Source organism: Poecile atricapillus, chromosome 3 (genome assembly GCF_030490865.1).
Source record: "Poecile atricapillus isolate bPoeAtr1 chromosome 3, bPoeAtr1.hap1, whole genome shotgun sequence".
Classification (NCBI taxonomy): Eukaryota; Metazoa; Chordata; class Aves; order Passeriformes; family Paridae; genus Poecile; species Poecile atricapillus.
In genome coordinates, this window is record NC_081251.1 from 108,789,035 (window position 1) to 108,906,341 (window position 117,307).

The following is a 117,307-nucleotide window of genomic DNA, read 5'->3' on the forward strand; positions in this document are numbered from 1 at the left end:
CACACTAACATTTCCCAAACACTTGTATGGACTGCTACCCAAACTGCATTTTTGTGAGCTAAATCATCTATTTTTCCTTCATAATTGTTAATTCCTTGCTAATTTTTAAAAAGCTTTGGGGCAGAAAATTGAGCTTTGCATTGTAGCATATTGAAAACTGCACCCACCTAACACCCCGCCCCCCTTTCCTAAATAACTAAGCTTCACATTTTGAGGAAAAAGAGAGTATTTGCAAGATGGAGCAGTAGTTTTCATTGTACCAGAGGATGCTTTCCCTAATGAAGATTTGAGAAACACCAACAGACAGCCACGTTCCTACCACCCCAGAGCACATTTCCCCGAGCATCAGCACTAAGGGATGAGCACTGCAGCCAAAATTCCATCAAGTTCCTCCATGTGCTGTTTCCTAATAGCCATCCCCAGCCTGCTCCTTTTTTTGGACCCTGCAAACTGCCCTTAGGGGATATCTAACTTTTCTACTGACAAGACACAGGGGCTTAGAGTGGAATCCAGGATGTGTGATTGTGGCTCTTGAAGCCCTGCTTTCTCAGAGGCAACAGAAGTAAGGGAATATGGCACACATTCAAGTTGAAAGGCTAAAAATAATTTAACACAGTGAATAAACCTTACAAAACTCTACAAATTTCACTCAATGCTCTTTCATGAACACCACAGCCTGGATAGCAGTGTTTGAAACTTTTTAATATTGAGGAGATGGAGGACATATAAAAAAGTGTCAAAAAATCATTTAAAAAAATTGAATTAATAGGCATTATAAACAAAACACCACTAGTATTTATTACCACCAAGTATATGACAGGTCATAATCATTTGAGCAATGAAATGTCAAATGTGCACCAAATGGCACTTATATACACTTTAAATGTGATCACCTCAGTGTTCTGGACAAAATACAATCCTGTAAAGTTTGTAAGTATAATTTAATCTGTTATACAGCACTTGTGTGAGACACATGCAGTATGAAAAAACATTTCCAAGTTAAGTTCTAGGTGTCTGCTACTGATATGAGGGGGAAAAAAATATTTAGTCCCTCTGTCGCTTTTTTCCTTTAGTAGGAGTTTTGGAAGTATGTTCACTTTCTGCATTTGGTTCCCAGAGTGCATTTTTTACAAATCTAGAAGCAGCTCCTTTATCCAGTTTTGATGCCTTTTTCTTGTCTGTTATTTCTTTGACCTTGTTCATGTATGTCCTTATTCTCTCCTAGGGAGAAAAAAAAAGGAAAAGTATTTCAAACCATTCTCCCAAGATCACTGCTAAAATGAATCAATGAGTAGAAGTTCTCCACACTGCATACTTCTAGAACTACAATACTTAAAAGAATAGTATTATTTAAATACATATACCAGGCCCTTTGCAAACTTGAGATTCCCTTTAGCATATTTTCCATCACAGGTACCTACCATACCATCTGTACAACACCCTCTATAACAGGAACACAAAGTCCTACAGAGATGCAGACTCTGCATCTCATTTGCAGAGATACGGGAACTGCTCTTGCAAGCAAAGTTAGAAAATACTGAACTCAGTTCGATGTTTGACCTACATAACAATGCCAAAATAATGTTTAGGTATTTGACACATTTATGGATGAATTATACTGCTTGACTAATGTAAAAAAAACAATAAATTAAAAAATACAAATCAGCAAGTCCAAGCAAAGCTTAAAAAGCATCTTACACAAAACCAAAGATGGTACAAGCATTACACATGCAACTACTCACAAGTCTAGAGGTTAAGTTCCTGAAATGTTCAAGGGGGCTTATCAAAGAACTTATTTAGGGCAGCCTGATGAATTTCCAGCCATATCAGAAGTTCATTTTATGGCCATAAATAAGAATACAAGCCTGTTTCCAAGGAAAAGAGTATGCTTTCTTGATGTATCCTAGCCTAACAAAGTTATTTTGTGTTTATGGGCACTTTTTTTGACCAAACCATGACTTGGACTCAGCCCCACAGAAGTATACCCTCCCAGTTTAACAATCTCATTTATGTGCCTATTCATCCTCATCTGCTCCTGCAACAAATAAATAAAATTACTTTGAGAGGGTACTAAGCAGCGTTAAAGATGGGAATTCCCCTCTGATGTGTCTGCTTCTCTTTTCACTGACTATGGACTACATTGACAGCAACTCTGCAAAATATTTAACAATTTCATTTACAGATTTCAGGTCTACATATTTAGCCTAATATGGCCTTTAACTGTAGGGCCTTTGGGTCATACCAACAACAGTAACATACACACACACACACACACACATATATACATATATATATATACACACACATATATGTAGTGCTCTACCTGATACCTGAATTATAAATGTGGATTAACAGAACACATGTGGATACTGCTAAAATAAATTTTGATATGTAACCCACACATTTCTCACACAGCCATTGCCACCTCTTTGAATCTGTAACAAAAGTTACAAGACTTACACTACAGAACCGATTTTCAACTCTTCAGTGATCATTATAAGCAGCTGTCAAAAACCTGGCCACTCTTTCTGTATTAAAAACAACAGCTTTAACAAGGAGAGCTTTACAGGGTCTGAAATCATGATCGGCCGTAATATTTCTTTGGTGACTGAGATGGCTAATGAGAACAGATGGCAAACCTACATGGTGAATTAACATGGGAAAAAGGAGCTGGAAAATGTCAACTTGACAAAAGAAATGAATTCTGATAGCTTGAGTGTAAGTTTTATTAATACAGTTTGAATACCTGTATGTACACATGGAGAGCAATTCTAAAAACAAAATAATCGTGACAGAACAGTCTTTTATAATTCCCTTTCCACATGAATAAGAACATCACAATGCCTTTGGAAGGAAGAAATGTGCATTCATTCAACCTTGATACTTGCAAAAGGAAAAGAGATCTGAGTAACAATCTAGGCTATGAAAATATTCAATCCTCCTTCAAAGTTAAAACGACAGTTGTGAAGTAAAATATGAACATAAAATATCCACAACAGAAGAGATAAAAGCTTTTAGTATCACTAAATTAACACGATATTCAGACACTATATAATACAGGAGGAACAAAAAACTGACAGAAAGCTCATGAAATATTAACTGATGCATTTTTTAATATGATATAGTCTAGACTACTGAAAAGCTCACAAAATTAAAAATAGAAGTATTCTTGTTATTCAGGCTAGCTTTCCACATTTTTTAGTCCTCTCTTCCATTCCACTGGTTATGTAAGGACTACATTTAAGCTAACTATTTTATATCTGCCGAGATTTAATATTTTCATTTATTCAGGAATTAAAATGAGTAGTGAGAAGTTTTGATTTCTGTTTTCGTTTCAGGCTAAATGATTTGGTTTTTTAAGTCAGCAGAATTTTCAAGATAGCTGGCCTTCTATACTGTAGCCATGCATCTAAATGGAATATAAAGACAAAACTAAAGATTTATTATCGGTCATAAATATGTCACTAATGCAGAATTACTGGACAATACACATACAACTGGTGCCAAAAAAGCTTTTAGCTTTGTTGCTGAACTGGATTCTTTACTGCTGAGAAAATGAATTAATGGAGGGCTTGGAAGGGGGAGGGGGGCACGTTCCCGTCTTTGCTAGTAAATCAACCACACTGTACTTTCAGAGTCATACAAAAGTAAGAAAAGGCAGCCTCAGAGATTAACATGATTCCAAGTATTTATAAGAAAAAAAAAAATGCCATACTGGAAGTTATAAATCATTATCAGGCATGTAACATTTTTCCATTTAACAGATACAAGTGAAAAGCTGCTCTGTACAGAATCCAATTCTCAACCAAAGGTAGAAAAAAGGAAAAGATAAGATGATATCATTCATCATCCTTTTCTTATTTCAGCAGACTCTCCAACTTTACTTTAAACAGTACTATTTAAAAGTAAAAAAAACGTACTTTCTTAATTTAGAGAGCCCAGCAGGGCATATAAATAGTTATATAACACCATGTAGCATATGCATGCTAATATGGCAATGTATCAGTTTTAAATGTAGATATAAACATTTTTAAACTTCTATTTGGGCTAACCATCCTGCTCAAGTAGGATGCATGCAGTGCAAGCAACTCACCAGTTCCTGTTTCACTGGATGTTCCTTTGCATTGATTCCCTGGGTAGCCAAGTATACTTGGAAAACACAAAGAAAAAAAACAAGATTTTTTTGAAACTGAAGGCTGTCTGTGACTGAGGACCCTATCAGTCACATAGGAAGACTAATGCTTCCACACAAAATCATTAAGAAAAATTATTAACTGTGTCATTAAGTATCTGACGAACTATTATCAAATATTGCAGCTAAAATACCCCCAAACAACTAAAATGGTTAAACCTTTTGTCCCTTAAAGGACAGAAATGGTTGCCACAAAGAAACCAGAAACATACCCATGCATGTACAAAATGAGCTTTTCTAAATATAGATTTTTGATTCAGTTTCAACATCACTTACCCTATGGATGGTAATAATGTGGGTCCCCAGGGTAATTACGAGTTTATCATTATTTGGCTATTAAATATGATTATTAGTGTTTGTGGCTGTCTAGGTGTTCAAATGGTAATCATAAATACTGTTTTCCTTTTACCACATACTTACTCCAGAACATAGAATTTAATGTGTACACCGAAACCAAATCCAGCTTTGCTTGCTCAAGAGGATCTAACTAGAATGAAAAAAAAAATAAAATAATATTCGAAGATTTTTAAGCAAGATATGCACAGATTGTAGTAATGTGCACATTTTATAACTGCAAATATATTAATAAAAGAATACACACTGAAGGAGCACAATTCTGCATCACAAATTCACTGAGACTATGTTTATGCCTTATTTCCATGCCATCACAGGACCATTCATTCTCTCTTCTCCAAGTATTCACGTAATTCTCCCGGTCTGAAGTTAAATGCCACAGTCCCCACATAAACAAAAGCATAATCCCTTAGCATGTAGCTCTTGGACTCCTGCTCCCACAGTCAGAAATAAGTCCCTGTTTTCCACAGAAACTTAATTCAAAATAGTTGTTGCTATCAATGGAAGGGCAAAAGTAAGTTTAAAAGTTGCAGAAATGTCAATATATGATCAATGAATGTTAACAGTACACATGACAGACTGTGTGTTCAATGCATGCTGGAATACTTAGGGATATAAAGCAAAGGAAGAATAAAGTAATGAAGGGGTTTTTGTTTCCCTTGACTGTCAAAGTCAATTTATTATTTTAGTCCTACACAACTTCCAGAAACTCTGATAACATCATTGTACAGCTCACTAGTTCTAACATGGATACTGTCAAAACATCTGTGTTGTCAAGACTGTTTTCTTCATAATTTATTTGTGTAAGAAATCCTCACAGGATAAAGAAGTTCCCTCATGTGCTGCCTTTTTCTTGCCCTACAGAAAGAAATTACACATTAGGCTTTAATTTGTTACAAGACTGAGATGCTTATATGAAACTCTCAGGCACTACCTTGCCCTGATAAAAAGCCACATTTCACAGACTTATGCTTACAGCACAGCTTGAGGAGACAGCTCAGGCTCTGCAAGTCTAGACTTCTGTAATCAGATCAGTTCTCACTTCTGCCAGTTCACCTTCACATCCTGCTGGGTACACCAATTCCATTCAGTTTGTTTGTAAAGAAGCCTCAGTCAAAAATGTGAATGATCTCTCCATTATGGAAGAGCATGTTAAGGAAGGTCAGGAATAAACTGTAATGTCCTCGAGCTAAATGACTCACTGGTAAGATTATCACATATCAGCTTGGAAGAGTATGTGTTTCACTGTTGAGCTTGTAAGACCATCTGGATTTCTGAGAAATGTAAGAATCTAACAATAGGTGTCAAGTGTAGGAGTGTCATTTTTGTTATTTCTCAGTGCAGTGGCTGGCCTAACAGAACCTTTTATTTCAGTTCAAGCTCTCAAGTATTTGTGTATTAATAAGGTGTTCAAAAGGAAGATAACTTACCTTTTGCAAAAGCTCACTCCTAGAAACTGACATCATTGTCTTCAGCATCTCATCTACAGAACCAAGAGACTTTTCAAATGCTGTGAGATAATCATGAATTTCAGTGGGGTATTCTTCCATGTTACTATCATCTTCTGACATTTCCATCTGGAAAGCAGAAACAAAAACAATAATGATTTTCATTAAGTACCTACAGAGTCAAAAAGACTAACTTACAACACAAAGCACTAGCATTCATTCATTAAACATTGTAAGAAATGCCTACGTGTGAAGAGTTCTAGCAGGTAATGTCAGCAGCAACACAGTTAAAGGTCCTGTAATTTCAGGGATATTTCCTAACTCCTGTGCAAAATGGCATGAAGAAGCATTACAATTTACATGACTTTAGTACCTATTCTTACAACGGTCCTAAAGTAGTATTTAGCTTTTATGATCTGTGATAGAAGGAAATTATTTGCATGTTTTAAAACAGTGCTCTTTATAGAGCTACACCAAGCAGCAGGCAGGACACCAGGAAAAAAAAACCAAAACTAACTACCTAACCAAAAAGAAAAACAAATCACAAAGCAAACCAATGGGGATACAGCTTCAGTCTTTCCTAGGATTAGACATTACTTCAGCACTGGTTAGGTCATGGTCAGCTCATTTAGGAGTAGGTCAAAAAAATTCTTCTTGTGAACCCTGTATCCAGTTTTCTGGAGTCCCCATGGGGTATTAGAATCCCCGATATAACTCTACCTGTAACAAAGCTGAGTTGTTTTTGGGATTTCAGAATACTCTTGAAATCCTGTCAACCCATCAGTGCACAGCAACTGGGAAATAAGATGTGAAAAATGCCAAAGCACTCCTTTTTTGTTCTCAGAATTCATAGTACCATGGTATGGCTACTGCCAAGGCATTTGGCTGCTGGTTTATAATCTGTATCTTTAATTCCTCTTGAATCATAAATAGTGTATTACCTTAGGGAGCTAATGTTACTCAAAGCTATGTTATTTTCTACAACTTCTACTGAGCAACAACTTTTCCAATGTTTTAAGGAAAGAAGAGAAGAAATACGTAACTTTCCTGCCTATTTGGTGAGCTGCAGCAAGAACAGTGGGAGCACCTGGATCACTGCCGACTTTTCTTCTTAGAATCAGTGTGATAATCCCACTCTCTGGATGCTGAGTACAGAAATGAGAGACTGTAGTTTATCTATGAACACCAAGCCACACAGTCAGTACAAACAGCAAAGAGCTGTCACATCACCAGAGTTTGTTTTAGATAACAATCTCATCTTTCCCTGGCAAAAGCATGGGATGTGTGAGAGAGGCTCCTTTTAATTTAAATTGTCTCTTGGAGAAGACGATTGGGAGAAAAAAAAAAGCGTGAAGCTACTCAAACTTGTTTGCAGCTTCAGTTTTAACCACACCAGTGTGATTCCAGAAACATGATCAGACAGTTAACAAGCCCAGTTTCACTGCTATTGTTTGCATAGTTAAGAATTATAATCCTACTCAGCTGCATGACTGCTTATCCTGGTCAGAGCTGGTTTTCACACTGAGTACAGAATCACAATGCCAACCACGCTGAAGGTCCCCACCCTTTCTATCTCTGCCCTTCCCAAGAAAAAGCTCCTCAGGTAAGAGAGTGGCCAGCTGCACCTTCCCCCCACCTTGGCCATTTCTTTTGTCTCTCTTAAGTACCGGTTGTTACTGTCTCTTACAACAAATGGGACAAAATTCCATGAGAGAAAGGAAAAAAAAGGAGAAGTCTTAACCTCCAACAATCTCACTTCAATGGAACAAGGCTGCCCTTTAGCCTGTGTACAGAACCCTTCAGTGACAAGTCTGCTGCTTCTGCCTGGAGAGCAGGAAGAAATTACTAAACTTGTGTTTTTCTGTTCATTTCAACAGGAACTAGCAAGTTCCTACTCCTGCTGTGTAGGGACCTCTCTCTTTTCATTACACTGTTGTTTCAGCATAACTAATCTCTAAGCAGGCTATGTCACAGTGTTGGCACATGCCAGCAGTGAGGCAGCAGCCAACAGCCTAAAATAATTTTGGTAACATTAACAAGAGCAAACTACATTAGAAAACATCTACAACAGAAACTCCACAAAATTGTTTCTGCCAAAATCAACACATGGGTTGTGTACTCACAATCTGCAGAATGGCAAAGCCAAAAATGAGAGGAACTCCATGACTCTCTAAACATACCCAAAAGCTATACTGGCCTCAGGACTAATGTTTCAGTTATTAAACAACACATAATTTTTCCTGAAAGTTCTTCAAGTGTTTCTTTCTGCAGTTTGAACAAGCAAAAACTTAAGTCGGTGCCTGAAGACAATGTTTATTAGACAGATTTTCTGATTTGAATTTACTGACTTTCAACCACATTTTATTTGGCACTGAGTTCTCACTTCAAAAATTAAGGATAGTGGAAACATTCAGATAAGAGAAGTAATGAAAAATTCTAGCTAGGTAAGTCATGTGAACAATGGGGAATTCTAAAGGAAATAAAACAGAATTTTTCTTACCAAGCAATAAGACCTATTGTGATGCACAACGCACAACCTGTGGTTGTGTTACAATGGTAACACTTTAAAAGATCTTTAATTTTGAGAACGCAAAGTAAAGTTCATAACCCATAAACATAAAATACAAAAGAAATTGATTACTTTGATTAAGGACACTGAGGCAAAAAAGTGATTAAAAACGTTGTACAATTTCATAACATCAGCTTACCAGAAACAAATTTCCCTTTCAATGACCCTGAGCTGCCATGTAGTTTTGGGGGAAAAAAAAAAAGAATATGTATTTGAGGAACAAAAGTACTTTAGATTGCAAAAGTAAACCATTTTCATGAGGAAATCTATGCATTGCACTTAGGTCTGTTTATACAATGTTGATTAGCTTCCATAGGTGGAAAATTTCTAAATATTCTGAAATTTCTGAAAAATTCTGCATAAATTCTCATTTATTCAGAAAGATGACTACATTTATGTAAACTTCTGCTTAGAAAACAAGGAACACCTTGTTCTCTTTGTAGTCAACATATCAATATACTATAAACCAAAGCAGGTAATACAAACTGTAAAAAGGGAGGGAAATATCAGAATATTATTGAACCACAGAAAAGACACCAATATGGAAAGGAGAAAGAGAAAATATGTCATCTTCCACAGACTCTATAAAAACAACTACACAAGTGACAATCAAAAGCAGTTTGCTGTAGTGTTAACACCGTTATTGATCTAAGATACAACCAAGTTAAATGCCATATTAAGGTATTTTAAATAAAAAGAAACAAAATACAGACGGTTGTGCACAGTACTACTAGCAAAATTAGCTATATTTATCGTCCAGGATAAGGAAGAGAACTACAGACCCCTTTTAAGAAAAGAACACCCAAGAAAAAGAGAAACTGCAGTCAATTTTCAGGTGGCTTTTATGAATAATCTTTTAATATATCTAGAGGTGATTTAACACCAGCCTTAGAAAGCAATTGCCAGCTGGCTTAAAAAGCAAAGCCAAACTTTCCTTCCTGCTCACGCCCCCCCCTGCCCCCAGCAAAACCTTGTGGTACTGAAAGATATAAATTCTTATTAGGCCACAAGTACCTCTGTGAGAGATTTTGCTGAAGATACATTGTGAGAGTAGTGGAAGCTACATGCATCTGTCAACATGGCAATAGGAAACCACTTAAGACAGAAATGAAAAATGCTCAGTGCTCGCATCATGGGGAATTCAACTGGAATTAAAACTTCAAGTTCAGGATAAAAATGGTGTGTTTGAAATATTTGTAACATGTAAACAGAAGGCAAGAAGCAATTTAGCATTCTGCTAAACATTGCAATTCATTCATCATGTTAATTCTACATATTCCTTAAGCACTAAAAGGCCTTTTCTTCATACTTGGCTCAGATTTTTTTATTGCTGTTTTCAGATTATTCACCTAATAAAAAACAGACTAGGTAATTAGATTATTTCTTCTTTTCATGGATATTTACAGATTGCATAGAGGAAAAAAAAACAGAGAAAACACCACAAACCCAAAACCTTTCGGTCAGGGCACATAGAACTGCTCTCAAATTCAAAATAAACACATGAAATCATCAATATGACAAACCATCTATGTCAGCTCCTGAAACCTAGCACTGTCCTCCCTCTTGTGAGCTCTGACTCACAACCTGCAGTGAATGCAGCTGATGTGCAACTGCAGCAAAGTTTAACTTCTGCCCCAGCATTGTACATCACTGCTGTGGCTGCAGGGCAACAGAACAACCAGCATCCTAAATTTAAAGCAACCAGAGATGAGCATCAAGTTCTTTGGCCACAAACCTCCTTAGGGCAGAGAAATCCATGTTTGCAAAGTTCCGAGTACGAAAGGCTCTAATCTGTGACAGACACATATTATTGCTGATAATAAATAATTACTTGCCCTCTAGTCATCACTGTGTCCACAGGCCTGCTTTGCTTTGTCCTTTCAAGCCTGCTTGGGGCAGCTGGAAAGCAAATCTGGTACAATTAGAGCACTCCTGCAATGCCAACTCACAATCCTGTTTGCAAGAAAGATTTCCATTGCAAAAGTGAAAAAGCCTACAGTGAAATATCAGGTATACACCAGTAGGCTTATCTTGATCCCCTTAAAAATATCCCAACTCAAGCCATGGTAGTTAAGCAGGGCATAATTTGCACTATATTACAACTGGGAAACAGCCAAGAAATCCCTGCCTTCAAAGCCAGGCTCCAACCACCATAAAAGCCTGCACAGAGCCATCCTACAAAACAGTCTCTTGCTGATGCCACTGAGTCACTTGAGCTTCAAAGGATTTGCAAAGTTTATTCTCATCTATTTTAAAAGGAGATCAAAATTTTAAGGGTGGGAGTAATATCACAGGCTCATTTACACTTCAGCCAATGGTGGATACCCCACGGGAAAACAGTTATCTCAGCTTGGATTAAACATCCCTCATTCACCACAGCCCCATCTATATCCACTGATGTAAACCTTCAACTCCATCTGCATGATTCATAAAGCACTTTTACTCTCTGTAATCAACTATCCCAAATTCCACATCTTTGATGACACAGTGGTTTCCTCTCCTGAACAAATCCAGTATAACCTGGCTCTTGTTCAGCTGCAACCCATCAGTACACCCAGCATAAATACAATAATAAAGACAGCTTTCTTCAAGTGTGTGCAGAACATTTCTTTGTGAGATGTTTTCATAAAAGCTCCCACACTCAGATATGCTGTCACACTTAGCTCAAGTTCACTCTAAAGTGATACTTAATTTGGGTCTCTAAACTGCTCTTTAAAACACACACTTTTATTGGCACTGAACCTACCAGGAACTTCTTGTGCAGCAGAAGACTGTCTCCTTGGACAAATCAGTTTACACACAGTGGGGACAACAATCAGTATTGAATACTTCTGTCCTACCAAATTTGCAGCAAACAGAAAATTACATGTCTGCAGTTTGCACCTCCTGTATACTTGTAAACTATGGAGAGTTTGCGACTTCTAAAACCTGCTGCCATTCTCCACTCTCATGGTGGTGACAGCACCATGAACATCCAGAATTAAAGCCAAGAGGTCATTTCAATCCTTTTAAACTGAAAAAGCACTTCCCTTTATCAAAATGCAATTTTCTGTATTTTCAATGCATGCAGTGCCTCTCTGTACCATTTTGAACAGTAGTCCACGTATATTTTTGGCTGGTTTTTATTTGGCTGTGCTATTATTTTTATTTGGCTGTTCACTATTTAGAAGCATGTTTACCCATTTTTTGGTTCAATATAATGCAGGAACTGTGGGAAGTTTGTGTTCTTAGCATCAGTTTTACTGATGCAGGAAAAAACATCTACCTGAAGCTATAGTGGCCAGTCCATTCCAGTGTACTGTTTATTTATTTAGAGGAAAAGCAGACCACAGATGAAAAAACAATGCTAAAAATCTTAAGTTGCTTCAAAGAGAAAGACACTTAACAGAAAGATTTGTGTGACTTGGGCATTGTTTTTCTGGTATAAAGCCTGAAAATTCTACCAATTGCTTTCAAGTTTCTCACACCCTGGAGAAGAGCCTTGGGTTGAGTGTTTTCTCATTTCTTTACCAATGGTCATACTGCCAAAGGATTAGCAACATCCAGGTATTTCAGATTTGAAGCGGTTTTTTAATACTTTTAAAACCAATAAATTAAGCCTGACACCTTTCAATGCTGATTTTAAGGTCCAGTTCTTCCATTTCAGTCCCAAAAATGAGGCCTTTTAATTGGCAACATCTGAAGTTTTTTTAAAACTTTAACATTTTCTAGTCAAAAGTCCATTCCACGTTGCTGGCAGCACCTATGCTTGTGGTCAGAAAGCTGCGACAAAGAGTAAGGAAGGGGAGATTTTGACCTTTGCAGCAACATGAGAGATACAGAAGTTGCATTACAAGGTGCTCATAACTTGAAGTACCCCCTGCCTTTCTGCTGGCAGAAACTAACTCTTTTTTAAGGCCTAAATATTATGCACACTGTGCCTTCTCTTTGGAAAACCTTGCCAAGTTCTCAAGGCTCCTCAAAAGCAGCAACACCATTTTGCTAATTTTTAACAGGAATGAAACCGTTTAGTGCCTACAGAACATCCATCCTAAAAATAAAAAATAAAAAAAAAAATAATTAAAAAAAGCGCCTAGGTTAAACATTCAAGGCCAGGCCGGACGGAGCTCTAAGCAGCCTGGCCGAGTGAAAGGCGTCCCCGTCCATAGCAGGGGGTTTGGAACGACGCGGCCTTTGAAGCCCCTTCCAGCCCACACCACGCTGCCACTGCACAGACCGCGCTTACCGCGCTCACCGAGCGGCGCCAGCAGCTGCCTCCCGACAGCCGCACCTCCCCGCTCCCCGGGGCCTCGGGAAAGCCCCAAAGCCACAGCAAACCCCCGGCGTGGGGGACAGCCGGGGGCCGGCCGCTCTTACCTGCGGGCGGGCGGGCGAGCACGGCCCGGGGCTCCGGCGACAGCGGGGCGGGCCCTGGGCCGCGTCACGGGCCCGAGCGGGAGGCGGAAGCGGCGGCCGGGCCGGGCGGCCTCAAAGCGTTCCGGTTCCGTGAGGGGCCGGCACACAGCGACCGTGAGGGACGGGTCCGGCCGGGAATCGAACTCTCGGCGGAGACGGTGGTGTGAGGCAGTCCCTGGAGGGCTTTGGATAAAGGGGAACGGGGAAAGGAAGAGAGAAAAGAAGAGATGAGTTAAAGGGGGGGGAAAGAGAGGGAGAGGAGAGGAGAGGAGAGGAGAGGAGAGGAGAGGAGAGGAGAGGAGAGGAGAGGAGAGGAGAGGAGAGGAGAGGAGAGGAGAGGAGAGGAGAGGAGAGGAGAGGAGAGGAGGAGAGGGAGAGGAGAGGAATAAAAAAGGAAAGGAGGAAGAAAAGGAGAAAGAGTAAACTAAAGGAAAAAGGAAAGGGAAAAGGAGAAAGGAAAGAGATAAAGGGGAAAGGAAAGGGATAAAGGGGAAAGGGAAGGAAAGGGAAAGAGATACCTTTTTATGGGTAGGTTTCCCTGCCCCGAAGACGTGTTTTTCTATATAAATCAGTTCTCATGCACAGTCTGTTCTGTCAAAGGTCCTGAGTGGTCTTGGTCCCCCCTACAGCCCCTGCCGACTTCTTGGCCTTATTCCTGTCCTTGTACTGTGTGTGTTGTGCTTATCTCCAAGAACTTCAGCCAGGATGTTTGTCCAAGAAAAGTGGTGTCCTACCTCCTCATAGCCCCCTTCTCCAGTCACAACTTGTTCTTCCTCACAGTGTGTTAATAAATAATAAAATAAATAAAATAGTGTTTAATGTTAGTACTCCTGCTATTACCAAGAATTCTTGTCTGATTCATTGGCTCCACAGCCATCCAGTTATCAGTGCTTGAGACACACATTGGGCCCTTCTCTTCTGGGATTCTGCAGTGGGGAGGAAGATGCTCTTTTAAAGCAGGAATATGCTTTCCAGCCACTGGCTCCTCTGAGTGGAGAAGGTAAACAACAGCTGGCATGACATATCTCCAGCTGTTCCCAAGCCCTTGCAGTTGCTTTCTGCAAAAAGGGAGGCACAAACTGTGTGTAGAGAAGGACTCCTAAAGCCAGAGATTGCATGGAGTCATCCTAGGGGATTGGCACTGGCTCCTGCCTGACACTGCACATCTTTGCCTCACCCTCACGTGAAAGTTGGTTTCTGATTGTGTTATTGGCTGTGTTTTCCACTGTGTTTCTCCACAAATCCAGAGGAGGCTACCACAATGATTGGAGAGACAGAGCACCTCTTCTACAAGTGAACTGGTTGTTCAGCCTGGAAAATAAGTGGCTTAGGGGTGATCTGTGGCTTCCAGTGCCTGAAGGGAACCCACAGGAAAGATAGGAACTTTTTACAAGGGCATGTGATGACAGGACAAGGGGGAATGGATCCAAACTGAGCATAGTTTTAGATTAGGTATTGAGAAAAAACTTCTTGACTGTGAAGGTAGTGAGGCCCTGGAGCAGGTTGTCCAGAGAAGTGAATGCCCCATCCCTGGAAATGTTCATGGCCAGGCTGGATGGGGCTCTGAGCAACCTGGCCTAATAGAAGGTGCTCCTACCCATGGCAGGGGACTAGAACTGGAGGATCTTTAAGGTCCCTTCCAACCCAAGTCATTCTAGGATTCTATAAGATTTCAGCAAATAAATCTGGGTTCAAAATGCAGTGGATTAATATTTCTCCACTGCAAGAGCTCACTGACCATAAGATTGTACCAACACATCTGTGGCTCCCAAAGATAAAAGCCACATTTTACAGGTTTACATTCTGATAAGGAGTAAAGCAGAAGTCAGTATCTGCATCAAAAGTATGGGCATTACTTACCAAAGGCCTCTTTTTGCCTCCTGTTCACAATCTCATCTGAAGTTTATTGTAACTCAGGTTTTGCAGGCTATCCCCTCTGAGGCAGATCAAGATAAGATCACTGGGGTCCATCACAGTTGAAGAGGGCCTCCTCTCAACTACAGGTTACCAGGAGTCTGTATGTGGCTGACTAAACAGTGGCTGCTTGCCTGAAGAGAATGTGCTGAGCCTGCTTGCTCAGCAACAGAGTTTCTAGAGGAAGAGAAAAGCAGATCCTGTCTGGAGAAGTCTGGGGAAAGTAGAGTTACATCTCTAAGGGAAACAGGAGTGGAAGTTGGGGATCTTACCTAGCTTCAGTGCACCTCCCTGCACCTTCAATGCTTTTGAAAATACCACAAAAGTGTTATTATTTTTCCTTTTAATAAGTTCCTTTTAATAAGTTGGTTTACATCATCTAAGTGCTATACTATGTCAATTCTAATTAAATCAGTGTGTACTGCAAATGAGTCTTTCTCCCTAGTCCCAGTTGGAAGCATATCTAAAGATCTTCAGAGGTCATCATTACTTGTTTACATTTTGTCTCCTTTTCCTACAGGAGATTTGGAGGTTTAACTTTGCAGTTTCAACCAAAAGTGGCTGCAAATGAATAAAAGCTTGGGTTTTATGAGTATTACAAATGTAGCAAACAGAGGGATTAAGAGTCTTTCAGCTATGTGTGGGACACATAAAGGTGGTGGAATCATTGGAGTAGGGAATGGTATCCCTTTTGTGTTTTAATATTTTAGTGTAATAATACAATTTTTCACTGCATTTTCTTAGCCATTTCTTGTTTCAAAAAACACAGAATTATTTTCTCATGTTCATTTTTACTAGTACAACTACAGAATTATGCACTGTAAATAAAAGGGAATTTAGGAGAGTTTTCAAAGTGTTCAGAAATGGAACAGTCTGAAGGGTAGCAGAGAATTAGCAAGAGCTGCACTCCTAAGTAGAATAATACTTTGCAGTTCTAGTATGCCAAATGTCTACAAGGAGGTCAGAACACTTAACATATGTTTAATTCATTCTTACCTCAGTATTCACATGTCACAGACCGGGAAATACAGAGAGGGGATTTGATTGATAGACTAATTGATTTACCAAATGTTAGATAGAAATTGTTGCCAGAGTCTTATTTCCTAAACCTAATATTTTGTTTCAATTACAAGATCAAAGGAAAATGCAACACGTGCTGATCAATGTTCAGATTCAGCCAACTCTGTTTGTAGAAGATTGTACCCATGTAGAGCATTAATGCAGTACAGATTGTGCTCTTTATTCCCTGATCATACAGTGTGGCTCTGTCTCCTTCTACTGGTTTACATTTGTTACAGATTTGCTCCTACTGGCTCTGGACTACTACAGATTTATACTTTTGTTCAGTTAACTGGAGCTCCTACACTGTGTGCCAAGTCTTGGAATTTCTCAAGCCAATTCACTCAGGAGATTATTAGGTATAAAAATATTCATTTTCTGCTTAAAAGTGGCTGCACTGCCTGTATGGTTTTCAAGAGCAGTGAGTGAGGAGTTAAGAATTCACATTTAGCCCTGCCAAAATCTGATTGAGATACAGCTCATATAATTCAAATGGTTTATGCTGGTGCCACTCTGAAAATATATTATTATTTTATATATGTATATCTATAGACAAGTCTATCCATGAAAAGCTGTACTGGAATCTAGTACTTAATGGAAACCATTTCATTTGAGAGGCCTATGAAGGATTATTGATTTTTTTTCTATCATTCCCGAAACAAGAGAAAACAATCCTGAATATTTTTGCCAAAATAGTCAAAGTGACAGGCATCTTTAACACAATTACTGCATTGTTATGATGCATCTCATCCACTGTACATACAACATAAGGATTCCTGAGAAGTCAATGTTCTTTGTGGAGCAAATGTGGAGGCCAAACCCTGTAGTCTTGGCCTCACTGGAGTCATTATACAGCCTGGGCCATGCAAAGCACCATAGCCTGATGTACAGACCAGCCCAGGCACCTCCATCTCCCTGAATCAACACCACTGAAAAACCTTTGGGAGATGTCGTGCAGAAGACAATGGAAATGAAAAAATATAGCCTAGATTCTTCTGCTGTGAGCCTGGTGTGAATGTAACAAAAATTACTAGAAGCTACTTGTAACAAAAGGGTTAATAAACCATTGGCAGGATGAAAATAGACTAAAATCAGACCAAAAAATCTGGCAAGCAGAGCAGTTTGGGAGACGTTTGTGTGTGTAGTACAGGTGTGTATGAAGGGCACCTTGGTCCCTTTGGAATAGGCATTTTGTTTTTGAGAGGCCCACTTCTTGGCAGTGTAATCTAATGAATTTGCAATCTAATTTCTTTGCAGTGTAATCTAATGAATCTACAGTCCCATGTGTGGGCAGACCAGCAAGTTACCAGAAGAGGGTGTAGCAGGAATAAACTGCAGCGCCAACATCCATCTGCTTGCCAGTATCACCCGACGTGCACTTGCTCCTCGGTGAAAGAAAGGCAAGTACCCAATGTTTCCTCTGGTACATCAGAAGACAAACATTCCTAAAAGGACAGTGACAGGCAGTTGCCTGGCTCGATGCCCTGATTATGGGAATTTATGTCTGTGCCTGAATTCTGCTGAGACCAGATGTATGCAGGGAGGGAGGGCAGGGATAGAGATTTTACAGTGATTTATTGCAGTGCAGATGGTGAGAGCAGGAAGAGAGACTAAGGTATCTATCTGGCTGCCAGTTTTGTTTTTCTTACTTGCTAGATGGGGTAAGAAGGGGAAGAGAGTCATGAGGCTAACCCACATTTTCAGCAACTAAAAATCTTACAGTAGTGACATTATCACAGTGAAAAAGAAATGTAACCTCCAAAATTTTCCATGTTCTGTTACAGTTTGCTGAACTCAGGGGCAGCGTATGTGGCAGGTTAAGCCCAAGTGAACTTAGACTCACCTTTCAGTTAAAATGCTCTGGAAATGCCTTTTTGTCTGCACTCAGATTAAATTAGAGTGGATTTAAACCTACTAAACACAGGCTCTTTTCTCTTTTGAAAACATAAGATTTCTAATCAAAATACAGATGCAAAAGTACATGGAAAGACGGAAACTGAGATTGATGTATCTTTGGTTTAGGGAGGAAAAATAATATAATTCAATAAGATTAGCCTAAGCCCTCTAATTAAAGCTTTTTTAACATAACAGATAGGGAGTATGAGATCTACACTGAGATAGTGATAGTTGGTATAGATCAAAGAGCTTGTGTTCATGCCAGTTAGATTAAATGACAGGATGTGGTGAAGGACTGGGTTACTTTACATACAAAGCCTTATTTACTGAATGTATATATATATCTATTAGGTTAAATACATTTATATATGGAAACTGTAGAAGTAAATTGAAAGCAATTTATCATGTATAGAGTATTTGTCCTGATAGTATTCTAAGATTGCATTTCTTCCAATTAGTATGTGAAGCTGTAATTTTTTTACAGCTATCTCTCTTTTACTAAGATTGCGGAAGTAAATTGTATTAGAAATTGAGGTTTATTTTTAAATGCATTGGCATTCCACCTGTCTCACTTGTTAGCTTCTGTGCCTAAATTCAATAGAATCATATATTTTATACTCTGTTTTAGCAGAAAGCCTAAGACAACTTTAGGAGTAAATTAAACTTAGGACCCAAATTGTAGTTGTCATTTTAAAGTGGTTTTTAATATTTATTTATCTTATCATGCCCCCTGAAGAAGCAGGATAGAAGTCTTTGGCCTAACCCAGTGTGGCTGCTGTTGCATTTCTTATGCACTCTGAAACAGCAGGATGTGGGAGGAAGGGAGTGCAAATGGCAGGAAGTGAAAACACTCCTGGATATAAAGATGCCACAGGCCTGTGCCATCACATACTTCTGCAGGGCAGGTGCGTCCCTCACATCTGCTGAACAGGCCACAGAATCCTGCCTCCTCAAGCTGTGCCAGAAAGAAACAAGGAGGATTTCTGTCACCTCTTCAGGAAGACTGATGACCTAAAAATGAAAGGTTTGGCCTGGGAGGAACTGGTTTCATTAGCTGCATCTTCCTGAATTTCGCTAGTGGTGGGTTTTACTGTAAATAGACACTCCAAAAGCAGCTGAGACTTAGGGAGTTAACTAGGAATTTACTTGATGGAAAGAGTAATTTCAGCTGTAACAGTCAGTCTAATAGTGAACAACTGATACAGTGCAATCTGGTAAACAGGCTGAGCTACTAATTCTGATCCACTGTCACGTGAAAAGGTCCCATCATGTCTCAACTGCTGTGCAGTTCTGTGGGCTTTACTGCTCTTCTGCAAGCCACATGTCCTCTAGCTCCAGAGAATGTTTTCAGTGTTTCATAACCTTAAAATCACAAGCAACCTAGGAGAGCTTGTCTGTCTTATTTATGCTGCTGATAGACTTTTCATAGTGATGAAAAATATTCAGCTTCACTGCCATGCTTAAGAACCATACAATCATAGCATTGTTTAGAAAGGAATCCTTAGGAAAGATCATCAAGTTAACCCACCGCTAAACCATGTCTCTAAGTCCTTTTAAATACCACTAGGGATGGTGACTTCACCACTTCCCTGGGCAGCCTTTTCCAAAGCTTGATTACCGTGTCTTCACCACAGTGAAATTTTTCCAAATATCCAGTCTGAGCCTTCCCTGGCACCAGCTGAGGCCATTTCTTCATCCTGTTGCTTGTTACCTAGAAGAGGCCAACCCTCATCTGGCTACAACCTCATTTCAGAACAATAAGGTCTCCCTTGGGCCTTCTTTTCTCCAGGCCAAACAACCCCAGCTTCTTCAGCTGCTCGTTTTAAGACTGTGGTCTTCTACTAAAGACTGTGGCAAACAAGGCAACAAGTACCTCAACCTTTACCTTCATCCTTTGTCACTGTGTTTCCTCTGGCATCCAATAAAGGATGAAGATTTTCCTTAGCCCTCCATTTGTTGCTAATGTCTTTAAGAAGGATTTTTTTGTTTTGTGGCAGTAGACAGGTTCTACCTGGGCTTTGGCCCTTCTAATTTTCTCCCTCCATAAAACTTCATGACATTCTTCTTCTGAGTTGCCTGCCCCTTCTTCCAGAGGTCATAAACTCTCTTTTTTCCCCCAAGTTCCAGCCAACACTCTCTGTTCAGCTGCACATTTCAGGAACCTTCTCAACAGTTTCCTCTCTGCTGTATTTCTAGCAGACATCTGGTCCCCCACAAGAACAAGGACTAGCAATTGTGAAATTCCCAGCTGCTTATAGAGCCTTTAATCTGCCTCCTCACCCTGGATGGATGACCTCTAACAGATTCCCATCAGGGTATCTGACTTGTTGGCCTGCCCCCCTCATTTTTACCCATAAAGGCTCAACCCTTCTGTCACCATCATTAAGCTCTAGACAATTAAAACACTCTTTAATATACATGGCTACCCCAGAAGGAAGTCAGGGTGTGAAGTAGAGACTGTCAGCCTTGGGTGGCCTCTTGCACTCTTTCAAGAGTGGAAAGAGCCATTGTCCTGGAAAGGGAACCCCAGTCCCTACATTCTGCACAGGTTATTTTTACTGCCAGGCATAAGAGAAGAGAGAACTTAAAGGTGCCTTCACATGGTTCTGCACCTCAGCTCCCTCTGCACATCCCCATACATGGAGATGGTGACAGAAGATTTAACTAAGACTGCAGAGGCAGGGGAGTACAGGCAGGAGAGGGGGAGATCTCTTGGAAAGAGAGGAAAGTACTCTTTGAAGAAAAATCCCAGAGGAGAGAGTGTAGTTGTACTAAGCTAAACAGCAGTGGGCTCATTCTTTGGCTCAGAGATTGATAAAATGTGGGACCATACTGTTGAATTGAGCTAGTCTCCAAAGCAAGGCTGCCTTTATTATTACCTATTAGAAGCAGCTCCTGCTCATGCTCCAGTCCTGAATCACACCAGCAAAGCATTGGGCCAGCTGGTCCAGATCAACCATTTCAGAATATAATACTGAAGGAATACCATTGGGAAGAGATGCCTTGCTGTGATCACCTTTGCTGCAGGATCCTGCAAAACTGCTGTGACAATTGCCTTTTTGGTGGCTGAGGAGGAGACAGCCCAGAATGTGAGGCAGCTACTCACTGCCCTTGAGACCCTGGATACTCTTGCAGCCATCAGGAAACACTAATCCACTTCCAGTGTCCTCTGTGGGACAGTGTTGAGCAGCTCTGAAGGCAGGCTGTGCTGTGGGAAGCAGGTCCTCCCAAAAAGGCCAGCAGGTACTGGAAACATTTCACAGCCAAGGCTAGAACCGGTCACCCCCATCAAGTCATCGAGTAGCTCTGGCCCAGATCCACAGAAATCCCATCTGGTCATTCCTCTGGGCTGAACCTGCACTGCCAGAGGCAGTCCCACGGCTGTGCTTTGCAGTGCACTCCGAGTGATACAGCTCTTGGCTCCTGCCCGAGTCAACAGCCGCCCTTGCACAAAGTACTGGGACTTGGGTTTGCCACTGCAAAGTATTTTGCATATATGAAGGCTTTAAATACATGGTAGACATACAGACTGTGGTCTGAACATTTTTGAGGAGTGGGCAGTTCTGTTTAGAGTGCATGCTTCTGAAAACTTGACAGTAACAACATCATGAGCAAGAAAATGAAGGATTAATAAGGAGGTAAAAAAAGCAGTAAATCAATGTATTTTCCTGGCACTTTGTCAATACCAACTTTAGACAACTTCATTACCAAGTTGAATATGCAGGCCACAAGGCTCTTACTTACAAATCAGTCAGCTTAACCAAACAATCCTTCTTTGCTATCAAATCTATTTGAAAGGAATAATCTGGGGAAGGTGAGCTGAACAGTACTGACAAACTGTGTCTGCTGTCTCTGAAGGAATCACTGGAGAGCAATGTCTTTTTCTGTGCAATTCCCCATCTTCCTTCTTTGTAGCAATTCCATGATGGCCCTAGCAGAATCAGTTGCTGTGAAGAGGTGAGAGCACAGCATTGTAGCTTCTCAGAGAGTTATAACTTGCCTTACATTGCTTAAAATTCAGTCCAAGTCATGCCTAAACTGTAAAGTACCTTTTTCTTTTCATGACAAAAAAGCCCCTATATATTGTATGACACACCGAAACCTTGGAAGGTTGTAATCTCCAAGGACTTGTACAAATGGTGAAACTCAAAGTAAGTACACTGGTGTGAAACAGAAAACCCAAACCTGATAGTTGTGGATTTGGGCAGCATCTTGTTAAAAAAACACAAAGCAAAATCCCAAAAAACATGTGATGTCCCTGTATACAGGCTGCAGTTGTGCCCATAAACAGATTATTTTCTTCCATGAGCACACAGGGATGGTTTGCACAGGAAACAAGCGATAGCTGCCAGGGAGATACACTTGTTAAATGTAGTCACTCCAAATTGGGTAGCACATTCCATTTCCCAGCCTTGGGCGAGGCAGGGGTTTTCCAGAGCGCTCCTCGGTGCTGCGTCAGAGAGCATTTGGTCTGGGCATGACATCCCAGATGCATTATGATTTTATTTAGAACACACTTCAGCTCTGCAGGCTGCAGAGGCAAGGTGCCAGTCTTCAGCAAGAGGGGGAAGGACTATAAATAGAGCAGGCTGGGCTGCCACAGCCAGCTTTTGGTCTGCTTAAGTTTCTGGTTTAGCCTCGAAGAAGCAGAAATCCAATCTGCTGAGGGGATAAAGCACAGTACAAGCGCAAGCAACAGCTCTTCTCTCCAGCCAGTAACTTTCATTTTGTAGGTACACAGGTACAGCTACTTACCTTTAAGGAACAAAGACACAGCAACTTCCATCTGTGCTTTCCTACAGCTCTCAGTTTTTTGCAAGGCCTGATATGCAAACTGTCATGTTTTCATGAAACCAGCTACTCACAAGGGGAACACATTTCTTCATTTTCAAAACAAGAAGTAAAATGAATCTCAAAATTAAGTGTACAAAGGTAGCACATATTTCATATTTTTGAGGCCCGTGGAGCTTTAAGAATTGTTGTTCCTGCTCTAAGTTGTATCCCACTAGGAGATCTCCCTGGAGTTGTTTGAATAAAGAAGGGACATTTTTGCTGCAGGACAAGTACATAAAAATAGCACCAAGAACCCAGTCCTGTGCTCAGGAGATTTTTGTTTTCTCTTGCAGGTACCTACACTGAGAGCTTTTTCTTCCCTTACTCTGTGCTTGAGAGTTACTGTTAAAGACATATTTCCAGGTATTTCCACTGCCTTTCACACTTTTCAGTGAGTATATTTTATTTACAGCACAAAGCTAATGGAAGCCATCTTTGAACAGTGCATTTTAGACTCAAAGCACTTGAATTCTCCCAAAGCAAGCCATAACCAAGACTGCGGGGTAATAGTTTCCCCTATTTCCTCCTGCTGGAATGCACCCTAAGAAGGACATTTAAAATAATTTCAGAATATGCTCTCAGCAGTGCACCATGCTCAAAAGGAGATGGGATTACTAGGGTCAAAAAAAAAAAAAATCATATAAGAAATACTACATTGAAAGCAAGCCATCAAGTCTTGGGGAAGACAGCTGAATCTCAAATTTTTGTCTTCTACAAAATATTTTGTGGAAAAATATTTGAAAACAATTCCCTGTGTTTTCATCCCTGCTGGCCCTTGTTAAATCTGAGATACAAGAACCTAAGTTTGTAGACAAGCTAGAGGAGAGTATCAGTGACCTACTAAAACCAAGGACTTCCAGAGACACACTGTGTTTATGGGCTACTGAAATGCTCCTCCTGCCCACCCTCTGCTACACAGGCATGAAGGATTTCTCCATTCCACGAAGTCTAGGGTTTAACAGCATGTGAGGTTTTTCTGTACATTACTTCTCTAAATCTCAGGATATTTGAATAATATACTTTGTTCATATTAAGAAAACACTATACATAATTTTATTTGTAGAATACCAAGTTGAAAACAGATACAAAAACAACTGAACATATAAACTAAACAGGAAACCCAACTAAAATAATAAACAGTGCATTTTGCTCTGTAGTTTAATTTCAGTATGATCATCAATAAAAACCTTACTCTATTAAACCTGAATATTTTACTCTTTTTTATCATTTCTCTATTGTATCAAAGAATTCTAAGTCACTTTAACAAACATTCTAATTAATAAATCAAATAACAAACACACTGAGTTTCTGTAGTAGTTCCCACTGCATGAATGCACATGGACAACACCAGATATAATAAAGCCAAACCATTTAACAAGTGTGAAGAGATTTGCCCTGTGAATAAACCGAACACAGACCCAAGTGAACTCTGAAATTACAGAGCTGTGTTAACACAAAGGCACATTTTATTTTAAGTGTAAATTCACATTTCTAGAAGGTTAAATTTTGTGCCCAGGCAACTTCAAGTCATAACAGCATAATCAGCCAAACAACTATAACTGCACGTATCTGAACTTTCATTAGAAAAATCTGGCTTCTATTTCTTTAATCCAGTTTTATTAAGGAAAAAAATTAAATTAGAAATAGAAGGGCTCCTCCTCCCATATTTACAGACTGCAAACTATATTGCTTTCTCATCAGAAATTCTACTTTTCTTGTCAAATTTTGTTAAGCTTTGTAACTATCAGCACCCTCACAGTTTGGTCGAAAGCCCCACAGACACACAGTCCCTTTTTGTCAGGGCTCCAGTCCAGGCTAGAGATGGGCTGTGTTGACAGAGTCACATTCTGCAAGAGACTAAGAGATCCTGCCACCCCCATCTCAGATCCTTCCGAATCCTTCTTGGAGCGCTGGGCTGGGTACTCACTGCCAACGAGAAAAGTGAAACAGAAACAACTGCTTAGAAATTTATTAATACAAGCACATCATCATCCTCTTTATTTCCTGCTCTACAGATAAGGAAAATAAATGTCTTAAAATAAATGAATAATCGTACCCAGCTATATCTACACTGCATAATTTAGTAGACCTTTCATGGAAGAAAAATGGAGGTAGGAAATTTTGAATCTTGACAGTTATCTCCTATAGCTCTTCATTTTTTAATTGGTTGGCTTTTACCACAGGCAGAAAAATTCCAGCAAAACTATGCTTCTGAAACTTAATGCACCAACTTCATTGCATTTAGGACAATTAAATTAATTTTCCATGTAATGTAGGAAAATAGAAATATAAGAATCATTAAGTCAAGGCTTTCAATATTCTTCTCAGATGTAATTGCTACCATATGAGAATTTTAAGAAACCCATTTTTTTCCATTTATCATCTTGTTAACCACGGATTTAATCAGATCTTCATTACGTTAAGACAACAAGGGCAAGATTCACCTGTGCTGTCACAGTCTCTCAGGGATTCATTCAAGATTCCAGATCATGTACTGACACTGAAATCACCCTTTCTACTGCATTTGTAAGCAGTAATTTCAACCAGATATTCTGAGGTTGGAAGCGGGACCCCACTCAGCATTTTCAGAAAGATTCTTTCTTAAATCATTAAATGGTTGGTTTCTTACTCCTGGCTGGAGAAGTGATCACTTACTATTTCCACAGATGAAGGCTCCCAGATCCTCCACTTGTCATAAATATATCTCTGTTCTGTGGCAGGTGTCGAACCTGCCAAATGGTAGATTTTTGTGCCTAATAAAAAGAAATCAGCATTGTACAGAAGTCATTTGGGGATGAACTTAATCAGAAAGAACACAGAATCTTAAAACAGATCACTTGTATGAAGAGGGCCAGCCTTGCCATAGTGGATGGTTAATTTCACTGTATGGTATCTCTTAAAATTATTACTGGAAGGGAATATATTACAAACACTGTGCAAACACAACATATAGTCAACAACTCAAACCTCAACCAGGGCACTGAGATCATGTAACAGGAATCACTTAGGGAAAAACCCCAACACCTCCTCTGACTTAATGCATATCTGTCTGCAAATGTCCACAAAGAATAGCCTGAATGCACTAAATGAACAACAAATTATATTTTCACATTTCATTACAAAATTATTTATAAATAAATTAATTAAATTTATTGTTTTATCCTATAAAAAACTTTTTTGATTCAGAATAAAGTACGTCCAACACCTTATCTGCTTTGAATGATAGTACGGAAAATACCAAGAGATACTGAGTTGAAACTCAGCCTTTTCTAAAAAAAGGAAGTCCTAAAGAACTTCACCACAAAAGTGCATTTTCTTGAATTATCACCAGATTTTGTTCACTAAAAACAAAACCAAACCAAACCAAACAAACAAAAAAAAAGTTTTATAAAGCAGCCTGGGCATTTCTTATTTTCTTGTACTAATTAGCTGTAATAATTTGACAGCATGAATTTAGAAAGTTTTTTTCTCTTATTAAGAAATTCTCAGTCTCCCCATACCTTCTCTGAAACAGAAGCAAAACCTTTGGTTGGATGCTGAGTTCTCATATCAAAAACATGGAATTTTCCCTCAAGTGATGTGGCCACCAGCTTATTCATATTTATATCTTTTCTGTCAAACTCCACACTGCAAACCTGGATATAGAACAAGATAAATTCAGTTGTGTAATTCAGCCACTGTAAAAAAAAAATGGGTGTTTTGTGATTTGTAAATATGTATTAATCATTGGTTATTTCCACAATAATATCATCACCAAATAGGAAATAAACAAGTTCATCTGAAAACATGAATCCACTGAAAAATACCCCATCCTGTCCTGATCAAGAATGTGAGGGATACAACTTGCTGAACCGAAAGAAAATTATTCTTTGGTGCAGTCTTAGCAGAAACATCTTCTGGGTAAGTTTCACACAGACAGAGTACTTTTAATTTTTCCATCTTTATATAGGAGCTGGAATGAAAAATACTTTTATGATTTTCTTACCCCATTCTTAATGTTGGTCTCCCATCGTAGTGACATGGTTTTTAAGTCAAACAATTTAATGTCACCATTGTCATATCCAGCACATACAACACGTTCTTCTTGATTGTAAGCATTGCCTGGATGCAGAGAGAGAATTAAGCAGAAAACACAAAACCTCTTTAGCCTGTAAATTTTGGAAGTCCCAGGCCTGCAGTTCAACTTCCATTTATACAACAACAACAACAACAAGAAGTTACTGTTGGGATACTAAGATGTGGTGAACTGGATGGTTTTCAAACCTGAAGGGTCTAGAAAAATCTTGTGTAGGACACAAGCAGCTTTGCTCTTTCCAAAGAAAAATGCAGAGCTCACATCAAGCATTGCTGTTTTCTTTAATTAGCTCTTAAGCTTCAAGGGTCTTCTCTTTAATTAACTCCTTAATGCTTAGTAGCTGGAACTACACTGCAACAGTGATGGGTTCCCTGTACATGGCAGCATTTACACTCCTTCAGGCCCATACAGCTGGATAAACTGTTTTTACATTCCCAGGCACATAAATAAAGCTTGCACAGCTTATCTGTGAAACCACAGAATCATCAAACCATTTAGGTGGAAAAGACCTTCAAGATGATCAAGTCCAACTACAAATGGTGACCAAAAGTGATTAGAGAATGAGTCCAAAACCTATCACAAACCCACAAAACTGGTTTATTTTGAAGAAAAAAGCCACACACATAAATTTAACAGTGTAGAAAAGGAAAACCTGCTACTTATGCATCCATTTAAAATAAAGTTTTCCACAGCATCCTGAAATACATGGATAATCATCAAAGCACAATCATATGAGAGGGAGGAATGGTTATAATCTGATCAATTACCAAATGCCACAGTCCAGCAGTCTCTTTTGCTCTCCCCCTGTACAGGTTCCATATTAGCCACAGGAGTGTCATTCTGCCTCGGGTCCCACACCTTCACAGTTCCTGGGACAGAAAGACAATAGATTTTGTGTCAGGAATACACTGTCATACTGTGTTCACCTTCCCAGGAAAGCCTTTTGCTTTTCATCCTAATAATTCAAAAGACAGGAGCAACTCCTTCAATTCTAGAAAGCCTCACTGTGTTTTGTGGATATAAGAAAGAACCACAAAAACAAAAACAGAGTGAAAACATTTGTTAAGGGTGTATTTTCTCTAGCTGATATTTTTCATTTATTCTGGTTTGTGTTCCTTCTGTCTCATGCCCAGTGACAACAATACCTTTTCCTTATCTGTGGCTTCTAGAAGAATTAGAGAAAATGGGCCCCAAGCAAGATCCAAAAGACAGTGTACAAAGAACTAGTTGCAACAGTTTGTAACTAGTTCGGATGGCAGACTGTGCCCTGCCATCGAGAGCTTGCAGGCTCAGAGGAACTGGAAAGACTTGCAGAGTTCACTAACTCACCATCTCGACTGCCAGTCACAATTTCTGGTGCACCTTCCCCAATTCCTAAGCCACCTACACCATCTATACTGTTTATGATTTCCTTATGACCTTTCACAGAATACACTGGTATTTCAGGAGCTTCTAAATTCCTAGGCAAGAAAGAAAAAGAACAGAAAACATGGCATTTTTCCTTGACACTCAGGATTTGTATAAAAATGAAAGGAAACTTGAGTACAAATCGTAAAAGCTCAGATTAACGGTGAGAACAAATATGGATATCACCACTAACAACTGTGAGTCTTTGATTCCTTCTTTGGCTACTGCTTTAGACTGCTCCAAAAGGTTTTGCTCTGTTCTGGATCTCCCTGTTTGTAAAGGCAGTTGTGGGATCCACCACAGCAACTGCTCAAACCCAGTTTTTACACTGGGCTCAAAAGTGAATCACACTACAGACTGAAACACTCCAATTAGCTTTGCTTTCAGCAGGTCTATAAAATAACTTGATTCGTTGATCCCCACCTAGCTCTGATTACTGCTCTTTAACTTCAGGTGAATATTGTATCCAGCCATGAGTTTCATGGTTCTTTCCCACTGATTCCCATTCTTCGAGAATCCTACAGAATTTTATTTCAAATTTCAACTAGTAACAGTTCCATGTAATTCTTGCAATTCCAACAAGAACCAGTAGTTCCTTGATACAGGGCGATATAATAATAATGACAATAAACAATCTCCTTTTGACACTACTTTATTTGATCATAAATTTACCTAGACATCAGTTACACAAATAATTCAGAGACCTAGAGGAAACATTTGAAATTTCAAGATTAAAAATATTAAAAATATATAAAATATATAAAATATATATTTAAATATATATTATACATAAAATATATATTTAATATATATAAAATATATATTTAATCTATACATTACAATCTTGTTTGCATCCATTCAAAGCCTCTTTTCAGAGGACAAGCTCACAGAACTTCAACAGGTTTTTGTAGCTGCACAGAGAAGAGGGGAGTGAAGCAGCACTGAATTAAACACAGTGCAGAATTCTGTGTTGTTTCTACAAAACAGGCATGGCCCAAATACAGTAGCCAGCAAAGCCTGCACTGGGTCCCAACCACGGGCAGCACGGAGAGCATCTCATGCAAAAGCCACAAAGAGAAACCTCTGTTCAGACAGATGTGAACAACATTAAGTGAAAACGCTTCCAGAGAATATCTGTGCTTACCATATGTTAAGGTTTCCATCAAAATCTCCTGTAGCTAAGTATCTTTGCTGCAGAGATGTAGCACCAAAGGTCCCACATTTTATAGGTTTGGGCTTTTCGATCTTTTAAAGAAAGGAAATGTCTTTGTCAGCACATGGAATAGGCAAAATTACCCACAGACCACGCAGTTCTCGGGAGTGCACAGGGGCAAGTGCCAGTGAAACACATGGGATAAATGGTGCAAAATACTATCAAAATGCTATCGAAGGCAGGCTACACTTTGAGTTTAATCCTTGTGCACAGAAAAGCAGAGGGTCAAGTTTACTGGTCATGAAGAAAAACATTCTGCTTGTGGCCTAGTGGGGCCTTATGCACCTGAGGAACTGCTATGCCTCAGAAGCAGCAAACACGCAAAGATCAATCTGAGAGGAAAAAACCAACCGAACAAAAAGCTAATAACCAACCAACCAGCAAAAAAACAACCCAAAAACCAATCAAAAAACAATCAATCAAGCAAAAGTCCAAATGACAACAAAAAACCCAACACAAACAAACGAGAAAACGCTCAAAAAAAAGCCAAACACAGACAGAAAGCAGAAACCCGTAACACAACACATGAAAAACACGGCAAAACAAAATCAGAGAATCACAGCCTCGGTTAGATTGAAAAAAGGCTTCTGGGATGGTCGAGTCCAACCTGTGACCTGCCACCACCTTGTCCATTAAACCATGGTACCGAGTGCCACATTCAGTCTTCCCTTAAACATCTCCAGGGACGGGGACCCCACCACCTCTCCGGGCAGCCCATTCCAAGGTCTAATGACCCTTTCTGTGAGGAAATCCTTCCTGATGTGGAATCTAAACCTCAGCAGCTTAAGTCTATGCCTCCTTGTTCTGTCCCTGGTTGCCCGGGAGGAGACTCCCACCCGGCTACAGCCCTTCGGGGAGTTGTGGAGAGCGATAAAGTTACCCCGTATCAAGAAACGACAGGATATCACTGAATCGGCACATTTAACACGGAAACCAGCTCCTGGTTTTTATCCCCGGCTCTGGACAGCCGTTCCCGAGGGGCCCGCGCTCACCTCCCGCAGCAGCTCCAGACGGGCTCCGTGCAGCTCGTACAGCTGCACCACGCCGGTGCCGCGGGCGGCGCTGCCCAGGCACAGCAGGCGGGCGCTGCGGGGCACCCACTTGCAATCGAACACGGTGTAGCTCAGCGCCTGCTGGGCGTGCGCCACCACCTGCGGCCGCTCCGGCCCCAGCGCCGCCGACATGCCGGCCCGCACCGCCCCGCCCCGGCGGATGCGGCGGCAGCGGCCGCCAGCCCCTTCCGGCGGCGGGGGCACCACGCGTGTGCAGCGGCCGACATGGAGGGCGACGCGGCGGCTTCAGCAGCTGGCGGCTTCACCAGCGTCCTGTCCCGGCGGAGGCGGAGGAAGCGGCGGGCGGGCGGCGAGGAGCCGGCGGCCGGAGCTGCCATGGACACGGCGGAGCCGCGGCCCAGCAAGCGGCCGGCGTTCCCGCCCGTGGCCGCCGAGGCGCTCGGGGTAGGTGGGGCGCTGGGGAAATGCACACCCCGGTTCTCTGCTGTCCCCCCGCCTCACGGCCTGCTGCTGCCTCTCGCCCTCGGCAGGTCGGGAAAGGGGAGCTGAGGAAGATCCCTGTGCCGGCCAACAGGTACACGCCGCTTAAGGAGAACTGGATGAAGATATTCACGCCCATCGTGGAGCATCTGCAGCTTCAAATCAGGTTCAACTTGAAAACGAGAAACGTTGAGATCAAGGTAAGGGAGCATCTTCTTCTGCCTTCCCCGGTAAGCGGAAGAGAAGGGGTTGTGTGCGGACCTCCCAGCACCTTCCAGTGTCTGAGGGGGCCTCCGAGGAAAACGGAGAGGAGCGCTTTGTCAGGAGCTGTAGTGACAGGACAAGGAGTTACGGGTACAAAATTGAAAGGGGAAGTTTAGTTTGGATGTTGGGAAGAATTTTTTTTACCGTGAGAGTGCTGAGACACTGGAACAGGTTACCCAGGGCTGCCCCAAGCCTGGCAGTCAATGCCAGGTTGGATAAGGCCTTGAGCAGCCTGGCTTAGTGCCAGGTGTCCCTGCCCATGGTCGGGGAGGTGAGAGTAGATGATCTTATGGTCCACTGCAACCCCTTACCATTCTATGATTCTGCCTCCTGAAAAGCACGGCCTCTCCTCATGGATGTTTTTGGTCCACAGATTAAGGACTAGAAAAGTCGTAAATCCCATATAATGCTGGGAAAAATGGGGACTGTGTGGTGTCACCTCCCCGGGGATCAAATCGAGCAATTATTGTTTAAAACAAGTAGTTACTGAAAGTAAAATCCAAAAATACAAGTTTGTTCCGGAAGGAGCCTGTAGAAGCCAGGGGAGTGTTCAATTTTTGTAGGAGAAAGTTATGTACTATAGCATTAAGGAAGAATTTTCATCCATGTCTTAGATACAATTTTGTAATTCAATGTTTTCCAGCTATTTAAGGCTACCAAATAATTACCTGACAATAAACAGTGTCTTTTAAGGGGCACTGAATCTACTAGTGCCTTTGCTTGTGGCAGATGATAAGGGCTCATAGTTTAATAGCCTGTGATTTTTCTTTAATGGATTGCCCTAGAATACTTTAAGGCAGAGACACCAGTATAAACCTGTAAATCTTGTAGATGCTCATTCTTTATCCTTATTCCTCCTAAGGAATGTTCACACTAGGAGTTTTTAAGGGCATATCTGAAGTTTTGACATACAACTCACCGTTATTAGCAACACTGACATATGAGATCTTTTAATGTAACACTGAAAATACAGACAACAACAGGAATTCTGCTTCCTAGCCATGAAATGTTATCACAAGTTTGATGGCAGGAACTGGAGGAAAGGTGACAGAGTTTTCTCTTATTTACACTTCCTAGAAATAACTTCAGGGGAAAGGTAGGGAGGAGCAGGAACTCCTGCAGTTTCACTCAGTAACTGTGCAGGAGAAAACCCTGTGATTTTAACACCACTTTTTGATATGCAAAGTAGTTTTGTTCTTAATCAAGCTGATTGCATTTTGCCCATATCCATCATGACTATAAAACTTTGAAATGCGTTTCATTCATCTGCTAAGGCATCTTTAGAATATTGTCATTGGAATAACTCTCCTGGCATCACCATCCTTCTCTTTTTTCTGCTGTTCGCTGCTGCAGTTTAGTTTGTGTTGGTTTTGGGTTTTCTCCACCAAAAGGGTTCTCCTCAGTCAGTGGTGGTGTGGATTTTCAGCAGCTTTTCTCTTTTCTTCCCTCCAAGCACAGGCTGATAACTTTTAAGTTCTGCTCCTAAGTTGCTTGGTCTTAATTTGCAAACATAACTTCTTGTCTTGCAGACTTGTCAAGAGACAAAAGATCTCAGTGCTCTGACAAAAGCAGCTGATTTTGTGAAGGCCTTTATACTTGGGTTTCAGGTAGAGGTGAGTCTCCCAACAACCAGATGGTGAGATTGCTTTAGTTTTCTCTTCTGTCCCTGGCCTCTCTGCAAGTTACAGTAAGAAATAAAGAAAAATCCATAGGTGGTTTTCTGGAAATTAATATTTTCTAGAAATTGTGACTAGAGTAGACATCCAGTTTCTTAAGGTAATGCCGGATAAAAAAGTAGCCTTCGAACAGCAAGTAAACAGAGGACACAGATTGTATGAGACAAGCATAAAGCAATAATCTGTCTCTGAGTTACTCTGCACAGGTCGAGACTGTTCATTTTTCCTAAGCCCAAGCCAATAACCTTCAGTCTGTGCAAAACTCACAGAATTAACTAGGTCGAAAAAGACCTTTGAGATCAAGTCCAACATACGACTTTATCAACCAGACCCTGGCACTGAGTGCCACATCCAGTCCTTTTTTAAAAACTTCCAAGGATGGTGACTTCACCAGCTCCCTGGAAAGCCCATTCCAGTGCCCAGTCACTCTTTCTGTGAAGAACTTCCTAATATCCAGTATAAACTTTCCTGGTGCAGCTTGAGACTGTGTCCTCCTGTCCTGTTGCTGGTTTCTGGGACAAGAGACTGGTCCCCACCTGGCTACAGCCTCCTTTCAGGGAGTTGTAGTGAGTGATGAGGTCTCCCCTGAGCCTCCTTTTCTTCAGGCTAAACAACCCCAGCTCCATCAGCTGCTCCTCACAGGACTTTTGCTCCAGACCCTTCATCAGCCTTTCTGCCCTTCTCTGGAGAGCACCTCAACATCCTTCCCAAATTGGGGCACCCAGGACTGAACACAGGACTCAAGGTGTGGCCTGACCAGTGCCAAGTACAGGGGAAGAATGACTTCCCTGCTCCTGCTGGCCACACTATTCCTGATAGAGCCCAGGATGCCGTTTGCTTCCTTGGCCACCTGGGCACACTGCTGGCTCGTGTTCAGCTGGCTGTCACCAGTACCCCCAGGTCCCTTTCTGCCTGGCCACTGTCCAGCCACTCTGTCCCCAGCCTGTAGCACTGCAGGGGATTGTTGTGGCCAAAGTGTAGGACACAGCACATGGACTTACTAACCCTATATTAACAGATTTGGCCCATCTATCCAGCCTGTCCAGGTCCCTCTGCAGAGCCCTCCTACCCTCCAGCAGATCAACACTTGCAGCTTGGTGTCGTCTGCAAATTTACTAAAAATGGACTCAATCCCCTCATCGAGATCATCAGCAGATACTAAATAGGACTGGGCCTGTTGGAGAAAACAAAACCCACTTTTTTTCATTGGTGTAGGGGCTGCTCCTTCCTCTAGACCTGTACTGGATTCACTAGAACTGGGAAGGCAGGGCTGAATGCAGGGGCATCTAAGCCTGTGCAGGGTTCTCTAGATGGAAATATTTGTATTGCTGTTGAAAAAAGTGGATTTAATTTTAGCTATTACTTGCTAGGTTATGTGTATAAAGAGGGCAGCAGTTTTCAACTGTGGTACTAGAACAAAATAACTGCTGATAACAGATTTCCTGCTCTTTTAGGATGCCCTTGCTCTCATCAGATTAGATGATCTTTTTCTAGAGTCATTTGAAGTTACAGATGGTGAGTATTTTCTCCTGCAGCATTCAAAAAGTCATGTGTGCATCCTGCTAGTATGGGTTTGTTTTTTCTCTCCCCCTGCTCCACTTGTATCACTTGCCCTCAAGGATCAGGAAAGCCAGAAACATCTAATTTTATGTAGTACTGGGACACCTTGGAGTCCCCTTGTAGAGCAGGATCTGAACCTGATCTACTTAATTCTACCAGTGTTAACTTGGTGCACTTTGACTCCATTTCCTCAACATGAAGTGCAGTGCCTTCCTCTGCAGTTCTGAAGGAGACTTTTGCATGCCAAAAACCCTGTCAGCATTGGATGCAGTGTGCACTACTAGTCAAAAAAAAGCTGAAATCCAGATGGATCTGTGTTGACAAGTGAAGCTGCTTTCATGGCACTTGGCATGAGTTGTTTCCAGCAACTTGACCAAGAGAAGCATAACAGGAATACACACCACTGCTGTTACCCTGGGCATGCTATTCTCATTTCAGTCAAACCTTTGAAAGGAGATCATCTGTCGAGAGCAATAGGGAGAATAGCAGGGAAAGGTGGAAAAACCAAATTCACCATAGAAAATGTGACCAGGACACGCATCGTTCTCGCTGACGCGTAAGTACAGCCTGACTTCCTCCCAGGCAAAGCACAACCTCTCAGCTAATCCATGTCCTCTGCCAGGAACAAAGATAACTTAAAATTTATGAGTAGTAACAAGAAAAAATATTTAAGAGACTATTTTAATGAACACAAGTTATTTGGCCTTTTGTTATGAGAATGACAGTGTCACCAGCACACAGAGAATTCAGTCATTCCCCACAGTGTAAGAACTCCTTCTTACAAATAAAGTTGAACTCACCAGCACAGCAGTGCTTTCCTCCTGAAGCTGCTAGTTTTAAATTTGCAAATAGTAAAATCTATTTTAAAAATATTTGGAAGATCACAGGTCTTACACCGTAGGTTTTGGTTGGGTTTTTTTTTGTCTTTTTTGTAGAAAAGAAACTAGTTCACTGACAGAAAATTCCACACCTATCTCTAACCTCCTGTTCTCTATTAAATGTGTAATCTCCTAAGTTACTTTCCATTAACTACTGCTACTTTGCTTTTTACAGGAAAATTCATATTTTGGGATCTTTTCAGAACATTAAAATGGCACGAACAGCAATTTGCAATCTAATTTTAGGTAAGTCCTCTTATCTAATCTTCACTCCATAGAGATCTTACAATTTGAGAAACTGCTTTGTAGCTCTCACCCTTTTCCTTGTCCTGTCCACACCAACATTTGAAGCAAATAGCTTGTTGGCAGCTGGCTTTTGATTTAGCTGCAGCATTCCCTAAGGGGTGTCAAAAGCCAAAGGGAGCAACCCACTCTGAAAGCAGAAGTTGAGCTCTGCACTCGCAGTAAGACAGGGTGACTGACCTGGACCAGCCTTCTCACCCTTTGGCTTAGTTCTCCACTTTTAACACAGGTGTGAGCAAAACACATCAATTTTTGTGATAGATTACCTTGTTTTCTGACTGGATTTGTGCCTTCTTCTGCAGGAAGTCCTCCATCCAAAGTCTATGGCAATATTAGGGCAGTGGTCAGCAGAGCAGCTGAGAGGTTCTGAGTTGCACCACCAAGGACTGGGGCTGGAAGTCCAGGCTCCTGGACACATGAGAAGCTGAGAGCTACAGAAGCCATCAGTTTTCTGCTGGATTTGGAAGCCCAGAAGAAAACCGGGACAGTTTGTGCAGTCTCTTTGCCTTTGGACATGTGGTCTGATTTGAACATAACTAATGTTTCTGTGTAGTCATTAAAAGGTATTTTAAATTGTGTCTATATCAAAAGTCCATATCCAAAAGTGATTTTACTTGAACAGCCTGAAACAAAAACTTGCTTCATTACAGATTTTCTGAACATCAGACTTAAGAGGCTGCTTCTTCAGAAAACCTTGGTGAATAATGTTTTGAGCCTAAAGGGATTAGCAGCATTAAGCATTTACAATGACACATCATGGTTTAGTATCTTCCTGAAAAAAAAGACAACTGGAATGCAGAGTTCACTGGCACAGGCTGTCCTCTGTTGCTGCTGCTGGAACAATGCACAGTAAAGAGTAAGATGAAGAGGTAAATAACATATTTGAACTGAATCCTGAATGGGCATGTATGTAGATTTCTTAGTTCCTAAAAATGATCTGCAAGGACAGCCTAGTGAAGCCAAGAGCTACCAGGTTAAGCACTTTCCAGTGTACCAGAGCACCAGAAACTCTAAGGTCCTGTGTGTCTCCTCCTTAAAATATTACATAAGTAGCATAATGCAACAAAAGTAGGGGGAGAAATTGGAGTGACCAGTCCCAGTATGACTTTAAAATGGACCCTCTTCTCCTGAGGTGCCAGGCAACCTTCTGCAAAGTGTCTTGCAAAAAAACCAATTCAGCTCAGGCTTGGGAATGAAAATAAACTGAAATGAGATGATCAAATGCACAAGCAAATCGAGTAAGCATTTAGGTCAATGTCCAAATTTCCAGAATAGCATTTCACAGTATGGGATAATCACTACAGCCAAAGTGATTCAGTCCTTCAGTTGTCAACAGATTTAAGACTTGCTGGAGTTAGAGTTTAGCAGTCTGAGCTATACAGGGGACAGCGTACACATTCCAAGCAGCTCCCAGTGCACATACCCGGTCACTGTGTTTTCTGTTCGTTGGCTGCTTATGTCATTTATTTCAATTAGCTTGAAAGATAAGAGAGAGTAAGGCAAGAGCACACAAAATTAATGTTTATCCTAACACCTGCACCCCAAAGAGCACAGCACAGAGCTGCTGGGAAGGGCATACCTTTGCAAGGAGGCCGGCATCGTCAGCACAAAGCTCAGACTTTTTCTGAGACAGGAACTCCATTCTCCACCTCTGTTAATGTTAGGGTGGGACAGTTTGTTTTTTAAACCACTTTCTGCAAGGATTTCAAACACAGTATGTTACCCACTTCGAACATTTAGCAAAGAGAACCAGATGTGCCTTTAAACAACCTCAACATGTCTTGAAACACTGAAATGAACCCTGGAAGTGTTCAGCAGACTGCACCCGGTCGAATTTTTCAGTAAATCTTAATAAGCAGGAGTGGACAAAAAAATATGAACAAGTTTCAGAGCAAGGTGCAGAGCTGATTTAAGGTGAACAAGAAAGGTACTGAGCGCCCCAGCCAAGGTTCAAATATTTTATTTTGTATTCATACAGTATGAAGGTTCTTATAGTTCCCACAATATATGATGTAGCATGCAGAGGAAAAACTAAACATTCAACATAAATCATTTTTCCCCACACAAACTGAAAAAAACCCCCTCATCCCTCCCCTTCCAGTCCCCCTAAAGAAATAACATTAGCGCTAATTTCTATAATGCCAGCCAAGATATGCACAAGCAAGAAAAACTGAAAGCATTTGCTAAAATGTTTGTAACAAATACTTATGTACAAAAAATTCACAAAAGACTAATTCCCCCTTGAAGCAGAGCACATGGCAGTTGACACTGGAACAGATACAACCACTGGCTGGGATTATAAACCACGTACTGATCCAGAGGAAGAAAAAAGTTACATGTAGTGGAGATTTTTGTTTTGAACATTAACATTTACCAAAGTTTGGCAACATTATCTTTTTAATTATGCAAATTATGTAAACAAGAGGAACATTTCAAATCGATCTACATGCAAAACTTCATGTCATGCAAGGACACTAAGCACCTGGATTTCTCTCTCACAGACAGAGCCCATGATGTGCAGCACTCAGTTGAAGGAACAGCTATGGCAGACAGGTGCTCGATTGAAGAGGTTCAGACAACCTGCACTTTCCACTGCTCATTATAAAACAATTTTTTTTAAATAGAAAAACTACTATACAGGAAAGATGTACTGTCCTAAAAAATCTAGCAAATGTTTTTCTTCCAGCCAATAGTACCACTGCAGAAAAGGGAAGGGATGATATAAAGTTGTAAAACATGGCTCGCTACTTTTATATCACACAAATAGATCAAGTTACCTTCCATTACAAATTATGATATGGACAAATCTAGAAAAAAAAAAAAATTCTCCAGGAAAAGGACTGGAGAACTGCAAGAGGTATAAATTTAGATAGTGTGAAGTTTTCCTCCTCTATGGCATAGGTTAACAAGATTTCCCACCTGTATGAATCATATATACATATATATATATAAAATATTACCAGTTATTTAGCTACCTGTAGTATTTTTTAAATGCAAGGGGGAAAACTATCATGGGTGAAACAACAGAATTTAAGTGGCAAGAACATTTTATAATCTAAGTACTGTATAAAATAAGTAGATGGGAATCCTGCACAGTTATGTTGATCCTAGTTTCATTAAGCTAAGCACAAGAGAAAATCATGAATGCATCTACCACCTTAAGCAGCTGTATCTAAACTGAGCCCAGAACAGAAGAGTTGTCTTGGCTTCAGGACAGCTGTAACTGCTCCCAGTTCCTGGGTGACGGAATCTAACAGCCATCAAAGCATTCTGCAGTCACTATATGCACACGAGGACTAGTTCTTGGCAGTAGCATTAAACTATATTCTCCTATTAAGTAGAACTGTACTAAGTTATTTAGCAAAGAGACACAGTCCCTGGTAATATATTAACAGGTATAAATAAACTTAGTCTCCCGTGTTACAAAAAAAAAAAAAGTAATTAAGGTGATTTAATAAGAAGCAATGCTTTGTCAGCCATTCAATATATAGAAACATCTGAACAGTCACAGGAAAAGAGTTGACCTAAGACCCAAGTTAAAATTTTACATTCTTCTACTATATATATAAAACTGTGTGAAATAAAAGTAAGGATGTATATCCATATATTGAACTGTTAATATTCTGCTTGGCACTTTGTACTCTAGGTTTGTTTCTGAATCAAGTATATTAAATTAAAGCCCACCTAGCTACTACATATAGAAAGCTACATATATATCTATATATAAATACACACATATATATATATAGATAGATATTTCCTTGTTATAAAAGATGAAGAAAAATAAATTAAAAAGCCAACCCCTTCCCTTTCTCCGCCACACTGATATGCTCTTTCCATCTTTGCTGTCCTTCAGACTTTAAAGTGCTACACTGAGTTATTGAGAGAATAAAAGTTCAATAACACTTAGTTGGCTTCATGAGGCTCATGTTGGAAAATGTGGCTTCACAGAGAAAAATACTTCCATTTAAATACACAGAGAGCATTGCTGGACGTCTGGAGCAGATCTTCAGAGATGGAGAAGAAAGCAAAAGTGTTGGGTGGTGCCCTACAGAGTCACACATCTACGACCATCTTTTTGTGGATATCTAGGCCTCCTACAACCTGGGAGAAAAATAAGGTTCAGAAAGATGAGAATTGAAAGTTAGCAAGGTGCAAAGAACACATTCAATAGATGCATTGAGGTCAATCATAAAGGTAGTACTTCCTGGCCTCTCCAAGCATTACATTTTACAAGTACTGTGAGAGATTAAATTAATTACGTAAAAACCAAGGTAGTTCAATATTAGTACAATTTACACACTCAAGGGCATGAAAACCAGTGCAAATAACACCATTTAGGCATTCCTCTCCATCTCATATTACAACCTTGTAGTATTTTTGTGCATGTTAAATAAAATGGTGACTTCTAAAACACCCTGTGAACCTTCCTAAGAAAGGAAAGGGCCTTAGGAGCAGCCACAGCATTTCTGACAGGACTGCACACACCCAGGAAAGAATTACCAGTGTTCACAGGTGTGTGATCCACGCAGAACAGAAGGAAAAGAAAAGGTGCCATGTCAGAGGAACATTTTATAATGCAGGAACAAAATTCAAAGGCCGAATGGTATGTGCCAAAGACAACAAATGAAGACGCATTTTTGTAGAAACGCAGCGCCAGATTCAGAGAGGATAAAACTCAAAAAGAATAAGAGGTTGTAGAGCTGAAAAGTGTCTTGTCAGGAGGTCAACAAAAACTGAAGAAATTAAAAGTAAGGAAAAGTCCATTAGTAGCACAAGGCCAGAAGCCTGGGCAGAAGCCCAGAAACAGAGGAAGAGGCAACATCACATTTGATGGATGGCTGGAAGACAACAGCCCAGTGCAAGAAATAAAATAAGCAATGCACTAATCCAGGCATTTGCAGGCTGCAGCTCTAACTTCTTTGCAGACAAAATGTTTTTTACATGATGTCACAAAAATAATTAAAATTTTTAAAAAATCCCCAAAATGCAAACAATAGAACCTTTTCACTTTAGTAGCTGGTGGGATGGCAGATTTCCACCACCCCCCCCTTCTTTTTTTAGAACTCACGTATTTTTTGAGTATGAACAAGTTATTTTTGAACTGAAGTTGTAAATTCAATGAGGACAAAAAGCAATGCCCAAACCATGCCATCAAGTGTATCTTCATTAATATACCATTTAAAATCAATGTGTAAACATTCATTACTGTAATTTTCAAAGGATCAAGATTCAATGTGCCATTTACTTTTTTTGAGAAACTAATTTAAAACTTGCTGTCAGCTAATTACACAAATATACCACATGGGTTGAAATCAACCCCTTCAAGCACTAAATGCTACATTTAAACATTCTGATCAGTAAACCTCTAAGTTTTTAAAATGCACCTTTCAACTGTTTACTCTTTTTCCAGAGCAGCACTTGAGAGGTTTTATTTCTCTCTGTAAATGACCCAAGTTTTCTTTAGCAGTTACTTACAGCACAGAATTCTTCAAAGGATATTCTTCCATCACCATCCTTATCTGCATTAATTATGGTTTTATCTACAATTTGCTGTAACTGAGTGTCTTTGAGATTGTTCCCAACCATCATCTTCAGCACCTGGAAGAGCTCTCCATTTGAGATATAGCCATCTTTGTCCATATCATAAATGCGAAAAGCAACTGCAGAAGTAAAAAACAATGATCAAAAATAAATCAACCAACCATTTGGTAGCAACTGTGGATGGAAAATAATACATACTCTGTGGCAGCGGCCTCAGGGAGACAAAGAGTTAACACTGTTCCACCCCAAACCCCTTGTGAAGGGCGCCCCAGGAGTTCTGATTGGGTTTGAGTCCCTGGGGGGTTCTCCCTTGGTGTGTTTCTAATGGTCCCTGACCCTGAACTCCACCCTCAAAGGTGTAAACCCTCGGTTCTGTCCCTCAAAAACCCGTGCTCAGCCTCTGTTCGGGGCTCTCTGTTCTGGACCTGAGTTTGTTCTCATGCTGAATAAATGGTTTCATGAACGGGAGCCCGTCTCGTTGGTGTTTCATGCTGGTCCCCAGAACCCTGCTGCTTCCCTGGACGAGATCCTGAGGTTGCAGACTGCAACAATACTCACTTTGGAAAACACCTGAAATTGTTTTAGCACCAGCAGTAAAAGCGTTGTATGAACACCAAAAAAGAAAATCTTCCCCATCACAAGTAAAGCACCCAGGCAGCAAAAAAAATTACAACCTTCCAGGAAACAGATGTCTCAAAATCCCATCTGCTGCAAACAACTTGGCATCAAGACTGAATTTATTTTTAAACATTTCAATCTTAGTTATTGGAAGCAACATCCATAACTGAACCTGTCTCTTTTCTACTCCTAAAAGCCTGGGTCTGTAGATGGACTTCTGAAACAAGAATTATACTCAATTCTTTGCTTCCCTACTCTAAAAGCAAAGAATTGAGTATTATTCTTTGGCCCTGTAAGTTCACAGAACTATACAGCAAGCTGTTCTTAAGTGAATTTTTTTTTTTTTAAAAACAGAAAGCAACCAAAATTTTTCAGAAAACAACCAACCTCCTCCAACCTTCCCTGCAGAAAAGGGTGCTAACAAACCTTCACACAAATAAAGGACAAAATGTGCAAAAAGCTTACAATCTACTTTGATGATTTTCCACTCTTTACAACAATTTGGATTTGCCAGCTTCTTAACCTTAACTTACAAAAGTGTATTTTTGAGGATCAGAAAAGTTTTGTTAAGGAAAATCAAAATACTTACACCTCAACTTCTGTTCTTTATCTCCTTTGACACTGAACTGGGAGACTCCTTCTATAAATTCTAAATAATGCAAGGAAAACACGTATGAAAAGTGTTATTTTTTAATAAAAAAGTCAATATTCAGAAAATTTTAGAAACTATAAAAGCAATCTAATCTTTAAAATTCTAATTTCTAAAATATTGACTACCTTGTGACACCTAAATGTCTACATACTTTTATATTTAATGCTCTTCAGTGGGAGGAACCCCAAATCCAATGCAGCACTCACTAAACAGACTTGGTCAAACCAGGATTTAAGGAATTTTGTTGCTGGACCTTCACAAGAACCTGACAGAAAACTCTTAAGATCTTTACTAAAGCTACTCCAATTGAGATTAATTGTACAACTCCTCTCAATACGAGTTTCTAAATGTAAAGAATTACATTGAAACTGAAAACTGCTTTTGAAGAATTACTAAAGTAGTATTTTTCTCAAAAAAAATAGATTTTGACAACTTCCTGTTCCCACCCAAGAGGAAGAACTCTTGAAAACTGTATTAATCACAGCTCAGTGTCACAGACAACATGATCATCATTGTTCATGACTAGCTATTTTTAAGAAAGGAATTTTAAATAGTTCCATGCAACAATTACTGCTTCCAATCAAAACATTCTGGCTACACTTTAGCTATCTCTATAGATATTTATGGGGTTTTGCAAAGGTTAGCAACTCTTGTATATTAATACCTTATTTAAAATGTCAGTCTGTCAGTATAAATAAGATTTAAGTTCTTTCTCCAGTTTTAGAAAACATACAAGACTGGTTAACCTTCTCCAGCCATAAGCAACAGGAAATATTGGGTATTACCTTGGACAGAAGTTACAAATATTATCACTTCTAAGGGTCAGAGAGTGTTTTAAGATGCACTAGTGATGAAGATTATAGCTTGCTAGCCCTTTTAAACATGAACATTTAAAATAAGTCAAAAATTTTGAGAAATGTTCTAAATCAAATCTTCTGGGTTTGGATTTTTTTTTTCCTTCAAGTGTCAATCTAAGATTTACCTAAAAAGAATCCCATATAAGAAATCAACAGAAAAACCTGGGCTCCTTTCTCTTTTCTAAATACTCCAAAGGACATTGGATATTTGGATAAATACAACTTATGCAGTAACACACCACTTAGCCTACCACACTTTCTTCAGTCTCTCCTCAGCTTTAAAATTAAGAATCTAAATTGGTGTACTTTCAGAGATATTTAATGAGTAGTCCTCAGTCAGCATGACCTTAAAGGCAATTACTAAACAATCTGCTCTTTTAAACGTTTCACTCCAAAGTTCCCTAAGGCAGAGAAACTAGTTTTACTGATATTTAGTTTCACTAGGATTTAGTACCTTATTTTAGCAAATTTTCCTCATCTCTCCTCTCTCAGATGAAGAAAAACATGAAAGCTCTAGGAATTCTGAAGTACCACCACCTGTCACAGAACACTGTGCCTTACCTTTGAAATCCACTTCTCCATTGCCATCTGTGTCAAATATATCTATTACTCGCTGTACTAATGGGTTCTGTTGCAATTCAGGTAAAGACATGAACTCCTCCACGCTCAGAGAACCAGAGTTGTCCAAATCAAGCTTCTTGAATCTCTTTCCTAGTCGTTTTATCTCATCAGCATCAACTGAAATGAAAAACAACCCCATACTTAGAAAGGCTTCAGTAAACCCTTTGCAGTTAAACAACAAGGCACATTTCATTAATTTCCTGCAAGATTCTCTCCTACTTTACTGTAACTATTAAACACCTATAAAGGTAACATGAAATTCTGAAGAAAACACAGTTTTATTTTAAATAAGACTTACCTTTCTTTCTCCCTGCACCTGCCATAATACAGCTATTAGCCTTGTGACTCACTGAATACCACATGCTGACACAACATTTTGAAGGATTGAGGATGCTTAGCTAGTTAGTTCTTAGTCAGACAGCTTTTACAAATACCATTTATGAAGAAATTAAGGAAGAGACCAAGTGTTCTCTGAAGGAGCTAGCATTATGTTTACACTAGACTAACATAATATGTTAGGACAATGACAAAAGATAATTATATTCAATTATATTCAACTTACTAGCAAAACTAGTGCTTCTACAGCACACTGAACTGAGATCTCCTGGGATAAGTGTCAAGTTAAGCAGGTTAACTGTCCTACTGTTGACCAGTTATCTCTCACCTACTCAAAACATCCCCCTGACTGACCTAAAATCATTTTTCCTCTCCATTTCCAGACAGGAAAAAGATACACCTGTAGCCACAGCCTGCACACAGCTTTTTTTTTGTCCCAGAAATTAAAGTAGATTTGGGTTGTGCAGCAGCACGTCTTCATCTAATTTCTTTAAATTTATAGAGAATCTCAATTAAAGCATACACCTAGTACCCTATTTTACACATCTCATTATGCCAAGGATAGACTAAACCTGTGAATCCATAAACACAATTAAATGCAATCTTGTACACTGCTACTGCTGAAAGGCTTGAAAAAATTTCCCCAGAACAACCTGATAATATCCTGTCAGCAGCTCCATTTACCAGATCCAAGTCTGTTCACATGTTGCTCACCATTTTTGGCTATGAAGGAGAAACTGGGGTTCTCAGGAAGCCTAGAAGAAGCCCAGCATAGAGCAAACTACAGCAAACAGACCTTGCAGAACCTAAGGCTGCAAACTCCCCTAACCAACCTCCTCCTTAACCTGAGCAATTCCTTCAGTATTTCTTAGCTCCATTTAGTAGTGTGTTTGCTGTAATAGTAACAAAAATTGTATCCTATCTTCCACAAGGCATGTACCTCCACCTGACCCATTTCACATCACATTTGCACGTTCTTAGGCTTTTGTAAAAGTGCAGCATAAACCAAATAGCTCTGAGTCTTTTCAATACACAAGGTCAGCCAATCCGCAGAGCTTCATGTTCTGAAACTGTAGCCAACTCAAAACAGTGATCCTCTACCAACAGTAACCAACTTTGTTTTTTGTTTTTTTTTGTCTAAAAACCAATGAGACACAAATACAGAGTCCTCAGGACTGTATTATTTCAGATTGAGAGAGAGCCTGAGAGAAGTCCAGAGGCACAGATGATTTTTCTGACACTCTGCAGTCAGTCTCAGATACTGCTTGCAACTGCAGAGACAAAGGGCAAAAAACAGTGTACAGTCCCAGAATAATCTTCTCTTTCCTCTGCCAGAAAGTGACAGACCTGATTCTGCCTCTAGGGCTATAAAAGCAAGACTAAACATAATTTGCTTCCCTCGGTTTCTAGTAGGCAGTGTGGTATTTCACACAATTAACCTCTTGACTGCTCTGAAATATTCCTTTTACCCCAGTTTGTGCAGAGGCCTTGAACGTGAGTGGAGGTGTACCCTGAACAGTGCCAACACCACAGCAGGGGCAGCAGCACATTGCACAGGAACCCCTCTAGAGGACATAGAAGGAGACAGAGCACCATACAGTAACCTGGATGTAGAACATCATCATGTGACTAAAAGAATACAGTATTAAAGAGGAATGGCAAAGCAGAGCTCCACAGGCAATTTTAGGAGCTCCATCAGCACAAAATGCTGCTTCCCATCCATACACTGAAGGTATTTTCCAACTTTTGCCTCTGTACACAGAAACTCTTTTGCTTCCATTCATCCTTGATCCCAGTCCTGCCACTGGACAATTACTGGGCCCACCCCATCTTAATGCAAAGATAGCACCTTGGAAAGCTGCAAATGTGGGAACTTCATTTTTAGTGCAAGTTCTACTTGCAACTCGCATAGAAAGAGTTGATACCCCCAAAAAATCCTCACAGCAAAAGCATTTGAAAAAGCATAAAAATATTAAGGGTAGCTTATCACAGTACCTGTGTATTTTACTACCTTGTAAAGTAAGTGCAGGAATAGACATAATTTATACCCTTACTACTTCACTTTAAAACAACTAAACAGCAAACTCAAGTATTGTCTATGGTGTATATACTGTCAGTTTCTTACCAGAGTAGTGGAATCTCACTTCCAGTATTAACAGAAAGACTAATCTTTCCATTTGGTCATTCTAAAGCCTCCTAAGCAACCTAAACCTTCACAGTTCTGCAATTTCACAAAATCACAATGGAGAAAAATGACAGAAGCATTAACACAGCTGGATCTCTTGTCCCTTGCCACAAAAACTAATGAGTTAATGAACTGCAAGTTCTATAACATTTCCAAGTAACACATAAACTCCTAAGTACCAAAACACAGCATTTCATTTCACAAATTAGGATGGAAACATAGAGCTGCCTGGGTAACACCATTTTCTCACAACCCAGAGTTCACATTAAAGAAAGTCTTATTTCATTACTTCTGTTCCATTTCCTGCTTTGGGAGCTCAAGTCCATGCCATTTTTCCTCACAAATATAAGAGCAAAGACTGGAAATGACACCCAGAGTTCTGTCAATGTTCTGCTATGAAGTGGAGCTAATTAGCACACATACAAGTCACTCACACACGGCTGCACAGCTTAAATTGGCACAAGCTGGCACAAAAAACAGACAAGCCCAACTTTGCCATTGCAGAAAGACATGCTAAGAAAACAAACTGTTGTCAGAAAGGTATTTTATCTCAAGTTAATATATCTCCAGCAGGAACTACCAATACTACAAAAAGAATGTTTTCTTGTGGCATTCAGAAACTATTTCACAGAACACAGTATTAACAGCCAATGCTGCTCTGCCATCATGTGCTGGGCACAAGAACCACTGTTGGGTTAACCAGCCTCACATTTGCAGTTAACAGGGTCCTTAAATTCAAAAGCTAGCAAGTGTAAGAGAAGAAATTTTGTTTCATTTTTAAGATTGTAGGCAAGGAGGTCAAGATTATGGACAATAAAGATAAGAATCAGATCACAGGAAGGGGAGGAGGTTGCAGAGGCTTGTACGGCTCAAGAACGTTCATGTTTTGCTGAACTGTAGCAAAGCAACAACTGCCGCAATTATGAAATTAAGGATACTTGGAAAATGTTAATTACTCTTTCTCCACATATACACACATCCAACTTCATAGCTCATACCAGCTCAACTTCAATGCACAGTCCAGGTACAAACATCTGGAAACAGTTCCTACTAGAAATGGGATTACAAATTTCTCATTCTAAACCTTGAAACATTCAAGAAAAGGGTTTGCCTGGACTGGAGATCTGAGAAAGGTTCTTTTCTTAAGGGGCAAAAAAAAAATAAAAGGTCAAAAAACAGTACTGAAAAAAATTAGCATCTCTGCCAAAAGCTGACCAAATAGTACACTCTTCCAATGTTTTGTTTCTGGCAACTGACACACCACGAATGACAGTACACACAGGAGGAAATAATGAAAAAGCAAAGTAAATGCTGGACTAAGAAAATTTTCTTTAACAGTTCATGAGCACATAAATCTCTGTTCCTAATGGACTTATCTGGATAAACATGACATCACTGTGTCCTAACTGACTTTTACCAGAATTTCGTATCAGAACCTCATTATTTTTCCTTAAATATATTGCAGGCACCTCACCTCCCAGTAAATCCTTTCCACAAGCTGAATTTTAAAAAGCTTATGCACTTGAAAAAAAATTATATTTCAGTAGCATCTTTGTCTTCATAGAACAGCTTTAAGAAATAAGAATGCAAATATAAAATTAGGGATGAATACATCACAGTATAATATGTCTTAGATTTGCATACCTTCTGTCTATTCTTTCTTCAATTCAGTGTCTTCATTTCTGGTGACTCTCCTTGCCTATGCTGAATTTACCTAACAACTATGTAGGTCTTCTGGGGATTAATGCTTGTTTCTTCATTCTCCTTTGGATTTTTTAAAGGAAAACAGCATACATTTATGTGGAACGGCAGATTTCAGTAATACCTTATTCATTTTTTGTTGATATTATCTCCCAGAATGAACATATACAACAGTTCCCATCCAAGATGGATGCTCTCCATTTTTGCAAGGCCTTTATTTTCCTTGTCCTTATCAACAGACTTAAAATTCCACATAGTTCTCACTGAAGAACAGAGCACTGAATTAAATTTTTAGTCTGAACAAAAAATACAACTTTGTGTCCACACAAACTCAAGATCTTAAGTTCTGCTGGAAATGCAAGGCACAAGATAGTTCAGATCAAGGGAAAGCTGAGCTGAGAGGACTGATGGTGGCAGTAGCAGACAGAATTTAAGAAGACCAGCTCAGGAGAACTGGACAGATAAAAACATTAGGAACTCCATGTTCACAGTAGTGTAAAAAGGGCATAACACCATTGAGGCAAATCAGGAGGACTGAGCTTTGTTTACACTGTTTGAGGCAGAGTTTGCCTGTGACTCATCACCACAATGAACAACCCTGAGCATTCCTCTCCCTCAGATCTCAATTAGCCATTTTTGTGCTGTGCTCCCCAGCTCACAGGGGGCTTTGTGCTTCCTATGCCTTCCACCAGAATCTGACATTATCCCATCAGCTTGGCTCTGATGCCTGAGCTCACAAACTTACTAACTGGCTGGAAATAATAACTGCTAAGTGCTTTTCTTTAAACACCAAATTCTGCACTGTTCTAAACCACGTAGAATTATTTATATTTATTTCATAATACATTTTGAATCTTGTTCCCCTTGTAATTAACATAAGGTGGGTGTTAAATAGTTCTGGTACTAAGGGGATTTTTGTTAAAGAACTATCAGTACTTTCAAAAGATTCCTCTTCCATCCAAGTATTAAAATTCTTAGGGCCAACACCTGCTTCATCTCTTGAATTTGTTTGCATATATCTAAAAATATGATGAATCAGGTTAAAATGCTTCCAAGAAACTACATGCAAATGCTTCCCCTCACTCCCATTTTAGTGCAGGAACCTTATCTCCCAGTTGCTCATTTTCTAATATGCTGATCCACACCACTGAGCTCCTCAACTTCTTCCCCCAGCACAGCAGTAGAGGATGATCCATCAGATTTTAAAACAACTCTGCTTCAAATTGTTATGCATGCAACAATCTCAGATAAGACTGTAAAAACTATTAAAGTGGCAACTCAAAAAGCTTTATTAGAAGCCAATTCCACTGTGCTCTATGTTGAAAACAGTAATTTCAGAAAAGAACTTAATACTATTTTTTCCAGTTAACATAAAGGTACATAGCTTTCAATTAATGTAAGAGCCAAAAGTAAAGGATGCCCTAAAACTACAGGTTTCTGAAATCCACTACACTGAGTGATGCTTTAAAAGGATAATTGCTTATGTATTAAGAAGCATGGTACATCCATTGCTGCAGAGCACATAATATACACACAGACATCTGCAAAAAGTACAGACCTTAGAAAAGCTGTACATCTCTCAGCAATTAGGTGCTGAACACTTCTGAAATCCATAATGTTTACCCCTGTATTTAAAAGGTTGGCTTTTCAGATACTCTTAGAATACTGGCACAAAGGTTTAACTAACAAAAGCCAGACCAGAGTGTGGTCCCAGAGAGACCCATTTCCACTGATTTTTTCAAATATGAAATCATTATGGACAAGAATATTGCTAAGGTATTAGGAGAAACTTTAAAATTAATTTTAAATGTTTCCAGACTAATCTTCCCCCAGAAGAATGTATTGCAGAGATCTCAAAATAAAATAGAGCTTCAGCAAAACTTGCACCTCTACCTACGGTCTCATCTGATTCACAAATATAACGTTTCAGAGTAGCAACTAAGTCAGCCATTTCAGTTTTGGAGATCACATTTCAAAAAGATGACGCCCTTGAGAACACATTCAACCACTTGTCTTGTATATGCTTACACACAGCTGGCCTAATCCTTTTCATGACTTCAGATGTGTCAATTACTATTTCCTAAGTTAGATACTAGTCCTTCTTATCCTAAAATCTAAACACTCTACAAAAGAATGTTTATATTAAAAATACTACACCATAAACTATTCTTTACTGTATAACAAAATAGTTTTCTCTGTATCTTTTTGCTATAATAAAATTATCTTACAGATAATTTGACAGATTCTGGCTGACATCAAATTTTCACCAGGGAAAGTAGTGGTAGGTTTTCAGTAATTTCTGGTACAGCACAGCTGAGAAACAAAACCAAACCACTTTAAGGAATCCAACAACACTAAATCACCCAGTGAGAAGAACCAATATTCTAAAATAAAAGGCCAAAAGAATATGCTTGACTATTTAATGGTGTGCATCCTCTCCTTCAGTAACCTGAATTTGCTTCACATAACTGCCAACTTTAACACAAAGTTATTCTTATGAGACACCAAAGTAGCAACTGTAGCACCAAGCAGAGGTTATGACCCAATGCCTCCATGCAAACGGCATTAATACATTTTTACTAACTGGCAATCTTCAAAAGATGAAAATTCAAAATCCCTATCAGATGACCTTCAAAGACATCGTCTGGTCTTGCCTTGAAAGCTTTAGATCTGTCAGTAACTATTTCTGGGAAGCAGCAGGAACATTTAACATTTGAAAAATGATGTGAATGTCTACTTGGTGGACCTGCTTCCAGACATACAGCTGTGCACATCTATGCACATCAAAACCCCCAGTTTTAGAACATTGAGGCACACAGGATCTTTAAGCACAGCCCTATCACTGCAATGGCTGGCCCACCCAAGCAAAGGGACAGTGATAACTCCATTTTCCTGGTGTGTATAGTTTTGTTGCCCAGGGATACAGCTGACCTTTTGCTGTGAGAAAGGCCATCAGAGCAGAAGAAACTTTAATCATGCAAAACTTCACATTTAAACAACAACAGCCTCAACATATGGTTTAACCACAGAATATAATGTGAAAATCCTCACCTTCTCTGCAATCAAAATGGGCAAACAAGTTCAGTAATAAACCTTTAGGCTGCCCATTGCTACCAATGAATACAGCTTGTCCTAGAATCAGAAGTTAAGGATGGAGATGCTTACAACTCTGACATTGACACAGCTAACTAAAAAAATCATTCTTCAGAAACCAGTTTGTCTCTAACAAAACACTGACCAATAGAGCAGTAATGCAAGATTGAGATGTATATGTATACTATTCAGGAAAACACTACTGAAGTCTTCATCAAATACAAAACTCCAACCAGCTACTTGCATTTAACAAAATATACTGAGAGCATTACACAGCTATGCACTGCTGTGGATGATATTCTCCAGTGTTTGCAAACTTATGACTCAAATTAGAATTCAGGTAGATGCCCCTATTAGGCACACAGGACTTGCAAATTACCAGCTAAAGCCTCATGTCTGAAAAAAAACCACATTTAGACAAAGATTTCTACATGACTATCTGCTTTCTATTACAGTTTGAGTTATGAGAGCCAAAGGCCAGCACAAGCACATGACAAGCATTGTGAAAGAAATCCAGAAAACAGTCCCTCTCTTTAAGAGCTACCCTGTTTAAAAACAAGATCTGATTCACCCAAGATAAGGAATTTTATCAAGTGGTTCAGAAGACACATACACACATCTACACACACTTTAGGGCTGAAGAAAATCATTCCATAGGAAATGCAACTAAGAATAGGTACACTTAGCACAACACCACAAGAACATTTCACAAGACAACCCTTTCTTTGGTCAGCTTTCAGCAAAAAATACTTTGTCATTTTTACAGGGTAGACTCACCCCATGAGATGGAACAACAAATTTTATTCTCACATGGCCAAAAGCAAGTCACACCAAGTGGGTTCTCACCTAACTGCTTGGCTGCAAGCACACACAGGGGAAAAACAAAGCTCATTTAGTCTCAACCTCTCCTTCCTCTGAGGGCACAAAGCCAGTTAATGCAATATACTTCACCCCTAACACATCACAGACTGCACCATGAGCTGCTCCATATCCCTGAGGAACTGGCATCAGGACTGATGGAAAAGCCCCACTGGCTGAACTACACTTCACCCTACAGACATCAAGACTATCATAAGTTTTTTTTATATTCTAATGGAAGACTTAAAGAAAACCCTCAAAACCTTAAAGTGTTTTTTGTTTTAAAGATGGATTGATTTTTGATTTTACAATCTAACAGCAAAAACTGTATTATTTCCAAAGGTAATTTTTAACTTTTTGATTTAATTCTTTTGGTTAGTATATAAACTGTATACCATACATGGAAACTGTACATATCAAGCCCCAAACAAAATTCACTTCTGTAACAATACAGTGTAGCAATTAAAAAAACTTACAGTGCGAGCACATTTCCAAAGGGTAGCTTGCCTCATTTCCCTGAAACACAACAAGAAAAAAAGAGCAAAGTTGCAATTACTCCCAAATTAGCTTTGAGGAACTATTTACATTTCAGCATTGTAAAAATCTCAGGCAATACAAGTTACATTGTTATTCAAAAATATGTATTTCAGACCCAACAGTCATAAACAGTGTTTTATTTGGATAGATCTATATGTGACCAAAACAAAAAAAGAAATATAAAACCATTAAGAGGTCTCCTTAAATGAGAATTCCCACGAAAATGTCAGTTCACATTATTATAAAAAGAACTTCAATCCCATATTCTAAACTCGGAAAAACAAACTCACTACTTATACATTGAGCAAATGCTACTTTTCAAGTTAAAAACATTTAATTTCAAAACTTCACAAAACCTGCTTTACCGTTTTATTTCATACGCAGAAGCAGACGCATCCTTACGAATTCCGATGACAAATCTTACTCAATTTGCTTAAGAAAACTGTATCAAGTTTTCTTCCCTGAACCACCTGCCCATTCCCCCCAAAAAGGATTCACACAGCAAGAATCAAGCAAAAGAAGAGCTTTACATGACCACAAACTCAGACATAACAGCTTTACATTTAAATATTTTTGTAATGTACTACGTTAATATGTTCCTGCTTTATAACTGAACGGAAAGTCAAACTAAGACTTTAAATCCTTGCTACACAACAACACAGTAATAGCACAAAAAACTTAAAACTTTGAGGGTATTAACACTAAATTTGTACACATGCAAATTAACATTAACTACTGCAATATGAACGCAAAAAACCCACAAATTTTGTATTTTCCTCCAAATGCCTCACTTTGAGCCAGAGATCACAATACGCACATGCTTAATGACTTTTCTGAATCCATTAGCAAAGGAGCAGCCAGATAACTGAAGAGATTCATAACCACTTTCAAAACTAATGTTTTTAAGGGAGTGTGTTACACAAGAAAACTAAACATATTTCAGATGAGTCTAAGACAATCTATTCAGCAGTAATTCTCTTATGGTGTTGAGTATAAGGGATTCCACAGTTGAGCACTTGCAAAGAAAGGCTCGAAAAAATTATACAAAACTGAACAGATACAGAGAGATTACTTGACAGAAGGCAGGGGGAAGAATTACTTTTAGCCTAGAAGTTAAATGTGACTGCACTTCCTAATTAGAGCAAAAAGGGGCAGAACAAACATTTCATGAATCTAAACATGTCCAAGAGGAGACTTGGTATTGTTGTTGTTGAAGGGAATTGTTTGCATTTTTTCATCTCAGAAACGCTTTCACTTTGCTTATCCCCCACAATCCACAGGCTATCTTGCTTCTTTAAAAATGTTCATGCATCTGCTTTCTAAGTAGGGCAGCAAAAGGTACAGCCTTAATGTCTTCTCCAATGTCTACTTAGAACAAGACAAAGTAGCAGAACAGAAATGTAGATGAGGACCATCAGGCCACAAAAACCTCAGAAGCTCAGCAGGGATGTTCCTCAGACAAACTAATTGAACTGTGGCAGGGAATCCAGGAGAGCAGTGCCACGTGGAAAATATTGCATGGAACCCAACCAAAGTCTTAGGATAAATAGCAAAGACCAAAACAGGTAGCAAAAGGCTAGTGTATGCATATGACTATAAAAGGGTAGGGAATCTAAAACGGGAGAAAGCAGAATTTTGAGACAAGAAGAAACAGGAACCAGGGGATCCAGCTAGGCTGCTCAAGACACGAGGTCATGAAGAGGCAAGAAAAACACCAGACTGGAAGGCTGCAAATTAAAGGAGAAAGTTGAATTAAAACCAGTGCATTTATGCACATGCACACAAATATACAATCTTAACTACTACTGCTCTTTTGGGCATTTACATCCTTGTTCAGGTCTTGGGAGAAAATTAATTTCTGGTACGGGCTGCCTATAAACACATAAAATGCTTCTGAAAACTGAGCAGGATAAAACGAAAAAATGAGAATAACTGTTTTCAGTTCATGAAATGAGTAAGTGTAATGTTTATAAGGAGCCTTACTATACATTTAGATGCACATGCTAAATCATAAGCTAGTTATCTAAATGGAGTAGCCTAAAAAAGTATTTGGAGATCAGAGAAAAAAGTGAATAAACTTCAGCTTAGATTTTCTTTGAAATGGCTATGGCTAAAAAAAAAGTGTTCAGAATACTTACCTATCCAGGACTGGATCTTGAATATCTAAAAGGGTAGAAAAATCTAGTAAATTACAATGTAAAAATTACATGATTATTCAACATTTTCCACATAGTATTTAAGCAAAGTATTTTAAAAAGTAGTTACCTGCTATTGATGCGTTGAATATTCATCTTCACAGGAGAATCCAAAATTCTTGTAAGATTTAATAGGAGGTTGATGGGGGGGTGGGGGGTGTGTGTGGTACAAATAAACATCTGAACTACTCATGCCAAAATTCCTGTTTACACTGCTGTGACCTGGACAAACACAAAGATGGTGCTCTATACCAAAGCCTTGATCTTCAGAGGTTAAGAGGAATGATTTGGTTTCTGGAGCAGGCATTTTTTATCCTATTCCATCAGCAGCAGTACAAGATGGTTGCTTACTTGCCCCCAAATACAATCAGTAAGTGTATATGCTCTGAGACAGGAGATAAACCTTGAAACACAAGCACTAAGCTGGCTGAATATTCTGGTTGCTTAAGAAGCAAGGATTGTTTAAGAATAGGCAGACAGTAAGAAAAATGGAAGGTCTAGAGTTATATCCACATTCAGGTGTTCAGAAAAAAAGTAGGGAGGGAAGCACAGCTATGAGACATCATTAAGTATCAAACAGACCCTCTAAGTAAAAGGAAATAAACTGGATACACATTTTTATCTGTACAGTTTTAATGCAAACAATTACCTAATTTTAACGCCAGGTAAGGAAGCATTCTAAAGAACGCTGAAAAATATTCTTTGTGATTGAGTGCACTAACAGAAAATTTGAGTTACTGCAAATGATCACGATAATTATACAACTTATTCATTAAAGTAACACTGCATTTACACTTTATTTTATAGTTTTAAATTATACTAATCTATAAAGACTAAAGCCAGTGTAAAACTCCAAAGTTGTAATTTCATCTCCAATATAAAAGTTCATTTATACAAATGCATCTGAGTCACAAGGTTCTGACACAGCCCTAGATTGTCAATTTTAAAACCTCATTATAATATTAGTGTTTCCTGCCAGATATATCTTTATCATACCTCACAAAAAGTAAGAGTATCTGCTCATATACACTATTTCAGCACATTTAGAAACCAGTGACACATGGTTTGTTGAAGAAATGCAGCTTTTACAGAGTCAATGCTCCACAAGAGATTTACTTGGCACCTACACCCAGTGTAGAACATGCCTTCTTCCTCAGCTGCATCTGGGTATCCCAACCAGACTGCAGGAACTCCACTCTCTCCCAAGCTGCATCAGTAGAAAATGCAGCTGAGATACTACAGATACTTTGAATATCCTTATCCTTTTAGAATAGTCTTGAAATTTTCTTAAATGCTGTTAGAAGCCTGTGCGTTAATTCCCAGTTAAAAAGCCACAAAAATCACGACTTGTTGACAAAAATAATTACAGATAAGGGAAAAGTCCAAAATCTACTAATGGAAGGCTGACCCAGTTCTGAGTATTGCAGAAATACCAGTTTCCTAGAGAGAAGTCAAAACACATCACTAAAGGAGCTGATGTGACACATAATGTGTTCCTTTAAGAACAAAAGTAGGTTTTGCAATTTTCTACTAAGTATTCTTTTCTCCTTTCAGCAGCTGTACCTTTTTACTAGGTAAGAATAACCTCTTAATGGACTTTAGTTATTATACCTTCTGTAAATTATAAATAAAAAAGTCTTTGTTGATTTTTTCTCCCCTGGCAGTTATTTCAAATACTAATCACTCTTTCTTCTTAAGATCAGTTTTATACATGCTGCTCCAAGGTACAATAGTTAAGGCAATTATCTTGACAAGTTTCCTCTTAGTGAAAGACATGAAGATCTATGGATAGAAAATAAAAAAGGAAATTAGCAATTAGCCAAATTAGTAACATAATTTCAATTCTTAGCTGCAGTTGTTTATACAAAACAGCTTGTACACAGACATCACACTGCAAAGCAGTTCTTCAGCATATATTAGTAGAACACTGTTTCTAGGTCTGATTATGCATTACTTTTCTGCATGATGTGCATTTTTCTGAAAATAGTTCAGAGAGATAAATCACAGCCTTAGCCCTCAATTAGTTTTCTTTTTTGCCTTTTTTTTTTTTGCCTTTCTTTTTTTTTTTTTTTTAATAAAAGCAGAAAATGTGTTTAAATATCAGCAAACCACAATTTCACCTTAGGACTAATCTGAAATTCAGCCCTCCAAAGGGGGTGGGAGGGCGTGTGAGTCACTACAAATGAAAATTAATTCCTGGACAGTCTAAAACATTAGTTCTTTCAAAGATTCTGATTTGTTTCCACAGCCAGGCAGTAAATTCAACACAGAGCAAAAGTGGTCTCCTGACCTCTTTAGTTCATGTACAGGCGTAGTTGACCAAGATTTACTACTTTCTCCAGCAGCATACAAAAGCAATGCAAGATGTTCATCCTTGTAAATTGCCTTAAAATTGCCAACTGCCTTGTCACAGCACTGGCTGTTCCACCTCTGCACTAGATGCTCCTGCATTTGTGTTTTTAATGCAAGGGCACCTCTTGAGGTGTTGGCAACACACTGTATGCTGTGCTTCTTGCATCTGCTCCTATACCTTCTACACTATTTATTACCACTGTCAGCAAAAGCAAGCAACTTCAGCAGGCAGTGAAACAGTCCAAGTCATGTCAGCTGGGGACCAGAACTAGGCATTATCAAGATAGCTAACTTCAATTCTTAAGTTACAAAAACGCTGCTTTCCATCATCCCTTACTACAACTCAAAAGAATGGGAGTATTAAAATGAAAGATGGAAACAGCTAGCAGCTCACTTCTAGTGAGAGTCCACAAGACCCTCTTCCCCGTTTCACAAACACACAAAATGCTTATCTGTCTTTTCTCATTCTTCTCCCAACCACCAGAATTAATGATTGATGACAATTACCTGTTGCAGAGAATTCTTCCTCCTCCTTCGAGCTCATTTTCCATGTATTGTCACTTTCATAAAGCTTTAACAATGAAGAACTGCTTGGTGAAAAGAAGTTTGATTTGGTTGGGGTTTTTTCAACCATCATTGTTTAACAAATTACTAGAGCTTTGGCTGTCAGAGGTTGGTATTCCTCACTAAAAAACAGCAAGCAAATAGGCAAACTAAAAATGAGGGTATGTGTTTTCAAGACTCTATAAATTTCTGCATGAATAGGACATGCCACACAGACACATCTACAGTGGTTTAAAATAAATTTCACACAAAGCCCAGGAAGCTTTAAGCCACTTTAATATTTGAATTTCTGAATTAAATGTTGGTCACAAAAATATGCAAGATCTCACCTATTGTAATTTATACATTTTATAAGGAATTTACCAGAGAATTAAAACATTAAAAGGAGTTTACCAGAGAGCAGATGAAAGACACACACGAAGTTTCTGTAGACACCACAAAAAATACAGCTTTAAAACAACAAAAGCAAGAACAAGATTTCAGCCAAAAAAAAAGCAGCAAGAAAAATACTTTAATCTTCATGAAGAGTATGAATATATTTATACTTTGCCTTTTTTGTTAAATTCAGTAACAAGAAGAAAAAAAACTCAAAAACCCTTGAACAAACTACTCAACACAGAAATGTTGTATCAGTCCAAGCGGAGTCTATGAATCAAGAAAAATATGTCACTCATTATCTTCTATTTAACAGAAATATTCAATTTATATACAGAAAAAGGAAACTTGTAACGGAAATGTTATAGATAAGACCACCAGGGAATTTGGCATCTGTGTTTTGACTTGGAGTAATTAAGTCACCTTTTAGGCTTTTTATTGTAGGCAGTAAATAAATCTGCCTAAAATTTGAATATCCAAACATAATTACCTGAAAACAAGACTTAACTGAAGAACTGGTAATAGTGTGAACCAGCTGCCAAAATTTAGCAAGTAACATTTAAAACATGTTGGTGACTTCTGCATTGTTTTATGCAAAGCAACTACTAAGTACTTGGCTTTGCTTAAAAGTATTCCAGGCAGAGAGAGTGCAACTCTCCTAAATCCTTTCTCCTCCAATTAGCAGTTCTCTAACACAAGGCCTTTACTCAAAGAAATCTACCTCTGAGGTTCTTACACTGGTACTAATGTTGAGTTAGATTTTGTGATGCAAAATTAAGTGAACCCAAGAAATTAGAAGACATTGAATAAGAAGGTTTGTGGAAGTTCAGCCTGAGAGCAGTGACAGTTTCACTGTTGAGCCCAAATTCTCAGCCTGTTTTCTAAGAACATGTGCTAAAGAAGGAATTAAAGAAATACATAAAAATTCATGTGAGGTGACACCCACCTCACATTCAGTAAGTTCAAAAATTAAATATCTCCTAGCAGTAAGCTAGACCACACTCACCAATCATACATTATGTTTTCAGGTCAACAACAAATCCAGTCTATCCTGAAGCGAGGACAGTATGACAGCAATTTAAGATCCAAGACTTCCAAGCTGAATTCAGTTCAAATGACAATTTATTGAGCCTTCATGACTACACAACAATTTTCCCCACCTCAGCTCTGCTTATGTTCGTTCTATTCATTGTTGTAACCCAAGTCCATGACATTTCCATGGCCATCACCTTGGCTATCCAAAAATCCAATATATTTTCTGGCACTGGACTGTCAAATCTGGGCATCTTGCTACCCTGTGGTGTGAGCCTTTGCTGCTGCTGGACACAAAATTAGTCACACGGACACAGTTCGAGGTGTGGTGAAGGAAGAAGAAAGCATTATTATTTCTCTCAAAATTTATAGGTTTCTGACCATGGCCAGGGAGGGGATAGTCAGGATAACACTTTCCTAACCACACTGGCTGTGAGAGGTGTCCATCGAAAGATGTGTATCAGAAAGAATATATACATATCTATGTTTACAGTTACTGTCTTGGGAAAGTCTTTAGAAACTATGTCAAGATCGAAAAACTGAGTTTTCAGGACGACAAGCCTCCAGTAATCCACATGTGAAACAGAAGGAATTAAAGAGGATACAAATGAGCAGCAAATTCTTATAGGTTATACAGGAAAGTCAAGGATTAAAGTAAAAAATAAGGTAAGAAAACAGAGAAGCAGCCATAATGTTACCAGGTAAGTAGCACAGACCACAAGTGTGACAGTGAAGGACTCAGGTATTTCACTGGTATGTAAGAGTTATAAATATCTACGCTTCTTCAAGTAAAATTTGCCATTAAAATCAGTAACTCTTATTATGAACACAACTCTTAACAGCTAGAACCAGCAATATATATTGAATTCACAGGATGGCACAAGTAATGAAAGAAATCTGTTTTGGTATTTCCTTACCAAATAAATCCTTCAATGGTCTATATGCAAAAGAATGAACAGTATTTTTATGGAAGAATATCCACCACTTGTTTATTTAATTCTTTAATCAACCAGCAACAAGATGCATATTGTAGCAATATATTATAGTCATTTTCTCCTGGACCCCTGAAGACATAGCTGCAAAAGCAAACTATGAAAGTTATGAACTGACCTTAAATGTTGGTATTTAGGTTATTTTGGGTGCAATCACACACTGCACGCAGAACCAGAGCAATTAGTGTATCTATCAGTCCCAGTAAGCCTGGGTTCATGCAAGGCAGGCCCTGCTTGGCCAATTTCAACTCCTTCTATGGCAGTGTCCCACTTAGCAGATGAAGGAAAGGCTGTGGATGTAATTTACCTGCACTTTAGGGAAGTCTTTGACATTTGTCTCCCACAGCATTCTCTTGGAGGAACTGTCTCCGCATGGCTCAGATGGGCCAGGAGTCCAAAAACTCTCTGGATGACCAAGCCAAGAGTGGTGGTGAATGGAGCTGTGTTGAGCTGGAGGCCTGTCACCAGCTCCCCAGGGCTCAGTTTTGGGGCAGGTCATATTTAATACTCTATCAATGATCTGGACAGGAGGATCCAGAGTGCTCTTAGTCATTCTGCAGATGACACTATGGGAGTTTTGCTCTGCTGGAGGGTAGGAAGGCTCTGCAAGAGGGATCTGGGCAGGTTGGATCAATGGGTCAGGGCCAATGGTATGAGTTCAACAAGGTGAAGTGGGGTCCTGTCCTTGGGTCACAATCCCAGACAGCACCACAGGCTGTGGGAAAAGTAGCTGGAAAGTGACCCAAAGGAAAATGACACAGTGGTGTTGACTGACAGCAGCTGAACACAAGCCAGTGTGCCCAGGTGGCCAAGAAGGCCAAGGGCATCCTGGCAGCATCAGGAACAGTGTGGCCAGCAGCACCAGGAATGTAATTCTTCCCCTGTGCTTGGCACTGGTGACACCTCAAAACCTCTATCCAGCTCTGGGCCCCTCATTTCAAAAACTACATTGAGGTGCTGGAGCAAGTTCAGGGAAGGTTTGGAACGTAAGTCCCATGAGTAGCAGCTGAGGGAGCTGGGGATATTTAGCAGGGGAAAAAAGGGGATTCAGAGGGGACTTTATCTCGCTACAACTCCCTGAAAGGAGGCTGTAGCCAGGGTGGGGTTCAGGCTCTGCTACGAAAAGGACAAGGGAAACCGCCTCAAGTTGCACCAGGGAGGTTCATGGCAGAAAAATTTCTTCAGCAAAAGTGGTTAAATATTTGAACCAGCTGCCCAGGGCTGTGGTGGAGTCACCAACTCAGGAAGTGTTAAAAAAAATAAGTTGACATGCCTCTTTTCCAGTTTAGTGGGCATGATAGTAATCACTCAAATTGGACTTGATGATCTTGGAGTTCTTTTCCAACCTTAATAATTCTTTGATTATTTTTTACCTTCCTTTGAGCTGTTAACAGTTCCCTAAGAATACAGGGATAAAGGGGATATAAACACAAATATAAGTATTATTCCAAAGTTGGTTGTACAGAAGTTGAAAGACCAAGAAGCACATTTTCAATGGCTCAGATAATGTAATAAACAAAGTATCAAAAGCTTTAGAAGTCTAATAATCTTTTCTCTTTGAAAAAAATAATCTAGAAGAGCTGGAAAAACACACACATTTCATTTGGGATTAAAAAGAAATCTTACAATTATATTTAGTTCACACATTGCTGTCCAATCAATTTAAGGTTTCTTTTGAATAGGAAGAGGAATTTTCCATTTTCTGGCAGGCACAATTTCCAAGAGGCTGCAATGATCTAGCATACTACATCCACAGCTCCCTAGCATCTCTGTTACAATTCCACCCAGCAGTTTAAATCCAGTGATGTAAGCCAGCCAATGTACTCTTCCATTCCACCTTGGTGTTGGATAGAACTTCCATTTAGACACTAAGCAAAACTATGTTCTCCCCTATATCTGCCAATCATTAGCCCTTGAAATTTTATAGTGACTTTTTGTGGACACTTTCAGTTACATTTCTTGTAAAGTTTACCAGAAATCTGATAAACTGAACTTGTATCAGTGCTCAGTTTTTATGTATGATCTTAAAAGTGAAACCATAAAAGTACAAAAGGTATGTCATACAGCTGTTGTTAACTATTCTAAATACCTCACCTGAATACTAATCAACAGCAAACATCAAGGAAGGCTGTAAGCATTTTATATAGAGAAAAGAGGGAACTTCAGGGGGGGAAAAAAAATCATTTTTTTCAAAATGAAAACAAAACCACAAAACCAAACACAGCTTATTTTAACTTACCTTTGAAAGAAGAAGATTGCAAGTTTTAAATATGTTTTACCCCCAAAGCAGCCTAAACTTTTACTCCTGCCTCTAAAGAAAATACTCTGTGACCTTCAGTACTGAAGGAACGCAAAAAAAGATTAATACCTAATTCTTCAACATATTTAAATTGCAGACATCAGAGATAATGAACCAAGGCAAAGGGGATTGGTGGATTTGGGATTACAGTAGAGATCAAGTCAGGTTAAAGCTGTTACAGCACTCTGGCATTGCTTCTTTCAAGTATGCCGAGTGTTATAATTCCCTCTGCCACATTAAAAAAAAGAAAGGAGAGTCTTATCAAAAAAAAACCAAAACAAACAAACTTATTTTGGATACATTTACTCAATTTTCTCATAACAAAGTAAATCATGCTTCCTTAGAAGACTCTCCCCTCTTGCATACACGTCAGGCTCTACTACATCCCCTTTCTGGATATAGGAGGTAAGAAAGACTGCCCAAGTCTTAGGAAAAGCCCACAGTTTACTCCTTAGTCACCATCTAATCCAGTCACGTCTCTGCTCAAGCTCCATCAGTCATTTTAAGGGAAGCCACTTGTCCCCTGGCTGGCAGTTGGCCAGTAACTTATGCTATGCTTTATTTAAATCCTTCACTGTCCACGGGTCTCCTCCAATGTGAGATATTAATGGCTTAAGGCCATCACAGTCAAGTAACTATTCTAGGATATCACAGGGAAGCCCTAAACCAGTGAAGCACAAAGCAAACCCGAAACTAGAGACGGCTCCTGTTGCCAAAGCCTCTACCAGACAGAAAAACTAAAGGAATCAAGAGTGTAATTCATAAGAGGATTCAGCCTTTAATACACCATTTGGCTTTATTAAGGGAAACATAACAATAAAAAGTGCATCTGTTCAAATGGGATAAAAACACTTATTTTAAATTTTAGTCTTTTGAATTTCAAGTGATCAGGACTGAAAAGCAATCTATAAAGTCTGTCCACTTACAGCAGGTATTGTATGATTTATATCCATATATATCAATCCCATAGCATTCCCTATCTGAACTCAGTTACACTTGCTCATCTTGCAGCAAAAATCTAGACTTGCAAGATCCTGAAGGTATGATTAAGTACTTGGTTTAATCATAGATCTGTACATGCAGACACAAACACTAATTACTCACCTGCAGCGTCTCCCAGAAAAAAAAAAGTCACCCAAGACAGAATGAGACATACAGACCCAGCAGAAACAACAAAGAGCATTTTGTTAAATTGCTTAAGAAGAATGACCAAAGATAAAAGCAGTTTGACTGCAAAGTCCTTTTCCTGAATTTAGAGAAAAAAGAAGTCATGAGGTCAGAATGTACACTGATACCATCATTTACTAGGTATGTACATACTTCCCCAAATCATCTCACACAAGTTTGATGTAGACATAATAAAAACCCAAAGGATAACTAGATTACTATAAACTTAACTCAATTGTTCCATCTGTAATATGTGAGACTATTCACATTTTCTGTTGAATTTTATGATCTCCCTAACAGAGCTTGCAGTATGCCAGACAGACAGATAATAAACAGTGCTAGAAACAAACATAGTGAGTTTTTAAAACTAGGTAAGGCAGAGAAGAGATTGTGCCAACATTTAGAAAACTCAAAAATTAAAATTGTTACTTGAAGGAGAAAAGCAAAATCTCCTATGTATGAAAAAACACAGAAAAAAATAAGAGCTCTCATTTTAAAAACCTGCAAAAACATTGCAATCTGTAAATACAACTTGAGAGAAAACCGGTGACAGGAACAAAAGTGTTAATTTATGAGCTAAGGTACATTTCACAATTTCATTTTTGGCAGTTCCCAGCTGCTACTCTAGCAGCAACAACCCAATCTGCTTATCCAATCACTTCAAAGCTCACATTTCTAAAGCTTGCATCACTCTCAAAAATTCTCAGAACCTTGTAATTTTAAGAGCATAAATGAATAATGAACTTTCAAAAAGCCAAGGAAAGGAGTTTCCCAGAAGGATTCTGAAGCAACACAACCTTTACTAGGGGAACAATAAAATTCTGCCACCATTAAATCAAAGTTGTGATGCAATTAATGGGAAGTCTTTGGGATTAACAGGTTATTCCTCCAGTGCTTCTGAAGAGGTCATAAAAAATTTTGCAAGATAATAATTTATTTGTTCCACTTAGGTCAATATATCAGCTTCATCTACAGTATTTCTTTCTAGGTTTACAGCTCAAACTGAAGTTTATTCAATTCCCTTAGCTAAAAGAGGTGACCATGGCAGCTAACCTTTTCAGCTTTAAAGACAATTGCAGCAAAGTTTCTCAATCATCCAACCCATGACTGTGCTGTTAGACGGACTAACCCACACTAGTAAAAATGAAACCAAGCCCATACTGTCCAGAACATTTGTAATCCCAAGTACAAAACAAGATAGAAAATACAAATGACTGCAAGAGAACAGACACATCAATGACCGGATACAAAAAAAACCCCACAAACCTTAAACAAACCACAAATCTTTATGCATAACAAAAATAGAGCTGAAGAGCTTTAGAGAACATTTCAAAGAAGCTTTGGAAGCATATAGTGCAAAAGCTTATCTAAAGAGTACGGGAGAAACCATAAAATGCAACTGAGGACTTTATCAAGTAACTCGGGTGTCCTGGGATTTTCAGAGTTAACAGTCAACATCTTAACAAAGAAATTACATTAACTTACATTTAACAAGATATTAAAGAGAAACAAAAAAACCAAAGCATATCACACTGATCTTGTTTTTTGGGACAGTGATGAATATACACTGGATATCAGACACTTATGATCTCCAATTTAATCGCTTCATTAGTAGGAAGGATTTTTTTTCCCCTTTGTTGGTGAATATGAACACAAAAAAATACAAGCAACTGCAAACAGTAAATTTTGTCATGTTCATGCGAAAGAACAACTTCAAATTTGGAAAAGTAAAGTAACACAGGGAACAAAGGAACAAAACTTCATTCAAAATATTAGGCCAAAATATTCAATCATCACCAAGAACCTGGAGGAACTACGGAGTTCCACAGTTTCCACCAGAAATTAATATTATAGCCAAACTGTTATTTAGCATACCATAGCCTGTCAAATGAAGAAAGACAAACCTACCCAAAAGAACCAAAACACTCAATTTTTGCAGATAAAATACTTAGTAGGTAATTAAAACTCTTTCAGCTTTTCTCTTTCTCCACAACAACTAGAAGACAAAACAAATTTTTCCCAGAAAACAGACTTCAGTCCAAACAGTCCAAACTTCCACTCCAACACAAAGTAACAACAACTTCATCATTGGCTGACCTACATATAAATAGGAACAGAACAATTACTTTACAGGAAGATATTCACTTGACCTAAAGCCACATTGAAATATAATTTGCTATCTATATTCTCATGAGGCTGCTTTTAATCAGGCCAGTTTGATTCTCAGCATTTCAAGCAACTATAAAACCAAAAAAGAAAACTAGGAACCTTCAGCAAACAGCTCTATAGACTAATCCCTGTAAAAACTGCCAAGTTATCTGGTATTTCAATACCCCTCCAAAATTAACAGTCAAAGAATTTATTCTCTGTAATACTTCCAAGTCCAGCACTCTTGCCACTGGATTGATGAAGAGTATGAAATATAGGCTTTCTTTCCTCTGCATTGTTTTTCAAACACCTTTTGTAGATTGCAGAAATCACAGTCACTTAAGGTATAGGACTTGTTACCATGCTTGCAAATTTAAACTTCTTTTTGAGTAATCTTTAAAAACCCAAAGGCTATCAATATCTGTAGAATCAAAAACAACCTCTTAAAAACGTGAGTTGTGATACTTCCAACACAAGAAATGAGTAAATATAAGGATGGCTCAGTCTTCTGAGAAACTTCTGAACTTCTGGATTGGCTTGTACCAAGAAGACATTTAAGTCCAAAAGCCTCAACTCTACAGGCTGGAAAAAAAACAATAACCACTAGATCAGTTTCCTACTACTACACTTCAGCTGTGTATGTAATGCTGTGAGCACTAGAAAGTATAAGAATACTTCTCTTTGCTGAGGGTTTTTCTAAAAAGCAGAAAAGGAGGTACAGCAGCCACAGAACCCCAAGCAAAGTAAACAGATCTCTTCCCTAATTTCTGCAAGAAATGGCTACAGATCCTTGTGCCTGATTAGGGTTAGACAAATATGAAAGGTAAGAATTAAGCTAGAAATGAAATGTAGCATGTTATCCTTAGACAACAAGTGATGAATATACAAATTACTTTGTTAATATATTTATATAACTGGTTATATATATTCATTAATGTTATATAATTAATGTATTTCTTCCTCATGTAGCTAGCAAAGGTCCCTTGCCACAAACTGTTAACAAACTTGAGCAAGGAAAGAATGGAAGATCACTATCAGTTAGAAAATAACTTCAGATAGCTTCTTTATTTAAGGGAGTTTAGACAGCAGATTCACTGCAAGTGGCATTTATGGAGGGCAAATATAGCAAAGATACATAAACAGATTATACTGCATCATATAACAGTATTATGCTACTTAATGTAAAAGACTCTACTGCAGCTCAAAGTAATTCCCTTTTCACAGAAATAGGTTAGAAACAGTCAAGAACAACAGGACCTGCACATTTTTCTCTACCAACTGATTTTCCTAAGTTTTTAGATTTCAACAGTGTATTTGGTCATGTGTTAACTGCAAAGGGTAGGGCTTTAGGAACAGTTGCACAAGCATTATAAATTAATCTGTAAAGGTCTGGAGGAAAAAAAAAAAAAAAAAAGCCTAAAGCCTATGCAGTTCTACTGCATACAACAGTTTAGTACCAGTTTTAACATATGTCCTTGAGCAGGGAAGTGCAAGTACCAATTCAGAAACTATCAGTAATTCACAAAGACTCTACCATGAGGGGATGGAACAGTCAGGAAAGCCACACAGCTCAGTGTACAGCTCTGCACAGAAACAGGCTAGATAAGTGGATGCTGTCACGAGCCCTTCTTCCCATGTAAGAGATTTATAAACAGTTCAATACCACTTAGGAAATCAAAAAGGGAAATCGGAGTTTGAAAGGAGATAAATGTCTTACAGCTGCCCAACAAGAAGAGAGAAAGAAGAAATAGCACAATTGAAAAAACAATCACAAAGTAGGCGAGATGTCATTCAGGATCCATCACAAAAGAGGCTGAAGAACATTGTGAAGAGTTGTGAAAATGACACATCTCAAAACAGAAAAGACAGTTCAAAAATGAGGATTTGATTTCACAAACTGACACAAACAAAAAACAATCAAGGAGGCAAAGATGCCGAACTGGGCAAGATGTGCAAACCAAAGGAAGAAGCAGGCTATGCAGAAGGGGAATTGTTGCATAGAAACAGAATCTGATATATAGAGATTGTTCGTATTCTCAACCAGTTAACACTAACCTTAGTTTGTCTTTATCCTTTTTATTCAAGGAAAACAACTTAATCAGAACTTGGAGCTGCCAGCTAATAAAAGGAGACATTTTAAGTTCTGGTTTAGTTTGTGCTATTCAGGGATTCACAAAGAATAAAAATGAATCATATGGTTTGAAAACAGGCCCTACCAACACTATGATCCAAAACTGAGTGATCAAATTCATTGTAATTATCAAGAAATTTACAAAACATTAAACAGGTCTTCCTGGCATTACCAGGTTCCATTCTGAAGTGAACACAATTTCCAGCACTCAAGAATTTTCCACAAATTAGAAATCGGTTTTCCGAAGATGCATTGCAAATTTTCAAAGTCTTCCAATTAGCACAGATTTCCCAATAAAACGAAAGCAAAATGAAACGTAATAAGACACTAAAAAAGTCCCGAACAGACAAACCCTCAACAACACAAATGCTTTCAATTCAGGTTTTCCCTGCTGTGGAGTATTTGAAACCTTCAAACAGTTTTCTTTTTATGACATGTGTCATGGAGAAAGTACTGACAATTTTTAGTCATAACACTGAGGTGATGTCCATTCAGGAGTTGGTTATATTAAGTAATACTCAAACGCTATTTAGAAGAATATTTTAGGTTAAGTTCTTCAGGGCAGGAATTGGCTTATTTCTTACATACAGGAATGCAAATATTGAGTATCAGAGATGTTTGTCACTTCTGCTAGAAACTAATAATAGGGTACGCGAAAGATTAAATTAGAAATCCAAACCAATTTCAGTAGCTTATAAACATTCATGTCTAATGTTTGAAGAATTTTCCAAAATCTCATTACCAGAATAGTTCTAAGATCTCTAAATAAAAGATTCACAGTACTTGCTAAAGATTGCTTAATCATTATAGAAATCAAAACTTATTAATTGCTGTAATTGACAATACAACCAGAAACAGCTGTCCTGAAAAGCCAGAAATTTTCTTATGTACATAAAGTTGTAAATGTATGTAAAAGCAAAAATAAGAGTATACACAATGCAGCATTAGAAAAATTATTCCTGTTTATTGGGTCTATAGGTTCCAAAAAAAGTCCTGTAGATGCAGCCCTACAGAGTCACAGCGACTCCCAGTAATAATTGCCAGTTGCTGGCAATCAAGAATCCACTCCAAGGCACCGTACAAAGACTGACAATTGTGCCTGTAATCACAACCTGTCCACAGAACCACGGGCCACCCTCTTTCTGCTATCCACCATCTTATCTCTTCATGTGCCATACCAAAATTTACAGTTTGCAAGCACTAGAGGCAGTATATAACGCATATACATTTGCATCCCAATCTGTAATACGAACTGCAAATCAAAGAACACTTGTCATTTTAAACTAAGTGCTTTAACAGCTCTTTGCGAAACACTGGGTAACAAGGATTGACTTGACACAACATTTATGGCACTGCACAGGTGCAACAAAATACCTCCAAGAAAGTAGATTAAACTACTAGTAAAACCCATCCTTTCTCTAAAACAAATTTTTCTGGAATCTTTAGTTGCTCTGCCCCTTGCTATAGAGCAGTACGTTCTTTCTACATCACATAAAAATGTCTACATATAAACCCACAATCTTCTCATTCTGCTCCATTTTAGACCCTTGAGAATTTTTCAGAACTGACCTTTAGCAAAACTCAGCTGCACCAACACTAGTGCTGCACCATAACATTCAAGAGTATGCAAGATTCAAACTTACTAACCTTTCATATTTTACAAATTACATTTATCTGATTTTTCAATGCACTGTCTGAAAACAAAAAAAACCCCAAAACCCTAACACCAGTGGTACCTACTGCAAATGCTTTAGTCTTATTAATAAAATAAACAGTGTTTTGAATAAGATATTTCAGGAAAACTAACGCTGCTTTTTAAAGAATCACTGGGAAAAGTAGCAAACAGGCATTTTACTTGATACCTCTAAGAAGAAAAGTTATTAGAGTGCCAAGATAGTCTACTTGAGTCAAATATAGAAATCAAGTCTATTCATTCATCTGACATTTTTATTATTGCTGCTTAGAAGTTCTCCTATTTATAATAGCTTGTTTTTCTCCTAGACTTGTTAGCAGATCTACATGCAATCAAGCTTTAATCTAAAAAAAATCCGTGAAGTGTCACATTAGCATTATCAACAAAACTGACCCATGACTGCTCAGATACCACAGTGCTAAGCCTGTTAGCAGTGGCTCAATACTAAATTAAACTTCCCAAGGGAACATCTTATACACACAAGACTGAAAAGCTGTTCAGTCATCATGACTACAAAGTACATGAGCTCTCCTTCATAACCTCAGGCCTGAAGCATAGCCATGGAGTTTACTGAAAAAGAAACCCAACAACAAACCAAACCAAATAACTCCTTTTAAAGTCCTCTCTGCTAGCCATAGTGTCATTCAGCAGAGAGAATTCAAGTGAACGTCTTCAACTTCAGTGATGCTACTCAGAACCTACACAGTCAGCAGTTAAACAACAGCTGGTTTTGTCTTTTACCACTTACTACAAAAAACCCCAAAACATCTGATAAATGTATGCAGAGGAGTTACAGGGTAACAACAGAGAAGTAGAAAAAGAGTCCTATGGTTTCCAGGTGGTGAAAATAAGGGGTAAAAAAATATCCATTTTTGTCACAAATATATCAAAGGAAGAAAAAGTTCCACAGCATTTAAAGATGATCCTAGGATTGTATTCTGAGAATCACAGCTGAATCCACTTTTCCAGTAGCTTGGTTTCTTCCCAGAAACATATCAACCCTGGGCTTCATTTCTGGGCTTCCTGTTGTCCCATTCCTTCCTCTCCTGCCCCTCCCAAATTCTGACTGAACTGCTTCCATAAACATCCTACTACATTTTTTTAATTCCTACCTTACCTAACTTAGGCAATGTTTTAAACTATTTTAACTTTAAGCTGACTTCAGTTCTTTGCCTGAAGTTTTCTTAGAAATGTTCATCAACACAGACTTTGCAAATATTCACTAACTGACACAACCTGTTTACAGCTGGGAAGCCAAGATTTTTATTGGCAGTTCGTAAGAAATACTGCCTTCAATCCAACTCAGTTAACGGGTTTCCAAAACTTCTTTAATGCAGTTAAGGATTATTTATATCACTAGATTTCTTCCTTAATTGTGGAAGGGAGTATCAATAGCAGGGCCAAATGACTGTCAAATTACAAACGAGTCAGATATAGTCTCCAGCCTGTTTTGTACCATCAACACAGTTTTGCCCAAGCAGTTAAAGTGCTTGTAGCAACATATAAAACACAGTCTTACACGGAAAAAGCCCAATAAAGTATAGCTACCAAATTAATATCTTCAAGCTACACAAAACATCAACATTAAAAATAAATGACACTCCAGAAATTACTTCACTTGAAAGATGGGGGTTTTATTCTCAGACACACCTGAAAATTGAAAAAAAAAAAAAAAACCAAAAAAACAACTCTCCGCAGACTTTTGCCACACAAATTATATATGTAAGACCTGAACAGAAAGACAAGATATAGTTCAAGCTTAGCCCTGGTTAAACTAATCCAAATATATTACTAAATACAGTATTTCATCCAGTGACCAAAAAAGTCTAGCTACATCATATACTAAGTAGAATATAGTGCTTCTAGTCCTGGACTTTCCCAGAATACCTGAATTGGTACACAGAAAGATTTACCTATACAGATTAAAAGATGCTGGTGCATGTCCAAGACTTTCCCACTTCATTCACGACATTAACACAACCTCTGCAGCTGATCTTTGTGACACTGCTGGTGTCAAGATTACTTTAGGCCACTGACAACTAAGAAACAGAGTAGCTTTTGCAGGATATTGAAGGCCCATCCCCAGCTCAAACCCCAAAGCAATTACTTCAAGAGTCTAAAACACTGCTACAAAGATGTTGGAAGTAGGCAGCCAGGGACCACTGAACACCATCACATGCCCTAAGCCAAATGGACAACACACAGCACATTTTCTAGTGGCGGCATTTTAACTCCAAGAGCCCTAAATTTGTAACAGTTAATTTGATTTAGACATATTTCTTTTCAAAGCTACAAACACACATTTCCAGTATCACATACTAATGCTAATTTCTAAACAGTAAGAAGGACCTTGGTTAAGTCTATTGCCCTGCTATGACCTCGACCTGTTCCGTTTGCAGAACAAGGGCAGTATTTACCATCTTCACAAGAGCACAGCAAGTTAAATTCTTAGTCTTTGGGAAAGAAAGAACATATTTAAGTAATTTATATAATCATGTCAGCCAATAAAATTCCAACTGTTTCAGGAGTTCCAACTTTCCTATATTTTAATTAACATAGGCCTGCAAGTCAAACAAGATGCTTTTTCTAATGGTATCCTGCTCACAGGTACCAGCTGTGTAACCTTTAAGCACAAGCACTTTTTACTCCTCTTTTTATGCCAACATATGCTTGTCATCATTCCTTCCCACCACTTCAATTTTTACTGCCCAATCCTAGCAGTGCTCACTCCTCCAGCAGCAGAAGAGTTGGATCATGACAAGGACATCACATAGTAGCACCTTCTCCGTTTCTGCTGATTCTGGCAAAGAAATAGCATATAGGAAGAAGGGAAATAGCCAGTCCCCTTTACCCCCATGGTCCTTCTGTAAGGAACATAAAGGAACAAACAAGCTCAGGAAAACAGAAAAACATACAGTCCAGAAGAAAACAAGGATGGAAAACTGGGAAATGTGTCACTATATGAACTGGCTGCCAATGAACAAAGAGCAGTGCAGTGTAATTTTTCTCTCAATTACAACTTGACAAATGATATTATACAGAGAAGGGAGAACAGATTTGGCAGGGAAGAGGAGGGGCAAGGAAATCGAGAGCAAATTGCATTCAAGAACTCATGTATTAGCTCAAATTACAAAATATTTTTTTCCATGAAAACAATTTTTGGTCATTATTCCATATAGTTAAAGCAGTGTCTTTGGAATCATGGAATCAGTTAGGTTGGAAAAGACCTCTGAGATCACTGAGTCCAACCTACAGAATTTTATGCTCAACTGCCATTCAGATTTAAAACGTTTTAGGAGAGGATACAATTTTCTTTAGTGAAACACAGCTAAAAAGAAGCAGTAAAAACAGGGAAAGCAAAATTTTTCAAACTAGAAGAAAAAAAAAAATCAAAGCAATGTTGAAAAATCTTACACAAGATTAATTTATGAATTACAGTAGAAGAACACTATTAAGAACACCTACAATTAAAAAAAATAAAACTATTTCTTCTGTAACACTGCCAGGTAAGCACCAATTCAGCATGCAGATTAAGAGACTGGAGCATCTCTCTTAGAAGGAAAGGCTGAGGGAGCCAGGACCTAATCAGTGTGTATCAGTATCTGAAGGAAGGGTTCCAAAAGGATGGATCAGGCTCTCCGTGGCAGTGCTGAGCAATAGGACAAGAGCAATGGGCAGAAACTGATGCACTGGAAGTTCCACCTCAGCATGAGGAAGAACTTTACCGTGCAGTGACCATGCATGGAACAGATTACCCAGAGAGGGCGTGGAGTCTCCCTCACTGGGGATATTCCAGAACCATCTGGACACAATCCTGCACAGTGCGCTCCAGGATGACCCTGCTTGAGCAGGGAGGCTGAACCGGGTGACCCACTGCGGTACCTTCCAACCTGACCCATTCTGTGAGGAGGCAGAAGCAGACAAAGAGAAATAGTTTGGCATAAAAATGTGCATTTCTGCCCCATCTCGTTTCCTCGGAAATACCAGAATTACTGAATTCTCTTTTTCTGGCTCTGATTGACAGAAGACAGTCCCATCTACTTTAAGATATGAATAAACCCCACAATTTAGGTGTTATTAATCTCACTCCCTTAAAATTTTCCTTTCACCTGCTAAGCCAGATGCCTTACATGACGCTCCTGAGGTATGCCCACCACAAACTATTTTCCCTTCAACTACTCAATTTTCATTCCTCCCTACTGTTAAATTAATAGTTTAGCCATATAAAAACAGAATTCTACTTCTACCACATTAATGGGGAAAAAATATAATTACTTTCTAAAAATTAATTTTCCTTCTTCACCAATAGGCTCTATCTTCCTGTTTAGGAATAACTAGCTTTTTGTTCAGCTAATAACCAAAGCATTTAACACCTTCCCTGCTACATAGTAACGGATTATTTAGGATGATCTTCTGGGATTCTTTTCTTTTTGTTTGTTTTATTGCAAAAAAAACCAAAAACCAAAAAACAAACCTGTTTAGAAGTTCTTTACTGCAGTAATTTAGAGCCAGTGTTAGATCAGTTCTGGCTGGAGAAAATGCACCAGAGGCACTAGTATTCAAGTGAAGTGAGTCAAAACAAATTAATAAGAGACTAGTTAAGATGGATGCACGATGTAACACATTTTGGGTGATTCCTGTACAATTCTGGGGCTTCTCTACTACATCTATAAAGTTCAAGAACTGGATATGAACTAGAACACAGACCATTCCAAGAAGACAGAATTTATCTATCTAAAACAAAGATCATTTAATACCTTTATCTCTGCTGTTTACCTTTTCCTAGAAAACACTACTCATAGGAAAAACTTGCTAAGTCAACTCTGACAAAAATAGCTTATCAACATTACTTCTGGCATTATGTAATGGACTCGTCATCGTATGCTCTGACAGATTATTTTAGAACCGGCTATACCTAAACAGCCAGAAGAACACTCTTTGACTCACTAGATGTTTTTGTTTTATCTTAAGCTACCTACTACAATCACAACAATACATTCACCTCTTTTTTCACCATAACTGTCAGCTCTCTATTCCTGTAAGAACACGAAAGAAATGTTCTAAACTGTGAAAAAATAATCTCTCTAATACCATAAGGTTTGAAACATTATGTACTCCTTCATTAAATTGAACTCTTTCAATGACAGCATCCCCTGATGAATGACAAAAACAAAAGCAACTTAAATGAAATGCTGGGGGTGGTTTTTTGTTAATGTATAGTTTTATATTGGTTTTCAGACTAAAAGGCACCTAAGGTCAGGTGCTACCAGAACCAGTGTAGTGATACAGCTACAGTGGTGTTCCACTTGAGGATACAAGCACCTTTACTGATAGAGATAACATTCAGCTCACCTTTTTTCCCTAGTATATGCATTTCCACATTGCAATGTATCATACACAACTACTATTCAAGAATCAATGAAGTAATGATCACCATGATTACATCATCAAAAGATTATAAGAAAGCTTCAGTTACAACACAATCAAGTAAAAAATAATCAAAGGTAATAATACATGAAAAATAAGTTCATTAAAGGTCCCTGACAGACATGTGGGCATCACAGTTCAAGGATATTTCTTTCCTTTAATGTATATTAGTCTATCTTATCTGGCAGATCTTTGAGAAGAAAATTTTCACAGAAGACCCAACTACTGGCAGGATGAGCACAATCACTGTGTGGAAAATGATCACTGTTCATGATGCTCTATACAGTCAAAGTAATTAGTGGTATTTGCAACTATGGCATAAGTGATAGTAATTTTTTAAGCCTCAAATTCATTAATACCTTGTTCTCAAAATACAAACTTTTTTCCCCCTCACAGTCTTGATGTGCCCCCAACCAAACCCAAAGCATTATACATTTCAAAGCACTTCTTCAAAGCCACATCTATTAAAGTGTACACACAAAAACAGCCTGAGCATGACACATTAGTTTCTGCCACAACTTTATTTTTTAAAGGAAAGACTGCAATGCCTGCTTAAAAATAAAAAGAAACCCATTTTGGGGTTTCTTCCAGGCCCTGTGAGGTCTAATGTGATAACCAGCTAGCCTCGCTCTGAAAGGGTTAAAAACAAACAAAAAAAAATTTAAACTACTTGTATTTCTCCAGCTGTAAAACCGAAATATTGCCAGGTCTTCCTGCAGCCACGGTACTAGATAATTTAGGCTAAAATAAATGTTTATTAAAAAAAGGGCGTTGATTTCTTGGCAGCGGTGAAAAGCAGGAGACACCCCTAGTGTCGACGTAAAATACTACAGGACTCCATACTGTATCTCCAGGTTAATTTGACGGCAGAAAAAGGGAAATTTAAACCCGTCATGATTGAAAAAACAGAGCGACTCCCGGACACACACACACACCTGGACACATGGCACTCCCGCAGCCTCAAACCCCGGGTACCCATGGTGTGTGAAGTGTCAGCTTTCCGCCCCAGCCCAGTTACAGCGCACATTATCCAGTCCATTGGGCTACGTGCATTACAGCTTTCCGGTCCGCACACGAACAGCACAGCGCTACTGCTGCTGCACCGGGGGCGGGGGGAGAACCCCGCGGAGCTGCGAAACAACCCCCGCACGGCAGCGCTGCCGAAATTGCCGGAGTTTGGTTTGGAAACGGCGCCGGGGGCCGATGGTGCCTCTGTGGAACAGATGAGGCGCAGCCCGGGCGACGCGAATCCCCGGAGCGCGGGGAGGGCCGGGTGGGGGTGAGGTGAGAGGGTGCTGGGGAAGGGAAGGGCCGAGCCCGACCAGCGCTGCCAAGGCGGCGGAGGGAGGAGGCGGAGAGCAGCGGGGTTCCGTGGGCGGCGGGGGAGAGCGGGGGATGCGCCCGCCGCCGGGGAGAGCCAGGAAAGAAGCCCAAAGAGGCGCTCGCCCGCGGGAGGACGTGGACGGCCCGAGGGCGGGAGGAGCCGGGTCAGGGGCAGGGCAGCGCCGAGGCGGAGCGGTGGTGGGGCCGCGGGGGTGGGGGACCCGGCCCGGTCTGGAATATTCCGGCGGGGCGGGAGCGGGGAGGTGGGAAGAGCTAGGGAGGGGAAGCGAGGGAGGGTCCTCACCATGGCGGCGGGTGGGCGTCAGGCGTCTCCCCCGCAGATGAATCCGCCGACCCCGGCCTCGCTGTGCGTTGTCCGGCGTCGCCGCCGCCGTCGCCACTCCCAGTCCGATCCCGATCCCGCTCCCGTCACTGCGGCAAAGGCTCCGCTGACCGCGCACGGAGCGAGCGATGAAGGGAGGGAGCGAGGGAGGGAGGGGGCGCGAGCGGCGCTGGCGCGGGGCGGAGGGGGCGGGGCTCTCGCATCCGGGTTCTCCGCCGCGCTGGGGGGCGGGGCAGGGCCGTGACGTCATCGACGGGGTGGGGAGGTGGGAGCGCAAAATGGCGGTGCGGTGATTGTGGAGCTGTCGGGGCGGGAGAGGGTTTTGAGGTCGTCGGGTCCAGCCGTCAGCGTGGCATTGCTACTGTGACTCTAACCTCGAAACCTCTAAACTCCCAAAACACTAAACTACATCACCCAGCGCCAAATCCAGGCGCCTCTTAAACACCTCCGGGGTTGGTGATTCCACCACCTCCTTCGGCAATTCATTCCAATGTTTGACCACCAGACCAGTAAAAAAGACTTTTTTGTCTACTATCTAATCTCCATCTCCCCTGTCTCAGCTTGAGGCCGTTTTTGAGGTCCTCTCACTGCAGTGTAGAAGAGGCTGGACTCCAGTTAGCTGGGGAGAGCCATGAGGTTCTCCTGAGCCTCGTCCAGGCTAAACTACCCCAGGTCCCTCAGCCGCCCCTCATAAACGTGTGGGAAAAAGGAAAGTCCCTTTTATTAGGCCTTATGTATTGAATCTTAACTACAAAACACGACTGCATTTTTTTTTCCTTTTTGCTACTAAACCAGGACTGATTCAGGGTGATGACGTATAATTTGACAGATGAGTGTGTGATCATTTTCAGTGCTAAGCCTGGCTAAATGTGTACTGTGGGGCTGCAGTGAGTGGCTTGAAAAGTCTTGAAAAGGTCTTCAAGGATGTGGATTTCCTGACCTGTGCAGTGGGTGTAAGTACAAAAATACCTTAATAAACCCAAGGTTTATTGCTGCTACTGGTGCTAACAGTTGATATCTTTGCTCCTTCAGGCCTCTGCCCAGGGAAAGGCTCCCTCAGGAAAACTGCCAGAGCTGCTGGTTGTCCTTGAGCTCCCAAACACCCTCTGCTTAGGCTGGTCTTCCTCAGCTATAACCTGTATATATATTATTATATACATAGTTATTTTATATATATATATATATATACACACACATATATTATTATATACATAGTTTATATATATATATAAAATATGTCTATGTATGTACTTTTATAAGCTGTGCTGCTGGAGCCCTTGCTGCTTTTGCTTCCTCTTGTGACTTCTGCATTCTGCAAAAGCGGAAAAAAAAAAAAAATCCATGCAGGGAGAAAGCTCTGTGCAAGGATGTATTTGGAAGCGTGCCTTTGAAAGGTGGCTGCTCTCCCTATGTTCTGGCTGTTATTTTCCTCAGGTTTTTAATATTGTATTGCAAGAGGCTATCCAGGCTTGAAGCTGCTTAGTAAAGAATCACAGATTATTTAGCGTTGGAAGGGGCCCTGAAGTTCATCTAGTCCAACCCCCATATTTAACAGTTTTTTAGAGTATGCTGTTTCAGTACTGTTAGTAGTTAATTATACAAAACTAAAGGAATTGTTTAGTGATGAGAAAATCCTTAAAAGTGTACTCCTGTATCTTTGTTGTTTCATGCCAGCCTTTTACCCTGCATAGTCTACAAAATAAAATTACTGAGCTGAATGCAAACTCAGATGAAAGATGTAGTCGCAGTAACCCCTTTGAGGCAAGATTTAGGGCAATGCAACTGCTTGCATAAGTAAGGCTGACCCTCAGGGAGTGATCTCTATATATTGTGAAGTTTTAAGTAGGCCAGACGACACATTTAAAAACCATTGTAGAGGGTCAAATAAAATAGTTAATAAAGAGGGTGTGATTCCACATTTCCTTTGGTGTTTTTGCCTTTCTGTCCTTTCTCTGCTAAATCGGTTTATTCTGGAGCACCATGACACAGCACATAACATTGTAACAAATTAGGTGGTGATGTGAAAATTATAATAATTAAGTATTGTTGTGTTAGTACTGCCAAAGAGAAGACTCAGTACCATGTTGATGTTGTTTTTAAGGCGTTTGTTACTTGGCTCACAATAGCTAGACACTTTGCCAGGGAAATGCAAATTAATTCTGCCAAGTTCAAGGTGAATGGTGAGCTAATTCATGGGGGAAGGGAAGACTGGATGAATACTTTAAAACCAGGTTAATTTTTTAGGACCACAGCTGAGAGCATGAGCTTTCCAGTCTAAAATGGTAATATCCTCTCTCTTCATCTCCTTCTGGAAAAGGAACTGCCTCATCACTGTTGCCCTATTAGTGGGAGTCTGAGCTGATCTAAGATTAGCAAAGGTTACCTTCAGAGTACATGGAGAAACCTGGAATCTTGAAATTAAATGCACAAATGCTAAGAGGAATGGGAATCTCCCATAGGGAAGTCTGCTCAGGGACCTACTTAAATTAAGGGTGACTGCAGAGTTCAAGAATAAATCAAAAGTTGTTCTGTTCTATAAGACTGAACCAAAGCAGAACAATAAATGTGCAGCTCTTAGAAACTGTTAATGACTGACGAATGTTCTGCTCCCAAACAGATATGCAGCAAGGGGGAAGCTTGAGCAGGAAGAAGCAAGAGTGGGTCAGGGAGATTGCACAGAAGAGTCTGGCAAAAGTAACTAAATGAAGGTGGTGGTGTTGAGTGAAACTGAATGGTGGTAATTTGCACCAGAAGAAAGCAAAACAAGCACTAAAACATGAGTGTAAGCTTTGAGTTAGTAACAAATCAGCAAAACAGGCCAGTAAGAACCTGGGCCTGGCCACAATGGGAGTTTATACACCAGAAAATGGTCTGGTACAGGAAAGGAATTTTCTGCCTGTTTTTATTAACAGATACAGATGGTTAGAATGTCTCTACTTTTGAGGGGAAAAACCCTAATTCATAGGATGTCTAGGAATAAAATATTCCTAGATTTCACTAAAAACTAGCTTTAAAACTGACTGGCCTCTAGCCAAAAAATAATAATTTCAGATCTCCAAGAGAAAAAGGAATTCTGATGTAAAACAGTCTTGCTACTTGCATCTGTCAGTACAGCTATATCTAGCAGAGGTAAATCTGGAGTAAAATCAGCTAAATTAAATTGAAGGAGGCTAGAATTTCTATTGAATAATGTAATGAGATTAAAATAAACAGAAATGAGGAACATAATACTTTTTGGGCTCTGAGTAGATAGAGCCAAGAACTTAGGAAAATACAATTTTAATTTTGTAATGCAGTTATGTCACTGCTGACTGTTTTGAACCTCTAAATGCAAAGAACTAGTGCACTTTTAATTCCCATCATTTTTTTGAATGTGTCCAAGTTCCTTTTCTTTTATATCTAACTTCTAAAATAAGTTAAAAATTAATTAAATATGGTGTTTATTAGTGTGTAGGTAAGAAAGAAAAGAATGAAGAAAAGCATGACTTGCATTTTTTTTTCACCTGTATTTGTGACTAATATTTTTTGCAATTATTTGTATGTGATTATTTTTTTTTAGAGTAAGTTTCAGACATTGCTTTTTCATTTTCTGCTATTAGTAAAGTTCATCTGCAGCATAATTGCAACCATTCAAACTAGGATCATAACATCATGGAATCATTTGGATTGGAAGGGGCCTTTAAGGGCCACTTAGTCCAGCCATGGGGTCACCTATGTCCACCAGAAGCAGGGACATCTTCAACTGGACCGGGCTGTTCAGGGCCTGGTCCAATCTGACCTTGAATATTCCCAGGGATGGGCCTTCCACCATCCCTCTTAGCCACCTACTCCAGGGTTTTACCACCCTCACTGTAAAAAAACATCAGTCTCCATGTAAATGGAAACTGATTAAGCTACAGATAAGTAAATATGTAAACTCTGTAACTGTTTGTGATCTTCAACGTTATTAACCATTATGATGTGGCTTGCTCAGTGCTCGACCTAATGCCTGGAAAACAGTTTCCATGCTGCTGGTCATGTGTCCGGGCTCCAGCTTCTTTCATAGCATGTTTCTTTGAAAGTGCTATTTGTGATGCCTTAACTGTCTCAAAGTTTTGAGGGTATTTTAATATAGCATGTGTCCTTGATGTCCTGAACATATCCTTCTTTGTCTTGCCTTGCACTAGTCTTCATATAAACGTTCCTGACTCACAAACCTTGCTGGATGCAATTTGTAAGAAGCATTCCCCTCTCTGTTAACCCAGGGTTAGGGCTGCCACCTAATTAAATAATCTTCTGTCCTGACCCTTAACAGGCTGTAAGCAGCTTTTCCCAGCAAGGCAGGTAAACTCTTGGGACAGTGCAATAAAGCTTGAAAATACACTGTTTTAAAGCATGTTTGTGCTGTGTGTATGTAGTAGTGTTTTACAAAAATCAATAAACTCTTTTTCTTCTGTAATTCTGTAAAAGGAAGAAAGGAAAGCAACCTTTTATGAGCTGGCTTTGAGAGAAAGTGCATTCAGTTACAGTGGGCTAGGGAGGCTGTACTTTTATCAGCAAAAGAGGAAGTCTTTTCAGATAGAAATGAAAACTGTCCTTTCTCAGCATGTTTGAATTGCCCTGTTAGTGCAGGTCCTGAACTGTTAATATCTGTAAAACCAATGCACCATGTTGATTCATTGTTTCAACTGTAATAAAAGAAGCAAAAAATAAGCAAATCGAAAGATACAATACTGACTAGAACTGACAAATGCTTGGAAGGATAATGTGCCTCTCATTGTATCTCTCTTACTCCTACATCTATCTTTTCAGTTGAAAGAAATCAAAGGGAATCTGTCCTTATTTTCTCACATATTTGTGACAGCATGTATGAAGTGCCAAGACTTAGGAGGAAAAGGAGATGATACGTTTCAGATCCAGTGAGGCACAGCTGAAAAAACTGATCTAATGAAAGACCAAAAGAACGCTGTGGGGCACAGAAGCCTTGTGAAGCTGTTGGTAATAGGTGAGTTTTAGTTACCTAAACTGGTTTATTTTTGTGTCGCTGTGGGATGCTGGATTTCAAATTGCTAGAAGAGGTGCAGATGTACAATTGTCTCTTGCATTTGTGCATTTACTGAAACAGTGTTTGTTAATGCTTCTGATTTGTGGATCTTGCTGCCCAAGGTGCTGTGAATTAAATGACCTGATAGTAGGATTATTTCTTTTCAGCTCTTGTCATTAACAGCCCCCAAGGACTTGAAGCCACAAAGGAAAAACTATTACAAGACACTTTTTGGTTTTTTCTTAAGTGCATTATGAAGAGGGGCCTTCTGATTTCCTAAACTTACTGCCAGTTCTGTCTAGGATGAACGGGGGATAAAAATGCTTTCTTTGTCTTAGTCCCTGGGCCTATAATAAGCACGTTACCAGATAACACTCTGCAGAACAATATGGAAACAATTTGCAAGAAAGATTGAGACTAAAGGGTTGCATTTTTCTAGAGACTCTGCTGTTAGTGTAATACTTTCATGTTGTGATCTTGTTTGCCTAGCAGTTTTTAAGAATTCCTGATGGCATCCAGCTGTAGCTGGGGTTGGTATAATTGACTGCTTTTTTTCTAAAGACATTTGTTCTGGGGAGCTGTGGGCTGACTGCTCAAAGAACTTCCAACAATGGAAGCAAGTGCTGGAGTAGTGTTTGATTTTTTTTTTTCCACTTATGTGCCTGTTTACAACCTTTGCAAAGTCATATTTATTTTGCTTAATTCTGCTAGAGATAATGTGTATCAGTCTGACTTGTGAAGTTCTTATCTTCCTGCAGTAACTGATTAAGGCTGCAGAGACTGGCCTTCACAGGTTGTTAATGAGCTATTAATGTATGTAACTCCAATATTATACAAACAATCTCCTGAATTACTGTTTTATCACTGGTCATGTATTAGCTGACTAGTTCAGGTTTGGGCTAGTGCAAATTCTGAAGGCAGTGAGCTAGACCAACAATTTAGTGGCAAAACAACAATCTGAACTGAAACTATGCAACCTAAGACAATGCCAAAGTGTCTTTATTTGTTCACTGTCTTTTCTTGTAGCAGAGAGAAAAGTAGGGAGCTGCTTTGTTGCTGATTCTGCAACAGTTTGAGTTGGGGACAAATTTTGAATACCAGTTTGTAACCTGACTCTTTCAAAACCAATCAGTGTACATGTTTTCCTGTGGAGTACCTTTCAGCATATCCGTATGTGTTGTGGGGAGTTAATTAGTGCAAGGTTCTGTGTCTATTAACCTCTCTTTGTTGTCATGGAGGACAAAAACAATGGCATTAACAAATGCTGTCTATGGTGTGATATGTTAAATTGCATCTGGCTTAGTTGTGCGTTTATTTTACAGCTTTTACTGCCATGATCTCTGTGCTCATGTAATCTGTTTTCATTTGCAGTGCAGTCAGCAGTATGAAAAGTTAAGTATTGTGTTAGAGCTTTCAAGGAAAACATGATGCAGCATGATCACGTATATTAATGTAAATGTTCAGAGCCCTTTAGCTGAGCCAATGAGACCACACTAAGGGAGTCACTTGTGTCTGGAATTCTCTGCTCAGGGCTGCTGTTTCATGCAGAGACTCTTGGGAGTGCAGACTGAGGAGTGTGTGGTTTGTCATTGAGGGAGTATAACCCCATATGCCAATAAGATATGTTTGCCACAGGATGGGATTTTTTTTCTTTCCCAGGGAATTGAGAAGGCAATATCCTTTTCTCAAGGTGCAAAGCACCTGGTTTATCAACCAGTGCCTTTCGGTGTTTGGATCAACATTGGATACTGCCTTCAGGCATTTCGCACCTGCAGCACAGGATTAGAAAATCACCTCAGCTCTTCAGTGGTGTGTGGAAGTTTCAGTAGAAAGTGTAATTATACTCAAGCTGCTGGATGGGGATTCTGTGTTTTTTTCATATAAAGCAGGTTCAGATCCTGAATCCCAAGCTTTTAGACTTCCTAGTTTTATGCTTGCACTTTGCACTTGTAACGTAGTATGGTTACTCAAGGAGTCATAAATAGGTTTAGCTTCCTGGCATCCCCTTCCTAGAGGTTTAATAGACTGCAGGTAACAGACTGCAACATTTTTGCAGTGTGTGTGTGTCACTAAAGCTGCTGGGAGCTCCTGCTTTGCACTGAAGTTAAAGAATCTATTGCAGGAATTAAAAATTGGCTGGACTTGCTGTTAATCTCTGCTAATCTGAAGATTTTGAGTGATTTAAGTCTTTGGGCTTTAGTCTTGCAGAAGACTGTCTAATTAAAAGGGGAACTTGCCAGGTATGGTGTGCAGTTTGTTACCCTGGTACAGTGTTAAGTCATGGTGCTTCTGCCTCCTACTTATTTGGTAAAGTACCAAAGTTTATGGTGTGGAACTGATTTATAACTTCAGTATATTTAACATCAGCTTCGGTTCCATCATGCTCTTTCTGCCACAAGAAAAAAAATAGAAATTTCCCTTTTCTGAAAAGTAGTGTTTCCAGAGGAGATTTCAAAAGTCAGAATAAAGATATTTTTTCTTATTTTCCTATCAAAATCCCCCCCAGTTCTGTCTCCCTGCAGACAAAATGTATGCATAATGACAGTGAGGTTCCTAAGTAAATACCATGAAATTTTGGGTGTCTTAGTCATACAGTGATATTTTTCTTTCCTCAGTCAATAGGGAAGAACACTGCTCTCTGAAAATTGTGCATTTTCTTTTGTAGCCTACTTTGCACGCTGGAAACAGTTTCAGATTTTGTACTGTAAAATACCACTGCTGGAATTTTGCTGAAGCCCAAACAATTTTCCAGTGGATGATAATATCCTTAAATGCACTGTCCCTAGTTTATGCAGCCTGTATTATACAACAAGAGATACTCTGGGCTGTCCTCAATATGAAATCTAGTTTCAAAAAACCCACTTCTCTAAGCCTTGTCTGTGGCAGGAACAATAAAACCAGTAATGATTCTAATGCTTTTCAGCTGGCTGGGAATGCAACAGAATATTTTGTGACTTTGGATCTTGTGTTTAAGCATAAATAACCAAAAAGAGGCTTAAGAGAACAGTGTCAGAAAAAAACCAGTGCAGATTATTAGTTATCAGGAGAGTACTAATGAGATGAGACTGTGTTGAAAAAAAAAATATTATCTTTTAAAGAATTTCTGCTTTGTATTTTCCCATTTAGTTGAAGTTGTCATGTGACCACTTCTGCAGATTTAGGAACAGCTGGTAAATTTGCAGAGGAGAGTTAATGCCCAGGAAAGCAAGGTATGCACTTTAACCTCACATCCATGAGACCTTTGTACTGCATGTAAATCTCAGTATTAAAAAAAATATGGAAACTTGTTCAATGTTGTCGAAGCATGTTAGTAATGCTATGACTTCATGGGTTAGAACTGTAAAAGGTTTACTGAATTGTATCCAGTTCTGCTGGACCCAGTCTGCCCAGGGTAAGTGCAGCCTGTGGATGTGGCACTACTGCTGTTCTGACAAACCTTCTGAGTGGAATTGCAGTGTCTTTTTCCTGTTATAGCTCACACCAATTTTGGACTAGAAGAAACAACACTGTAGTGGCTTCTTGGTCAACATAATTTGCAGTTTTCTGGCTGACTTGTGCTCACAGGAGTATTTTGCCACCTCCCCAGAGCTAAAAGTGTAGGATGTGTCTGGGAAATGTTTATGTTATGTCCCTCTTGCAAATAGAAACCATTCTAAGCAACACCATCGTGGCACAGTGAGGCAACATGCTGCTTCCCAATTCTGACATCCATAGCAAAGAATAAACACAGGTTATCAATACTCTCTTGTGCTTCTGGGTGTGACCTCTCCAGCTCTAGCAGTACTTAAACCAAGACAGCAAGCAGCTGAAAGCTTTCATTCTCTGTGTCTGCGTCCTGTAATTGTACTCTGGGATGGAAGGGACTAATTAATGCCCGAATATCAGGGAATACATACGCAGTCTTTCACTGATCAAATGCAGCAGCAGTCAGCACTGGATTTAGCTTAAGGTCAGGGAAGAGAGAAGGGATGCTGTTAGGGTGAAGGAGTAATCTGTAATCCTCTTGGTGGTGAAACACAATCTGCCTCTCCTGACCAGGTCAGTCTATATGGGTAGCACATCAGATATGCCCACATCTGGTACAGTGAGAGAATTTCTCTGGCATATATGAAGGATTCCACTTTTTCTCACACGTGTAAATTAAAATCTACATTTAATGTTGAACAACCTGCAGCCCTTGTTGTGTGGGCTGTTAGCTTTTTTTAAGAACTGCTGTTCTGAGTGCAATAAATAGAGCATATTTTAGATTAATTCTACAGTGAAAAAAAATTTCAGTATAACCTGGTTTTCAACATTCAAAAGCCTTTGGATGTACCCTAAAGCTGTTGCAAACCCTGGGAGATAAGAGCCTTTGAAATAGCTGTGTTTTGTTTTAAAAACAAAACAAAAAACTTCCCCAGATATGAGCTGTGTTGCTCTCAGAGCCTCCCAGTTCCTGCAAATCTGACTGACCCTGCAAAAGGACTTTTTAAAGAGGAAATGCTGCTACATGATCAAGGTCCCCAAAGGTACTAAAAAAGAGCAGTGAATATATAAAGTCAGTAAAGTTTGTGGTGTTAGGATAAAAAACATCTATCTTTGAAGCAGTCAGGACTCCCCTTTTAAGAGTATATCTTGTTTTTACAGTGTTCAATTATGATCTAGTTTGTATAATCATTAAGGAAGAACTAGCCTCACAGTGTAAATCCATTAGTTTATTGGTATTTTAGTAACAGAGAGTACATACTTTACTGCTCAAATGATTAGTTTGTTAGTGATGATGGTTGTTTATCCTGTTTTGAACATGTGGGTGTTCATTCTGACTGAATGCATACATGCATAGATATATGTTGTAGAATATGATGAAAGCTTAAAGTAATCGGTTCTTGGCCTCATAGTAGCCAGTTCAAGTATTTGCTCAAAATCTACATTCAGGAGTAGCCAACTTTGAGGTTTCTTTTGCATAACTCATGACAGTTTGGGGATACTTGTATTTTGAGAGACTTTGGACTGGGGTAACTCTGCAGATAGCTTCCAGTTAAGATATAAAATCAGTTTTCCAGGAATTTCACTGGGAATGAGTCTAGTTTCACTAAGGAGTGAGGTTGGGCTGGAAGCATGCTGCAGCCCTGAGGAGACCAGTGGAACACTCTTGCTGTGGGCAGCCCCTCTTGCCCACTCCCTTAGAGCTAATGTGTAGGCTCTGCAGCATCCTTAACTGTCCCCAGGTGGTGTGTGGTCTTGTTCTGGAATCACACCTTGATCAAATGTGTCCTCAGCTGTCATAAAGTGCTCTGGCCTGCTGCTGTTGTGATGAAGGCTAGAGAACAGGTCCAGGTATTGCTATCTGCACAAGATTTAGCTTGCATTCTATTATTTCTCTTCTGATTTATGGGATCACTAAGCACTTGAGTATTTACTTTCTTGTGGAGCTTGGGATGCCAAATCTTGATCATGACCACAGTGATTTTTTGCTACAGCTATAAACAAATCCATTACTTAAGCATCAGTGAGGTTGATAAGTGTTAATCCTGATATCTAAGACAAGTGTTCTAGTGCACATTCTTCTCTGGATGTCATTTTGGGAACTCCTCCACTAATACTCAATTTACACCAGTGAGCTGAAATAGAGGATTTTTAACAACAGATTTGTCATTCATTTTCAATCTGACCTTACACAGTAGGTATCTCAGGTGGATGTGTAGCCTTTAGGCCCTCTTTTAAAATGTCCTCTTTGAAATGCAATAGGTGGAGGATTCAGAAATTCTTCCACAACTGTGTAGTGTATTTATATGTGCATTGTAATTTACACAGAATAATACACATTTAATTTACTGAAAAATACATGATATTAAAATGTGGTAAATTCAACCTTGCTTGACATGTCCAGCCTAAATACTTTTTTGTAGAGGAAAAATGGAAAGAACAAAAGGATTCCTAATGACTTCCAGTAGTTTCAAAATGCAATGTCATCAATGTTAGATAAATTTTTGTATTTGCATAGAAGAGATAAACAGATCAGCACACTAATGAAATTTCAGGTATTAAAAGCAAGACAAATCTTAAAAGCTGCTCCTTTTTTTCTTTTTTTTCTTTTTTTTTTCTTTGTGCTGCAGTCTAAATTGACAGTGTTTCCAGTAAAGATATTCAACTAAACTCTTTACTGTCTTTACTGTTTCATGTTTAAATGAAAACAGGATCCTTAAAACTGTGTACCATAAAAGTTGGAAACAACTCAGAATACTAAAGGTATTGGTAAAAAAAACCAACACTTTGAAATTGCTTTAGTCAATAGTCAATTTATCTGGCTCTCAGCACAACCAATAGCTCTAGTGTCTGTGTTTGGGGATGTCTGGTTCTTTGCTGTGGATTATCTTGTAAGTGCAAATGAATGTTTTGTGAATTAATATGAACACATGTTTTTAATGATAAAAGGACATTTAGTTTGACTTAATTACCTAGTTACTGCCTTTTGCAATAGCACACTGCTTCCTGCAGCTAAACACTCAATTGAAATAAAAATAGCTTATATAAATATGTAACTGTTTATCCCATAAAACTCCCTTGATAGAAGATGCTAAAGCTTTAAACCTTGATGTTTGAGAAGATATTTTAAAATTTGGATGGTTTCTGAAGAGATAATCAGATTCTAAGCTGAGTTTCTTCCCTTAAATACCTTCATTGTCTTCAGTAATAAATTTGCATGCAAACTGGAGGAAGGCATTTGGCCTATTCTTAGAGCAAGTCAAAATTACTTTTGCTTCTTCATGATCAGCTGTAGATCTTCCCTCTATATTTTGTGTGTCAACAAGTGCAGGGCACTGAAGAAGCTCTTTGCCTTGGAGAAATTTACAGCCTACATGTAAAGGATAACTAAATGTTATTCTGTGAGTTTGTTAGGGTTAGGAACTCAACCAGCAGGTTATATTGTGTGGGTAGATAGCAGGTGCTATGCTGCAGGAAAAGGGAATATACCATTGGTTTTTCCCATCTTACTGGAAGTTTCCCACATGTGATCTGCTTGTATGAACCTGCATGTGTCTGCTTCCTAACACAGTTCTTAAAATATTATCCCTCTTAGCTTAAACACTTCATGTAGCTGAAGTTTTTCTAAAGTTAATTTATCAAGCAGTTGGGCTGGGGAGAGAATACACATGTAGTTGTTTTAGCAGACTGGAACATGAATAAAAATTTCAGTCAATGGAAAGAGCTGTATTAGGTGACTGGGACTAGAAGCCTCTTTAGTTGCCCACTGTCACCAAAACACCATCTCTAACCACCAGTCAGTCATTGATGCCCATTGGGTGGATGAAGCTTGATTTCATCATCACACTTGAGACCAGGGCTGGATCTGGGTCAGGCTGAGAGAGGAGTGTAGTGCATGTGGATAGGCAAGAGCTGGCAACAGATGGTATCATAGTGGGAAGAAAGAGACAGCTCATCAGCTGGCAATCTTTCTACTGCCTTTTGTCAATTATTTGTTTTTCTTCAGGGAAGAAATCAGTGTTTGGTTAAGTTTTGTTGTTAGCTTTTATAGTTATTGATCCTAGAAAATATGAACTACGTATTCCTTTAATTTAAGACCATTTTATATCCTAAGTAATATGTATATGCTCACATTTTAGGACTGTATTTTCTTAATTAAAAAAGCAAACAAATTACATGTGTAATTGTGGCAAAGGGTTCCCCAAAACCCTGAGCAGAATATTCATCTTTGTGGCAGATGGTTCTGCAGTAATTGCTGATTCATAGTCTTTTGAAAAAGGAAGTAAGCTACTCATGGGTTTATGGACTAAGCATTTTGACTAAATTAACTTGTTTATATCAGCATATTGCTTTTGCAGTAAGCTTAGAGTTAGAAAATACTGCTTATATTTTACAAGTAGAATTGACTTAATTTAGTGATCACAGGAAGAAAAGGACTCATACATTAGTTTTTCATTCGGTAAGTGTTTTTTAGGTTTTGTTAAACAAGAAGATAGTTTTATTAATCATTCCTGTTTTTCTTAAACAAAACTCTAAAATGTTTGAAACCAAGTGTTAGCTTATTTTGTAGGCCATTTATAGTGTAGTTTTCAGAAGAGATGGGTTTCTCATTGACTAATTTTTTTTTTGCTTGGTTTTTAATTCTTGTTATAGATTTAAATTATCATTAACTTGTGGATGAATAGCAGTGATTCTTAAGTTTTAAAATTCTAATTTGTTTTTACATTTATTTAATTTAAAAAATATGAGTAGCTGCATGTGAAAAGGACAACTGCTTTCTTGAAGGAATAATTTAACTAATTATATATAAACATTTATTCCATGCTTGTCACCATAGTAACTGAGGCCTTGAGTCAGTGTGCTTTGCTGAGCAGGGTTGCAAATGCTGTAGTGAGCCAAGGCCTGAACTTCTGTATGAAAATAGTTTCACATTTTGTTGAGGCACAGCTATTCCCTGCTACACCTTTTTGACCTTGTGCCATTATTTGTATTGCCAGGGCTGCAAGCATGGCAGAAACCTGGGAGTTAATGTGTCTGAAAATTAACCTCCCTGAAAATTAGTGTGCACCAAATCATCCTTCTGATCTGCTCAAGCATGTGATTGTATCGCCTCTAGTGAGGCACTGGGGACAGTCAGGAACAAGTGATTGTGAAAAGTGTGGAGAGACAGCGACAAATCAAGCTGATTACAAAGCTTCTCTGGAAGCCACTTGTTAGGGCCTGACTATGCTGTAGCTGAAATTGTTGAGAAATTGTTGGGTTGGGAGGAGTTAAGCCAGTTTAAGTGAGGAAATTATCTAACTGATATTAATTTTGAAGTGTTTTTTGTGACTTTGGAAGTGTATCCTGGAGCCAGGTTTCTACTTGGTGCTGTTTTGAGAATGGAAGACGTTGTCAGGATTGACTTTTGATGTCTCTTCCCATATGCTGACCTCTGACACCCGGACACAGAATTGTATCAGAATGTTCACTTCAGAGATTCTGTTACAATTAACTTAATTGCATATCTTTATTTTCATCTTTTTATTTGTACCTAGAAAATTGCTGTCACAGAAACCTCATCTTTTTACCTCAGCTTTCATTTTGACAGCAGCAAGGGTAGTACTAGCTATTTCTGTAGCCTGTTTGTAAGTAAATCTCAGATGTATTCATGTTGCAGATGTTCCCTCTATCTTATAAAACATGACAATAGTATGTGTTTTATAACTATAAAGCTTTAGAAACCCAGACGTTAAAACTCAGAAAGACTTTAAAACATTTATCCTAAAAACTTGATGAAGGCTTTTAATTTTTATCTGCTACATTAACCAGGCCATCATTTTGAGCCTTTAAAATTGCACTTTCATTTTATTTCTCAGTGCACTTTAGATCATCACTTCACCATCCAAGGTCCTGGTCCCATGGAGACTTGAACACTTGTTTAATAATACGTGTTTCAAACAATACTACTGATTTATTACTCTTCATTAACTGTTACCTGATTTGAAGACAATCAGATACTGGGGCCTCTGCATTAATTCTGCAGTATTTGCAAACAGAGAAATGATTTGCAGGTGTAGCACAGCACAGCAGTTAATCACACTTGCAAACTGCAGTGTGAAGTGTGATATTGTATAGCCATTTATAGCCTGAGTTTTTAAGAGCTGTAACTCTGCTTTTGGCTTGGCTAACTTCCATGGCTGTTGTAGATTACATTTGCAATCAAATTGTTGCCAAACTTCCACTCAATGTTAAGGTCATGTTTACTACTGCGCAGCTGCATAGTGAACAGTTGCAGTAAAAGCAAAATAAACTTAAGACTATTTGAGGAGCAGCTCTCTATGGGAATGGAGAGCAAGTGGATGTTGGGGAAAAGCTCATATTGACTGTAGACCAAAGCAGAATATTTTTGGCAGCATTTAAATTTTACTGTTTCATTATAGCTGATGTCTTCTTGACTGCAGCTCTAATAAAAACAACTTGTGCATGTTCTGAGTACTGTTTAAAAAGAACGTAGATGTAAGAAAACTGGAGTCTGCAGCTGTCCATATGTGGTGTTGGAATGGTGCAAGGTTTTCATCTATTAGCCAGAGTGAGGAGCCTCCTAAAAACCTCATGCACATTAAATTTCTGGCACTGCTCATGAAAAGAATGCTGTTACAGCACTTGAGGACCTGTTGCTTTTCAAGGGAATGGCTACAAAGGCTAATGTGGTCCTCCCAGATGAGGGTTAAAGTATACTACAAATGAGCTGCAATGGAGCTTTCATTATGACTTGACCGTTCTGGGTAAGACACCCACACCCATACCCCCTTTTTTGTTTTAAAATCTTGTAGATAGATTCATTTTTGCTGGTGTGGATGCCAGTAACTCTTTGAGCTTAAAAAAACCAGAAAATCATGGCTGGCGAAGGAGTATTACTCCTGCCACTGACATTTTGAAAGCCTTTTTAACTAGCTTTAGTTAACAAGGTGTATGCAGTGATGATCAGCTGCATTTGACAAGCAAAATTCTCCAAACTACTAAGTTTTCTGTGTGAAAACGGACCACAGAGGAGAAGGATTTTTGTATTACCCTCATCCTTACATGAGTAAAGAGGTAAGTTTATATCTTTCATTAAACACCAAAAATCCTTAGGGGACCAACACCTTATTGTCCCACTTGTATAAAAGCTTCAGCTGGAATGCTCAACTTTTTAAGGACCAGTCAATCAAATATAGACTATTAGTGTGCAGGAAACCAAATTTCTTTATTTCCAGTACTATAAACATTTTTGTTTTCCTTTTCTGGAAAGTTGATTTTGAAACTGGTATGTGGGGGTGTTATCATACTATCTTTGTGAGGTATTGGAAATACATGTGCAAAAGTTCACAGAACACTATTAGAATCGGAGATGTAATTGAGTTTTGGCCTGACTCAGTACAGGTTGTATGCTCTCAAATCTCAGTGAACCTGGGTGGGATCTGAAACCTTGTCACACCTGGAGTCAGTTCTTTTTTCTACTGTCAGTTTTGCTGATCTATTTTTGTTTTGGTATTATTTCTCTTTATAGACATGATGAAAACTAATTTGAAATAATTCTCATTCTTACTGTGGTGGGTTTACCCTGGCTGAACACCAAGTGCCCACCAAAGCTCTATTACAACCCTCCTCAGCTGGACAGAGGAGAGAAAAATATGACCAAAGGCTCATGGGTTGAGATAAGTGCAGAAAGAGATCACTCACCAGTTACTGCCACGGGGAAAAAGACTCAACTGGGGGAAATCAATTTAATTTATTAGCAATTAAATCAGAGTAGGATGATGAGAAATAAAAAAATCTTAAAACACCTTCCCACACACACTCCCCTTTTCAGGCTTAACTTTACTCACAAATTCCCAAGGTGCAGGCACTTTTTCAGTCTCCTGCTCTTATTTGTTGTACTCAAAGTATTGAAAGTAAGAGCACTTTTGTGTTGCTGTTTCACAGATATAAATTACTCAGAAATGGCAGTGTATCGCATAGACTTTTGTAAGTCTCTTTTATGACACAGGCTAAATACCTTAAAGAAAGCCATTTGAGGTTGTAAAACTTAAAATTATTTCATGACTTCAGTAAAGCTGAATGTATGTTCCAATAATATCCAGGGATCATACGAGTATTTCATATTCCATGGAAGTGAGCTTCCAAAACAATGTGTTGACTTTGCTTTACAGAGCTGGAGGCACTGTAGTTGTCCAAGTTCAGCTTTCACCTTCCAACAGAACTCTAGCTGAAGCAGAAGAGTCCTCATAAACGTTCCGTTTTTCTGTGCTTGCTTCTTGTATTTGTTTTGCCAGGCACTCATGTCCTCTGGAGACTGTGCTTCAGCTCTCCAGTCAAAATCCTGGTAAGCCTCCTATGCAAGAGTAGCACAAAAAGGAACCATACTGGGATAAAAGATCTGGGGCCCATTAATGTTCAGGTTTAAGCAGATATGTGATTTAGGAAAGATTGTACTTCACAGTTTGTTTTTACTGATTTGGAATAAGAAAAGGTTGAGGCCAGTAAAACCTTAGGGAGCCAAGTGAACATTCCATCTTGTTAGAAAGTAATACTTTGAAGGAAAAAGGAAAAATCATACTTGATGTTTATCACTTATGTCTGTGAACCATAGCAATTTTGCAGGTATGATAGAGGTAAGTAGTTTATATAATGTTACTTAGTTTTTTGCAGTCTCAGTTATGAACTACTACTTACAGAGCTCTTAAAATTAAAACAGGTTTTTGCAGAAAAAAATTTTGTCACAGAATTTCTGCCTTCTAGATCACACAAATTAAGCATCCCAAAATTCAAGTTAACTCTTTGTGTGTATATATTTCAAATTCACTAGATATGCATGAAAATGAAAATGTTTTTTGGTTAAGGTTTTAGTTGGCATGTGTTTTTCCAGTCTTTATTTGGAAAGTAATTTTAGATGGATCTTTAGTATTAGGTGATGCTTTAAATAACGAGAGACAATTTCCCTTTTTCAGAATGTTCCAAAATTTTTCTGTTTCTTACAGCTTTTAATGTTAATTTTTCTTTCAAGTCAAGTAAAGCAGGTAGATGCTTAGCAACTCTGAAATTCAGACTATATATCTGGGTATCTAGCTTTGGTTGAAACATTGTGGATCAGTTTATAATACTGGAACTGAAGTGAAACCAAGTAATTACTGTTTTCCAGATGAGTTCTAATTAGCTACCCTATACTCTGTCCTTCGCCATCTTATCTTAAGGTTGACTCCAGAATTTTGTGTTTCTCATTTGCAGTTTCAAGTTGTAGGACAGTGATTGTTTTCAGAATCTTTAAAAACTCTATCATTTCTTTTCAAGTGCAGAAAAAAAATCCCAAAACAACCCCCCCAGTAAACCACCCTACTTAAAGAAATAGAAGTCATAGAAGGAATTTATAGAAGGCATGATATCATTATTTTAACTGACTACAAATCCTACTGGGAAAGTAGGATTGTTAAGTTCACTTTAAGTCCTTGCACTCCCAGTAAGTCAAGTGAGTGCTGATACACAGTGTCCCTCGGTAAAGATTTTTACTGGACCTAAGGAGATTTTCCAAGATGATCTTGGCTACCTTTCAAAATGTATCACTGAGGATGCTTTCTAATCTGCTTTCTATGTCCAAGTTTTATCTGTATTCATACTGAATTTTTAAAAGACTATTTGGACATTTCATTGTATGAAACATCAGCAACAGATGTAATTACAATTTAAAAAAAGGGACAACTAAGGTGGCTTTACACAGCTGTCCCTTTTCCCTCTGGGACTTATTAATGTTAAACAAACAAGATTCTGGTTGGCTTGCAGTCTTTTTTCAAACTGTGCTGTCTGGCCTGTGTTGTTTCATTATTAATTTGTTTTTTTAGATTTACATTTACCATATAGCACAATAATTTTGCAGGGTTAATTACTTGTGAATAGGAACAGTTTTGTTCTGAAAAATTACCCTGAGCATACAGATGTGGTCTGTAGATTGGAGATATTTTAGACAAGGCTTTAATTAATGAAAATTTAACACTACAAAGTTATCAATCAGAGCTGGCTTTTCTGACTTGACATTTAGCCTTCTGTGGAGCTGACCATGGCTTGCAGCTGAATCTGTTTTTCCTAGGTGTTATATGTAAGCCAAAACACAGCCTGCATGATTATACCATAGTTGGCTTTGAAATAGTAGCAAGACAAGGAAGATTTTTAATGTTTTTTGCACTTATGACTTTAATAGGAGGAAGAGGTTCTGAGCAGCATGGAAGACCTTTAGAGCAAAAGTTGTACTTTGTCTGATCCTTTCTACCTCATTTTGCTCCACAGGGCTTTGATCTGGGATTAGACCTGTGTGTATAGATCTGTAGATATATAGCAATTTCTTATTCATGGCAGAATGGTTTCTTGAAGTTCCTGCAAACCTGGAAACAGGGTGAGTAGGGTATCTCTAGTTCTCTGCGTGTGCAAACCTATAATACACTCTTCAACACAGAAAATGATGCCCAGGCTTATTACCTATCACATGCAAAATATGTTTCCCCTGATATTTTGAAGTCACTGCTACAACAGGCCTCAAGGACTTCTTGTCCCCTTTGTGTGCATGTGTTATTCCCACTGTCAATGACAGGAGTTAGCTATACACATCAGGAGGATTTACCCATTGGACTAAACTTAAGACAGCAGGCAATATGAAATTCTCTCTTCTCTAAAACTGGACAATTAAAACATTATTTACCTCTGCATTTTGTGATTTTTTTTATTTTTATTTTTATTTTTTTTTGCTAAGGAGACAGTTGTGGAAGTAGCAGCTGGGAAATGTGACGATAGCACAGTGTTACCTTGATGGAAATTGCAGCTCAGAGCTGTAGGTCAAGTGTGGCACAGAATCTTGAATGATGGAAGTGAGCTGTTTTTCTGGAAAAAGGAGCCATTAAGGTTGACCTTTGTTAAAGCTGACTGTCACTTGCTGGCTTAATAAATAGCTGACCAAAGAGAGGATTCCTTCTTTTTGTGTTACATATTTTCAAGTATTCAAATATTATTTTCAGTTGTTAGGCTAGATGTTAAGTTCTCCATATTATTGCAACTTGCTGTGCCTCTTCTACTACCATCTGAATAGCTGATACCTTTAGCCACATTAGTGACATTTATATACATATATATACATTTATACACATCAGATATATCTGATGGTGTTGCACTTGATATGCTCAGCTTTTTTCCACTATATAATTGCATTAGGGGATAGTAAAGTGTGACACAAACAAGGGTACAAGAATGGTTGAGCTTATAAATGCTTGATCTTTCATTTTACGGGCTTTTTATTTTATTTTTTTTTCCCAGTTTTTGAATCTCCTTGATAATCCTGTGTGGAAGCTGTCAGGCGTGGGGCACTCCTGCATGTTTAGAGCTCCTACACATTTCCAAATTGAGAAGTGCGAGAGAGAGTCATCTTAGCAAGAGAAAAGCTCCCTCCTGTGGAAGAGATGAACCTCTGCTGTGACAAGGAGCAACCATAAGGGCATTACACCGTGATATTAAATTAGCAGGGAAAGGGGTTACAAGCACGGTGGGACTTTGCAAATACTGAAATGCAAAACCCTGCTCCTGTTATTTTTTTCTCAAAGTAAATTTTTCATATTTTGTATGGCTTATACCTATAACTGTATGTCAATTATAACTGTTCGCTGTGAGTAAAACTGGATTGTTTACATAATGTAATGTGGTCACAGTGAACTCTATAGTGTTAAAGGGATCTAAAGCAGCTGATATTATTACAGATTTTGCTTTCTGTAGCTCTTTGCTGACAAACCTTAGTATTTTGGAAATTTGTGTGAATTCGAGTTTGTAGAGCTTACTTTTAAAAAACTCTTACTTTTTTTACTTTTTTACTTTTACTTTTTTCGTTTTCCTTTTTTTTTTTTAAAGTCTGATAATCTGTATATCTTGAAGATCTGTATTAAAATGGTTCTGAATCTTGCTGTTACTGGTGGTCCTTGGTAGAAAGGTAGAAAGGTAGAAAGCTGAGCTCAAAGCCCCATGTAACGTGGAAAATAAAGCTGCATAGAAATTATAAAGATGAAATTGTGGTGGAGGGGCTGGAATTAGAATGTGATATCAAATTCCTGCTAGAAACAGTATTTTTTACCTTTGAGCTGAATATGATTCATGCTTGTGATCTGAAGGTGGAAGGCTGTAGCTCATTAGCACATTAACAAAACTCTGAGGCATTTACTCCCAGAAATGCTAATGTTATTCCCCTGAGAATGAAGCACTTTTGGGAATGGGGGAGATGAATCTTTATTATTACAGTGGAGTTTTAATTTTACCAATTCCAATTCATTGCCAGCTAAAGATGACTGAGACAGCACCGAGCACTCTGACCCACTGCAAAAAAAAAAAAAGCTGTGTTGAGATTGGATACTGGGATCTTCCTGTCCATTGGCCAGATGGTAAGTTGTCATCTTGTTCAGAGATAGCTGGGTTCTAGCTTGTGACACACAGCAGCACAACTTTGGTTACAAAGCATGAGATTAGCATACATTACTATGTAATGGTGAAGTGAGGTTTGGTTTCTCAATTAGAAATGTTATGGTGTACCTGCTTATTTTGATAGAGTTTGGAGTCATCATTGAAGTAGGGAATCGTTGCTCTGTTAAGGTAGTATTATCCTCATTTATGAGAACTGTGAAGGTGTTATAGTTTGGGTGAACAGTCCTAATGCTTGTGCACATCAAGAAACGCAAATTCCGGACTTGGGAGCAAGCAGAAGTTTTCACGAGGCTGCATGCAACAAAGGCTTAAGTCAGGGTCATGAGAGATGTTGGCAGAAGTGCCTTATCAGTGAGGATCGGTGCTGTGTGAGCCCCCTTGGAGCTCTCAGATCTCCTTCTGCACCACAGAGCACTCGTTGGCTGCTGCTCTTCAGGTGCCAGTGTGGATTAAAAGAAAATCAACAATAGCAGAGGGGAGTCCCTTTTGCATGTATCCCATGCGCTGGGTTCTGCAAGACAGCCGTGTTCCTGTGGGAGGAGAAGTGGTCTGTGCAGCTCTGATGGGCATAGGGAGGCTTTTACTTGTAGTTTACAGCTCACTAATGGCTCCTGGGATTGAGAATTCCTTCCTGGCACATAAACCACAGTGCCTGGAGGGATCAAGATGTGTGAATGTGGCACCTGGGGACTTGGTTCAGCGGTGCACTTGGCACAGTTAACAACCGGACTCGATCATCTTAAAGGTCTTTTATAACCAAACCAATTCTAGGGTTCTGTATTTCCTGTTAGTAGCTCCATCTACTGATTGGCTGGAGTATTTCTGATCGCTGCTTTTTTTCCTACAGCAATTTTTGTCTGGTTTCTTAAGAAATTGAAGCTCATGTCGAGCACACTTTGTCTTGCTCTTCTCCTTCCTCTGCACGCCTCCACCCCCAATATTGAAAGTTTTTTATGAAAATCAAGAGGGGCTGAGGGCCCCTACTGAGTTGCTTTAGTTTTATGAAGGTACAAATCTAAACACAGTACACTGGATGAAATTAGTGCCCATAATGATAGAGGAGCTGCATCATGAGTTGAACTGTAATGTTATAACACCAGGGAATCAACAGAAAATCACAGGAAAATAGTCTTTATAAGTCCCATGGTTCATCATGATTCACTAAGAGAACACAAGTAAAATAAAAGTTTTACTGTTTTTATTATTCATATGGCAGTGATTTCTGCAGAACAACTGTGACCTGGAAGAAGTGGCTGTAAATCTCTGAGTCCTCAGCAGTTAATTTTCTTTTACTGCAGCTGTGGGAATTGAAATAATGATAAAAATACAGAGGAGAAAACTTACCAGAGCTGGACATTTACTCTTGACCAGAATGACTAATAATTTGTACCTGCTCACTTTAAATGAAGTCTTGTCTGAAAACTTGTAGACTATGATTGAAACTATTTCAGAGACATCTTCTGGTGTTCTTGAAGTAATTTAAAGTGCACTGGTTTGCAGCACCTATTGCAGATTGCACTAAAGCCTTGTCCTCCTTCCAGGAATTCTGCATTAAACAACAATTCTGCAATAAACAACAGGAAACTCAGAGCTGGTCTGAGATTTGACAGTTAACCCAATTTTTTTTGCACTGCATCCTAAAGACCATTGTCACGTTTAATTTTTCATTTCCATGAGATTTTAATAAAAACCCAGGAGGTGAGAAGGAGATGGGCTAAAACTGATTCCACCCTTTTTTCTCCCCAATTGAAATTCTTTGTTATGTAGTATAAAACTAGCTTGAATGTTGTTCAGCAACATGAGCAACATGCTTGGCTTGGCTGAGCTGTGCCAACTTCTACTTGGAGTACTTCCTCTGATGTCTTGAGGAGTGCTGCTCCACAGAGTATTGACGTATTCAGTTACTATGCCCTCTGTGTTGGAGGTATAAGGGCTTCCTTGCTTATTCCATACCATCTAACATGGTCCTGCTTCTCCCACCCTCTTGGATTATTACATTAAAAGTTACTGAATGACTGGGGGCCTTATATTTTGTAAATAGCCACTTACTCCAGAGCTTTGAAGGAAAACGAGTAGTAGATTGAACAGCAAATGCTGAGAGAAGAGAAAGGCTTTTCTGTCTCTCCATTACAGATGAAAGATGAGAGAGAGGGGATGTTGGTAGGCAATGACAGGATGTGAAACCTGAGGAGTTTGAGATTTGTATGAATCTGTGGAAAGTTACTGAAAGACACTGAGTTTAGTGAGCCAGAAGTTTAAAGCTACTTAGCAATAAAAACCACGGGGAGTTCAGTAGGAGATTTTTCAGGTTAGGAACAGACTTTCTAGCAAAACTGAGAAGCATTAAAGTTGGCTGAGATGGAGGCTACCAAAAGAGATGTCTTGGGAGTTCTCTGCTATTGTTACACTTTCATATGGAGACTCCTAGTGACTGTTTTCCCCAGTGCCTGTGCATCAAAAGCACACTCTGAGATTCTTCTGTCTCCTTCATGACTCCAAGCCCATGCCCCTCCAATGTTTTCCCTTTAGACATCTGGATGGAAGCTGGTGTCTCAGATTAAGGCATGATTCCTCATGGATTTGTAGAATGGAGTATAAGGACAAAATTGTGTATTTAGCTGTCCTAGTCGTGGTTCTCCAAGAATAAAGGGCAGACTGCAAGGTGGCAAATAATTTCCTTTTCTTGAGCTGTTTGGAACATCTCTCAGTTCTGGAGCTAAGCATATGGCAGCATTCCTTCTTTGTGTTTCAGGGCTGCTGCTGGCATTGCAGGGCTGAAGCAGAAATAAGTAAAAATTGATAGCTGCTTTTATTAAAAGAAAAAGAAAACAGAAAACCCTGCAAGAATTTTTTCAGCTCTGTAAGTTCATTCTACAGATGATTCTGTATCTGCTTCCAGGTGCAAAATGTTAGTTCTTGCTCCCTGGAGAAAAAGAAATGTATTTTCTAAGATAGGGTAAATGATCTGTAGAGGAAATCTTTTCACTGTATTTATAACAAACAAGCTCCCTGGAAGTGTTTCCTCAACTTCTTTAAGTTATACTTAATCTGTATTAAAATTGTTAGGTCTAAATTCTTGCAGATCTGTTATAAGCAAGGGCAGTTCATTCACATTTTAGCATATTAGGGCAAATTTGTCTCTCCTGTTTATTCCATATGTTTTGGTGGAACTTTGTACCAGAAGTGCATTTGGGACTTCTGTTTTCTTACCCATCTACCTCTTACCTACCTTAAGGGTAGCAAAGTTCAGTGTAAACATTGTGAATTTAAAAATCAGGTAACCAGCACATTTATATCTGGCTATTACCTTGTCCTGATACGCAAAATGTTGCCAGACTTGAACAGAATAGATGTATGATACCTTTTTTCTTTGTTTGTTTTAATGCTTTTTAAATTTTTGGAGGGTAGTCATATAGTTTCCATACTGAACAGGGATGACTTCATTTGTGTTTTCATACCCTGGTGTTTCCTACATTTGTTCAGCTTACCTGTAGCATAGTATTGAGCCAGAGATGTCTCAGAAGCCAAAAGTGAAAATTATACAGTTAATTAAAAAAAAAAAACCTCCAACAACCAACAAATAAAAAAAAGCACCAACTCAGATTATATATTCTGTGCACAGAATTGGCCACAGCTTGTTCTCGCCAGTAAGTCTGAAATGTGGAAGTGCCTTAGGTGAATGTGTTGGCATAGCAACTTAGTGAGCAGGAGGGTGCCATCCATCACAGTCAGAAGAGAGGGTATGTTGTGATATTGCACTACTGCCACTTGTTTGCAGATCTTCTGGGCTTCACAGTAAACTCATAAAGATTCAGTTCAAACTTCTGAGAACATTTGGTCCCTGTAGCACACAGACTGTAGCTTCATGTGGTTATTACTGACAGTGTTGTCACAGTCACTCCTGTAACAGCAGGCTCCCAACCTTGTCTTTACTGTGCTGAGAAGGAGCAGAAGGTCCAGTTAACCACCAGCACAGTTCTTGCCTTCATCATCATCCACTGATAGTTTATTATTTCTTCTCCCAGGATTGTTCAAAGGCTGCAGATCCTAGATGGAATACCAGGCTGTTCCTCACTATTGGGATAAAGGAAGTAGGAATGCCTGTTCTCTGGGGGAGGGAAACAAAGGTGTTACAGAGAGCATGCAAAGCACTTGTACATGGATAGCAGCATCAAGACTCGGGTTTATTTGAGTGAGGACAAACAGAATATCAGAGCCTTATACTTGGTCAATGCAGACATGCTGCTATGAATTTATTTATTTTTTTATTTAATATTTTTTGCATAAAAATTGATGGAGAGGCTGTCTGTCATTGCTTTTAAGCAGTGTCTCCAGTGGAAATGTGTTTGTGTCTATGTGGTCATAGTGCAATTCACTGTGGGTCAAAAGATTACAAACTCCAATGACTGCAGTGGGAGAACTCACAAAACCTTCCGGCAGAGACAGAGAGACGACACAGAGAGAACTGGTTTGTCTCTTCCTAACTTGATGCCACCTTGTCTTCCTAAGGCTGAAAGCCAAGGCTCATAGGGATTTGAAGCCCTAAATCCTGGTATCAGGGAGAGGGGGGAAAGGAAGCAGTCCAAGGAATGCTGGTGAAAGGTGCCAAGCATGCAGCAGGGAAGGCCTGTGGGCAGGAGTGCGTGTGTCTCCTGGCCAAAGGTCTGGATTAGCTACGCTAAAGGGGACTTCACAAGTCATCACTTGGGAGCTTTGCAGAGTTAAGGGAAAACATGGATGTTGTAGGACTCATTATACTGCTCTTTGTGCTTCAGGGTTGACGTAGCTATTAAGGCAACATTCGCTGCTTTGAATTTTGAAAGTCATAGCATTTGTTTCAGATCTCAGAAAGAGGTTAGAATTTACAATGTGCCACATCCTTATTTAATCAAAGCTTTGCATGAGGCTTTAGAGGAATGGAACACACAGCCCATACATTAAAATTTTACATAGCAAGTGAGGGCATTGCTCTTAACAAAGTGAAAAAGAACCTCTGCTGGCATGCAAAAGCCTTGTATTACAAAGCTTATGCTTTTATTGTACAGAAGTTCTGTTCACATCTTTTATACAAAGAATTTTATAAATGAGGTCTTCTGATTCTTTGCTAGTCTGGAATCAGTAAGGGTCACTGTACTTGCAAACCAATGGACAGGGCTTCAGCTGAAGACAGTAAAACCTCTTTACCATATGAAAGTAGAGCACGGAGACTTGAGGTATATTATTTCTGTTTCATATACTGTCAGAGGGTAGGAGATAACAAAGCCTGTAGTAGCTGCACTAAACACAAAGCATTGTGCAAAATCTAATGATCTAATACAAACCCTATGCAGGACCACAACTGTAATAATAATGACTAATAACTTGCTTTTGAGTCCTGTTACTCACCAGTATCAAAGAGCTATCTGCTACTTCTAAATATAGATGAAAAAATGACACAAATATTTGGAATGTTAATTTCATTTTTCTTATGAAATTGACAGCTGGACACTTCATGACAAAAATCTTGAAGTCTCTCATTTATAAAACCTCCAGCTATGAGTGCTTTGTGATTTCAGCTGGATGGTCAGCATTTTCTGACACATATATTTAATCCTAGTGTATTGTGTCCTGAATTATGGAGTTCTGTATAAAAATGGAAATATTAATTAGAAAAAGCTGTGTAAAGAACAAACTTGTCTGGAGATTTAAATGCTGCTGACTGAATAATGCATTGAACTGTCACAGCAACAGTTTTGTAGTGACTCAAATTCCATGAATATTCAACAGAGTTGTCCTGAATGAAAGAAATTCAAAACATTTCTTTCCAGGGAACTGCTGAAGTTTTGGGTCTCCTTCACTAGGAGCAAATGTTTTCTTTGTTAGCAAAGCGCTTGATGAGCAAGAGGAAGTTGATGGGACTATTTTGCTTTACCTGTGTGGAGCTGGTGGTATGGATACTCAACCAACATCATGTGAATAATCTTCTAATTAAGAATAATTCAAATCACATTTCTGTGTGCCTAAACCTCACCTAGGGGAGAAGGATATAAGAGCTGATAAATGCCATTTACACCTTCCCCAGAGAAGAGATTAATGAATTCTCATCCTTTCTGTCCCTGCTGCTGTCTATAAAAGGGGTGCTGCAATCCTGGGCAGCAATGTTCAGTCTCAGGATATGGGACATGTACAACACAGTTGCTCTTGCTGTTCTCTCCTTCCTTTTAAAAGCATCTTGCTCCATCTGCAGCCTTTTTCTTGAGCATCCTCTGACCTGAATTGCTACAGGAGCTGCTAGGTTGTCAGTGAAGACATGCCCTATTTGGCATTAATGTGGGCATGAGAATTTGCCTTAGGAAGGGTATGCTTCCAGCTGGCTGAGAATAACAACCCTCCTGTGCCAGGATTAGCTGGATTTATTCATTGCAGCATTTTTTAAAATGCTGGAGAGCTAGGACACTGTGGGTCTTACTTGTTTTTTACTAGGACAGAAGTTTGTGGATTTATGTGTCACATGCAGTGTGCCAGTGTGCATGTGTTCATATGTACAAACATAATAAACCAAAGTAGATAAATTATTGCAGAATAAAATCACTTTTATAGCAATGTAGAGACAGAACTGATTCACTACTAGAAGTCTAGAATCATTAAAGCATGTTATCTAGAAACTTCTGCCAAAATGCTGGTAAACAGCACTTCTGTCTGAAATGCAGATTTCAGTTTGGTCAGTTTTTTTCATTTTGAAGTATTCTTTCTAGGAAAAGTCTAGGAAAGAAGTTAATGGAGAAGATTATGTCTAGATTTTCATTTCAGTAAGATCTGCCCATATAATGTTGTCTTAGAGTGGAGATGCAGCTGGCTAGCTCACTGTTCCAGTAGTGCATAACATCAGTTTCACTGACAGTTCTTTTGGCTGTAGAAATCTCCAACTTTCAACAGTCTCAAATCCTTTTTATTAATATTCAGTGCAAGAAAATATTTCTTTGCTAATTCAATTCTGTCCTAAATCTTTACTTTTCACACTATATTACTGGAACTAACTGCATGTTAATAAGCTCTACATTAACCATCTGCATTTTAGCACAGTGGATCTGTGTGTCCTAGAAACAGCAGCTTTGGGTGAAAAACATAGTATACTTTGGACTGCATTCTCAGAAAGCACTGGCTACATAGCCTTTGCTGTCTGACCCTCTAAAACCACTGCCTTTTTTCGTACAGTGTTTTCAGCTCATTTAGATGGCCATAGTAGAGAAGAAATTGTTTAGTTCCTTTATTACAAAGATCAAAAGTCATGTTTACCATTTACATACACAATTTACAAATTATTCACACAGGGAGTAACAGATATGCAGGAACTGGCAGCTTACTTCAACCCAAGCTGGGGACGGGACAAGTGTAGTTGTTTCCTTGCTTCCCTGTCTTTACTGAAATAACAGATATGTCTGTTTTGTGTTTTCTCTTTGTGTTAAACACTGATCTAGTGTTTATGAAGCACCTTTAGTTATAACTATGCAAATGCTTACATGCTTATCTTTATTTGAAAGAGTGCAGTGCATGTATAAACATGCACTGGGATCTGTGCCCTTCACACTACTGAGTGTTTGTTGGTCAGAAATCTTGTCAAATAATACAGTGGTCAGGCTTGAAAATGTTGATTTGTAAGATTTAAGTGATTTCAGCAGCATGCCATTAAAATAAAAATGGAATTTAAAATCAGAACTCTTACACCAAGAATTAAATTAAGTATAGCTGCTGTATCTCTCAAGGACACTGTATGATCTTAAGATAGGTCTTAGCCATGTTGTTAGATGTCTTGGATAACACAACTGGTTTATTGCTCTTCCTTCATCAGGTTTTATACCATTTCCTAATGATATTTCAAAGACTGGGAAACTTGAAAAAGAATCCTCTTTGAGAGATTTGGTAAATTAGCAAACTTCACAGAATATCTTACAGCACTTAACAAAAGGGAGAATGAGTTCCCAAATCACTTGGTATGAGAGCACAATACCAACAGTGCATTAGCTGCCATTTAGCTAAACATACAAATAACCATATTTTTAATTTTTGGTGTCCACTGGGAGGACAGTACAACAAAATGCATGAAGGAACACACCAATTCTGGAGCAAACACAAATGTAAATACAGAAATCACCAATGTGATGTTAATCCAAATTCTAAGCAATGAAGCAAAACACTTCACAAAAGTTGTTACATCTAGTCAGAATAATCCAAATACTTACAACAGTATTATGATATGACTTTCTACCCAGTTATCAGATATCCTTTACCATGAACCTTTCAGTATTCTCAGGGTGACAGATAAAGAACATTGCAGATGCCGTGGTAAACTTAAAATACAGTAATAGGCAAATATTTTAGTGGCACCACCTGTATATACAATGTAGTTGTTGGAACCTTATGGACAAAGCAGTGTTACAGTATGCCTTGGTTAAGGCTTCTTGCTGGTTTAAAAGGTAGATTTCTCTTTAGGGAGATTGTCCAGCAGTATTGGTTTCCCATCTCTTCAGTGGAAGGTCTCTTTATTGATCCACATGAGACTGCGTGTTTCATTTGGTTTGCATTCGTACTCAATACTGCCAAAGCTGTTTCCCCATTGGCAATGATCCCGTTTGTGGTAGTTGTAGAATTTGACTTGCCAGACTGTCTCAAAAACACCAATGTCATTAAACTGTGAGGAAGAGGGAATACCAGTGTTAGTCAGCTGATTATTTTGTTGGTTTCTCTCTCATCCTGAGAAATAACACTTGTGAAACTGCAGAACATGAAACACTTGCTATAAGGACTATTGTTTATTGAGATCAATAAATCAAAGACCTGTAAAAAATGCTCTAGCAATCAGAAAGTCTTTTATGTGCAGCCATACATAAAACATGAAGGATCAGATTCTGCATGTACTGTTCTCTTGCACTCACATCTGGGATAGGTGAGGGAGTAAAACTATTCAAAGTGCCATACAGATAAGTGTTACTAACAACAAGAATCAAAGCCATAATCTTTCTTAAGATGACACTGCTTGTATATACTGCAGATCATGTACCAGTGATCTGCAGTGATACAGACCATCACTTTACCTTTATACCATACCTAGAGGCTGCAGCTGGGATTGGGAAGATTCTTCTTTTTCTTAGTCTGAAACATTTAATGTGTCTGCATTTTGGAGTCTTGTGTCTGCAATGTTCTTGACTGACATGTGCAGCTCTTACTACTTTCCTGGGATTCTATTCCACATTTTAAATGAGACATAAGCAAGGGAAGTTCTGTGTGCATATCTGTAACTGCTAGTTGGACTGTGGTAGTGCAGCTGAGTAATAGGAGCTACTAAAGAGATAATCAGTGTGCTTACCAGGTAAGTGTCTAATACAGTGAAGTAGTAAGACATTGACTTTAAATTGTCTGTGAATGCAGCCTTGAAGTGAAGGAGACTGGCTATAGTATGTTCTGTAAAATAAAGGTGTTTTTCTTCTTTAAACCACTGCTAGACACCTGTACAACATCAGAAGAACCTCAGTGAGGTTGTCAAGCATAATTTATGATTTCAGTTTTGGTAATGGAAATGGTAATGGAAAATTTGAGTTCCTATGCTTTGAGACATTGCAGAGAATCTCAAGTGTGGGTGTGACGCCTGTGTGTATTGCCATTGGTCCCAAGCCAGTATGGCTTGTTGATTGTGTTACATTGTTAGAAGATACTAAATAGTGAATTTAGTGCTACTGAATGGCACCATTCTTCTGTATTTTTTCCCTTTAAGTATTTCCATCACTCACTTTAATGACAGCTTCTTCACTTGACTGTTTTCCATTCCTATCATGTGCCTGGGAGCTGATCTTTGATCATCTGCCTGCTATAATCACACTTGCAAAGTCAGTATGAAAGCCCTTTCACAGAGAAATCGTTCCTGATTTACAGGCAGAGTCTCCTGTATTCAGATTTTTCAGAAGGACACATTTGTTGTTGTTTTTTAAATTCAAGATGTGGTTTGTAAGGTGCTGCTGTGTAGCAGACATTGCTTTAAACCCTCCCTCCGCCCACTGTAGTAAGTTAAATTTAGTCTTGACAATAGCAGAAGTTGCTGTGTCCTGTAAGTGGAGGGGTTTTATTCAGCTCCAGTTACAAGTGTTACCTTGAAGGACTAAGTGAAACACTTCTGCCACTTCCTTTGACTAAGAAAGAATCAGATGTACAGGCTATTTTAGCTCTCCCAGCAACTAAAATCTTAATTAAGGATTTTATTTTTAATCAATCATCTTTGATAGTACATGATACACTCAAATGCATGACAGTAAAGGTTAAGCACATTAGATATTAATGTGCACAGTCCACAAAACTCATCCTGGAGGAGTATCAGCCATGCTCAGAGTAGAAACTAAGGAAGAAAAGGCATTTCTAATAGCATTTGTAGAAGGTGATATGACATAGGAGCAGCATTTCATTTCATTAATGTATGAAGGATCTGAATTTCAAAAAGACAGATGAAGAAAGAAAATTTAGTTTTCCTTCAATGACCCAGTTTGCTGAGCTACCCTGAGTAAGTTTGTCTGCTGTGGGTTTCCAGGAGAAGGAAAAAATTAATTGCAGAGCTTTTCTACTACCATGTGCCTCCCCCAGCCCAGTACTTAGCACACACAGAAGCTTTGTGGTGTGATGAACATTCTGCATCCTCAGAGCTCCCCTGAATTCCCATGGCTCCTGCAGCTGAATCCTGGCTGCTCCACTGAGCTTGTATATGGGCATCCCCAGGGAGGAAGAACAGCCCTACTCTTTGCAGGTCAGGCTTCAGGTTAAGTGTATTTCCCTGTCTGCTCTTCTCTATCATCTGGTGCTGTAGGAGTAGTTATTTAATCACTCCCTCTACATTTGCATGCTGAGATGATTTGATAGCTATTACTGCAAATAGAGTTCTAGCTTCTTTATTCAGTCTTAGACTAGTCTGATCAAGAATAAAATTAAGCCCAAAAACAGGCTTCTAACTTAGTTTACACCATATGCCAGACAGTTTATCAGTTTCTGGATAGTGTGCATGATTGACCAGTCAGGTAATAGAAATAAATAATCAGATTCTGGAATTCAGAAACAGGATTGTTGTTTAACATGTATAAACTCTGGCTGTCATGGATCAGATGTGTTTACTAGCCAATTAATATAGCAACACAAAGGATTATCTGTTTAAAGTTTCAAAGCAGATAGGAAGGAAGTTCTTATGGATCTTTATGGACCATAAGTCATTCAGACACTAGATTGGCAGTATCAGACTAGTTTTTGAATGCAGGACTGATCTCACAATCTATTTCTAATGTGAAGTCAGTTTTTCTGCCTCAAATACTGTCCTTACTACTGTAGGGTGCATCAGGATTCTGTCTTTTCTAGAAAAGGAAGTGGAAGCAGAAGTTCCTCATAGCTGAAGGAAACAGGAAAATTTAAAGCTGTTTGCAATGAGCTCAGTTTTGAAGATTCAGGAAGTAGGTATTCAAAGCAGTTTTCAGACTGGGGTATCTGAGTCTTGTTCCCTAAATCTCTTACAGCTCTGCTTAGCTAAGCAGCTAAATGATGAGTTAAACATGTAAATCCTTATTGAGATGCCTATGTTTAATACTTAAAAGTATCAATTCTGGGTATCTAAGTCTCTACTGATCAACCTATCTATCAAGATCAGTTCCTAAAAGGAATTGAGGACCTGCTTAATGCTTGAAAATCCTCTTAGCTTCGTGGTTAATATCCCAGGATCTGATCTGTAAAAGCAACTCTTCAGGCAAATATTGTGGCTACTCATTCTGATGCTGCAACAAACCATGTCAGAGCTTGTAACTGAAAATCGGACTCTCCTTACATTTCAGTCATGGTTTGACTTGGTTTTCCCCAAAGGAAAAGTTAAACTTCTAGATTTTCAGAGTTCACTTCAGTGCTGCACTTAAGGGTAAAGGTGACCACCAAAATAGGGATGCCTTAATCAAAGCAGATGGTTTTTTGGGAATATTGTCCTTTCTCCTCTTGTTACAAGGTACAATGATCAACAGTGGCATCCAGCAGTTGTGTTCAGCTTGTTGTGAAATAATACTGTTTGATTTTCCTGGGTGTTAAAAGGAGGTGGTTGCATATAGAAATGATAAATGTAGTACTCCATACTAGTCTTAATAACATAAGATTATGAAATAGTAATGTGATGTGGGTCTCCAAAATTAAGTCAGGCACACTGTAATTATTAGAAACACCAAATGGAGATGTTACAGTTCTTATTCAGAAGGGGATTACTATACTGAACTATGATCCCAGAAAAAAAATACTGAAGAGCAACATGAAATCTTATGTGCTGTAAGCAAATGTCATAAAATGCTGAAATCTGGTGGGCTTGCATAAGCTGGAACAGACTCTTAAGAAAGCTTCAGATGAAGATGGCTTACTGCCCTGATTCCTTTTTTTGGTACAGAAGACATGGAATAAACAGCAAGAATCTCTCACAACTATAGTCAGGAGAAGGAGAAAACAAACTGCCAAAACTGAGCATACCACCCAAAGAGTCCTGTGGAAATCTGCCTGCTGCTCTTCTGTCAGCTCTGCTGCCCTGTGGGCTGGAGCTTTTGTCATCTCGCTTTGGGGCCATGGAGCCTCTCTTTATGACTGGGGTGAGGAGCCATTTAAATAGGAACTTAGGTTCGTGGATGCAGATAATGGAAAATATGGGAAAAGAGAGAAAAAAACCTTGGGTGTTGTTCTCATGCATGCTTTTAGTCTCTGGCAGGTCCTCAGGCATGCTGAAGGTGACAGATGGAAGGGGAGAGCAGTCACCCCTTGTGCTTGGGGCATGCTCTGCACTAAAAGAAATGGTGCTGCCAGGCAAAAGAGGGTCCCTGTATGCCAAGGGATTGGATTTCTGGCCACGAACCTCTGGGAGCTTTCTGATATATGTATTATGTCCTGTAGAAGGGGTGGGAGGTTCAGCTCACAATTCTTTCTGCTGCAGCACCCCAAAGGGTTTTGCAGGTTGTCCTGGGGTGACAGGTCCCTAAACCAGGACAGAGGTCTCTAGAAAACCTCCTGTTGCTATATTTTATATATTAGTAAAGGCCTGTATGCACAAACCAGCCTTTGAACTAAGTCGTGATATTAAGGGCTAAAGTCCTTGAAACCTTCATGCAGAAGAGAGAGTAAAGCAAAACAATATCCTTGTGTGTAAGAAGAAAAATGTAAACTGTGTGTGTTAGCCAATAGTAGCTCGTTCTGCTCGCAGACCCTGTAGAACCCTATAAAGGTGTGCTAAAGATAGAAATAAACTGGCATTCACGATTACTTCTGTGAAGAGTGGTGAACAGCTCGGGGGTCTTCTCAATAACCTCCTGCTTCTTCCTGGCCCCTGATGTTTTCCTGGGAGAGAAGGCAGCAGGACTTGTATTTTCCAGCTATGTTCTGGCCAGTGACCTTACTGACACAAAGCAAAGAGGAAGGCAGCAGCTGTGATCAGACTTTGCCCTGGAACATTTCACCACACTCTCTCTGGGAGTCAACCCCCTGCTGCCCTCCCTTGTCCTCTCGTGCCAGGCTTGGACACATACCTGCATGTTGACTTGGATGGGCTGTCTCTCCCCACTTTTGGTATGGGGCACCCCTTCCGTGTCGTAGATCCCTGTGTAAGAGGCCACCTGTGCATCCCGTGATTTTTCTTCCAGTGGGACATTGACACCGCCGATGCCCATGGTCCTACAGAAAGAGAGGATCCAGCCTTTCAGCCCTGAATTCCCCCTTCCTTGGCAATTTGGAGCCAGCACGTGGGTTTGCAAGCCTGGTAGCCTCTGTGCTGGGAGAAAGCTTCAGGGATTTTAGCAGGCCTGCCTGTGCTGCTGACTCACTGGGGCTCCTGAAATATGTCAGGGCTCTGCAGTCACCCAGGGAAGGAGTAGCAGGGAGAGGCAGGTGGGATCTGATTTCGAATGGATAGGGAGAGGTTAGTCGAAGCTCTTCTGCGGGGCTGCGCCTCCACCCAGAGCTGCTTCCCCATCTGGTCTCGGCTTTGCCGCGCCGCAGCGAGGCTGGGGCACTGTGTAGGAGGGGTTTCTTCCTCCAGCGAAAACCGCGGGGAAGGAGGGAGAAAAGGAGCTGGGCTTGCAAAAGCTCCGGGAGAAGGTGGGGAGGGAGAGAGAGGGAAGGCAGCGACTCCCAAGCGTGGCCGCCCCCCCGAGCCGGCCAGGCGGAGCACTGGGAACAGCTGGCCAGGGACCCAGAAACGGGGAGGGAGAAATCACGGAACCCCCGCGCTGTCAGCCTGCCAGGAAAAAACATTAAACGTCTAAAAATAAAGCAGCGGGGAGGGAGGGGAGGCCCGGGGGAGCCGCCCTGAGGAGGACGGCCGCACTTACGTGGCCTGGACGGTGCCGGGTCGGAGCGACACCTCGATCTTGTATTTGGCCCCGGTCAGCAGCTTGATGGTGCGGTTCTGGCCGAAGCGCTGCCCGTCCACCTTGAAATACACGGCCCCGTCGTTGGGCTGGATCTTGAGGGAGACGCTGATTTTCACGAGGCCGGGGATGTCGCCCATCGCTGGCGGCCGGGGGGGCCTCCGGGCTCTGCGCGCGTCTCGCCCCCTCCGAGGAAAGGCGGCTGGCCGGGAGCGAGGGAGAGGAAGAGGAGGAGGGAGAAGGAAGAGGAGGGGCTGCCGGATCCCAGCCAGCCCAGCCCTTCCCAAAAGCAGCGGATGAGATGCTTGATTATTTATTTTCCCTCCCACTAATCACGGCGTAGCATCTGGGCGGTAGATGTGTCTTTCCCCCCCCCCGCCTCTTCTTCCCACCCCCCTTCATCATCCCGCCCTATATCCCGGTTTGGGGGACATTTGCAGCTGCTCAGATTGCAGCCGGTTTCCAGGGAGTTAATCCGGCCCCGATTACTGCAGCCGTAATCCCGCGGTTCGTCCGGAGGAAACGAGAGGGGCCCGGCCCGGGAGCCGCCTTCAGCACCACGGACAGCGGCGTGGGCAGGGCGCGCTCCGCGGGGTCCCGGCTCGGGGAGCCCCCAGATCATCCCTGATCCCCTCACCTGCGGGGAGCCCCCAAATCATCCCTGATCCCCGCACCTGAGGGGAGCCCCCCAGATCATCCCTGATCCCCGCACCTGAGGGGAGCCCCCAAATCATCCCTGATCCCCTCACCTGCAAGGAGCCCCCCAAATCATCCCTGATCCCCGCACCTGAGGGGAGCCCCCCAGATCATCCCTGATCCCCGCACCTGAGGGGAGCCCCCCCAAATCATCCCTGATCCCCTCACCCGAGGGGAGCCCCCAGATCACCCCCGATCCCCTCACCTGTGGGGAGCCCCCCCAAATCATCCCTGATCCCCTCACCTGCGGGGAGCCCCCCCAAATAACCCCTAATCCCCTCACCCGAGGGGAGCCCCCAAATCACCCCTGATCCTCTCACCCGAGGGGAGCCCCCAAATCACCCCTGATCCCCTCACCTGCGGGGAGCCCCCAAATCATCCCTGATCCCCTCACCCGAGGGGAGCCCCCACAAATCACCCCTGATCCCCCACCCGGGAAATGCCTCCCGAGAGTTGATGGAGCCCTGTGGGGTGGGCTGAAACATCTGTGTGGTGGCACAGAGGATCCAGAGCTGCCCGAGAGTGAGGGGAGGGTGGACAGCAAAGACGTGGTTTTCTGTCTTTTCTCTCTCCTGGTGCAGCAAAAGGTTTTGTTGAGTCACCATGCCTGGACTGAGGGTCGCTTTCTTGGCTGTCAGAGTCACCATGCCTGGACTGAGGGTCATTGTCTTTTTCCCTGAGGTCAACAGTCAACATCAGCAGGCCAGGGTTCCTCTTGGGATTATTTTAATCACTTCATTGCAATCCTCTTATTTAAATAGAAAAAAACCCTATACACTGTAATTGCACTCTAAGATCTGAATCTCACTCCTTTAAGTGTGATACTTCTCTTTACTTATGGCTGGTGCTGTTTGTTCAAGAACAAAGATCTTTGAAACTGAACAATGTACCTGTCTCAGACTGTCTCATTCCTATCTATCAGAGATTACTTTTAACCCAGGGAGGTTTCTGCCTCTTTTCCATTCTTTTTTTATTTGTTCTTGTTTGCTGTTAAAACTGTAGCATCCTTATGTCTGACACAAGCTTTGGGCCACGAATACATTTTTTGCTTGGACATTATGGCAGAGTTAATGTTTTTCTTAGGAGAATTCCATAATTCCATGTTGCACTGGACCTAACCTGTTCTTTGTTTTTGTGAGGCTGGGATGTACATGTGGTGGTGTAATGTAAACTAAGCCAAATGGTAGATACAGCAAAGCCCAGCTGCATTTCCTTATGCATGCAAGTTATTCAGTAATTAATTTTTTTTTAAGTTTAATTAAATTGTACTGCTGAAAACCTCTAGAAAAAAAAGCCAAACTCCAAAAGTTCTACTGGATATCCCTTGCTTAGGGATCCAGCTAAACACAGGCTTCATAATGTATTCAGCCATTCAGGTTCCCACAAATATAGGGGCAGGATGTGATCCCTGCCTCTCAGAAGGGTGTATCTCTGCAAAAATACTAAACAAACAAAACAAAAATAAACAAAAACCCACCCACCCCAGTGCATTTCTCCTTATCTCTTTTCCTCACTGCAAGAGAAATCCCATTTTGCATTGCAGTCTGCAGAAACTGCTGCACTTTGTGGCTTGTAGGAAGTTTTGCCCGCAGTAAATCCCCTTCTGTAAGTTTAAGTGTAATTCAGTATGAAATCACAGAGGCCTAACCTGTGGGGAATCTGATACTGTCACTTAAAGTGGTGTGTGAAGAATAATGGCCATTGCCAGGGATCAGTTTTACTTGCTTCATGGGCCAGACATATCATGTTGTAGTAAATTGTGTGTAGCTGAAGACATTGATTGCAATTAGCTTCCCAAGTACATGAGAGGTCAGATCTATAGCCAGGGTTTTTTTCCCTTATTATTTCTGCCTGAATGATTATCTTTCTATGGACACAGCTCAGACTGGGACTTTATTCCTGACCAGTACTGGAAAAACACGAGGGGAAACTAAAAAAGCATCATATTATGGAATGTGTATGCACAGTAACTGTCTTACCACATGCAAGGGTAACATGGTGGGAGGAGAACATTTATGAAGAGGAAATTCTTAATTTAGGCAATGACCTTCTTTTGATTGATCTAATAACTTCACTTGTGTTAATGCATTTACATATCTGATCCCACCAGATGCCCTTTACCAGTATAGATCAAGGGGAGGGGTTGCCTTTGCTAAATCCTTCTGGGAGGTCAGTTTTGTTGCTGCCCACCTGGGGCTGCCCTTGGGCCCAGTTTTAGCTCAGCCCAGGTTTTGATGCCCTTCCTGAATTAAGCTTAGTTCGGCTCTTGTCCAGCTCTGCCACAGACAAATCCAGCCATGGATTCCCTTGATCTCGCCCTGCATCTTGAATACCTGTTTTAACCTCAGCCCATCCAGATGAAGGTGTTTGGTGCTGTGGGATGTTTCCCCTGACTAGGGAAACCCAGGCCCTTCCAGTCCCCATGGGGATTTTCTATGGGTCCAAGATCTCAGGCTGCTACATTGCCTGATGTTAATTGCTTAATATTCTGTACGGGGCAAAATACCTGAAGGAAGAAGGAGTTGGTGTGGTGTTTCCAGGAGAACAGAGCAAACATGCTGACATTTACAAGATTCAAAGTTAAATAAATCTTCACAGACTTGGGACAAAGTCCTATTTCTCCTAAACCACAGCAGCAGTTTGCTTCTGGGAACAAAAAGATAAAATCGTGTCAATTCATTCATTCTTTACACCTACACTTGAAGGCTGGGGCTACAATATTTAATGTCTTTGTAAACTGCAAAACTCTTTTCTGTTTTTTTTTTTTTGTTTGTTTGTTTTGGGGGGATTTGTTTGGTTTTGTGTGTGTGGATCTGTGTTTTGGTTTGTTTTTTTCAGTCCTTCAAATCTACTTTTCATTCCCCTGGCAGCTGAAGCTTCCCAGTCTGTTGTGTGGAGTCAGCAAGGTACATTAAGTTAATTCCCTTCCCCTGGGGTAGGAAGATTGGAGCACTCACCTATGCCCTGGCCAGTGCCTCAGTGCTTTTGAAGGGAGTGGTGAGTGAGTTGTAGCCAGCAGTTCTTTTTCTTCCTAAAACTGTGGAAGTCTCACACATCTCACAAGATGTGTGAGCTACATACAAGCTACATTCTGCACCTTTTTCTTGTGTATAGACCTTCCCTGCTGCATCAACATAACCTGCATGTATCACTGATGGGGAACTACTGTAGGGGAGTGGTGAGGGTGGATGTGCTCAGTGAAAGCTAGGAGATAACATGCAGATGAACCATGAGCTATGCTTTTTGCTGGCCTAAATTATCTAGAAAACATTCTGGAGAAATGTGTTTGGTCTCTTGATTGCATCTACTCAATATGATCTCTCTTGGCATGATGTCAACTGCATAAGCATTTTATTATTATTTTATTATTTTTTATTATTATTATTATATTTACATTTATGCAGACCTTCCCACTAATACATTAATCCTGGTGCAAAGCTCACCAATCACCATATATGTAAAATGTACCTTGAGGCAGAACAAGATGGTTCATTTAAGATGGCCAAACCACTTTTGGATTTTAGGGTGACATGTAATACCTGTATTAGCCTTTTCATGCTTGCCCCTCTTCAATTAATTTCTTAACACATTGCTAAATTTGTGGTTTGGGGTTTCTTTTCAAGAAGGACATGCAAAGCTACAGTCTCTCAAGCACTAAAAATAGCCATATGTTTGATTCTGTATGGAGGGAATTGTGCTAAGACTTGCATCTGCCAGCTCTCAATTTAAAACTGATTTTTTTGAGCCCTCTGCCTCTGTGCAGAAGTCAGAAATGTTTTTTACTGAAATATCAGCTGGACAGTTTTTCTCTTGTTTGAAAATCACTTGTGTGCATCATTTTTCCCATACAGACAATAATTTTGAACTTACAACACTTATTATCATTTCTCCTGCAAATGCAGCTTGATTTGCTATAGTGACATATATTTATGGAGAGGTTGTGTGTTTTATTGCAGATCAGGTGGGCTTATGGCATTTACAGTGCAGCAAACATGTTAGAACCATCTGCAAGGGCTTGTGGAGCAATGAAGCTGGTGTAACTGAGAATCTTGCCTTCCAATTTTTGGTATAAACACTTCTTAGTCCCTCAGGTAGATCTCTTGCTCAGATAAATGTGGCTGATCACTTTTTTCTTTTTTCAATGTTTGTAGGAGCTCGTATTATGAAGTAGCAGAAATAAAGCAGAATTTTCTGAAGAAATACTGCAGTAAGTTCTCCTGTCCAAGAACAGCAAACTGAGCTAAGATTTTCAGCTCTGCTGCAGACTGTGATATTGTGACAAATTCTGCTCATCTGACACCATGCACCTTTCCCTACTTGAGACAGAAATGGAGAGGACATAGTAAGTTATAGCAGGTTACCACATTGCAGGTTATCTTCTCTTTCTGACAAAGCTCTTCCTCCCCTCTGTGGAGAGGTAGAAGAAATACAGCTCTTCCTCTCTCTTATGCCCGATGCTGCTCTTCAGAAATGGCTGGACAAAAAAGACCCACATCCACAGTCCACACTCCCTTGCACCTGCCACAGCCACTGTGAATTTAAGGACCATTTTGCCTCACATGAATGATTCAGCTCCATCAGCATGTTTCTGTCTGGGGGGAGATGAACTGCTGATTTCCCTGCAGTGGTGTGTGATAAATGAAACCAAACCTCAGCGTGAAGGAAAAGGAGTGTACCAGACTTGTACAATGGAAGGGCAAAA

General features: G+C 39.6%; 5 protein-coding genes and 1 long non-coding RNA gene across 10 annotated transcripts; 2 read left to right on the forward strand and 4 right to left on the reverse strand.

The window, feature by feature from the left end:
- Nucleotides 1-683: 683 nt before the first annotated feature.
- Nucleotides 684-13,022, reverse strand: C1D (C1D nuclear receptor corepressor). Of its 5 annotated transcripts, none has more exons than XM_058835455.1 (6): nt 12,920-13,012; nt 7,042-7,139; nt 5,977-6,123; nt 4,613-4,679; nt 4,094-4,149; nt 684-1,221 (listed from the first exon to the last, which is right to left on the reverse strand). In XM_058835455.1, exons 3-6 carry the CDS (start codon nt 6,121-6,123, stop codon nt 1,045-1,047), a joined length of 447 nt encoding a protein of 148 aa, XP_058691438.1. In that variant the 5' UTR covers nt 7,042-7,139; nt 12,920-13,012; the 3' UTR covers nt 684-1,044. The 5 variants fall into 5 exon arrangements, with proteins under 5 accessions (XP_058691438.1, XP_058691435.1, XP_058691440.1 ...); XM_058835452.1 differs by having other exon boundaries at nt 7,037-7,139; XM_058835457.1 differs by having other exon boundaries at nt 7,082-7,139; nt 12,920-12,978.
- Nucleotides 13,023-23,281: 10,259 nt separating this feature from the next.
- On the reverse strand, nt 23,282-30,539 carry DNAAF10 (dynein axonemal assembly factor 10). Its single transcript, XM_058834091.1, has 8 exons — nt 30,348-30,539; nt 29,287-29,387; nt 28,065-28,195; nt 27,503-27,604; nt 26,646-26,761; nt 26,161-26,295; nt 25,316-25,413; nt 23,282-24,586 (listed from the first exon to the last, which is right to left on the reverse strand). Exons 1-8 carry the CDS (start codon nt 30,537-30,539, stop codon nt 24,379-24,381), a joined length of 1,083 nt encoding a protein of 360 aa, XP_058690074.1. The 3' UTR covers nt 23,282-24,378.
- Nucleotides 30,540-30,546: 7 nt separating this feature from the next.
- PNO1 (partner of NOB1 homolog) lies at nt 30,547-36,111 on the forward strand. Its single transcript, XM_058834093.1, has 7 exons — nt 30,547-30,812; nt 30,899-31,048; nt 32,642-32,725; nt 34,243-34,303; nt 34,787-34,904; nt 35,402-35,472; nt 35,832-36,111. The coding sequence occupies exons 1-7, from the start codon at nt 30,633-30,635 to the stop codon at nt 35,897-35,899; spliced, it is 732 nt and encodes a 243-aa protein (XP_058690076.1). The 5' UTR covers nt 30,547-30,632; the 3' UTR covers nt 35,900-36,111.
- Nucleotides 36,112-37,473: 1,362 nt separating this feature from the next.
- On the reverse strand, nt 37,474-76,772 carry PPP3R1 (protein phosphatase 3 regulatory subunit B, alpha). The gene is made up of 6 exons (XM_058834092.1): nt 76,534-76,772; nt 52,471-52,510; nt 43,762-43,938; nt 42,281-42,340; nt 41,008-41,192; nt 37,474-39,633 (listed from the first exon to the last, which is right to left on the reverse strand). Exons 1-6 carry the CDS (start codon nt 76,534-76,536, stop codon nt 39,586-39,588), a joined length of 513 nt encoding a protein of 170 aa, XP_058690075.1. The 5' UTR covers nt 76,537-76,772; the 3' UTR covers nt 37,474-39,585.
- A 9-nt stretch (nt 76,773-76,781) lies between these two features.
- Nucleotides 76,782-96,878, forward strand: LOC131576940 (uncharacterized). The gene is made up of 6 exons (XR_009277115.1): nt 76,782-77,525; nt 77,605-77,710; nt 81,364-81,556; nt 84,722-84,804; nt 95,360-95,465; nt 96,377-96,878. It is a non-coding gene; the product is annotated as an uncharacterized LOC131576940 (long non-coding RNA).
- A 7,878-nt stretch (nt 96,879-104,756) lies between these two features.
- CNRIP1 (cannabinoid receptor interacting protein 1) lies at nt 104,757-112,126 on the reverse strand. The gene is made up of 3 exons (XM_058835418.1): nt 111,871-112,126; nt 111,070-111,214; nt 104,757-106,193 (listed from the first exon to the last, which is right to left on the reverse strand). Exons 1-3 carry the CDS (start codon nt 112,047-112,049, stop codon nt 106,029-106,031), a joined length of 489 nt encoding a protein of 162 aa, XP_058691401.1. The 5' UTR covers nt 112,050-112,126; the 3' UTR covers nt 104,757-106,028.
- Between the last annotated feature and the right edge of the window lie 5,181 nt (nt 112,127-117,307).

Coding starts and splice junctions, on each gene's coding strand:
- C1D (XM_058835453.1), bottom strand. CDS start 6,123: ATGGAAATGTCAGAAGATGATAGTAACATGGAAGAATACCCCACTGAA. Junction 4,150..4,612: donor ATTAAATTCTATGTTCTGGA/GTAAGTATGTGG, acceptor GTGTTTTCCAAG/TATACTTGGCTACCCAGGGA. Junction 1,222..4,093: donor ATCCAGTGAAACAGGAACTG/GTGAGTTGCTTG, acceptor TTTTCTCCCTAG/GAGAGAATAAGGACATACAT.
- DNAAF10 (XM_058834091.1), bottom strand. CDS start 30,539: ATGTCGGCGGCGCTGGGGCCGGAGCGGCCGCAGGTGGTGGCGCACGCC. Junction 27,605..28,064: donor TGTGACTGGCAGTCGAGATG/GTGAGTTAGTGA, acceptor TTTCTGTCCCAG/GAACTGTGAAGGTGTGGGAC. Junction 25,414..26,160: donor TTGCTTCTGTTTCAGAGAAG/GTATGGGGAGAC, acceptor TCTTTTTATTAG/GCACAAAAATCTACCATTTG.
- PNO1 (XM_058834093.1), top strand. CDS start 30,633: ATGGAGGGCGACGCGGCGGCTTCAGCAGCTGGCGGCTTCACCAGCGTC. Junction 30,813..30,898: donor TGGCCGCCGAGGCGCTCGGG/GTAGGTGGGGCG, acceptor CGCCCTCGGCAG/GTCGGGAAAGGGGAGCTGAG. Junction 31,049..32,641: donor CGAGAAACGTTGAGATCAAG/GTAAGGGAGCAT, acceptor CTTGTCTTGCAG/ACTTGTCAAGAGACAAAAGA.
- PPP3R1 (XM_058834092.1), bottom strand. Junction 43,939..52,470: donor TTTGGAAATGTGCTCGCACT/GTAAGTTTTTTT, acceptor TTTTCATTTCAG/TTGATGCTGATGAGATAAAA. Junction 42,341..43,761: donor TGGAGAAGTGGATTTCAAAG/GTAAGGCACAGT, acceptor TGCATTATTTAG/AATTTATAGAAGGAGTCTCC.
- CNRIP1 (XM_058835418.1), bottom strand. CDS start 112,049: ATGGGCGACATCCCCGGCCTCGTGAAAATCAGCGTCTCCCTCAAGATC. Junction 111,215..111,870: donor CCCGGCACCGTCCAGGCCAC/GTAAGTGCGGCC, acceptor CTCTTTCTGTAG/GACCATGGGCATCGGCGGTG. Junction 106,194..111,069: donor CCATCCAAGTCAACATGCAG/GTATGTGTCCAA, acceptor TCTTCCTCACAG/TTTAATGACATTGGTGTTTT.